The sequence below is a fragment of the Rhopilema esculentum genome, chromosome 14 (assembly GCF_057945365.1).
Source record: "Rhopilema esculentum isolate cy_ngs chromosome 14, ASM5794536v1, whole genome shotgun sequence".
In the NCBI taxonomy this organism is placed as follows: Eukaryota; Metazoa; Cnidaria; class Scyphozoa; order Rhizostomeae; family Rhizostomatidae; genus Rhopilema; species Rhopilema esculentum.
Window position 1 is genome coordinate 10,925,392 of NC_142828.1, and position 124,016 is coordinate 11,049,407.

The 124,016-nt window shown below is 37.1% G+C and overlaps 4 protein-coding genes across 6 annotated transcripts; 1 reads left to right on the forward strand and 3 right to left on the reverse strand.

The window, feature by feature from the left end:
* Positions 1-203: 203 nt before the first annotated feature.
* On the reverse strand, positions 204-24,070 carry LOC135696018 (uncharacterized). Its single transcript, XM_065215280.2, has 8 exons — positions 23,933-24,070; positions 19,042-19,149; positions 17,535-17,759; positions 9,816-13,159; positions 9,012-9,211; positions 7,864-7,927; positions 5,309-5,408; positions 204-422 (listed from the first exon to the last, which is right to left on the reverse strand). The coding sequence occupies exons 2-8, from the start codon at positions 19,090-19,092 to the stop codon at positions 384-386; spliced, it is 4,023 nt and encodes a 1,340-aa protein (XP_065071352.2). The 5' UTR covers positions 19,093-19,149; positions 23,933-24,070; the 3' UTR covers positions 204-383.
* Positions 24,071-32,666: 8,596 nt separating this feature from the next.
* On the reverse strand, positions 32,667-35,833 carry LOC148958572 (uncharacterized). Its single transcript, XM_089112312.1, has 5 exons — positions 35,718-35,833; positions 35,406-35,558; positions 35,175-35,276; positions 33,527-33,907; positions 32,667-33,242 (listed from the first exon to the last, which is right to left on the reverse strand). The coding sequence occupies exons 1-5, from the start codon at positions 35,820-35,822 to the stop codon at positions 32,952-32,954; spliced, it is 1,032 nt and encodes a 343-aa protein (XP_088968438.1). The 5' UTR covers positions 35,823-35,833; the 3' UTR covers positions 32,667-32,951.
* Positions 35,834-38,346: 2,513 nt separating this feature from the next.
* LOC135696016 (DNA polymerase lambda) lies at positions 38,347-59,258 on the reverse strand. 3 transcript variants are annotated; one of them, XM_065215278.2, is made up of 12 exons: positions 56,565-59,258; positions 49,278-49,675; positions 48,133-48,335; positions 47,966-48,043; positions 46,914-47,021; positions 45,653-45,826; positions 42,640-42,768; positions 42,002-42,170; positions 41,057-41,145; positions 40,529-40,642; positions 39,535-39,582; positions 38,347-39,014 (listed from the first exon to the last, which is right to left on the reverse strand). In XM_065215278.2, the coding sequence occupies exons 2-12, from the start codon at positions 49,660-49,662 to the stop codon at positions 38,907-38,909; spliced, it is 1,605 nt and encodes a 534-aa protein (XP_065071350.2). In that variant the 5' UTR covers positions 49,663-49,675; positions 56,565-59,258; the 3' UTR covers positions 38,347-38,906. The 3 variants fall into 3 exon arrangements, with proteins under 3 accessions (XP_065071350.2, XP_065071349.2, XP_065071348.2); XM_065215277.2 differs by having other exon boundaries at positions 48,133-48,339; positions 49,282-49,675; positions 56,577-59,181; XM_065215276.2 differs by having other exon boundaries at positions 48,133-48,339; positions 49,282-49,675; positions 56,565-59,177.
* Positions 59,259-78,017: 18,759 nt separating this feature from the next.
* On the forward strand, positions 78,018-80,654 carry LOC135682113 (52 kDa repressor of the inhibitor of the protein kinase-like). The gene has a single exon (XM_065196844.2). It carries the CDS (start codon positions 78,018-78,020, stop codon positions 80,652-80,654), a length of 2,637 nt encoding a protein of 878 aa, XP_065052916.2.
* The last annotated feature ends 43,362 nt before the right edge of the window (positions 80,655-124,016 follow it).

Below are 124,016 nucleotides of genomic sequence, written 5' to 3' on the forward strand. Positions count from 1 at the left end.
GGAACAAGTACACCAATGACTTTTGAATGAACTCAGAAATCCAAAACTGACTCACTTGGTTTAACTAACTAAAGGGAGACCATTCCTCCATTTTCCAACTTGTATGATCACCAAGGCAGATGTTGTTGGCAGACATAATACCAACCAACAGCTAACCAAACTTGCATAAGTTTTTTTCAGAGGTATAAGAAACACAACTCGTGGATTAAATAATGAATTGGAATTTGAACGAATTTAAAATCGTTGGATGCACGGTTAGAGAAAGATTTCCTTTACACAAACATTGATATAAATGAAAACCAGTGAGGAAATAGTGTCTAAATGTTCTGAATGGGAACCAATTAAATTAGGCACTAACTTCAAAAACGAAGCCTTGTGATGTTCTATTGCTTCTTTTGGCTCAGCAATCTTGCCCGCAATTTCTGTAGAAAGAAAAAGACAAGTTGTGAGTAGACATCATAAGGAAAATTTACACACAGAACAAAGCTCCAATAGCTTCTAATGCTTAAGCTTTTTGAAATTAGCGTATAATGTAAAAAAGGGCTAGGGAATTTTGGGTTTGAAACAAGACTCTAGCAACAAATTTTTGAGTAGCATTAGAGCTCTAGTTAAGTCCTATCGGCGGGGTTGACGGCAGTTGATTGATTGGTAACAGCTTAACAGACTGCAGTTGGTTTTCGTTAACTCTAGATAATGCTTCATGACCTGCACAGAAGGGAAACTAATCTAACCATTCACTAATCCCGGTCTTAAAAATCGCAGGAATTTCCCCAAGCGGTTTTCCAGGCCAATACTGCAGGAGATAAGCAGAATGAATGCGCAAATCGTGATAAAAGCATGAAAATTGGCACAAACATACCATTTGATATGCTGAAAAAGATGGGATCGGGACCCAGTCTGAGAAATGCTCTTAAGAGCTATTTTTAAAATGATTCATTGTTCCCAGACTCTTGAAATGATTATGTCTTTAACTTTGTTGAAAATCAAATTAATGACATGGAAATTTGTATAAATGCTAATCATAACACGGTTATGTGATTCAAATTCACACCTATCGTCAAAATGCCCCAAAATGCTATTTTTAGGCCATGTACTCGTTCCCAGACCTCTGAAACATTTATCTCTACAACCCCGCTAAAGATAAAATCAATAGCAAGCAACCACATTTGGATACTAAATTATACCACATTAAAAGGATTTGGATTGACACGCATCTTCAAAATGCCCCTAACTGCTATTTTTAGACCACGTACTCGTTCCCAGACCTCTAACACACTTATCTCTACAACTCAGCTAAAGATAAAATCAATAGCAAGCAACCACATTTGGATACTAATAATACCACATTAAAAGGATTTGGATCGACACGCATCTTCAAAGTGCCACCAAATGCTATTTTTAGAATGCTTGTTCCTAAATTGATTATCAAAATTTACAAAATTTTCATGTCACTGTATAACTTTTTAAAAATGAAATCAGTGACATGAAAATTTTGTTTATAAAATGTGTAATATTTTCCAGATCTTTAAAGAGTTCTTCTCTGGAATGTCGCTAAAAGTCAACTAAATGCTATAGTTAATCTTGTATAAATACTTATTTGAAAGCACGATTAACACCCCGATCAATTAGCTTTGATCACAAATGATTTCGCGTTGGGAGAGATAGTATTCAGTACTCTGTTGGACGTAACACTTACAAAAAGGCCACTTGGTTTGTAATGAGTCGAATCCTTGCAATCACGAGGAAGTAGATACAAGCTAATTATCGTAATTGCTAAATTTCCATGCTTCAGTATTGAAAAGTTTTGGGTAAGGTTGTTTACTTGAAAAAAAAGGGGATACCGATCCGACATACTCCTTCAGGCATCACGAGATATCGTGTTCCATGTTTTGGTATGCACCATCCGTTTTTGAAACAGTTGAATCGAATAGAGGGAAGACTACTGCATGGCAGACATGGAAGTCTTTCCCTTTTAGAAGTTAAGTCTTTAAGCAGGTCATTGGTGCTAGCAGGAAAAGACTTTGCATTCAGGAGCAGATCGAGGTTCATTGGTCCCCCAAGCCCTCACCAATCTTGGTGCCCCCTCCTTTTACTAATGACCAATAGCTACGGAAAGGAAAAGATGATAAAGTTTGTTGATCTTGGTTTTGATAGAAGAAAGGTTATGAGAATTTGGGGTGAGAGAAGTGCGCTTTAAAGCGTTTCAAAGTTTACAAGCTCTAGAAAGGAAAGACGAGGAAGATTCAGAGTATATCTTGAGGAACGAGGGATAAAATATCAGATCTCCTGGTAGCAATGTGTATGGAAATATCTGTTAAAAATGGATTGGTTAGCAGTACAACGCTGAGAAGAATGAAGTTGCAGAGATTTGTAACGTTGCAGTTGTCGATGAGAGGGCAAGGACCTGTAGAGATAAAAAGATTTAGAAACGTACCAGGGCAATACACCAAGAAATCATGGTATTAGACCTATCAGAGATAATGCTGCTAATCCAACTAATAATTGTGCAATGCAAACCATACATATGGTGTCTGGAAAATAAAAGCCCCGGTAGATCTTGCTGGCCTGGCTACTCAACAAAAGACCAGGGGTGCTGGAACTCCTATAGCACCCCCTAGACCCAGTGGCGGGGTGGCTATGTTTTCCCTGGGGTGGCCAAGCCGATTTTTGCGCCCCATCTATAAATCGTAGTTATATAAAAGCATGTGTTCTTAGACTATTTGCAATAGTTACGAAAGACGGAAGAATGACAGGAACTGAACACATTATTTCATAGTTCTACTTGAGTACTCATTAACCATTTTAGCAAAATAATAAAGGGGAACGGTGATAGAAGTACAGTTGGAAAACGAGACTTCGCAGAAGAAAATGTACGAAAATCTCTGCTTTTAGAAACTTTGTTTTAGCCTCTTTTTAAAAAACCCAGGCAAATTAATTTGGCCTGGCGGTCTTGAGGCAACCTACCAACCCTGTCTTAGATAACAGGCTTCGAGTCTTATAGAAGGCAAGGTATTAAATAATGCTCCAAATTCTTAATGGTGAGCCGCAAGATGACTTCATGACGACCTTTTGCATAAATTGGGATTGAGTCACCTAAAATGAGAATGTGGCTATTGCTTTGATATGCCAGAGTAGCAAGCATTGCGTTTTGAAACGTTAGGTGATATTTTACCAAGATTTTAGTACTTGATCCCACTTTTCATTGATTTCTACTTATTGCTTGAAATACTAAAGCATATTTTCATGTCAAATTTGATGGTTTGAGCCCCGTGGTCATCCTCACTATTGTCACGATACCCCCCTTTTCTCCATTCATTTAGATATATTTGTTTCTATTCTATCGTCATCAAATAGTTGCTTCTTTTAGTTTAGCAGCTCTTTCCCAATCAGTTCGATGACTACCTTTTACTACATCGTTTTAGCTTAACCTACGTCTTACCCTCGTTTCCATTCCTTTTCGGTATCTTTTTTTAGTACATGACTCGGTTGTTTTTTTTTACATTGCATCGTCGCTTAAGCTTATATCATGTTAGTCACCATTCCTGTTTTTCGTAAATATTCATGTTCTTCACGTGTTTCCGCGCAGCTTTCTATTTTAACAGTAGTTTGTAATTAGAATTTAACTTGTGTTCCATGTCTCACTGGAGTCATGTTTATTGTTGATTTAATGAAAATGTTAAAGTGAATCTTGTCCTTTTCTATATCGCTCCAGCCTGAGTGCCCTTCACACTATCAACAATTTAAAAGCCCTTGCAACGATAAACACGGGATTAAAATTCCCAGAACTCTCAGTTTTATACTTCCAGGAAGGTATTAAACCTGCATAAGGCGACGACCGTATTAGGAATCGGGGTTCATGGGAATATTGTAAGCCTTGTCTCAGGATAAAAACACCTGGTAATTATTGAATACTAGAGTTTAAAATTTAATAAACAGATAAGAGAAATCGTATGCGAATAAAATCTGAATTTCACAAGACATTATCATTGCGAGTTGATTAGGATACAAAAGTGGTAGGATTCCATTCAATATTGGGTAGACCATGTCATTATTCATGTAATTCAAACATCAACAACATTTCTATTTTGTGACTTTATGCACAAGCGGATATACTTTAATGGCTTATCTTGATCACGTAATTGATTTTCACAGATATTATAGTAGATTATTCACCCACCAATTGGTTAGAGGTTTACATACTTCTAAAAAGATCAAATATGATCGGAAAGATTGTGAACAAAATTGAAAATAAAATACCAATACATTTATTAATTCAAAATAAATAAAAAAATTGAAAATAAGACCGTTTTTATTAAAAACTAATCAAGCACAGGTTATGTTCCGACACTACTATGCACAGGAAATTCCATTAAAAAATAAGAAACAAAATAACAAACGCCAAGCTAAAACTGGAGCCAAGTGTTCTTGAAAAAGCATGCCGGTCAGATCACATTGATTCTTTGCAATCTTTTGCTCAGTGCTGCAAGCTCTTTCTGATGTTATCATCAAATTTGAAAAGTTTAAAAGTCGAAATTTTGCCGAATTTGAAAAATTTGAAAGCACTTTTTATGCTTCCAGAAAGGCGAATTCCGGCTGTTAGCCATAATATCCCAAAGGCTTAAAATGATCAGTGGCCTTTAATTTTACGGTTTAAACTTTAAAAAAAATAAGTTAGACAGGTTGCTAGATTGTTTTGCATAATCCCCTGTCTATGTTGAAGCTGCTTGAACTTTACTTCTTCTGAATTTTGACACGAGGGTTATGCCTCCTCAATGCTGGTTTAAAAGTAAAGTAAGTTACTTTATCTCCTCGTTTGGAGATAAAGTAAAAACAGTTTATGGACGCGGGAGCGGTTAGTGCGATAAATTTTAATCGACAAAAAATAGAAATGACTAAATGCCAACAAATTATCGCAAGGAGATTACAACAGTTGAAGAATGATTTAAAGACAACTGTATGAAGTTAAATGAAGACAAATGCCACTTCATGACATTTGGTGATCAAAGTAATGACTTAAATATTCCTGCTGAGTTAAATGTCTGCGATATGCAGAAAACTAACTGCAAAAAACTTCTTATGGGAAAGTCCGGTGACAGCAGAACTATCTGAAAACGTCCGGCTAAAAAATCCGGCCTGATTCCTAAACATTATAAGGCAAGTCCGGTTTAAGCCGGATTCTTAAATCTTGATCCGGTTAATCCCAGTATAAGAGAGTGACATTTATACCTTGTTGTTAACGGTGAAGGACAATGGGAGGGGTGGGAGGTGGAGATTGGGGGTTTTAGCAGCATTGAAATGGCAGACATACCTTATCAAATTGTTTCATCATGATTCTGTTTCGCTGGTATCGCGCATTCCTTTTTTCCTCCTCCCGACGTTTAACAACTTCAGGTAAAGCCTCGTACTTTCTACAAAACAAAGACAATTAAGAACTAAAATAAGGAGTGTTTTGCTCAAAGGACATTTTTTAGTTGAAGGAGCATCTATGAATCTGAGTAGAATGGCTCAATCAACAAGAATTGGGCAATCTTAAGCTCAGTTTGGACTTAAATGAAAAAGGTCGAATCGATCGACGTCGCTCGATTCAATTGATAATCAACTTGCCTGGCGACCGCTTCCACTTGCTTGTCGACCGGTCTCGATATACGTCGATTGTCAGGCTGGGAATATGTTTGGCATGGAAGTTTGAAATCATTTTCCTGCCTCGTTTGAGGTAAAAAACTGTCTTCATCGGAAAATAATTCTCAGAGAGGAGAGCAAAGAGTTGGTTTTATCAATTGACTGGGAAATTGTATTTTAGGGTTTAGGATAAAAATCGTATATGCAAGCTTTTCACAACAAACCATTTGAATGTGTAGGATTACAGTATTTATACCCTGTAGTGTTACGTATCGAGTGTGCAATTCTGCTCGAACCACTTGTATATCCATTTTCATTTCACAAACTTTAAATACAATCGAGCTTTTGCTCTATTGTGAATAGTTTGCATATATGATTTTTACTATTAACCTTAAAATATAATCTCCCAATCATTTAATAAAACACTTTGCTCTCGTTTCTGAGAATTACTTTCCGCTGAAGACTTTTTTTTCTTAAAACTTGACAGGAAAATGACTGAAAACTTCCATGCCAAACATACTCGCAGTCTAACAATCGACGTCGATCGAGAGCGGTCTACAGGCAAGTGGGAACTGGTCTGTAAAACCGGATTATCGTTCGATTCGATCGATGTTGATTGATTCGACCGCTTTCGTTTATGTGGAAAGTTCAAGAAGAAACATTCTTAAATTTGTGGAATAAAACAGACGAGCATCAAGCGGCGAGACTTCGTAAGTGTAAAATTACGCCAAAGTCTGGATGTTTCTTTGGTGTATTTTGAGTAGTGAATGTAGTTAACTGTATGTTGTTTAACATTAAATGTCCAGTAAATGCAGCGCGACACTCCTAGTCAATGCAAAATCACACGCAGAATTGATATCAATCCATACCAATTTAATGCAAGATGCTGCACCCATACATTAAAGTTTTGCAACAAATTAGGTAAGCTTTGGTTTCTCAGAAAAGGACCGTTTGAAGTTTCACGCTTAATGCAATTATCAGTCAACTGTGTAGTAACGGAGCTTTTTGGTACGCACTGAACAATATTTTATGAACAACTTCTGACAAACGTACTCTCTATTGATCCTAGACAAAAGGGATTAAGCTTGTTAGCAAACAAATGCTAATATTTCAGAGCGCCCACCAAAATTGCATACTGGAAAAACCAGACCCTACACACGCACCCTAATGGACTAATGACAAATGGAATAATGGCAACAAGACAAAAACACCATTGATGCATGCATCGAAAGTCACTTTAATTAAGTGACCAAATGAGAGAAGCAAAACAAGTTGCTTAACATTCATCTAGCCTCCAAAAAGGTATGGTGCATGAGAAACCTTACTTCTTGTCTAAGTCTTCCATTAAAAAGTTCCACACTTTTTAAACTTCCCCGCCCATGCAACGCACATTACACTGGTTATGATAACATATATATAATAAATAAATAATTTGTTTAAAGTTGGCGTACTAACTGAACGTCTAATAGCTATAAAGAAGCTAATTAAGGCCAACTATAAATGAAGAATTACCATGAGGCAAATTTAGCAGCGAAATCACTGGTGAAGATATCGAAGGGGCGCAGTTTTGATTTTTTTTTAAAAAAGAGTCCTAATTTTTCCGCGGCGAAATTTTTCGCAGCAGCTAATAACCAATCAAAGCATGATAAAGTTGTTTGACTTACGTTCTAAATACTTATCATATGTCGATGACTCAAGTTTTGGGGAAAATCATAATATAATTTTGCAGCGACTTCGCAGTCTCGTGGAAATCAAAAGAGACTTTAAAACGAGTTTGTAGCGAATTCGGTGCGAAATTCGCCTTATGGAAATCATAATAGGACAAGAGAGTTGATTGTTAAATGAGTTTGAGCCAAAGTCGGAATGCTTCCAAAGATGTCAACATAATGGCATTAAAAGGCATGGCTCTGGGGGAGCCGTAAATCATGTAGTAGTTAAGGGTCCTTTTTGGTTCTTCGTAGTTAATGGTCCTAGGGGTCATAGGGATCCTAGGAACATAGGGTCTGGTTTTCCCAGTAAGCCTACTGAAAATGCCGCTGAACCAAATTGTGACATGTCACTAATCACTCAAACGTTCCGTCGTCCTGCCCCAAAGGTAATTAGCATAAACTGTTTATGCGGAGAGATGACATCGCTAGAACTCGAAAACAAGAGGTCACCACAGATATTAGATTAAGGAATAATCAATCAACCCTCAATATTGGAGAGATATTTTAAAAAATGAAAAAAATGATGATGACTTGCTTTCTATTTTGGTCCAGCATTTCTTTTCTGCTTATATGACGTTTCTTTGGTTTGAAAAGGTGTTCTGTAAAAGAAAGATCTGTTATTTGGATACTGGTGATGATGAACAGTGTAAAAGAAACGTGAAGATAGCACGGATAAGTGAAATAGTGAAAACATTTTATGCTTAAAGGGGCTGTGCCACAAGGGACATCCTGCGTGGCAATACGCCAGTTTGCGAAAGTTGTTTGGGTGAAACACCCTGCGTTAAATAGGAAAACCAATATGGAATAAAAGAGTTTTTTGTATCTGTGCTCATCGTACGAAGCTTTTGCATTTTAGGATGGCAAAACAAAAAACAAAGGCCACTTTTATGGCTAGGATACGGCAACTCACAGGGAGCTGTTTATGGAAATTGCCCGAAATGACACTAAAAGCCCTTCTTTACTAATGTAAATTATGAGCGAAAAACATTATTAAAGTCTGCAGGACAAATTTGGAGTAATCATTTTGTTGTACAGTGTCTAATTCCATTCAAATTCACAAAGAGAAACGGAATATCTTCGCCATGATTGAATGAAGCTTCATTCCCGTAGCCTAGACCAAATTAACATACACTTTATAATTCGATAGTAGGTAAATATGCTGAAATATAGCAAATGTCCATTCCATGTTCGTTGAATACGCTCAGAAAATACAATTTATCGAGCTTGTCGATTCACCGGAACACCATCGGCCATTCACCGATGTGCAAGTCATCATCACCGATGTGCAAGTCAGGTTAAAAACACACAATGTCCCGTGTACTTGGTTCGTTTACTAAACTGTGATACAGCCCCTTTAAGTACTTTTCGTCCCACACCCCTAAGAGTATAGACGCAGGGTAATGACAAAAGAAACCTCCAACTTGAAATAGCTGCAAAGAAAAATCATAAGGGCAAGATTCTTTAGGTTTGGAAGGTCAGGCCCAACACAGGTTTTTAGGCTTTTTACAATTATTTAGAAAGATTTAGAAGAACGAGCTACCGAATGAACACACCTTTAATCAATTCACGTCAAATGTATTAAGGTACAATTGACATAAATAACGACCCAAGGCGTCAAAAAAGCCGAGGATTTGCGGGAATTAACATAGACAACCTAATTAATCAACATAAATAAATACTAACCAACAGTGGGTGGATAGCTCTGTTTCTCAATGCACGTCAAAACAGCGTCATTTAGGTGGCGCTCCTGAAGGTTTCTTGTATTTTTCTTTTTAACTCGTGTCTTTGCATTCTTAACATTTTCCATCCTCAATCTCGATCTTCGAATAAAATCACTCTTTGCGAACTGGAATGCCTCTTGGAGCCCAACCCTAACAACAGACCTATAACGCAAAGATTCGCGTGTTAATCGTACTGAGATCACCAAAGGATACTGTATATAAGCGATGTCTATATTCTTTTTCTGAAGCTTATTTTCTACGAGAAGGGAAAGGTGGTGGGGATTCAACCTAAAACGTATTCGTACTGATACGTAGCAGAGGACATTACACGCCTGAGAATGATCATATACGACTCACTTTATCGCACAAAAACCTTAAAGCTCATTTCAACTAGAGCAGAAGTTTGGGTATGAGGTCAAGATCCAAGATGAAAATCCTAGATAAGATATAAACCTAGATAAGACTGCCAATTTTTTCAACATAATTGTTCTTTACTCAAAAGGTCCGGAAATAGCGACGGGGTTCAAGTAAAACCATAAAATTGACCACCGTTGAATTGGCAGCCACTGAAGAATTCGTGCCTCAAGAATAACTGAATAACATGACATGACTCAATAATTCGAAAAAAGGCTGAAACAGACAAAAATATTTTTATAGCCCGATTATATAATTCATAGACCAAGAATATCGGAAAACAAATGGAACTTCGAACTCGCTCAATTCCATACTAAAATATTCTGAATACACGAAAATGGCAAGAACATACTTAGTATCCTTTGCAGTTGTTTTTTCGATAATTACTTTTGGCTTAGGCTTGTTGTCTCTGTAGGTATCTGCAAGGTTTGGCACAGATGAAAGTGGTACTATTGATCCACCAGAAGCATCTGATCTAGTAGACTGAAACCAGGCAGTAAAAACCGGCTCTTTTTTCTTTCTTTGTGGCGCAGATGGCACCTGCAAGTCCTTCTTCGGAAGGCACTTTCGATCAGTTTTCTTTGGCATATCTTTGATGACCAAGTTCCAAGACAAAGGATTAGGATTAGCCTTCTTCATATCGCTAATTTTCAAATCGAAATTTTCAATATTAGAACTATCCTTTGCCTCTTTGAAATTCTCTTTGTCAGCAGTGCTGTATTCCACTTGGGCATTTACCTTAGGTTTCTCTGTACCAAATTTCACTTCCTTAGATTCGGCATTAGAAGACTCAGTGGTCGAATACAAGGGCGTTGTCTGTGTCCACATGTGAAGAAGAAGAGGAGAATCGACTTCCTGACCGCCATGTAGAGGAGACTTGCTTGTGCTTCTCTCTCGAAGGTTGCGCTTCCCACAAAGTGGACAGTTTTGTTGCGAGTTTACAATGTTTGATTTATTACCCTTTGTTCTTCTTGAATCATCGAAAGAAACCGGTGCTTGAGGGCTGCCAAAACCCTCTGCTTTTTTTACTGAAGGCGTAACATTCTGTTTAGAGCCAACTAACAATTCATTTAATACGCCGATTTTTTCAAGAGTTTCTTGCCTGCCACTACCATCAACTTGTTCAAAGTTCCTTTTGAATCTATCCCAAAGCTGATTTAACTCTTTCGTTCTACTCTGCGATAGAGCTGTAGGATCCTTTAATCGAGGTTGTTTTACATTTGTTCTGTCTGAATCGAATATAAATGAAGGGTCAGATGCCTCTGTGTATTTCGCGTCAGTTGAAAAGCTATCAAGCAAACTACTGCTGTTTTTTTGTTGCTCTGATCTGTCGACTTTGCTACCTTCTTCAACTGCAGTTGCTAGGCTGCTAGTGTACGGCTTATAACGATGGGGTATTTCATGATTTCTTCTCAGTTCATTACGCTCGAATATTATTGATTGCTGCGATTGGTCTTGAATAGAAGATTTACCAATATTTGAAATAACCGGGTATTCTGACATCGACAACGAATTCGACGCATTTCTATGAAAATCTTTGCCTTTTTCATTGAAATAGGACCGTTTCTCTGTTTCCGTTTCCCGTTTCTTCTGCTCTCCGTTCATAGTCGATAATGATATTTCAGATTCTGAGACATAAAGGCTTGTTGGATCTCTAGTATTTTTTTTGTGACTGACAGGTCGTTTCCCTGAAATAAGCCGTTTTCGGTTACTGCTTCCAGGCCCCGTAGAATCTCTTATGTCGTAAATACCTCGCGGATTAGAAGCGGAAACTTCTACTATAGAAGTTTCTGAATCACCTGAAGAGCTGACATCACTGGAGTTTCTATCTCCATTGCTGACTTTACTCAAATCAGTCTGCATAGATGGTACTAAATCACTAGTTCCGTCACTTCGTGATAACGTGACTTGGGCTGAAGAAAGAGATTGATTTTCATTTGCACTTTCTTTAACCCTCTGCGGAATTTCATCCCCCCTTTCTTCTCTACCCTCAGTTGAAAAATTCGAAACTTTGCTTTGATTTGCTGAATCCAATGATATGTCTGCAGCAGGGGGTAATGGAGTGACCGTACCTGCTCCAAGAGAACGATGAAACTTGACAACATCGGAGTCCAATAAACTTTCATCTGCCTCAGACGGAACGCTTTTGGAATTAAGAATTCTTGAACTGGCCATGTACTTATTACTTCTTAAAAGTTGTCTGTCTCCGTCAATAGGAGAGAACTCATCCATTTGCGATTGGAACCTGGCACTCGCATTAAGAGCTGTATTTGAGTCGTCTTCGGCACTTAGCCCTTCCAACTGCAAGAAATTCGACGACATTCCTTTTTTTGCATCGGCAAATGTTTCAGGACGAGTGAGGCTATCTTGATTGGGCGAAAACACCACTGATGCATTGTCCCTTTTTGCGCTTCCGTCGCTCTCAAGGCTGGACAACTCAGTGCTTTGTCCGGTGCTTGCTAGAGTGGACGCCTCTGTAGAATTCACTGATACTCGCTTTCCTGACAAGGTAGCCAACAGCGAATTACTAGAGGTAAGGCTTTTGTTGGACCGCGAGCTCTCATCTTGCCGTGTTTTCAGGCGCTTATCTATAAGCAAATCGACGCTGTCCTTTGAGCTTTTGCTGTCTGAAACATACCTTGTTTCAGTGGAAGCAGATAATGATAATGAGTGCATACCAACAGACAAACTGCTTGACATGTGTGATGCACTGAAAGAGGAACTCTCGTACAAATTGCTGGGCGGTGTTTTGTGTTCCTCGATTGCTTTCAATACTAGGGACGCTCTTCTAAGAGACTTCTCAGTTCTGGAGGACAAAATATTTGATGCTTTGACGGCATTTTCTGCTAAAATTAATGGGTCAGCTGGTCGCGATTGGGGTTTTTCATCAGTCCTACGCTCTTTTGAAAGCCTGAGTTTTCTTTTTTGCAATTCCTTCAATAACGCTACTGAACTTTGATAAGTTGGCTCTAACATTTTGGATATGGAGGTTTCAACCGAGCCTTTGTTGTCATCAGATTTGTCCTGAGAAGCAAGCGCATTTGTAGTTTCGAAATTTGAATCACTGTTGCGAAAAATACTCGTTTGACTCTCAGTAGCTAAACCATGTTGTTCAATAGCAGTTTGGGAACTACTTTTAACAACGCCAAGCTCTGACGAGATAACTGTTTGCTTAAAGAGGGGATTTGCAACTAAGTCTCCTTCAAAAACTGACAAGGGTATTCGGGCTGGGTACTCTTGCTCTTGTAAACCAGTATCACTGATATCCTTCAAATCTTTATTGTAACCTGCAGCCAAGCGCCGAAAATAAACATCATCAACACTGGAAGGGAACTGCCCATTCTGATTGGCTAGATTTGCTATTCTACCGATGTGGGTGTCAGCCCAAGCTTTGCCTAGCGGTTCTGGCCTTTGAATTGAAGCGAACCTTGCCTCCAGGTCTATACGGGAAACACTACCCATTTGATTACCAACTGGCGTGTCGGGAGGCAACAAAGCGACACTTTGTACTATTTTTTCGTTATGAGAAGGACTATCATGTTCAGTTGTGTCTAGGGTTTCAGCCAGGTGAATAGTTGCAACAGAAGGACTGGCCCCTGCCTTCTCGTCCGAATGATCAGTTTGGCGTGATTTCGAATTGTTATTGTTATCTTCGCTTTCCAATATCTTGAGGTTAAACCATTTGCTCTCAATATCCTAAAAATAATGGAAATTTCCATTTATTTTGAATGCAAAATAAGAATGCATTTCCCTGTGGCTATGATACCAAAAAAACAATACGCCTAATCTTGATTCAACCCAATCTTAATTGAAGAACTGAAGTAGAAACAAGCTTTTAAATTGAGGCAGCTTCCAATTTCCTGTAAAATCGTTAATTGCCTGTATAACCACCACATGACACACTAGAAAAAATGGAAAAATAATTCCAAGGACATTTCTAAGATGAATCAGCTTTTGAACAGTTTTCTGTTTATCTTGAGATGGACCTTTCTTTAAAACCATCCAAAATAGACAATAAAAACTTCTATCTAAACACTCATTAACGATGATCCCTCAATTGAAAGTTGTTTGAAAGAATCCATTATCTGCCACTAGTTCTTCTTTGTTTCTAAAAAGTAGCGATAAGGAACTTGATACTAAAGAAACCTTTCAAAACTTTTAGAACTAATATAAAAACTAATATAAGCAAAAAATTTAGGGAACTGAGAACTAGCCCCGAACTTAGCTTGTAACTGTTAACTGTGATTTCAAGAAGTCATGTACTATTTATAAAATGTAACTGATGGCAAAAGAATGACAAACATTTTCAAGGTGAATAGAAAACTGTCGAGTGACATCAGCCAAAGCAGGAATTTTGTTCATGTTTTCAACTAATTTTCACAAGATGGTGTAATTTCATTTGGAGTAGAGATTGACTGGATAAATTTTACAAGGTTTCAAACTAGCAGTTGTATCGTTCTTGGGGTTCGTCTTATGATGGTGAATATACAATAAGAAATGAACCGATGGCCTAGGTAAGTGGGCAGTCCCAGGACTCTTAGCATATCTTTATAAAATCTGCCGACAGGCATATTGAAATCTTTGGCAAAATGTAAATTGCTCCAACATTCAGATTTGCTCATCTAGACGAAAGCACCAGCAACAAAGGTTAAGTAAACATAGGGTTGTTTCTGATGATGCTTGCTCTAGGAAGGTTGATTGCAATTTGCAAAGTTCTAATAGTTGAGGACCAAGACATATTCTACAAAATTGGACCCAGCTGTTTAAAGAAACATCTAAAAATTCTCCATTTTGCGTGCATAGTTTGGTGCATATGGTGCAGCAAAGATTTCTATATTGAAAATGTGAAACTTTAACATCGTCTTTCAAGAAAAATGCTTTTTTCTCTAACCCGCCACTAGTTTTTTTCAACAGCAATATATTCCATAGCAGTTTTAAGTGATAAGGATCTAAAAATCTGTCTTGCAATTTTGCAATTTCGAACAATAAACCTAGAGAGCATAAAGAACAACTCTATCTGTGGACTATCGATTAGTTGATCAAAAGGTCACACATAAGAACTTAATTGCCCTTACAAATCAAGACTGTTTTCCAGACTGTTAAATGTTTTTAACTTGGCATCGGCTAGTCAGTTAACCAAATTGTTGCAATTATCTAATGTTAACCAAATTTTAAGGAATAAGAAAATCTCAAATCCCTTTGCTAGTTACGAAATAAGATAAAAATTAAAAAGATAACGTTTCCAAATAGGAGATACGTCAAACCTCGTAGATAAAATAATTCCAGAAAATCTTAACACAGTCTGAGAAACGCTAAAGGTCATAGAAAAACTGACCCGAGTCTTACTTTATATTTGAAACATTCAGTGTTAAACTATTTGAGTTCCTTCAGTTTTAAATTCGCGTTAATCATTACTTTCATTTCTTCTATTTAGCCTTCACTTGAAATATATTTGTCACTCGCATGAATTTGTAACTGCCTAAATTTCTGCCCTGTCTAATAATACTTGGGTCATTTTCAAATGAAAGAACACTTACGTGTGTCACGCGCCGAACTTTTTCTTACTCTGAGGGTTTTTATTGAAGACCATGTGAATACTATTTTTAAGTCCGTTACCAACCTTAAAACCTCACTTTGCAAGATCTTATTGAAAAAGACAAAATCCCAAGTTTGAAAATTGGAAAATAGGAATGCATGTACAAAATGTGCTGAAATAAATTGAAAAAGTAAGAATATAGCCAATGGGTGCTTTTTACAATGCTGAAGGATTGAATAACAAACTGTCAAATATATTTGATGCCAAGTCAGCTGCATTGTATCAACCAAGTGTATGGGTGTTTCTTATTAGGCTAAATTAACTACAAACAAATTCGTCGGGACAAATTTTCGGAAAAATACTTTGACGAAATTTCCTTCGACTAAATTAAAAATGAGACGAACTTTGGTCACGACCAACTTTTTTGTAGTTACGATATTTGAGAATTCGCATAGAAAAAATTATACGAGGTCAGCAATCAAATATACGTATCCTTTTAATCTATTGAATGTCAATTACGTAATCATCTTCATTTACATTGTCCTCATAACAATTCTCGTCGTCGTCATAATTATCATAATGCACATCATTTTCGGTTCTTGAACTGTTTTTTCCCCCACTTATCGTTCGATAAAAGTAGTTCTTAACTTTGTTTTCACCATCGTTCGATAAAAAATAGCTTTCACCAAAATTTTTGTCTCGCCATCGTTAAATAAAAATAGCTCTCTTTTTGTCGCCGATTTCAAAGAAGTGCGCCCCTGCTTTTTATAGTTTAACTGTACTTTCTTTCATTCGTGCAAGGTATTTGCACTTTTCAAACCAAAATTTGAACTCTACAGGAAGCGAAACTTGCAGACCAACTTTTCCCGTTGGAGGTGGTCTTATGCCTACAGAATCTTATCCCTCTAATCATGCTCTGTTTATAGATTTTAATACCATAAAGAAATAGAGTATAAAAACTCTTTGAATGCTAAAAGCATCTCTTTTGGCCAACTTTCGCATAAACTGAGAAAATATACCGCCTTTATTACGATTTTGCTGACATGCTGTTCTGTGGAAAAAGCTGCCTTGGGGTTGAGCCGAATTCCGAACTCAAGCCCCTAAGTCTCCATTAAGTCAGTACTTTTGGGATCTAATATAAAGCAACCTGTACGGTTTTGCTTCTTAAGATTTTGGTACTATGTTGCTATCTTTGTGTTAAAAATCCACGATGAAATTTTGCCACGACGATATTCTTAAAAAGTTGTTGGAAGTCTTTTTCGACGAAGCTTATCAGCCGAAAATTTATCTGACGAAATTTTTGTTGTTAATGTATATCACTTCGGCTATATGACGGCTAGTATAGGTTCCAAATCTTTGATTGGCTGAGCGACCAGAATTCTCCATACCCCATTAGCCAATCAGAATTCAAGAATATGACAACAAACGTGTGTCGCAGCTAGATTTAGGCCTATTTTAGACGTTTTTACCACTACCCACAAAAAATAAACGTGTAAAATGTGGTGAAAGTTAACCAAAAAATTGAATCTCTAACAATTTTATGAAAAAACTGCCGTTGTGCTCACTCAAAATTCTTCCTCGATTGTTAATTACGAAGGATTGAAACTGTCCCTTTCAAACCCTGATAATTATTTGGGGGGAGGGATAACATACAAATTACAGTTTTTAATCCTTAAAAGTTGTTTTATCCACTTAATTAACAAATATGAAATTACCTTTACAAGCCACTGTTAAAATCATTTCTTATCAGCATTGAAAATCGCTAAATTCCACTGAGAGAAAATGCAGGCCATCTTTCTCTCAAAATAACTACAATTGAATAATTTCTCTTGCGCTCAGGTACTTTATATATGTTTTTTAAAGGCTTGAAGATCGATGAGAATCTCACGTCCACTGATGTTCACTGCTACGGCCATGTAAAAGCTGATGCCATTCGTCAACAATGAAAAGGACGGGGAAATTAAAATGCATCATTTACGAAAAATTACTTTTATGTATTCATTTTTGGAAATTATCTTTTCAGCGTAAAAAAGTTTCTGGTTTTCTGAAAAGATTCAAAAGGATCCGCGATCAAAGAAAATGTAAGAAAATTAAATGTTTGACACAGCGAAGTAATTTTTCGCAAATGATGTACAACGGCAGTTTTTTCATAAAATTATTAAAGACTCAAATTTTGAAAAAAAATTAGGTTATCTTTCACCACATTTTCCCCGTTTATTTTATTGTGGGTGATGGTAAAAACGTCGAAAATAGGCCTAAATCTAGCTGCGAGACACGTTTGTTGTCATATAGTTGAATTCTGATTGGCTAGTGGGGTATGGAGAATTTTGGTCGCTCAGCCAATCAAAGATTTGGAACCTATGCTATGGCGGCTAATATCAGGCCAATGATAGATATTATTTTGAAACGTCCTGAAACAATACTTAAAGTATATATTGTGTAGAATACATAAAGCAGTGAACTAAGCAGAAGGCAAAGTTGAAACGAACAGGTTATTTGGTTTATTTAAAAGCAATACTCATTTACACAACGCACCTCTGACAAGTTTTGTTCCCGAATTTTAGAGGCTTTCTCATCAACTAAATCACCAGATACATCGCTTGGCAGTATTTCAGCATTTCCAGAATCAGTTGTAAGGGACAATCTCGTATTATTTGCTACTTCTATCAGGTTTTCATTCTGGTCTCCAGAGTCAATATCTACATCTTTATAACCTTGCTCCTTTTCTAGTTCTTCAGGTTTAGTCTGAAGTATGAACCACTGGTGAAGGAACGTGAATAAAAAATTGTTAATAAGACGTTTAATTCCAATAATTTCGAGATAATCAAAGTAACATCGAAAAACGAGAGAATATTTTTTGCCTTTTAACAAATGAGCAATCAGTATTTGCCTTTATCTCAAACCGATCAATTATTCACTTTATAAAATGATGCAAACATCACATGTAGTTAAGGCCCCGTTTACACGATACCGTTTTCATTTGATATCGGATTCATTTGATATCGGATTGGCCTTCTGTTAATACGAGAACGAATGAATCCGATATGCTTCATACCGTTTTTGCGTTTTCAAATGAAAACGATATGCCTCTGTTCTCGTGTAAACAGCCGAATCCGATATGAAATGAAAACGATGCCTCATTATCAGAAACAGTCTCGTGTTCATTTGCACATTGGGCGCCTTTTTGAAAAACAAAATATTCAAAGATGTTGGAAATTTTTCCTCTGATTCTTTTGGGTACCTTTCGATAAACAATTCTTTTATTTTGTCATATTTTGATTTGATGCTTTCCCAATCCTTTCCTTTGTATGAGCATTGCGAAGAATGAGCCTTTACTGTTTCCAGTAACAGTTCGATTTCCTGATCAGTCCATGTAAAATTATCTTCTTTGGTTTTCTCTTTCCCCATACTGAGTTAGTTTAGTTATAATTTCGCAAAGTTCTTGTTCCCTGAAAGCTTCGGATTTGGCGCCTAGATGGCTTCCTTGGCAAAATAACAAAATGCTACTGCGCAGAGAATGTAGAATAAAGGCGAAATTCCAGCAGCGCCCCAAACGTATTCGTGTAGACAGAGCCCCAATCCGATATGATATGAAAACGGTATCGTGTAAACAGGGAGAAATTGCATATCGGATTGGGAAACCGAATCCGATATCAAATGAAAACGGTATCGTGTAAACGGGGCCTAAAAAAGCAGAATACATTCCCAACAGCATAAACGTTGGCTTAGAGGGCAATCATGGAAACTTAAAAAATAGTGATGTCTGAAAAAAAAGAATGGTAAGATCTTTTCAATAACATGACAAAATAATTCTTTTTATTTTAACAAGAGGTTTACTTGAAGCTACCATTTCATTGCAAAAACTTTTCTGCAATGAAATTGACTTGAACTCCTACCAAAGTTTTACTTTACCCGAAATATTTCATAAAATGAGACGGATGCAGCTTGCTTTAAAACAGACAGGGAGACCGGTTCTGTTTTATGATTTAAAACAATGACCTGCCTTTTGATCCAAAAAATTAAGAACTGTATCAAAACGTACATGCTTATTTTCATTCTCAGCGGTTACGTCAATCGCTTCTTCTGCTGACATTATACCGAGTCTGCCGTTTTACCTCTTCTTCAAAGTCTTTGGAAGAAGAAAAAAGGCCTGAAATTGAAACATGACATCTCAAATATGTTATTTACTAAAAGATACATAAGCAAAAAGTCGCTTTTTTGTTGAGATTCATTGTAAAAAAACTGTATAAAATTCACTCATTCAAGTATCCATGTACTTTTACATTGTACTCAAGGAGAAAACTGCAATAAAAATATTATAGCTGATGAGAAAGAAAGTTGTAATGTTCAGGCAAAGTTCTAACAGTGTGTGAAAATCATGTTCAAAACTAAATTCAAATGTAAAAGTTTCAAAATTATGTTAAATTACATAAAATAGACTAAAGGCCATGGAATGGTACGGACCAAATAAGTTCTATGCTGAAAAGTAGAAACAGAGAAACAGGTAAAAATATTCCAGAGCAAATTGCTGACTTGTATATTTCAGAAAGGAGTATAATTGAAAACAGTGAAATGTGGAACAGGATGGCTGCAATTTTGACTTTCATCTAATGCATATATCATTCGGAATCATGCAACAAAAGATAATTTATTATTGATAAGTGTTTCGCTTGATCATTACTGATGAAGCATGAGCAAAACACCAACAGCAAAGGTCTTCTTTGAGTTTGTAATAAGCAAATAGAAGAGAGCAGGCAGACAGATTAGGTGCAGTAATTACAATAGAGGAGCATCAAGGTGGGGAAAATATTCTACTTTCAACATGGCCCAATAAACATGTTTATATTTATAATTATTAGTGCACATATTCCTTTTCCTGGATATGTTATTTAATGCACAAAGCAATCTGTCATTAACATTTAAAAAATTATATGGTTTGTGGTGATCATTTAACTTTTAAACTTCGAAACAAATGATCTAATACAAGACCAGTGACTGTTTAAGGATTTTCTATCACTGCATATATTCAGAAAATTTAAAAACTTGAGAGTCTCCTAAAAAAATTCTATCACCACCTTCCTCAAAATAACATGCAATTTAATGTATAATGTTTTCCAAAATATGAAAATGATGAGTTATTTCTCTTCTAAACTTTGACAGAACTTTTTAAGAAGGAACTTTTTAAGAAGGGACTTTTTAAGAAGGAAAGGAACCCTTTTTCGAAAGGATGCTATGGCTAAAAAAACTGAGCGTTTGAACAGTCAAGTCAAATCATTTGAATTAAAGACAAGTAATTTTGGTGCAATCAGATTATATGGAAAAGCAATTAATGTAAAAGACAATTGAAAGGCAGGCCTATCAAAGCTTCTGAAATTTGAAACTGATGAAGATTCTTGCTTCATTTGCATCAACTATTTTATAGAGATGAACAAGTAAGCAATATAGACTGGCTTAATAAAAAAGCAGGACAAGAGCAGGACATTATGATGAAAGTTTGAACTATTTGTCACCTGCCTCTCACATCTATGATAAAAATTACATCTATGAGCAATTTTATTGATATTTACCTTGATAATGGCGAAAACGGGAGGGAAAAGTTTTGGACACTACCTGACGACTGCCATGTTTCCTGGAGAATTTGAAAAAAGCAAAGCAATAAGCCATGATAGAGAGCAAAATAGGCACTATCTAAAGAATAAGCGGATGTTGCTAAGCTTATGAAAAACAAAACTCCCAATTTTTCGTTGAAGAAAACATTTTTATTCAGGTCAAAAACGACGGTCAAATATACAACTCATGTGTGCGATAAATTGCTTGCATTATTGGTGCCATGCGTGTGCCAATGCGTGTGCATGTGATTGCACACATTAAACGATGAAGACTGTCATTGTTTCTTGAGAGTTTCATGATCTGAAAATAGCAAGGAAGAGCAGAAACATTTTTCATCTGACATCCCTCAGAGTATAAACGTCTGGTAATGTAATGTAAGAAGAAAATTTATGATGTGGATCAGTGGCGGCTGGCACCCAAATAAATGTTGTATTAGAATGTAATGACAAGAGAAACAAAAGTTACTGTAAGCACTGCGCAAAATTCACACTTTAAGGGTTTTTTATCTATCTGATGATAAAAAATATCGAAACAGTCGGATAAATCACGCCACTGCGTATTCATTATATTTTTTCTGTCCAGGGAGCTATCTCTATTTTATTTGCTAAACCTGCAAAAACACGAGAATTTTTTCTATTTTTTCGACATCTTAAATCTTGCAGGTAAGATGGTTCCTTTCAGGTTACTTAAAATGTGGTTGTGCCTCTCCACTTCTCTCTTCCGAGTTTCATCCAGATCGCACGCTAAATGGATTCTTTTATGAACTACCCTTACGCTAACGGCCTGTGAGCTAGGTCCTTGTTGTTAGGGTCGCACTGGCGCCACGATAAGCCGATGCAAAACGGCTTATCAGCCTCCGTTTGTTCCTTAAACCCTGGTGTATTAGAAAACTTATCTCAATACATCAAAAGGAAGGGTCGCTTTCACAGTTCATGCATGATTCTTTTTGGCCATTTGCGTGGAATCAACCACTTCATATTAAAATCCAAAACAAGGGGGAAGATTAGTGTTAGGGGAACAACTTTGTTTTGATTAGAAATTACTTGGAAAAAATTAAAATTATGTAATAAAATGCACTATTTCTGAAACCAAGATATCTTGCTGAAACCAAAGATGACTTTAAAAGAGAGCAGCCATTTGCTTTTTTCGTCACCACACATTCATGAAAAGGTTTTGTAGGCAGACTCATAAGTTCTGTATTTCAAAGTGACTTCTTGTTGAAATGCGGTACGGCTTTCTCAGAGCTGTAATTCCAGTGTACTAGAAAACGAGATTTAATACATTCGCTGCGCAGGCATATACTTACGGATAAGTAGCACACAAAAATAGACACAGAGCTCTCCAACACTAAGATATTTTGAGTGGTTGTATTAAAAAAAGAGATCTAATACATTGAGGCCGTTCGGCAGTTTCACAGGGGCCATACTTCCGTTAATCACATAGATCACCACCAAGTCAAAACAGCACAATTGATTCTTATCAGTCGTATTGTGCTCGAATGCAACGCAATTTTATTTTTGTAAGCGCCTCATTTAATAAAGCACTCAGATAAGAAAATAGAATTTCTCGAATTCAACGAACTAACAATGAACCAGGTCTCATGTTACTTTATGTGCAATTCAAAAATTTTATGTATTAGACTAATACATTGAATACATTTGCGAGCCGCCACTGATGTGGATGGAACGTAATGTGAGAGATCAAAAGGCATATTTGATTGGTTCTTTGATTTGACCAATTGCAACTGCTTATCCCTTACCTAGTTGAACAGTCCAAGAGAGAAAACAAATTTTTCCTGTCTACACAATTTGGGATCCATTGCTTTGATGTACACAGATTACAAAATGCCTAAATGAATTCCAGAATGGTGCTTTAAGTATGATATGTTCCACTATTCCATGCTTTTTTCTAATTTTGTGGTACCAGCGCCTTATTTAGTGCGGTGGTGTAGAGGAAGGAAAAGGCAATCATAAAGCCTAGTTTTGTTTGGAAAATACAATATTCCCAGGTGATGGCTGGGTGATTTATTTGTGCAAAATATCAGGTAACTTAAATCTTAAAAAAAATTCCTTGTTTGATTAACGAAAACTTCATAAGAAATAAATTAGGGGGTGGGCATTTTTGGCAGTAGGGCCCAGGTAGAAAATAGGTAATGTTTCACTGCAGATATTTTACCAACCGTTTGTGTTCCTGCTTAGGGCTCCTAGATTCGTACCAAAAAATTACTCTAGAAAGTAAGTTAAAAAAATCTTTTTCGTAGAAAAACGTAAATTTTTTTCCCGGGTAAAAGTATAGGGGTAGGTTTTTCTCCACAGCAACTATGTTTTGGTTTGAAATATTGAAAAATCAAGCTCGAAATGGAGGCAGGTGATTGGCCAATGACATTTTGTAAACAAACTCGCTGATTGGTCTAGAACAAAATGTGCTCTTGTTTTATTTGGTTTGCTTCTTAATCATAATCTCATCGATTTTAACTTTTAGTGTTTCATAATTAATTTGATGCGAGGAAATTTTCCAGCAGAAATTTATTAGGGTTCACTGGAGCAAACAAAGACAATTGTCAATGTTTTTATTGCTTTCAAATGTTAAGTTCTGTCAAGATTTTCACGAGGAAAGTATCTTTTCATTTTCTATATCTAAATGTTTCTGCCAACCAGCCAATCATATTTGTAGATTTTCATAAATTTCTGAGTGCTTACCTTTTTCAAAATTCAAATGCTTTTGAAGTTTTTTGCTTCCAGTACTGAAGTTTCTTAAAATTTTTTTTTTGCCCAGTATTCATTTCTTATAGCGTGTTTCTTATAAAAGATGAGTGTATTTGTAATGTAGATTTTGTATTTGACAGTCTCATGTCACACTTCTCTTTGAATGCTTATTCAAAAGGCTCTACTCTACATGCTACACTAAGGGCGACTTAGATTTTGTATATATTTGCCAGTAGATAGGTATACACATGATTTTGTAGTGTCCTCGACATGTTATTGCTAGACAATGGTTGATACCCTATAGGCAGAGCTTTATATACTCATATGTTTTTAGGTTATACAAAATGAAAGCTGTGGTGTATGAGTCTTCATTTTACGTTAACTATGTACGTGGCTTCATGTTTAGCATGCCAACTAACGAAAATTTCAAGTACGCCAAAATGTTTTTTATTGGTTTGTACGCCGAACGCCGAAAAACCTGGGTGTACGCCGAAGATCTTCGGGCCTAAGTACATGCATGCACCCTGGCGGTAGTAGCCTAAATTAAAATATATTTTTCAAACACTCTAACGGCGCCGGTGCAGGCATCTGGAAAAAGTAAGATTGTTTTCTACTTACCTTTGTCAGAATTTTTATGCCATCCTTTAACTGTGCATTAACTGTTGCACTAAAAGACGGTAACTTTTTTGTGCTCCTCTATTCCGCCATTTTTAACGACTTGGCGCGCTGCTTTTGTTTTTAAATGAGGTGAATTGTATTTTGATTTGAAAAGATTTTTCAAGGCATGCGTAGTTTCGATAACTTTTTTTGATTTCGCAGATTGTTCTAAAAAGTGGGAAATAACTGTTATTTTTTTCAACATCTGATAACAAAACAGAGCACAGTATTCAGCATTGTTTAAATTACATGTTGATACTCTTGAGGTGTTTCTTGCAACTACTGATTTATCTTGTAACTTAACTTAAAGGGCCTCTCCAGCCAAACTTTGCACTTGCATTTTGCTGATCACGAATTCGTTATTTGTTTTTCGAAGTTTTTTACAGTTTGTGAGATATAAGCTCTTGCATTTCGATAATTGAATTGAATTAAACGACAAAAAGTTATCGGTTTGGTGACACTGTGACGCAATTCTGACGTCACAGTGTATTTCGTTAGTCTCGCCTCAAACCGAATCGAATGACGGCGATTCGCAAATTGAACACTGCAAGTGATGGTACTCTCAGTTCTGTTCAACCGGCTTTAAGTTTGAGCATTTCAGACACCAATTCTGAAGCTTTAGTTCTTCATCGTTTCTGGAGAACAACATGGGTATCAATTTCGATTAATTATACGCCAGGGAAGAGCTGGAACAGGAAGCCATAGCTTTGTGGGCCTACACAGGTGATCAAAATAAAGTCGTGACACAGCTTGGACACATTCCGACCCGCAGACTTAGAATGATTGTAAACATTTTAAATTTTTCGATCCTAAAAAGCTCCTGCTGATTTAGATGCAGTTATCAACGCGTGACCATAACTTCTTCACGATTCGGTGGAAGATATACGAAATTCATGGCGAACGAGAGCCGCACATTGTGACGTCAGAATGTCACCTAACTGATTCGGCTTTTGTCGTTTTTTTCTCGGAAAGGTGCAACTTTAAAGGCTTATAACTTCTAAATGAAATCAAATTATAATTTCGCTGTTACATTTGTGGGAATCAATCTTTAAAAGGTCCCCATTTGCAAATGTTTTTATGTTTCATAAAAAGATTAGATTTCTTACACTCACATGTGACTGTTTTGTTAGTCCTTATTGGTGTCGCATTTCTTGGGTGATAGGAGATTCATTCAATTTTTTTCCAGAAGGTCCATAGCCCTACTTAGTTCTGTTTTAGCAATCGAACAACGTTGGTTTGTAGCCGATGTATTGATTGATATTGATTGAGCTTCAAAAATTTCTGATTTGTACCAGAAGATTGTCACTTTGAGAGTAGTTAATTTTCTATTCATAGAAAATAAAACCCTATAACAGCACATCAGATAGAAATGGTCTCCAAAATGAAATAAATTCTGATAAAAAAAAGTGCTTTGAAAAAAGTAAACATTTGAGTAAACTAAAGCTTTCGTCTGACAGTCTTCAGAGTTTAAAACGGAGCATCAGAACACAGATCAAACACTGGGTATATATATTTCCTAGCGTAGAGTTTTCGATCTATGTCCTGAAGAGTGTCAGACGAAAAGCTTTAGTTTACTCAAATGTTTGCTTTTTTCAAAGCCATTTTCAAGTTTAGTACCACCAAAAGATTGTTTGGATAAAAAAATCATGCAGGTGTTCAGTTAGAAATCAGAATTTGCACGTTAGGTTTATCTAGTGTATTATACAAGTATGTTATAAAAGCCTGCATGACATACTTGTTGGAATCACTTCAAAATAAGTAAAATTAATTCTGTATTTATTAGATATGTTTTATTTGTTTTACAATTATGACTAAACCTGAATATCAAAAAAGAGATTGATTTACTGAAAAAAGCATCGAAATTTCGTAGATATTTATGTAGCATTTACATTACCCTTGTTCAAGTTTTGAGCAATGTTTACACGAGACAACCATCAATGCAAACAAAAGTAGGAAAACAGGCATGGAATTAAGATATAATTCCCTTTAAGTGAAAATAATTAGAAATTTAAGAGCGACCGCTGAGAACCTGAAATTCAGGTTGAACGAACAGCATTTGTTTCAAAGGCTTTGTCGAGCAGCATAGCACTGAATATGACAGCGTTTCTTTAAATGCGTACTCTGTGCCTTTGCTTTTTGTTCTTGATCTTTTCGTCTTTTGTCATAACCAATGTAAATTTATCTAGGGGTTTTCTGATTTTCTACACCTACCTGAAACATCGTACTGATTGAGGCCTCAAAATTGCTAAGCCGTGACGTAAAACTGTGCTAAAGGACTTCGGCAACAAAGGTACAGTGGGATAAAAATTGATACTGATCGACCCGAAAATAGGGCACTTTTGACAAGTTTTTGCATTTCATTTAAATTGGAAAGCAAGTCAGATATCAGTAATTCGTCAAAGACAAAGAGGATCAAGATCTAGGTGACACATTTCAATTTACCGAACGAAGTTTCCTCAAGTTTCCCAAGGTGTACAAAAGCATAGACTAGGCCAAGCAGATGGCGGAAATAATGCTGACTTTTGAGAGGCCTTACATGGGTGAACCAACAGCAGATAAAAAAATTCTTTATAGCTTTATCCAAGAGTGCAGAGAGGAGAAAGAAAGGCAGAGAAGACTCATTGAATGCCTAGCTTAGGCCAGTTGAGATATTAAGCCTAGGCCCGTCCTGCCGTAGCTGAAATTTAACAGGGATCGGGAATCGGGGATCGGAGGCAGGGGATCGGAGGCAGGGGAACGGGGACAGGGGATCGGAGACAGGGGAACGGGGACAGGGAATCGGGAACAGAGGATTGGGACAGGGGATCGGGACAAGGGATCGGGGACAGGGGATCGGGACAAGGGATCGGGGACAGAGGATCGGGACAGGGGATCGGGACAAGGGATCGGGGACTGAGGATCGGGACAGGGGATTGGGGACAAGGAATCGGGGATAAGAAAGAACTGTATCAATATATATAAGTGGAAGTCGGAATATACTACTTCATAGACATTCCGTTATAGACAAAAATGTATTTGAAGGTATCTCTCTTAGAGTTGTAGTCTATATCAATACACATTTTGTTAATTAAGGACAATACAATAGGTTCTGGGACTTTTGTCCGTGACTCTTTTGATATATAAGAGTGTTGTAAGCCTGAGTTGTGGATCCTGTGTCTATACTAATATAAAGATACGCCTGTTTTTCTAGGTTAACTTTAATCAAGCGACTCGAAGGATTTTCGAGAGAATAAAAGAGGCATAGACAAAGATGATACTCAGAATAATTTGAATACATTTGAAATTCGCAGAGGCGTTTAATAAAGGGCGGCCTTTATGAAGGGCGGCCTAAATCAGAAGGCGGCGTTTGATGCAAAATGAATAAAAGGTAAAAAATTCTCAAACACTTTTTCCTTTTCCCCAAAACACGTAATTAAGATTGTGCGAAATTTTTTTTTATTTAAGTTCACAAAAGATGTGTTCACGTTACGTATCCCTGTCTCTGTCCGAGTCTCTATGACATATAGACCAGGCGGAGAATAGGGGAATGGTCCCCCGAGGGCGAAATTTATGGGACCAAGTGCTTTTGGTCAATTCGAGGGTGCTGATTTCGAAAATCGATGTTATACGGGGAATTTGGGGGGCCATCAGCCTCTTCTTCGTGTTTTAAGTCTCATTTTCGTGTCTTTCATGGAAACAAGCGAGAAAACAGTTTAAAGTGGAAATGGGTGAATTCTAAAAAGTAGATTTGGTATCTTTGCTGAGAATTAAAGTTAACCATTCAATTTTGGTTTTTCAGGGGGGCAAACAGCCTCGTTTTCACGATCCACTAGCGTTATTTTACAATTTCTGCTAAACATTTCTCTAGCCAGACTGATTTTTACAATTTCATAGGGGAAATGCAGCACTGTTTTATCACTAATTAATAAATAACAATAATGGAAATCATTGCGGATCATCTAAGCAAAGTTTGAAAGATAAGCTAGATCGTTTCAAAGGTCCTCAAAGTCGTCTTCAGAGTCACTACACTCGACATCCTCAGTTTCAAGCTTTTCGTTGACTTCAGCTTGATTAAGCAAAAGCTCAGATATATCTTCCGGGTAACATATTTCACTCCAACGAACTGATCCTTTTTCATCCCAACCATGATCTGCTGGAGAGCCCAACTGAAGCATCAAACCATTAGCTTGCCTGAACATCATGGCGACGAAGTTTGCACGGAGAATATGAATCCTCAGGTTTTCTTTGCATGGCGGTAGGCGGTAGGACTGAGATCTATGATCTTCCTTTCTCTTTCAAATTTCTGCACAAACAACTTGTGTCGCAGCAGATTCACTGAGGATAGTCCTTGGTTTCCATACAGTACACACACAAACTTCCCAAACCATTGAAGAGATTGTCGAGCACTTGCGCGGAGTTTCCCAACTCAGTAAAAAGGCTAATGAATTCAGCTTTTTTGACATTGCCCTCCAAAATGCTTGTTTTCCCTTTCTAAAAAAACTTCAAATATAATCGTTGCCAGAAAAAGCGTGTAGGCCAAGCAGCGCTTTCTTTTTCTCCATCTCAAGGCCAGATCATGTCATGTCGATTATCTTTCATTGTTTTCCAACACCATTATCTACTAGAATTTTCGTTCCGCCGAATTCGTGTGACAAGAACAATGCTAGAATATCGATGTCACCAGAGGGAGATCGAATCATGGCTGCATGATCGGGCGGAAAGTCCCAAGCTTTAACCAGTGCCCCCAACTTTGTGTCTGTTCCTTCGAGGTTACTGGCCCAGTGATCGAGAACTTCAACACTATCCTCTGTAACTTTCGTAGTTTGTTGGAGATCATTACTGTCCGGCTAAATAGTTGACTACGATCCTCAATTATTGCTAACTAAAGAAGATCAAACAACATTCCTTTGTTTTTGCCGTTGCAGAGGAAGCTGTTAAAGTCATATGGTACCTTCATGTCAGGGCTCGTCAAAACGTATCTCCCACTGACACCCCTCTTAACTCTTTCACCACCCTTAATGCTGTTGTCCTTTTATGTATCACAGACAATAACAATTTGTGTGTACCGGGCTGGAATTGAAGCAAGTATGTTGGTCGCCATTTGTCTTATAGTAGATGTAGGGCCAACCAAACTTTGAATGGCTGCGGCAAGGTCCAAGAAGTGCGTATTCAATATCTCCGTAGGTGGTAGTTCATCTGGACTAACGATGGATAAGTCGCTCATTGCAGCTTCATACAGTTTGCTCTTAACTGTCTTTCTGATGGCACCATCTGCTGTGCTGAGAGGCATCGATACTGGTGCAAGTGGAAATGACAGGGTGGTCTCGAGATCCACACCTGCTTCATGCTTGTTCGAGTATGCAACTAGAATGCCAAGAATGTATCTCTGAAATGTGAGCTCTTTTTCTTTTCCTTTAATCTTTAGCCTATTCTTAACTGATGAGTCCTTGAAGGTTGTCAGAGGCTCTCTCTTGATGGGACCAGAGAGGTCTTTATCTGCAGGACTTTTGGTTAACCTTTCTTTAAATTCATTCATTCGATCTCTTCCCCTTGCCTCCATAGTCAACAAGCAACTGCTGACTTTTTCTTCTACAGTGTTTGTTATATTTTGACAAGGTATAGACAACACTTGTAATAAAACTTCTTTTGGTAAATGTAATTTACTTTTACTTATTTCTGAAAGTGATGTACCCAGAAACCTGGAAGAAACTAAAGGTTCGGCTTGGCCTGGGTTCCAATCACTCGGTTCTCAATCGTCTCTCTTTTGTGAACATATTCATGACCTCTCAATCCGGCCTAACACCCTGTCAGAATCTTCTTTAAAGCAGAAAGACAGTAATTGGTAGATGTAGATGAATAACGTTGAAAAATGTTTGTTATTTCTTGCTATGTTAAGACTTCATTTTACACGTAATTTGACATCAAAGTATTAGCATTGTGAAAACGAGGCTGCTTGCCCCCCTGACAAGCCAAAATCAAATGTTTAACGTCAATGCCTAGACTTACTCCATGAGCCTCTGTTTCGCTACTGCCTCACTTGACGGACGCTACAACAGAGACTCATAATCCAAAGTATTCAAAAACTGGCGCTCAGGACAACTTTTTGTCCTACCAATCACAGAGCAGTATTTGGAAATGCAGCGTTCTGATTGGCTGACACCAAAAATTTTTTCATAACGAGGTAAATTTTTAAAACCATCCTTACCCCCGTGTTAGTTAGCGCGCCAAATTGTATTGTCGAGTAATGGCGGATAACTGCGACCGTATTATAATCGAAATTGAACGAAGACACGGTATTGTTTTCAAAGATTTTCAACGCGAAGTCTACCGAAAAGTGTACTTTGGAAAGGATGTTTTTGTGTTCGCTCCTACTGGAAGTGGAAAGACTTTGTGTTTTGCATTTTTGCACGAACTTTTTTCTTTGAAGACATCCCTATGTAATCCAACAACAGGACAGAAGTTCGAAAGTAAAACATTAGTTTTATCACCTTTAGCCAGTCTTATGCTAGAGCAGTCTGACCGTTTCGCCAAATTTGGCATTAATGCAGCTTTTGTGGGCGAATTGCAGGCCGACATTAGTGTTAAGCAGCGTGTAAGGTCCGGTGATATACAGGTTTTGTTTATTACACCAGAGGCAGCATTTGATTCAAATTGGCGGGAAGTTATTTCATCAAAAAGTTTTAGTGAAAAAATTTCCACAGTTGTTGTTGATGAAGCACATTGCATCTCTCACTGGTAAGTTAGTGATTCCTTACAGCACTTGAATGCCCATTCAATACGAAAGGGGTTGACGACAGTTAAAGCATGATAATTGGCCTAGACTATTCCCCACATCTGCTTATTATCTTTTTCTGCTCAATCGCAAAGTTTTATCTTTTGAATGTAATTTATATATAAGACAGTTTGTAATTGTTATTCATTTATTAAAATATTGATTATAATTCAATTGATTTGGATAACTTTTAAATGTATAAAGCACAGGGCCTGTGTCACCTGTTCCTATCCGAAGATGATAGGGTATAAATTTTTTATCACTAAAGAATATTTGGAGAGGCATTGCTACTGCCCCCATAACCTCCCTTGATGCAGTGGTCCAGTGGCCAAGTTTGATTTGTACAGCTATGAGTTCCAGCTATAAATATATGTTAACAAATATAAGTGCATAGTTAACTTTCCAATCTGGGCCCTAGTAAACTTTAAGTAAACTTTAAATGAAAAAGTGTTGATAAATACTTGAAAGACTATTTGAAGAATATATTTAGCAGACATTTTTAGATAGCTATTATTTACAATTATAAAATTATGTACCAATTTAGGTGGCACAAGTCCTTTAATAACGTTTCTTATGTAATATTATGTAATATAATCATGCAATGTAAATAAACCCATATTTAGAACTTGCGATTCATTTGAAAAAGTTGAATAAACATGTAAATGATCTATATGGTGTATTTGTAGTTGCATATTTTTTTGGGTATTACCTCTCATAATATAGGTTGTCAGTGACGGTCAAATTTTATGTCGTTGCGATGATCATTATGAACTACCTATGTTCAAATTTTATGTTGTCTGTTTTAACACAAGTATGTAACAAATAGGCTTATTTTGAAACAAATAAATTAAACATTAATGCTTTCAGTAGTTCTATTTACTTTAAATCTTGAATTATTCTTTGCAATCTGTTCTTTACTAGCCATTGTTATTCTGCCACTTAGCCAAGAGTTCACCTTGCACCAATTGATATTTCTTTGGTTTTTTATTTTTTCAAAACTTTTATGATACCTCCCTGGAACCTTTTTAAACAGGTTTTCTTCTTTTAATTCATTAACCATTAAAGACACATCTTCTTCATAAAAATTTTCTCTATGCCTCCCAATTGCTGTGAATCTCTCTAGCTGCCTGTCAATTGCATGTTCTACATTTCTGCATGGTTTCAATGATTTTCCTACCCTGTCTATTGTCTGCTTTGTCAAAGTCCCATATTTGTGTTTAAGGTCAGGCTTCACCTCACCATTCAAGAGTTCAAGTGCATAATCTATTGGCATATTATTGCTCTTCCCTCCATAAAAGTTCACAGTTCTGTTATACAAAAGTTGAGCAGCCTTTCGTTCACTTAGGCTGAATTCAACTTGTGAGACAAAATCAAAAGCCAGCCCAGCATAAACGGTATGGCCACTTGCAAGAAACTCAACCAGATCATGTTTCCATATATGGTAGAGTCCCTTCCCATCTCCTTCCTTGCTCACAAATTTTCTTAACAGGTCTAGCAGACCTTCTCTTAATAGCCGGGTGGAATAATTAAGCTTAAAATCTGGTTGATTGCTATCATTTGTATTTGTTTCAATGATATCCAATGTTTCTTGCTCTAAACTCTCAATATCTTTGGTTTCATCTCTAAAGACACACCTATCCCTATGTTTCATCAACATGAATTTTGTTGTAAAACTTTTCATGCAGCCGGAAAATTTGCATTTGTTTAAACTTTGTTTTGTTAGCTTCTTTGCTGATTCCTGTTTGATTGTGCATTGTGACTCGATGCTGTCTTCTGCTATTTCAAAATCTTGGAAAACATATTTTTGCAATATTTTCATGGCCAAATCATTAAGATGGTCTTTCTTTTCCTCGTCACTAGATGGATTTAAATTTGCAGGTTTCTCATCTTTATCTTTCAAGCCCAAAATCTCTATAGCAGCAAGCACGGTGTATCCATATGTTACAAAGTTGACAAAATCTCTACAAGAATGGACTGCTTCTTTAACAATTTTTCTCACATTTTTTCTATTAAATCTTTCTTTCAACTGACAAAGTGTCCCCTTTTCTGCAACAGAGCTTCCTTTGTACAAGTCATTGAAGATCATCTGTTAAGTAATATAATGAACTCAATGAATATATTTGTAAACAATAAACACAAAGGTTGTAAAACATAGTAGGACTAATTCTTGTAGCTGGCTTGAATTCACATAAAAGTACCTAGTTACTTCTGATATTTCTGTAACTCTATTCAGCATTGATGCAACATGACATATTTTGAGGATTGTACCTGCAAACAGAGCACAGCTTCATGCCAATCTTCAGATTTCATAATTAGACCCTCAAGACGCTCTTTTTCACTAGGTGCATCAGCTCTTGCTAGCTGGGCATCTTTTCCCCTTTTGGTTGTTAATCCATCACCACCACATAATATTTTTTCAATTACATCATTCTTCTCAGGACAGTAATCTTGGAAATGCTCCAATATTGAAATCATATCTTCGGTATACATTTCATTTTTTTGCAATATTCCAAGTGGCACCTAAATAATATAAAAGATGACAATCAGTTTAATTGTATTGTCAAAAAATCTAAAGTCATAAACATTTGAAATTATGATAGTATTTGTAATAATGTATTATTTTATGTATCTATATATATAAAAAAAATATTTATATCTTATCGGAGCGATTAGTTGAACTAAAATAAACATTATTCGATTTACACTAAATTCATCATTATTTTATACTGTATTGCAGAAATGTTCAAAGTCAATTTTTTTAGAAAATTTTAATGTTTGGCTTGTATGCAGTTGACAATACTCACAATGACAGATTTTTCTTTCATTTGTTTCTGAAACGAATGAGAAATATCTGGTTTTGCTAGATGGCTATAATTTTCCTTGTAGTAATTCATGTGTTTGCAAAGAATCGCTTTGATTATTGTTGCCATAGTCATCTGTAAACTCTCAAATTCATCCTTTCTTAGCATCCATAACCTTGGTTTAGCAGTTGATATCGTGAAATTCCTTGCTTGATCACTCAGATGCTGCACATTTACTCTATCCAATATTGCAATACCATGGACCATATCGTATCTTGCATTTTCATTGCTTGCTGTTTTATGTCTTGCATGACGTTGGAGATTCAAATTGTCGAATACAATTTGAAATCCTGGATGTAAGCCTTTATCATCATATACGTTTTCCTGAAAAAATAATATTTAAGACAAATCCTTTTTTGAATTATCAATTTTATCTCATTTTAGGGGAAATGATTTTAGACCTAATTACCGTCGTCTTGGCGACCTTCGATCCTTTTTGCGTAGCGACGTACGATATGTTGCCCTTACCGGAACAGCAACCGACGAAATTAAACTGAATATATGCGAGAGTCTGCACATTACAAACCCAGTCACTATTTATGTTCCAATGGAAAGGTCAAATATATACTATGAAGTTCGTAGGTTAAAAGCAGATGACCTTTCTCCGTTTCAGTTTTTCATTGATGCATTGAATCATCAGAAACAAAATGCACCAAAAACTATCGTGTACTGTCGCAATGTGAAACAAGTGGCTGTTCTGTTTAACCATTTTAACTATATGTTAGGATCGAATCAATATTTAAATGGTTGGGCCTCACTCGAAAATCGTTTTATTGCCATGTTTCATCGGTCAACTGCAGAAGTCAATAAGAATTTTGTTCTTCAAGAATTCAAGAAACGTGATTCTATTATACGCATAGTGTTTGCCACAACAAGCTTTGAAATGGGCTTAGACTTTGAGGATGTAGAGGTTGTTGTCAATTTTGGAGTTCCGCGAAGCTTAGAATCGTTTGCACAACAATGTGGCAGAGGTGGTCGGCGGTCTGCCCAGGCTTTTTCTTTAGTTCTGTACCATGGAGGATCAGGGCTAAATTCAACAACAAATGAAATGAGGGAATTTTCTTTAAGTACAAAGAAATGTAGAAGATCGATCATTAATCGCCATTTTAAGATTAAGTTAGACAAAGAAGATGTATCATATGAGTCTGTCAATCCAATACCAACCGGCTGTCGATGTTGTGATGTCTGTAAGTGTACGTGTGAATGCTTAGAATGCTTTCTAGCCCCTTGGGCTAAGGAAAAGATCACAGAATCGGGTGATATAGAAATGGAAGATGTCTCTGAAAGCTTGCATAAGTGGTCGCCAGAAAAACTTAGTTTGTTGGAGAAGAGTCTCCAAGAATATTACATCGAGGTTTTTCAATTAGACCGTGGCTTTACAGATGTAATAAGTGAATTTTGGTCGATTATTACAGATCAAATTCTTCTGTCTTGTTCGGTTGTAAACACCATTGATGATTTGTTAACAGAAACGCATATTACAGACTTGGCTTTAGCAGAAGATCTTTTTATGTTAATAGAGGAAATAAAAACCTCAAACTAAGACGATTTGCGACTTTAAAGAAGAAATAGACAAACTTAGATTACGTACCTTTCCTTGTTCATATCCTGTTTGGCAAGTGTTGTTGATGCTTAGAGTATTTGATGTTTCGTCGGCGTTGTTCACTACGTATAAATGGTCGTTGTAGGATTCCTGAAATTTATACAAATTTCTTATATTAGCAAAATTTCTCTTTGATATATCATCGATAGTTAGTGCAAGAATTAGAGAAACCTTCAAACAAAACTAATTTGAGAAAGTCTTATTGCAAAATTGACTTACCTGACGAACTTTATTAGCTGTATCTATTTGATCAGCAACCTCTTCCTTCCAGATTTTGACTTCTTTGTCAAAATTTTTGCTCATCTGGTTTATTATTTTGAGGGTAGCGGGGTAACTCATCGACAGTCCAAAGAATGCTAAACGGTTGAATACCTATAAATAATAGGTAATATCAGTCATCCGTATTGAATAAGTCCTAATTTTATAATCTATCTTGCAGTCAATCATTTGGCTCTTAAGAGTAAGGAACTTTGATAAGCTATTTCCAATTTTTAATGATAAAAGATACTTAACGCAGATGAATCTTCGCACCTTCACCTTTGCTTTTGCTCTATAAAGAAGTATGCATAACAGTTTCTGTATGGTATTCAAACGTGTATTTCTATTGTTTATCAGGATTCCGAAGGCTGTTGCCATGCGTATAATAGTTTTTTTCTTCTCCTCATTGACTTTGCGTTTTGCAGAAATTCCACACAATGTATGGTATACAAATGGAGCCCTTGATTTGATCTCTGATGCAAGCTCTGTTAGTTTTAATTCTTGCAATTTGTTAACATCTCTGCATCTGAATTTAGATTGTGATCTGGGTTCGGTGAATTTTTGCGTTTCTTCGCGAACTAGTCTTTGAATGTGTGTAAGAAGGGATAACTTCACCTTTGGCTCCTTTATTAAATGTTTCAATGCTGCATTGTACCTTTTTCTCTTGAGTGCAACTATTGCAGCTTTAATGTTGCCATTTCTACCTCGAAAGTTGTCGGAAAACTGTACCTAAGAAATAAATTTACTTCTGTGATAACCTTTCAACTTAATGTGTAGAATAATAGGCAAAATATGTTAAACGTTTTGGAAACATATTTATTTTGCTGCAGTTATGTAAGAGCAAAAACAGAGAACCTCGTTGTGACTATAATAGCTATTACAATCTTTAGCTCTATTATGAAATCAAATAGGGTCAGAATGCTGTTGCTTTTCCAACAATGATGTAGCATAGCCAAGACGACTCAATTTAACCTTATACAAGTTTAACCTTAATTAAACCTCAGAATAAATAATTTGATCTTGAATACGGCATCTATTTATTTCAAGGTAAGGCCTTATGCTGTGCCTTGCAATATTTTGAAACAATATTCTTTATTGAACTATTGTTTTTGATTGTTTTTATTTAACTATTGTTTTATTTTAATTTTCAGAAGCTACCAGTTTTCTTATTTATGCCTTTTTTTACATATAAAAACAGTGTATCTATCCATGCACAGATCTTAACCTTTCAAAATATCACCAATTTAAATAATTACTTGGCTTTATTGGAGAAGACAAGACAAGAAATTTCACAAATTGACTAGATACCAACAAATGCAATCCAGGGAAATTATTGATACAAAACAAACATATTTTAAAATTCAGTTTATCACAGCAACAATATATCTAGATTAAAATTGGTTCTTTTGAAAACTCTTTATCCTTCCTTGAAGGACTTTTTTTTTAAATAATTCAATGTGCAAACATCTGTTCTTGAGTACAATTGAATAGTGGTCCATAGCATCATTATAAATAAGACTTTATAAAGTTCAAAATGTCTTCTTATCTAAATCCACAAATGAATTTAACATAATTCAATAGTCAAATTTTGAGAACAGTTGTATCGATTGTCTGTGTCTGTCTTCATTCAGTTGAGTTGTAATCTGGAAGGTAGAGATGATAAATGATTAGTCACAATAACAAAAAGCATACCTTTGTGTCTTTTGATATCTTATTGGCTATAAGTCTAGGCGTCAACTCTTTCTGCGTTGACAACTCAGAATTCGCCTTATCTTGCTGATCTGGAAACAATTCTAAACGGGTTCTTTTTTTCAAAGGTGTGTATTCAATCGATGCCAAAAACGTATGAAATAGATTCTGCTGAGATCCATTGTTATCCCTGATTTCACTTTCAATGACTGACAATTTTATTCTTGTTTTCTTTAAGCTGTCAATCTTCCTGAAGCATGTCTTGCAAATATAAAGTTCTTCTACTTCATTTACTCTATCGATTTGGCTAAGAACATCGTGAAGCGGACATTCATATAACTCTGACAAAAGTTTTATATTTTCATCTGTTCTTTTTACTACGCGTTTATTGCCAGACTCAAGCGTGACACAACAATTCACGCAAAGTAGATAAGAGAAGTGCATTTTGAATTATTGTACATCATGTCTTGTTTGAAAGTCACAGGAAAAACAACAAAAATAATAACTTACCGTTGCAAAGTTGGAACGTTGCACTATAGCAACCATACGACATTGCCATCCCTAGAGAAGAACTGACAAAACAGCAATACAGGCAAACTGGCTAACAAAAACAAGTGGTATGAGAGAGTTGTGCAAATCAGGGGGGTGGATTTGAAAATTTTCGGGGAAAAAACGAGAACGAGGCAAAATTGAAGTTGCCAGTTTTTGAATACTTTGGATTATGAGTCTCTGTTGTAGCGTCCGTCAAGTGAGGCAGTAGCGAAACAGAGGCTCATGGAGTAAGTCTAGTCAATGCCCAGCAAGGATACCAAATCTACTTTAATAATTCACCTATTTCCACTTTAAACTTTATTCTCACTCGTTTTCATGAAATACACGAAAACGAGACTTAAAACACGAAAAAGAGGCTGATGGCCCCCCAAATTCCCCGTATAACATCGATTTTTGAAATCAGCGACCGTGATCATTCCCGATGTACGTATGGGTAGGTTTGAACGCTTCGAGCGCGCGCTCAAAAATGTCTCTGACGAGATTAGGCTTTATTTCTCGTCTGGTGTTTTTTCTAATGAACGCTGCATTTCAAGATGCGGCGTTTAAAAGAGGGTGGCGTTTATCAGAGGGTGGCGTTTTTTAAAAATGGTTTGCTGAAGGTGCGGCGTTAATCAGAGGGCGGCGTTCATTAGAGGAAATACGGTATCTAAAAAAGAAAAAAGGCTAGATGAACACATGAAAATAGATATCATTTACATTAAAAATAATCATTTACGACTTATGTGCGACTCGGTTGATTCACCTTATTAGGAGAGTGATCTCTGTCTACACTGATGCATTTGAAGTAAATTGAGAATCTGCGAATTTTGGAAAGAGCTGTACTTTCAAAGATTACGAGGCACTTAAAAGAAAATTACGCCGAAGATCCCACTACACGGCTCCGTTCCGATATTGTGAAGAGTGTAAAGTTGATAGCATTGAAAACAATACTTATCCCTTTCTCTTCGTTTTTCTATCTCTCAACCAGAAATTTAGTTTCCTAGCCGAAAAATCGTCCGAGCCATGACTTTCTAAATTGGAAGCATTTCCTTACAAATGACTAGAGTGAATTCTGCAGAAATTCAAATAACTACATTAGGCAGTCGACGGGTGTGTGATAAATAAATTGGAATTTAACTGTATAAAAGTACAGGTTTAAACGTGCTCTTTGTATGACAATGTTAATGTTTCATACAATGATCTGAATTTATCTGTTGCACGCTGACCGTCAAAGTCGTGGCATCACCAATCTCTTTCAGTTGGTTGCAAATAGTCAAGTCCAATATGGCGAAATATGTCCTCTTCGTTAAATACTGGTACAATTGCTCCCTCGTGCAACTTTTCATCGCCCTCAAAACAAAATGCCCTCGTAAAAAACTGTCAGCGAGGAAGACGACAAGGGCCGACATTGACAACAAGCAGCAGTGTTATTGAAGGCAATTGCAATGGAGCGTTGGACATTGATGAGAAGGGGAATCAATAACACCTCTTGACGGAAGAAGGGGCAAAGCCTCAAAAGCTCTTACAATTTTGAGCTTATTCATGGTAAAATGTCCTCAAGATTCAGATTGAAGGCAATCTACCAGATATGCCGAGTAAAAGAAGTAACTTTATTCAAAGGGGGTACATATAGTTAGCATATCTATAATGCGCCCCTTAGTGGGTATGTATGTGTGTACATAAATCTGTTCGGGTGCATTTGGGATCTGGTGACGGCACTATAAATAGCAAGTGGTCTATCACTCAAAGGATTCCAATAAATCCAATTTGTCCTAATAGAACTAGCAATGTTAAGTTTACCAAGTACTTGTATAATGAAACTACAAAGAGTGTAGTTGAAAGGAATTTATTAAATTGTTTGTCGATTTACCTGTCGGATAACACCCTCGCGTAGAGCATGCTCTGATAAAGACATGTTCTAAAACAAAAAGTGTTTATGTTTGAGAAGCTGTGAAACCACTAAGGAAACCTAGAACATAGCTTCTATAAAGAAAATAATTAAAATGTTCGTTTGAGGCGCCACTTAATTCGGTGGAATAGGTGGCATGGTAATGACAGGCAGATTGTGGGCATTGTGGACAATGCGTGTCATTTTTTGAAGGATTAATCACCAATAATCTTGTAACTGTGGATAATGAAGAGCAAAATAAGTATTAGGTTCCTTGCGGTAAATTGAAGAGTATTAGGTTCCTTGTATCTTTGTCTATTTCTAATTTGGTAGCAAATAAGAGGCTATATCTTATAGCTCATTTTATTTCCTGGAATTAAACTTCTGTTTGAAAATTCCATCCATTGCTTTCAGGGTAATAGCAGAGGCATCGTTCTGTGCTAAGAGGTTGATAAACAGCGTGAAAATTGATAATAAAAATAGGCAGTACTGTGCATAGGAATTTTATCAATATTATCCTTAGGCAATCAGTTATTGTACATAGGCAAAATGACCTACCCAATTTTCGTGAAAAAAATTTATAAAAACTAGTATTGACCATCAAAATCATTTATATGTATTTCACACCATGCTTTATCGTAAGGTGTAGGTTATTTGTGTTGATTTGATTACATTTTTGAGGCCAATGACCGCGACCTTAAATCAAAACCGCTTTTTTAATTACCTTTTGGATCAATAACATATCTCCAAGCATAGCAAGTTGTGCGTCTCTGCAAATACTCATCTTGTTAGCTTAAAATTCACATTACTTTTATTATTTTGCAAGACATTCTAGAATATAAATATCACACTATTGACATGATATAATTTAAATGTATAATAATGGCATAACGTGGCTTTTAATGAAGATGTTTTCTACTTCGCATTTTCAGAACGGCTTACATACGTTATGCAAAAGGGCACAAAAGATTATCACCTTTGTCTTTGCTAGCTGTCTCATTGAGCGATTCAGCCTCCCTGATCCCGTGAAGTGAACAAGGGCGCATGGCCATTCCGAAAATGGGGCAACTATGATATCCAGCCTTCGATGCTGCAAAAGACAAATGTATTTATGTATGAAACAACGCATTGCAATGACATTGGCTAGCTTAAAGGTGCTCATGAGACAGAAAGACAACTTGCTTGTATCTGTGACAATTAACCTCTTAGCACAGAACGATGCCTCTGCTATTACCCTGAAAACAAAGGATAGGATTTTCAAACAGAAATTTAATTCCAGGAAAGAAAATGAGCTGTAAGATATAGCTTCCTATTTGCTACCAAATTAGCAATAGACAAAGATAAATTGTTTACCGCAAGGAACCTATTACTCTTCAATATTTACTATAGGTAAACTCCAAAAAAATTTCTATCTTCCCTCTTGAAAAAATTCAAAATACTATTTATCATAGCATAAATATGATAAATATAAAAAGTAGGAAAAGAAGAACCGTTGCTCTAATACCTTTCTGCTCTCGCCTGGCAATTTGAAAACGCCCATGTACTTATTTTGCTCTTCATTATCCACAGTTACAAGATCATTGGTGATTAATCCTTCGAAAAAAGATACATGCATTGTTAATTGTCATAGCGTAAAAGTCTTCAAAATATTTTCAAATATTTCAGGACTAAAAATTTGATCATTTTACAAGCGAACTGCTATCAGGAAAAACTCATAGTACAAATATGCATGTGGTATAGTTATTAAACACAGAAAATATAAAATATAGGAAACAAGCCCTGCGTCCTGCCATATTCATGACTGCACAAAAGCTGAAAGCACTTGCAATGAATTCATTAATCATCAATACCTTAAGGTCAATTGACAAGGATTTCGCCTCGCTCGCCTTTTGTCACTAAACTAAATTTCACACTCGGTGACGGACAAAGAAGTGCTTTCAGCGTGCAAAGTTTGCGGCTTCTTCATTAAATTTTTTACCACTAAACAATTTACACTCATTTACCAAACTCGTATTCCCCAAAAGAACTTTAGTAAAAAACAGCCATGTTACAGCAATCAAGCGAAAAAGTTTTCCACAAAAGTGTGGCTCTACTATGTAATCAACAGAAGTTGTTTGTAGAAAGACAGGCTAATGCAGAATTTGGAAGTCATCATTAATACTTTCTAAAGTTTTGCAGTAAATGTATCTTAGAGTATCAGGCAACAAGAATCAAGCCAACTTTCTCACTCTTGCGTGGGGTACAGAAATTTCTATCCAAAAAGTACTATATTTAACAAAAGCTTTATATCCCAAATGTACTATATTTAACAAGGCCGGTTTCATCTGTAGGCGAAAAAAGCGAAAGAATAAGCAACGCCTGTTGATCTAAGACAAGTAAAATTTTTGTTGCATTTTCATTTCCTGGAAACTCAAAATTTTAATAAATAAAATTAAAGTTAATAGCCAACCTTTCTTTTGAAGTGCGTCGATAATACGCTTAAGAAAACTCTTGTGTGATCGGCCATCAGGATGTGACATCAGAATATCAACATCACCACATGTTTGGCGACCTCGTCTGTATGATCCACATGTTACAACAAGCATGCCTGGAACAAGTTCACAAGCGGTTGCTTCCACCTTTCACAAATTAGAAATTCGTAAAATAGCATATATCTTAACAGTTATAAAGACAAGAGCAGGAGATATTCACTGTTAGCTATGGTAAAAAACACGAATTAGGCCATATCTTTTTGTTTTAAATAAACACCAAACAACTTCATAATTTCCAAATGAGCAACATGAATTTAACTGGCCACGTACCTTTAGATACACTTTTCTTTTCTACCTTAGCAATGGACAATTAATCTTTTCACAACAAAGAGGACATAAAAATAAAGACGCCATCTTTTAGGTCAAAAGGAAAGAGAAAGGATTCGGCACTTTTGCAAACTTAACAAACAAAAGCGTGGATAATGACCCCCCCCCCCCCTTCCTTCAATAAATAAAAAACGTCAACCAGAGAAAAATAGGTCGGGGCCAGTGGAAGACAAAAGCATTCAAATATGATTAATCTAGAAGCATAGATTAAAAATATGGCACAACTTACATGCTTATGGATTTCTTCAACTTCTCCTCTATCTATTTTTTCAAGAAATTCATCATAGAACTTGAGCCCAATTTTTTGCTGGTAAGTTAAATTAGCCTTCAAACGAATGTCTTCCAGAGTTTTGAACCCCTTGAAATATAACAAACTGTAAATAGATACATTAACTGTGAAATGCATTACTTTTTTGCTCTAAAACAAAGGACTATCAACAACTGTTTACAAAAACTGACACAAACTGTTTAAAAAGAATTTACAGTAGCCTTCAAAACTTTGTTGGTTTCACCCAGCGACAAAACATCTTAAAGCATATAAATAGAACATCATTATTGAATTTTTCTTGCGCTAAAGCAAGAGTTATTCAAGCGACAACACCAACAAAGAAAAAGAAAAACCATAATGGTAATTGTGCGAAGGTCATTGTGGAGGTATGGTCATAACTGAGTCGAGGATCTTTGTTCTCTTATTCGAGAAAACGAGAAAAACGATGCTGGACTAAAAACAATCTTTCTACAACAAACGATGGACAATCAACGTTTATAAATATACCCAGTATTATCAGTAAGAGTACCTAGCATGATGAGTAAGAGCATTACTGTTACTAGTATAATGACTAAGAATAGTACTATTACTAGCATAATGAGTAAGGATATTATTATTACTAGCATAATGAGTAAGAGTATTACTACTACTAGTATTATGAGTGAGAACATTACTGTTACTAGTATAATGACTGAGAATATTACTATTACTAGCATAATGAGTAATAATATTATTATTACTAGCATAATGAGTAAGAGTATTACTACTACTAGTATAATGAGTGAGAGCATCACTGTTACTAGTATAATGACTAAGAATATTACTATTACTAGCATAAATAGTAAGGATATTATTATTACTAGCATAATGAGCAAGAGTATTACTATCTCTAGAATAATGAGTGAGAGCATCATTGTTACTAGTATAATGACTAAGAATATTACTATTACTAGCATAAATAGTAAGGATATTATTATTACTAGCATAATGAGAAAGAGTATTACTATCTCTAGAATAATGAGTAAGAATATTATTGTTATTAGTATAATGAGTAAGAGTATTACTATTACTAGCATAATGAGCAAGAGTATTACTACTACTAGTATAATGAGTGAGAGCATTACTGTTACTAGTATAATGACTAAGAATATTACTATTACTAGCATAATGAGTAAGGATATTATTATTACTAGCATAATGAGTAAGAGTATTACTACTACTAGTATAATGAGTGAGAGCATTACTGTTACTAGTATAATGACTAAGAATATTACTATTACTAGCATAATGAGTAAGGATATTATTATTACTAGCATAATGAGTAAGAGTATTACTACTAGTAGTATAATGAGTAAGAGTATTACTACTTCTAGTATAATGAGTAAGAGCATTACTGTTACTAGTATAATGACTAAGAATATTACTATTACTAGCATAATGAGTAAGGATATTATTATTACTAGCATAATGAGCAAGAGTAATACTATCTCTAGAGTAATGAGTAAGAATATTATTGTTACTAGTACAATGAGTAATAATATCACTATTACTAGCATAATGAGTAAGGATATTATTATTACTAGCATAATGAGCAAGAGTATTACTATCTCTAGAACAATGAGTAAGAATATTATTGTTACTAGTATAATGAGTAAGAGTATTACTATTACTAGCATAATGAGCAAGAGTATTTCTATCTCTAGAATAATGAGTAAGAATATTATTGTTACTAGTATAATGAGTAAGAGTATTACTATTACTAGCATAATGAGCAAGAGTATTACTATCTCTAGAACAATGAGTAAGAATATTATTGTTACTAGTATAATGAGTAAGAGTATTACTATTACTAGCATAATGAGCAAGAGTATTACTATCTCTAGAATAATGAGTAAGAATATTATTGTTACTAGTATAATGAGTAAGAGTATTACTATTACTAGCATAATGAGCAAGAGTATTACTATCTCTAGAATAATGAGTAAGAATATTATTGTTATTAGTATAATGAGTAACGATATTATTATTACTAGCATAATGAGCAAGAGTATTACTATCTCTAGAATAATGAGTAAGAATATTATTTTTACTAGAACAATGAGTAATAGTATTACCATTACTAGCCTAATGAGCAAGAGTATTACTACTACTAGTATGAGTGAGAGCATTACTGTTACTAGTATAATGACTAATAATATTACTATTACTAGCATAATGAGTAAGGATATTATTACTACTAGCATAATGAGCAAGATTATTACTATCTCTAGAATAATGAGTAAGAATATTATTGTTACTAGTACAATGAGTAATAGTATTACTATTACTAGCATAATGAGGAAGAGTATTACTACTACTAGTATGAGTGAGAGCATTACTGTTACTAGTATAATGAGTAAGAATATCACTGTTACTAGTATAATGACTTATAATATTACTATTACTAGCATAATGAGTAAGGATATTATTATTACTAGCATAATGAGCAAGAGTATTACTATCTCTAGAACAATGAGTAAGAATATTATTGTTACTAGTATAATGAGTAAAAGTATTACTATTACTAGCATAATGAGCAAGAGTATTACTACTACTAATATAATGAGTAAGAAAATTACTGTTACTAGTATAACGGGTAAGAGTATTTCTATTTCTAGTATAATGAGCAAGAGTATCACTACTTCTAGTATAATGAGTAAGAGTATCACTTATACTAGTATAATGATTAAGAATATTATTGTTACTAATATAATGAGCAAGAGTATTACTACTACTAGTATAATGAGTAAGAGTATCACTATTACTAGTATAATGAGTAAGAATATTTCTGTTACTAGTATAAGGAGTAAAAATATTATTGTTACTAGTATAATGAGTAAGAGAATTACTATTATTAGCATAATGAGCATGAGTAATACAACTACTGGTATAATGAGTAAGAGTATCACTACTACTAGACATATAAATACCTTACCTGAGCTACCCATTTTTCTGCAGTTTTAGGTCCAGCCCCCCAGACGTCAGCAAATTTATTAATAATCTCTATATTTGGATCGAGGTGGTCTAAGCGCCGAAGATGACCTGTCTCGATTATCTCTGCTATTTTAATTGCTAGTCGGTCACCAATGAATGGCAGTGTTTTGACCTCCTAGGGTAAAAATTCACAATAATGCTACAATCCCATTACAAATATTGAAAAACGATAATCACAATTGCATTAGAGTGTTGTTTGAAATGCATTGAGGTAATGATCCGAATTTTAAGAATGCGATAATTTCAGTAACAGAAATGTATATGCAGCAAATGCAATATCCATTAGGAGCTGGCTTCATGTAGGCTTATTGCGCCTGACGTAATGTCTATTTGCCACTGTTCCTCAGCTCGAGATTTGGTCTTAATGTAGCTTACAATCACTGCCAAATGTGTTGGTACTTTGCTCTGGAAGTATCAGGGAAAGCCTGTGAATTGGTTATAAGCATTTTCAAACCTAACATCTTTACACCTTTGCTACAAGCATCCTCAAACCCCACATAGAAATAATAACTCTTTTTAAAGGTAAACAATTCTACATAAAGGTTGTAATTTCCTATTCAGACATGAAGATTTGATCTGAAGAACTTCTGTTTAATCATTAACATGACGTCACTGACGGAACTGGTGTCTTAAAATCTTGAGTTTACTGGGTACTTGAAAATGTACCCCGTTCCCAGGTTCTTTTTGTCCTTCTTCGCTTTATCTATACGTAATTCTTATTCTTAGCTTTTGTTTCTCGTTCAAGCAATATGATAATACCAGGTGAACTAAAGGAGCAAAGAGAAATTTGCTTTAGAATTTTTTCGCCAATTCCGTTTCAGTCCTTCTCCTTCTAAATTGTTCATAACTGAAGTATTAATTCAAGAAATATAATAGCTAAAAGTTACTGCAGATTTTTGTGCAAATTTCTTCTAACTTAACAATTTAAGAGGATGGTTTGGGACCTCATATAATTTAGCCATTAAATTAATTGAGTAAATAATATATCATTCGGAAGTATCAGAATAACGTCAAAATACAACTTGTAAATCTTTGCCCACAGACCTTTAGCAATAATCCCGCCCATTAAGCATTGCTTTGAGTCAGCTAAAAATTCAGACTCGCAAAAACCTTGACGCGAGTTCTAATGATGAAAATTCGTTTCAGTCATTGGGGTGCAATATAATTAATTGATTAATCCTATAAAACCAATATGCCCGTACCTCAACTGTTTCTATCCTTTTGGGGTAGTTTTTTATAGAAGCTATGGCTTTCTGGTATCCCAGTGCTCTCCATCGGTCTTGCTTATTTGTGTATGCTTTTGCAAGTACCTGAAACAAAGCTGTAAAGATGCAAAACATTATATAACCAAAACTAGCCTTCAATTCCCTGGGGTCATTCCGTTGCAAGTCTTCTGTTCCATTACCTCTTGACTTTATTGAAACTTTGTATGCTTGAACTGTTATAAAGTTGCAAAAACGTTGCAATACGAATTAAATTCATAAGCAATACGATGCCTTGTCTTATCTTCAAGGTTCTTCTTTAGAAAAATAAAACTTCCATATTCTCCAATGCATGATCAAATTCAGTGGTGGGGTCGATAAAAGAGCTTTATGAAAAATTTTTGATGTCATATATATATGTAATTGTTTGTTAAGTTAACATGTATTGGAGCAAACAAACAAAAAGCAAACATTTCACATTTTACAGATACATCTCTATGGTATACGCTGGAATTCATTAGCATTAAAGCATATTCCGAACGAGATAAACATGATTTCCAAAAGGTGGTAACTGTGTTGCTTTATGGTTCATATTATCACACTCCATTTACAGGCAGAATCTAATTCTAATGACATTCCAGCTATTGAGTTATCTGACGTCCTACATTTATATCGGACGTCCGTCCTACGCAGGGCAACCAAAGATTATTCTATTTAAATACTGTTACGCTTATTGTCAATATAGCCTCATGTTGGTCCGATGTTGTGCGTGAGTTTTCGTGAGTTCTCGAATAGAGCCGAACTAAGGCGATGGCCGCAGAAGGACAAGGAAGGCAGGAAATATCTGCCTAGATGCCTAACTTTTTTGCGCATGAACCTATATCCTTGACACAACAAGATGACAATGTTAAACTTAGTTTAATAGCCCTTGGCTTCTAAAAATTTTGTAGTTATGAAAACGGAAGGGCACATTGCAACTTTATAACGTTTTAAAAATTAAATAATAAGTTGATCTTGTTTACTGATATGCAACAGACCAATTTGTTTCTAACCTCAAGCTTTTCGATGATGTTTCTGTTAAGATCTTCTCCCGCTTTTGTTGACGGTTTCATGCATAGCCATGCACCAGACTAAAATAATAATCATAACTCAATGTAAATATTGCTGTAATCGAAATTTAATTTTCCATTTCTCGTCCCCAAACATGATTTATACCCACCGTTTTGGCTGGCGATGCCATTGTACCTCTTTTTAAAGGGGAAACCTGGGTAGCTTCAGATTCATTTTCCGAATCACTGTAGGCTGATTCATTTTGACTGCCAGCAGCATTATCCTCGCATTTCCTCTTTTTGACGTACTTAAAGCTTTCATCCGTTGTGGGTTGCGTTGATACAAACGATGAATTGTTTCGAATCTTCTCTGCTACCTGAAAATTAATCAACAACCGCGTAATGCTGAAGATTTGAGCCATCATTTAATGGGATTTGATTAGACAACGATCATTAAAAATTTCATAGAAAGGAATTTTGTTACACCCGCAGTTCAGTTTTGACAGTTTAAACCCTAACCTATATTTCAAATAGCCTAACATGTCCAATGCGTCAAGTGTTAATCAAAGATCCAAAAGCTTGACTTAAGGCAGTTTGACTTATGAATAGGACAGGTTAAGACTTTTGCTTTATCCAACATCATTGCATGGACAGAAAATTATTGCAGAAAGGAATTTCGGTCGGAGTCGAAAGTTGACGAAAAAGGGCACCATAGACGCCGAATTCCTAGAGATCCCAAGATTTTGAGATTGTCTATGGTCCTAATTTCCTTCAAAATGCACCAGATCTACTAGATATGTGTGATTAAAGGAGATAAGAATAATAAAAGGAATTATATAAAGGAGATATAAATAAGTCTAAAATATCCAAGTAAGTTCTGATAAGCTCAAGCTGTCTGTGAAACATAAATGACATCTAGGGAAGCAAAACCGAAAGGGAAGTTAGGGGAAAGTCTGATACAACACAAAAACTCTGGATCAAACACTTGACAATTTTGCTGGGGGAAAAAGGCTTTGTTGATCTCCAGCAGTCCATCACTTTGCAACGTACAAGGAAGAACCTATACCAATATAAAATTCATATACTTTAGGCTGATGCATTCATATACTTCCTGATGATATTGTCTCAAAGTAGACGAAATGTAATGCTAACTCAAGCATTGCTGCTAGGAACACAGACAGTTCCATCTGTATAACAAAAGCCCAAGAACAAGAAAGGGCTAAGCCTGTCCCATATCAAACAGGATGATACGAAGTATCAAACAAGATTTCAATCAAGCTTGAGACAAAAAATATTGCATCTAAATTCTAACTACGAACCTCAATTGTTTCATCTACCAAAGTTTCATCGCTCTTTGCACTTGATGCTTTAATCATTTCATAAGGGGAATAGTCACATTTCTTGCAAGCAAAAAAGCACGCACTCAGCCAGTCAGCATCCAAAACTTTTACTGATTCACTAATATTCTCTATCTTTAACGCCTTAAAAAGTTTTTCAATTTTCAAACTTTTACTTGTTATTATATGTGTAATATTTTCACCATATTGTGAAACAACTGTACCACCAAACTTTTCTAGCTGCCTGCATAAAATTTCGACACGTTTCTTCCCAATCCCAGGTTCAAAGAAATATGCACATACTCCATCCATGAACTGAAAATGATTACTCCCAGGGCTTGAACACTTTTTTTTTGAAGCCATTTCATCAGCATACCTGAAAATGTTGCAAACATTTGGATACATGATAAGAAGTTGGTTAAATTTCTAAAAAAAAGCAGGTTGCATTACATAATAATTCCAGCCACAGTGGTTTGAAGGTTCGAACTGATCAGCTTTGAAGGAGTAACATGAAATCTAACTGTCTGCAAAGAATTCTTTTATAGTTCAAAAGTAAAATAAAAAAAGAAAATCTTAAACAAATAGGACTTTTTGAAAAATGATAAGGCTTAAAATAATGTTTGTTGGAATCATTTAATATTAGAAGGGCTATAGGGAGGAGCAGTAAACGTTAGTGAGCATTTTTAGTCATACATTCTTCGAATGTAGAAATCATTCGAAGAAATAAAAAAAGTCAAATTCATGCAGCAAATCAAAATAAAAGCTAAACATTAAAGAAGAATTAAAGTAAATAGTCAGTCAATCCTTAACCTAAAAACGCCTTAGCTTTTGATCTTGGCTGTTTATTTCTTCGTTTGCATCTTTATCAGATAAAGCCACACAAACCTCTATACCCCATAAATATTTTCTGTCGCCAATTCCAACAATGAAGTCAAACGAAAGACTTATTTCTTGAGAACAGTGGTTCTGGTTCTACCGTTTTTTCAACTCATTTTTTCAGTAAATTATAACACTTCACAAAAAAATTTCCAGTACATGAATTTGTGGTGTTGTAAATTTCTTTTAGAATAAACCCTGTCTTGTCTGAACTCTCATCGAAAAAATTCAAATACTTTTCTCTAAGAACCTTTACGAGTATGCTAACCAGCTTTTCCGATTCCAATAATCTGTGAAGGATGAAAGGGCTTGTACACAGCTGATGCATTGGTCAAATCAGCCAGCTCTAGCAAACTATCGTTGCTTTTGACCTGTTCTGATTGACTCAACGTCAATATTGATACTGTAGACCTATCTGATGCTAATAATAAGAATGACGTAGATATACGTTGACTACATTAAAATATGAAAGTCGTTCATCAACACATCTCAGGCAGTACCATGTGACATCGAAATATGTATACAAAACATTTTGACTAGCGCGATAAGAAATTCTGTAGTTTAACGTTAACTAACCATTGAGGCTAAAATAATTAGCAGCATTATTCTGACTTTTTTCAACAAAGTCAAGACTTCCTTAAAAGGTCAAGGGTAAATTGTGATCACGTGACCCTTTTTAATTGCGAAAAGGGATCGTCTTCAACTGAATGTACTTAAAAATGATTTTACCTAGGGTTGTGAAGCAAATAATGTAACTTGTGTCGTATCCAAAAAGGAATATTTCAATTTTTTCCTCCGCTGAGGAATAACGTCTCAGTGCTAACTGTTTCACCCTCGTTTTCACCTTTAGACCTCAGCAGATTACCGTTCACCATCACTTTTCTGAACCCCTACATATGTGGATACTTGAAAATAACCACAGCAATTTGTGCGGTTTCAGGTGGCGGCACCTCCCTAAAAAATAACCTGGTCCATATCAACTTATCAACTACGCAACATTTGCTTGGCATACAAAGTCTTACGCACATTGTCAGTTACCCAAATGTCAAATCAGCAGTGAAAGATCCTTCTTAGAGTTAAAGCTATTTATGAGACACTGTGAAAGACGATAGGCTAAAGGCTACAATGCAAGTGAGTTTACTTCAGAAAATTGTGAGTTTACTTTACAATGTTGGTGAAAAGAGTATACTTTAGAAAGTAAAAGAAATAAAGATCACCTGGCTCACAGCACTCAAGAAATGATAAAATCACTTTTTAGAGAAAAACTTTTGAATTTTATATTATATATAATTGCAGTTGCGCAGTCCCGACATGAAGGTTTCATGTTGTTTCTGCTTCTGCAGCTCTGCACACTATTTCTGATAATCTTCTCCATTCTTTGCGGTCCTTTGCTGTGGATCGTATCTTTTCAAAATCTCCATTGTTCTTTATGTTCGGTAGTGGAAAAGACCTTTCCATTGCTCTTGCTCTGGTGATATCTTTATTTAAGGTTGTCACGAGAGTTTCTCTAGGTCTGCCTCTGAATCCCCTCTCCGATCCCTCAAAGTAAAATCTCATTGCCTTCACAGCCGGTGTATCGTCGGACAAACGTAATATGTGACCAAACAGCAGCCATCTACCCTTGAGGAGGTCAATTGAAATTGGTCCTTCTTCGCATCTTTTGTACAAGTTCTGATTGGAGATCTTGTTAGGATACTTTTTTCCTATTAGCTGTCTCAGTTGCTGTCTGTGAAAAGCATCTAGACCTTTCGTATCTTTTTCTGTCAGTCCCCAAGTAGAGCTGTTATACATCAAAACTGGTTTTACAAGTGTTCTGTAAAGCTTGAGGCGAAGTTTTTCGCTGACGTGGTCTCTTCTGATCCAGATGTGATTTAATCTATTCATGGTTGCTATCGACAACTGTTTTCTTCTTTGCATATCTTCCGTATCACCTAACAGAGCCAAGCTTTTTAACTGTCCTCCATCGCTCTGTGTTTCTGTCTCCTCGAAAAATTTCTGTTTTCTCTGTTTTGCTGTTGTTTACTTTTAAATTATCTCTAAGCAGAATTTCTCCAATCTTTTCTGTGATGATATTCTTCTCCAATTCACTAGTTGTGAGGAAATCAGCGTCGTCAGCATATATCGCTTCCTGAGGTAGAAATGTTGGAGACCAGTTACCACTTTCTTCATTATCTTTACTGTTAATCTCATGTCTAAAATTCCTTACTTTTCGGAGTGATTCTTCAAAATAAATGTTAAGCAGTACACTGCTGAGTGCATCACCTTGTGGTGAGCCCATATTGCTACTGAAGGGCTCTGTCTCGGCGTTGTTTATTCTTACATCTAGAGTTGTATTGCTTAATAACAACTGAATCATTCTTACTTCGTCTTCGTCGAGGAATTTCTTTGCAATATCAACAAGCTTTTCACGTCAGATTGTATCAAAAGCGCTACTCATATCTATGCTAGTGATGTAAACTTTAATTTGTGATTATTTTGTATTTGCAATGATCCATTTGTATGCCCACACTATATCTGAAGTACTGCGACTCGGTCGATATGCTGCTTGTGAATCTGATAAGAATTGTTCTACCTTAGGTTGAATGCGATGTAGAATTATGTTTGACAAGATCTTTCTCAGTATTGGGAGTAAAATGACTGGTCGTAGGTTGGTGTCAGGGCCTGTGGTTTTTCCAGGCTTCTGCAAGGACACAAGTATGCGTCACGTAGTTTTATTTCTTTTTCAAAAGCTTCATTTAGGGTATTTTTAAGGCCTTGGACAGGGTCAAGCTGACTAACTTTTTGATTCAGTTCTTGCTCTTTATTTTGCTTGAGTCTATGCTTGATTTCATGCAGGATTTTTTTTCGTTTTTTTTTCAGTGCCTTGTACATAGTGATGTCATTACATTGGGACAGATTTAGTTGAAGTTCTTTTTGCTTCTCTGACATTTCTTGAATGTTTTGGTCGTGCATTCTTCTGTTTGGTCCAACTTTCTTGACATATCCTCGATGTTTTTGTGCTGAATTTGTAATTTTTTCTTTTATCGCTCTCCAATCATTATTTTTACATTGCTGTAATTCTTTTTAATTTCATTTTTGTACTTTGTTTGTACATTTTCATCTTTGACCAATGGCGTACAATTGAAAGGTGTTTTGTTTGTACTTTTTGATTTTCGAAATAATTTGAATGGCTCTATCCTTAATCTGCATATAACTATACAGTGTTCGCTGTTGACTTGCGTACCACCGTAGGATCGTGCATTTACTAAAACGTGTTTTCTATTCCCTGGACAAATGATGTAATCAATTTGGTTGTAAATATGTTTAAATACTGTTTACCACGTGACATTGTATAAAGGGAAATTGCCACGTAAAAATGCCATAGTATCCAAACGCATTTCCAAGATGGGTGTTTTCCCAAATTCTTAGGGGTCTGGTCAGCAAAAGTTTTCTCCTCTTTGCCCCACCAATCTTTCAACCATGGCTATTCCACTGCTTTTATCGTCTTTACCTCGAAGTTGAAAGCCAAATTTTAAAAATGGGCGTTTCCATCATTTACCAGTGACATGAAGGGTATGGCGCCAAAATTAGTGTCTAGCACACCCCCCCCCCAATCATTGTTGCTAAAATCCGCCCCTGGTTCGAGGCTCGTGGACCAAAATACGTGCTTGTTGGTTTGAATGGCATGCCGTGTATGTTTTCAGCCTCGACTTTTCATGCAGCTCAAAGAATGAATAATTCGTGGTAATGATCGCTGGTATATTTCATCCTGTTGCAGAAACGGCAAAAGACAATGGAAAAACATAGTAAGACAAATCTCAAATACACAAACTGTCCTTCAGCCAAAAATGAGAGAATTCATTTGGAGATTTGCAAAGACGAAAAAATCATTTGATTGTGTTTACTGATGCGTAAATGTGTCTTTTTTCTCTTTCTTTCTCCACAATATAAAGGCAGCAAAGCTTGTTGAAAGCTAAAAATTTGAGCTGCATGAAATGTCGAGGCTGCCATATTATTATTGTGAATCTTCAGACGCTAATTTATTTTTCATTAGAGCTCATCTAAAAAGATATCACAAGCGAATCACAGCTCAACTGCCAATAACTATCAAGAAGGTCCTATAAAGAATCTAGTATATAATCAAGTCCTATCAAAAATGTTTATGTATAAGATTTCTGTGTTTCACAATACTTTATATAACTAATCACGTCAGATTAAACCAGCCTAACTGTACCCAAAAAATTACCCAAGTTGGAAAATTTTGGGGCTAAAGAAGTCGGGAACATTGACTTCATTTGTTGTTTCCTGATCTCTCACTATTTTGCTATCATTTTCTGTAAGCAGTTTTGAAATCTTTAGAACTAAAAGACCAGTTACACAAAGTCTTATCACAAGTACTAGCTCCTTATCCTCTCGATATTTTGATTTTACCACACTGCAGACATTTTTTCTTACAACTGTGAAATTTCTTACGTTAATATTGTAATTCTAAGTATTTCGAAATCCTCAATAAATTTCAAAGAATTTGACTACTGGTTTAGCCTGATTATTTCTCTTTTAAGGGGAATTTTTCAGCGTAAAGATATAAGTTTACAAAACTTCAATTTCTGGATGCTATTTTCACTTGGGTGTTGCAATACTTCAGATTTGCGACCAATGTTCTTTTGTTCTAAAACAATGGGAAATGTGACGTCATCTTATTAAAACGATAGGCTTGCCCCCTCTCCTAATATTTGACCAAGTGTCCGCCCCTGGTTATGCAAAATTCCCTGTGTATATTATGTAGGGTTATAAACGAAATTACAGACTTGTTGGCACACTTAGCTTAGCCGTGCTTGTCCAGAAAACCCCTATATTAATCCCTGTCTTGTCGTCACCTTTAGCTTAGCCGTGCAGCTGAGCGATGTTGCCGTTGGGCCAGAGCTGTACGGCTCATGTTAATTGTAGGGCTCAAGTCAAATACGTATGGCTCCTGTCGAATTTTCAAAATCGATTAGCAAAAACAAAAACCATATCTATTGCACAATATTAATGCATCAAAATGTTCCCCTATCATTCAAGAATAATTTCCAAACACAATGGCTAAGCCCAGGCACGTAAATAATAGGGGGTGTGGGGGCGTGACCCCTAAAGGTTGGAAAATCCAATTGCAGTTGGAAAACTTAAAAGTTCACTTGGGATTTTTTCTAACTATAATGACCAAATATGTGAATTTTACAGCTTAGGATTTTGGGATTTCAAATGTAAAATTCTTAGATCTTATTAAAATTCAAACTCTGGTGCAGGCACATCTTCTAATAGTTTTTAATTGCAAAGACTTGTCTCCACTGGATCTTGAATTGCAGCATTGCATCGTTTGTTTCCTTTTTGACAGGGGTTATGGTGAATTAAATTATTTTTTGATAAGAAGTTTAAATTTTACCATCAGTATTGATTGAGCCTGAAGTTTTGAAAAATCATTCCCTGTATTGATCAGAACAATTGAAAGTGGGGATTTTTTAAGAAACAACAAGTAGCTAATTCAATTGAAAACATTAACAATCTTTCATTGCTAGAAATTCTCAACGCTTTTTAACGGGTGTATGCTAAGCTCCCCCTGCACTTCGTAGACCTCCTTGAATCTTATCATAAATTGCTATGATAATGCTAATGAGAAGCCACAAAACATTGATCAAAGAAGCTGCAGCAGAGGTATTTGATCAAAGAAGAGTGTTTTATCTTACGAATCGGGCATATGCACTTGCTCTCAGATCACCCTTTTCAGTTCCAAAAAACAAAGGACATTGAGCTCTTTGAAAATTGTAAAAAATTTCCCTTCGATCAAGAACAAAAGATGAAATAGTCAATTCCTTGATGCTTCTATATTGTTAAAAAAATATTTTATATAAAACTGATTTGCAGCAAATAGCTTTAAGATGGGCAAAGCAAAAATTAACAGAATTGCTGTTAATTGACTTGAAAGAATATTACTTTTTATCATTAAACATATCCAAGATCTAGACTGGTATGGCTTTGATGTTGCTTTATATCTTACGAAAAGATTAAATGTTCGTGTTACGTTGATCAAAATTTAGAGATTTCCTTTATCTTCTTTAGTGTTTTTATACTTGAGACTAATTATCATAAGTAAAATGTTGGTAATTATACAGAACCAAAAAATCTGGAATAAGGCTATTTCCAAATCAATTTAGCAGGTACAGAAGATTAACAGGTCGAGAGAAAAAATTCATCAGGTAAAGTTGGAATTTTCAACCTTGTACCCCAAAAAAAAGCCACTTGTTTACGTCCCTGGCTAAGCCCGTGGCACCGTGCTCGTGCACAAAACTCCTAAAATGATCCCTGGGTCAAAGACCAGTAAATTTTTCGATTGCGCAAGAATTTTCAAAAGATAAATCTAAAAGCATTTTTACCTGAGCTCTTACCGTCATTTTTAGCAACAATTTATCTCTTTTTATCAGGTAAATGACAAGAAACTCTCATAATTGCCTAGGCATGCCAAATGTTGATGCAAATGTTGTTGTGACATCTTGAATCAGCCTCTTATTCCCCGGCTGCCGAATAGGTTCTACTCTAGGAAAGAGATTTGATAAGTTGGTAGACATCGTGAGGTGTCGATTCGTGATGTGTCGATAATAATTCTTCCTGAAATTATAAGTATTTCATACGAATGCCAATGACATCACAAAGGCAGAGCCGTTCAGATTTCCAAAATTCCTCTGTTCTGCTTGAAAAGTTAGATAAAACTGTCAGAGGAATGTACAAGGGAGTGAACCATACGCTGTCGAAGAACTTGCTTCATGAACTTAAAAGGTCATATCAAGATGCAGAAAATACAGTTGAGCGATTAAAAGATCACATTAAAACGCAAAAGATGCAGGATGTGCAAGTTGGGCAAAACTCTTTTGCAGAGGTCAACACGCAACAGATAAAAGACGTTATTGAGGAGTCTAGAAAGTCTCATCGACAAGCACAATCAAATGCAGTTTTAATGTCCAAGGCACTGAATAACAAGTACAAATAGAAGCTAAGACAGTCAATTCTAAGCTTCTCTCTGCTAGAAAATTCTTAGGATAGATAGCTGAAGTAGTTATTTGAGAAATATATGCTTAGAGAGAGTATTTTCTTCTAGTATTTTACAAGATGTATAGGTAAGGTAAACCACCGTTATAAAATAGCTTGGTCACCAAGGCCCAATACTGTTTTTTTGGTTCAGAAAGGGGCAGAATCACTTTAGCTCCATGTACAGGTTGACTTTTTTTTAAAAATTCTTTTAATGGCAGTTATTGTTTCTTGTTTTTGTTGCAATGTGTTGTTTCTGGTCACATCTTTCTCTATCTTGTAACAAGCACTTTTCTTTTGAAAGATTTACAAAAAATTCATAGGTACCAACACTTTTATAACCTTTTTGCAAATGTTATAAGTTTCTTCTACTTGAAATTGCTTCTTTTATAGAACACTGTGTTTTATACATATAAAATTGTTGCGTCATATTTATTTGATCTTAATCTTTTATGCCTTGACAATCACATCTTGCTTCTCTTTAATATGATAATATGTTTAAACTCCGTATTCTACTTATGTATTTACGAACTGTATTTTTACCATATTTAATGCTTTCATCAACTCAAGCACAATTTTTTGTTAAAGATGTGACTAGAGTACAGGACCATTTAAAACAAAATTAAATTTATAGTTTAATTTTCTTAGCATAATGCTATTGAATTATAACAAAGGGATGTTAAATTAACTAGACAAAGTTCTGAGAACATTTAAAAAATTTCAAAAACAACAAGGGTTTTTGAAGAATTTTTGCTGATTAACACATATTGAATGGCCAAAGTCTGGAATTTAAGCCAAAGGCCTTATTTCATCAGTAAAAGATCATGTTTGTCTGCTCTATTTTTATTGCATAATTTTATTCTCTTTTTTACTGGTAAAAATCTTTGGAACACTTACAATGAATATTTATAAATTATGTAATAGCTCTGTTTAAACTTGCAGAAACTTGCTCAAGTTTTCAGAAAAACGTTTTTTTTAAATGTAAGTTGTTCTCATCTTATTCAGTTTCATTCTTATTCACGATTCTGGCTATGTAGGATGCACAACCCAAAGATTAGGGGATAGGATAAAGCAACATGTTCCTTCCAACATAAGAAACAAAAAGAGAAAAGCTTCCTTGATCTTGCAGGTCTAGAAACACTTTTAAAACAAGTGATTCTGCCATTAGTCAACATCTTTTAGATGACCCAGATTGTGCAAACTCTATAATGAAGACATGTTTCAGATAATTGGCAGAACCCGATCATCTTTCCATCTAGCAGTTTTGGAATTGATCCACTTGCAAAGGAAAAAGTCGCCATTGTGTAGACAGAAGGAGTTTGCTTTCTCTCCTTGACTCCAGTGGTAATTTTACTTTAGGCATGCAGCACTGATTGAACAACTATACCAGTCTTGTGCTTGCATTTTTCTGATTGGCGTTTTTCTGATTTGGTCAACAACTGGGTACATATTTTTCATTGTGTTTTCTTGGATCCTTATTCTGACGTTTTATGCTCGAAGGAGTTTCAGACGAAAAAGCTTTTAGCCAATATGTTATAAAATGTTTGCTTTTTCCAAAGTCATTTTCAAATTCTGCACCACCAAAAAACTGTTCAGATTTCATGTGACCATGATTTCAAAAAGTTTGGTTTCTAAATGTGTTACTATCTGTAACTTCGATAGAGACAGATTTCAATACTGCAGTAACTATGCTATCCAAAGAGTTATGAACCATAAAACATTGATCCAAATATTGAAAGCAACGTGACTGTTGTGTTATCTTACATGAAATAGAATCTAGGAAATTGTTGTTGTTGTTTTCTCCTTCTTCCTGGTTGTCTGCCCCGAGGCAGGCTCAGCGCCACACGTGCCAACCATCACGATCTTCAGCCTAATGATTAATTTCTTCGTATGTTTTTGTTTTGCCATCTAATGTTGAGAGCGATTTCACACCCTGTTCAGTGATGTTGAGTGGTGTTGAGCGGTGTTCAGCGATGTTGAGTGGAGTTTGAACAGATTAAAAAATGTTCAGTGGGTCGACTCAACATTTCTATTGCTAAAGGTGTTGTTGCGAGATGTTGAGAGCGTTTTAACACCCCATACAACAATGTTTAGTCGGTGCAAGCGCATTAGACTTGGATTTTGCGCACCAAAGAAAGGCTTCAACGCGTCAAGATCTTAGATAGTCTGGGCTCTTAGCACAGTATTTGACTTGAATTGTGCAAATTGTGATACCAGCATGAAAATGGGTACACTGGGGTAATTTCACACGCTGATGACGATGCCGAACAGACACAAGCCGGAAAATGCCCCCAAGTGCTATTTTTAGACTGGGGAACTTGGCCCCAGTCGTCGAATCGGGCCAATCTCCATATGTTATTACTGATTTATTGAAAGACTCGGAAAGGAAAGATTTGGGTGCATTGTCATATATCAAAATATATTAAGAAAAAAGGAAATGAAAAATTGCCCCTTTATGCTATTTGTAGAATGCTGCCCTGACGTTTTATTTACATTTTGCACTGACCCAACAATCATAGTCTGTGTTTTAACGACGTTCAAGAATAGCTTATCACCTTGAAGCCATTTCTCGATATCGATATGTTCAGCGTTTAACACCATGTGCAATTCATCTAAAGTTTTGGAGGAATGTGAAATCATGGTATCATCAGCATACATGTTTGCCACAGCCTTCTTTAATGCAAAGGGAAGATCATTTATATAGAGCAGAAAAAGAAGTGGTCTCAAGCAAAACCCTTGTGGCACTCCAATATCAATTTCTTTAATGTCAGAAGAGACGCCATTTCTTTTGCAAAACTACTTCCTGTTATTCAAATATGATGGAAACCAATCATGTTCCAAGCTGCTGAAGAGTGGCGTAGCATCTATGTATGCTACGCTTGCGGGCAAGCGTAAAAATTTCTAGACAAATTCTAAAATTTTTGCAACACTTCCAAAAAAATAAATATACCACAAGTAATTATTTTGTTGTGTTAAAGTCAATGCATAACATTTTCCGCAATAAACGTATTTTCTCTCTGGTCATGAGCAGCATGCAGTGAACTCCAGCGCCAATATGTCAATTGTCTATTTTTCCACATAACCAGATCGCTAAAAATTGTGAAATACGAAAGATCTAAAAAATTGAACCACCTCGACATCACTCTTTTTGCCTGTCTAACATGCAATGCTCCAGTACAGCTTCAGTGCAACTCGAGAGAAGCTTCTGAGAGAAGTGAGAATTTTCCGGACTGGAGCTTGCGGTCAGCGTTAGCGCAAGCATTCCCAAATATTTGATAATCAACAACATTTTTTCTACCTATACGCTGCTTTTTGCGAGTATTCTTTGCGTGATACATAATTCCAAATCTAAATATTTTCCATTCTCTACTTTGTGACTGGGTAAAAATAGAAAATGTTTCGTCAAAGTTTGGTCAAAGTCTATTTGTCATGATCCGCATTCCGTAATTCAAGTCAAAAGGCTTGCCAGTATAATCAAAATGCACGGACCAGGGCATGCGGTAGACCTGAGCGCAAATCAAATCAAATTAAATCAAATCAAATCAAAACTTTTTGTTCAGCAACAAATCAATTAATTACAAGATACGTCATGCTAGTTGTTAAGATACAATCATTAATAACAATAAAGATTAATAACAAGCCTTGCCAAATACTTGATGATATGCAAGGAACAACTTTCTGAAACCCTTACACATGTAAGCATCTTCAATTCTAACAACTCTCACAGCTCATTTTGTCATCTTTGTTAACTATGACTTATGAGAGTAGAAAATGAGAGTAGAAACTTTTGCTCCTGTTTGCCTAGGCTCTGCAATGTGTTAACAATTTCGCAATGTGGAAAGCTCCTCATTGCGGGAATCCTCTGCTGCATTATAGCATAAAAATTCTTACATTTGGTGGGCATTAGGTGATGCCTTTTCTTGAGGAATATGAATAAGAATGGGATCTTTAGCGAAACGGTTTTAGCACTAGGAGTTATTCTGAAAAATTTTGTAAAACAATTGAGCTTTTTTCAAAAACTTTTCGCAAGGGTGATAATTTTTCCCTTGACCCCTCTTCACTTTCCAACCTGTGTCGGAGCCTCTGATGCAGAGAATAGACACCTTGATTGGTTAGAATTAGAGTACAAAGAATTTGTTACTTTAAAATCAAAATTTATTATTACGATTATCCTTAATTACCGCTTGTATTTTTAAAAAGCTTAAAATTAAGATTACATTCATTCAACATAGCCGTATATTTTATGTTACCGCATGCCTTAGTTCTGCGCTCACGCTACGCCACTGCCGCTGATACCGTAGAATTTCATCTTATCAAGAAGAGTACCATGATCAACAGTAACAAATGCCTTCTTAAGGTCAATAAAAATCATAGCTGTAAATTTCCTTTTGTCAATGTTGACGTACCAGTCATTCGTGCACTTCAGAAGGCATTTGACAACATAGCGTAAAGAGCAAAAACCGGACTGCTGTAAGCATATGATTTTGTTTTTGTCCAGATATCGATATAATTGGTCGTACAAACGTTTTTCAAATAATCTAGAAACAGATGGTAGAAGAGATATTGGCCTGTAATTTTATCTTTCAGCAGATAGGCCCTCCTTAAATATGGCAGCTACCCTAGCAACTTTCAAGCTGTCAAGGAAAACACCCGAAGATAAGGAGAGGCTCGAAATATCACAGAGTGAATCAGAAACAACAGGAAAGGCTACCTTTAAGAAATAGCTGACAATGTTATCCACACCAGACCCATGTGCTGTCTTGATCTTATTTGAGGCCTTTTTCGATTATCCTCGTGTCGATGGCAAAGAATTTGAATGGTTTTCTTCCATTCGAGGGATTTATTATATCGTATTGATGAGACAGAAGAAGAGGGTTAGGCTGGGCGGGCAACCTGTCACTGAGATCCTTCCCCACACTGCAGAAATAATCGTTCACCGAGTTAGCGATATCGTGATCGTTATTTATCTCCTGTTTGTTCACTCCACACCAAAGTCTTAACCATTCTCCTTTTCAACCATGTATTGAACTTCTTCGTTAATAGTTCTCTTCTCGAACTAAAGGCAACCTCTGCCAGCGCAATCCATGATCTTATCTCTGTCCTGCAATAACCGTTGCTTGTCAAAATGCTTCCAAGTTATTTAAAGCTTTTAACTTGTTCCAGATCTTTACCATTTAGCTTGATCGTTACATCATCTTTGCCTCTTTTGTTGATCCCCACCACTCTCGTTTTCTTTTTGTAAATTTCCAAACTCTTCAACAACTGAATTCAGACTGTCCATTATGTCCTGTAACCCCTTCTCTGAATCTGTTACCATGCTCCCGGTTAAACACAGTCCTGGGTACTATATTTAATAAATTGACTTCAGAGGGCTTATTTCCAAACAACTGGAAAGTTGCTATAAGAGGGGCCTGCTGAAAACAAGTCAAACTGTAGACCTATATCCGTGCTCCCGGTTGCTTCACGTCTTTTGAGAAGACAATCTTCGACCAACTTTTCGCCTACTCCGAATTCTACTCATATCATCCGGCTTCAGAACCCTGCACTCAGTTTTGACGTGCTTATTGAAAAGTAGTGATGACTGGTACCATGATTTTTACAAAGGACTCCTTTCATCTGTAGTATTTATCGCCTTGAAAAAAGCCTTTGATACTGTAGATCATGCAAGTCTCATTCAAAAGCTTTCTTATTATGGAGTGCGGGAAGAGGAGTTGGATTGGTTTAAATCGTACTTACAGGATCGTAAACAATGCTGTAAAGTAAATGGACATAGATAAAAAAAAGCAAAGCGTGAACTGCGGCGTACCGCAAGGATCGTGCCTCGGTCCACTACTATTTATATATATCTAAATGTTTTGCCCTGTGTGTTGCAAAGCACAAAAGTAATCATGTATGCTGATGACACAAGCATTTCGTAGTCATCAAAATCTATAGCCGAGGTAAATGAAGCAGTTAATTCACCTTAAAAGGCTTCAGATTTGGTTGGAAGGTAATAAACTCTCTCTTTTTGTAGCCAAAATGCAAAGCATGATCCTTGGGTCATCGAGTGATTTAAAGAAGCATTATATGGAAAATTGAGATCCTGTGATCAATCTCCGTATAAACGAGGAAAACCTAGTTATGATTGGATCAAATAAGTATCAAATAAGTTCAGATTGATTTAGAACTTAAGTGGAGATAACATATAACTTTTTCTATAGGCAAGATTATAGGCTCGGTGTGGGATTTTTGTGGAGAAGCCCTGCTCGATAAGCTTTATTAACAGCTCTTGCAATGAATCATCTCTTCCATTGATTGAAAGCCTAGGGTGGTTAACTACAAAAGAAATGATTGAATTTGAAACTGCAACTGCAGTTTACAAGTCTCTCCGTGGATTAGCTCCTGAATAGATGTTTATAGAATTGTCGGAAAACAGTTCACGGTCTCTCCGTATACCGGTATGGATCTTAGAATACCTCGCTTTGCAACCTCTTCCAGGCACCGTAGTTTCTCATAACTTAGATAACATATATAATAAAAAGATCTTTTTATTCAACTCAGCTCTGCAGAATCATCTATTTGGTAGGATTAATGACAAATGATGTATTTTGCCATAAAACTCATTCTTATCAATTGATTATTTGTTTTTATCCCTCGTTATGCTTCTTAACAACAGTTAAAGAGCCATTCTCTTTACAAGAGGCGGAATGTGCATGTATGTATGTATAGATTTCATGTTACAAAGATGTCAGAGTACTGAAGTCTCTGTCATTTATACATTTAGTTTCACTGTTTAACTTTTAACTTTTTCCTTTAGGCCAATTGAATGCCAATGATATATATATATGTGAAGATTCTCACGAAAAAAATTTGACGTTTTTCTTCATCAGTAAAACTTATATATATAGGTATATATCCGGCATAAACATTTAAATAAACGTATGTGAAAATTTTATTAAATGTATAAGAATCAACAAGAGAAATGAAAACAACAGCATTATTATTTTCTAAATCTTGTTACGTCTCGACTTTTATTCTGACTACAATGTCATCGTCATGAGAATAATTAATTTCCTTTAGAAATCAGGACGATTCAACAAGGGAGTGACTGATTAGTAAACAGAAGGAAAAAAGATGCTGTACAATGTATGTATATTTCAATTTTGAATCTTGAAATAGCAGCCCATATTTGCAAGATGATTCCACAGGACTCTTGGGTCGTATGGTGTGGTATGCTCAGGTTCAGGTTGTTAACAATGTGGAGATAATAGATAGCATCGGTAATGTGAAAATTGCTTTGTGCCACAAAGTTCAAATTGGCACAAAAACCTTCGTTGTTTCAAACAATTTGTAAATTTGCATTTATTTAACATTGAAATAGAGTGTCTCCCTTAAAATGGACTTTTTCAATAAGTTTAGTTTTTATGTTATAACAGACGAAGAGCCAGTAGTTGAATTTGTTTGTATTTGTGCCCTTGCAGTTGGCTGAGACTTTTGCTTGCGAGTCATGTGCCAGAAATATATCAATGGATCGCTTAGAATGTTCAGACTTCCAAAAGTCAACGCTATGTTGAATCCTGCTCCAAGAACGGTTTCACAGGAAAGGCTTTGAATATCAGAAATAAAGAGAAATATGATGCATGGCATGTTCAAGATGATGTAGCTAAGCACAACGATAATGCTTGTTTTGATAAGTTTTCTTTCTTTTTCATTTTGCCTTTTCAATTGCGGTTGTACATGATCACTTTTAGCGGCAGAACTTGATGCAACAAGAACTTGTACTCTTGCTCGTCTTCTCAGTCGATTTATCATGAAATACATGTATGTCATTGCAATGGACGTTGCGATAAGCCCGACAGCGCCACTTAGAAAGAGCAACTGAGGGAATTGGCTCAAGAAGGCGAAAATGCCAACAAACAGTACAACAAGACAAGGAACTAGCCAAACAAAGTATAGCATCTTCTTCTTTGCTGCTTTTGCAAACGTAGTTGTGTACTTGAAAGGATACTTCGCTGCGTAAAATCTCTCGTATGTTATAATGCACAAGTGGCTTTGTCGTGTATGGGTTCCTGCTAGTAGGAGGCAGTGTAAGAAAAAGGATATGATTCTAGAGGATATGCTTTGCGTTTCGGATGTTCTGGAAGATGTCCTTGAGACATTGGTCGTCACTATTATTCCAAAAAGCATATCTACTGTGCACAGGCTGACAAAAAATCTCATTTCACCCACGTTTTTTATTCTTCCCTTGATGATGAGCACCATGACTATTAAGTTAGCCAAAAAGCCCAATGTTCCGCAAATGCTTGTGGCTAGGCGGCAGGACAAGAAGTCAACACTTTTACCACTACTCATTTTGTATGATAAGTGTCCTGATGCTTCAAAATTTCTTGATTACTTTGTTGAACCAATAGATCCACAGTGATAGAAAAACTTTCGTGTCTTATCTTTGCCTGCTTTGTCAGATCAACTGCTATATCAGATCTGTAATTTAAATGAAGGACGGGAATCTAAAAGTAACTTTCCACGTTTAGGTAGAAGATTCCTTTCCATGTATGTGTGTTTACGCTTACGGTTTAACACTGTCTTTGTCCAAGTCTCCTTTCGGAATCTAGCAAATTAGCTTGCGAGATAATCATGGGTTGAGTTAAATAGGCAACCTTCGTTATATGAGTGAGAAAAAAATCTACCGGTACGCCATATGGGATACAGTTGGCGTGATTTTATCAGAACAGCCCTGTCTTACGGCTATAGACCGACACTTCAGTTGATTCAGTCATCTGTTAAACAACATCTGGCCAATCAGTGAACGCGATACCGTTCAAACGCTTATTGACAGGCTAATATTGATGACAGATGTCTTTGTTATCCGTCGATTGCCTTTGGAATGGCGATTTTAAATCCGACCAAACCTTGTGTCTGATTATCGATTACCTGCCATTTAGATGTTTTTGCAGTTCATGCATCTGCTGTGTTTATCGTTCGTTCATGTGATGAGACAACCATCCTTTCTCGTTTAAAGCTAGGTGACAACACTAAATGGAAATTTGTTCTGTCTCACACGTTGGGAAATTCCCACGAGTATCTTATCAAATAAGAAGAAAAATTAGCAAAAGAGGCTGAAATGTTACATGTCATCTGCTCTCTGAACCTGTGTTTGAAACTGGCAACCTACCTCTTTGGCGTTACGACACACCTTTCTGCCGCAATGTGAACAGCAATCACGACAGAAGGCCAGGAATCCCAAACAGCATGGGAGCACGTGGCTTCCCCTTTCACCGATTTGTGTCCCCTTTCACACCTTAATTGGAGATTATTAAAATATTGATAGCATCAATTACATGCGGAGAATTTCGCACGAAAACGAGCTAGTGTTTGCAATGAATAGCCTTTTTCCCCACGCAAAGAGATACTTCTGAGGTACATACGAATCAAATAATACATTCTTATATTAGGGACTAGAATCGACGCATCAAAAGATAGCTGGTAAAACCAACCTAGGTTTTGGCACCGACAGTTTCTCAAGCCCTTTCTCTAAGGTTGATTTGACCCTCTGTGTGTCGCTTGACTAATTTTTCCCTAGACTTATATGGAATAATACATATTGTAAGCTACATCCCAACGAAAGATTCAAGCGAAAATAAATCGTGACGACCAATCAAAATAAAAAAAGAGTTAAAGTTAATGATTTTTCTATCTGTAATAAGTATAACTAGGAAAGCACATTGTCTGTGACATTACTAAATCCGTCCCCTCCTGGTCCTGTTACAGGATTATCATCTATAATATAAACATATTTTTGTTTGTATTCTAACCCCTAATCGACTGGCAGTTCAGCAAGTACAAATTATTTATAAGCTATTTTCTTTATGCAGCATGGTTTTCACCTACTTTTTTATCAAGTGGAGCGGAAAATTTGTAAAATTTGAAATAACGTGCAATTTCTTCTCCATAGCAAATAGAAGAGGATCCGAGAGACCAAATGTTTGAAGGATATGTATACCGGTGAATCAAAATGACGGAGAATGGAAAACTTTCGAGATGGCAAAATTCAAGTTAGCGGACAGTCAGGATAGCGGAAGTTAACTGCATTAACCGTCTTGCGGAAACAACAAAAATGCATTTAGCTATTATGGCTTTAAGGCCGGTTTCCACTTGATTCGCTATTGGCGCGCGACTGAGCAAAAACAGTTCTGAGCATGCGCAAGACTCAACTTCCTCTTTCGCTGGAAATGCGAAACCATTCCCCGAATAGTTCAACTGAGTTGAACAACAAAGTCGAACAGAGTTTTACGAATCGCATCACTTTACGTTGTATCATTCTGTAAGCACCATTTTGAAAATGAGCATGTAATAAACAAACACAAATTTCACATTCTGGGTTTGAATGGCTAAGTAGGCTAAGTAAAGATATTACAGACCCAGAGGTAGGGGTGGAAGGCTTTGACATTCACCGCAAAGATAGGGATGTCAGCGGCGGTGGTGTAGCTAACTATGTACACTCGAGCATTAGCCATAATCTTAGATACGATATTGATGATCCTCTAGTAGGGATCGGAGCCGTAGAGATCACTCATTTTCATGCCAGGAATTTTATAGTTATTTGTTGGTACAGATCCCTAACCCCCGGCAATGACAAGGAGAGTATTGAGGCATTAAGGAACTTACTCTCAGCTGTAGATGCAGAAGGTGAAGAGATTATCTGTGGCACTAACTGTGGCACTAACTGTGGCACTAACTGCAGTGGCGGCTCGTGACTTTCACAGTTGGGAGGGCAGACCATCAATATTGCGATTATCGATAGAAAGGTCGAGTTTGCAAATTTTTCACTGTATTCATTGTTCGATGTTGATCGTCATGGAGCGCAGAAGAAAAAGCATATATAGATGTGGTTGTTGTTTAGCGATGATGTCATTTTATGGGCAAAATTTTTCTTGCCCCGAATTCCTCCAAATGAGCCAATCACAGGCCGCGTTTCGCAATGCTCGAGGTCGAAAAATTAGCTTGTGCGCATGTCGGCTAGGGGCAAAAAAAACTTTGCCCGTAAAATGACATCATCGCTCAAGGCACTAGCGGGCCAGAAGCGAGGCTAAGGACGAGACGGGATAGCAAGGAGCTTTTTCTAGAAGGGATACAAACTTATATAATTAACCACAGTAAGACTATCTATAAAATAAAATATGAATATCATAGATTTCCTTTGAATCTTTTTGAGGGGGCATTGCCCCAGATGCCCATTAGCAAGAGCCGCCACTGACTAACTGTGGCACTAACTGTGGCACTAAGTTTATGATATCTTTAAAGTTATTAAGAGCTTTTATAGCCCGTTCTACATACTCTACACTTGCTGGCTGTAGTTTAGTTTTGGTTTCTCTGGCTTTACTTCCAAGTTACTTAAGAGTGTCATCGAAAGGCTGACTTTCTATTTTTCCCCTCTAACTTAGGTCCAACCGCTGTAAAATTGTTGTTGAAAGCTACTGAAATTTGAGAAGATGATTTTAGTTCTGTGCCCTTGAATATGATATTTTGAGTTACAGTGTCATTTGAGTTCTTATGTTGAACCATATTTATTGTTTTCCACATAGCTTTCGGCTTGTTTTGTGTTTCATCAATAAAGTTCAGAAGTGACTTTGTTCCGCAATTTCTTATAGTCTGACCAATAGGAAGCATCATTCTCAGATCTCCTTCTAGGTAAATCACGTTCCTTCATCAGGATTTTTATTTCGGCAGTAATCCAAAGAGCGTGATGGCTAGTTGGTTCTCTACGCTTTAGTGGTGCATGCACTTCTAGAAGAGACGAGATAACACTGTTAAAAATCGAGGCTATGGGATCAGGGTCTCTTCCCAGTCAATGGCTAACAGCTTGTCCAGGAATAGCTGCTTATCATAGTTTCTAAGGCTACGTGTTTCGACTGGTCTTACCTGCTTATCTAAAAGTCGCTTTGTATTTATTTTCCTTACTGCAAAGATAAGGTAATGTTCGACCATTCCTAATTTTAGCACGTTCACTCTCATAATGTAATTTGGGCGATTTGTGGCAAAATGATTGAGTCTTGGAAGTATGTTGAACACAATCTTTCTCTAGCGCAGCTACCCTAGTATTTTCATTTATTTGCTGCTCCAATTGGAACTCAGAATTAATTGGTTTTGTGCTTTTGGTGCACCCATCTTTGCAATTTTTAGGTCACAGTTAGTGCCACAGTTAGTGCCACAGTTAGTGCCACAGTTAGTGCCACAGTTAGTGCCACAGTTAGTGCCACAGTTAGTGCCACAGTTAGTGCCACAGTTAGTGCCACAGTTAGTGCCACAGTTAGTGCCACAGTTAGTGTCAAAACCATTGACACTGATATATAATGCATCTTTAGAAAGGTGTTTTTTCCCCCAAATCTGGAAAGCCAGAGTAATACCTATTCATAGGGCAGGCACGAAATCAGATGTAAACAATTACCGGCCTATCTCAGTGTTATCAGTTGTGTCAAGAATTTTAGAAAAGATTGTACACGACCAACTTATAGAGTTTCTAAAGGGACAAAACAGGCTTTGTTTGAACCAATTTGCGTTCCAAAACCTGCTCAGTACACTGAAGTGTCTATTGAATGATATAGACCCATGGTTCAAGAACTCTGATGAGGGGAAAATAAACTTTAGTATGTTCCTTGATTTCAAAAAAGCATTCGATACTGTTGACCATAAAATCCTATTCTTGAAGTTACGAGAGTATGGTGCTGAGTGCTCTTCCCACAGCTAGTTCACATCTAATCTGAAAAATAGGGAGCAGTTCTGTTATTTTGACGGATCCACTTTCATCAGAAGTAGCATTGAGTGTGGTATTCCGCAGAGCTCGTGTTTGGGACCCTTACTCTTCATACTATACATAAATGCTTTTGAGAATTGTCTAGAAAACACGATCCCAAATATGTATGCTGATGATACATATGTGAGTATTTTTTTTTCTTCACTTTCTTTTTAGTTGGTAAACGTACACTTCTAGCTATACTAAAGCTTATTAAAACCAACTAAATGTATTAACAATAACCAAAATTAAACAACGCAACAAGAATAGATGAATAACTAATAAGATACATCAACGTAAAGTAGACTCCCTGTCAATTTATGTAGCAACATTGTTAAGAGTGCTCTCTCCATCACCAAACTATACCAATTGCAACGATTACAGTCAAGGGCAAAGAAGCTAATAGTGAATGCCAAGTTTAAGGACGGATGGATTTGTAAATGGCTCACTGTAAAGCCTTTGATCTCCTTTGGCCAAAGAGCCATGACATATAGGATCTGGCATTACCTCTGTTTCGAAAATCTTCGCCATAAGTTCATTGAAAGATCCATGACTTTAGAGTATAGGGCCAGAAACCGTGGAGATCTGCAAAGTCCCAAAGTTGGGTTAGAATATGCAAAGAAAAGTTTTTACTTCTCTGGTGTCAAAAACTGGAATGATATCCCTGATAGCATTCGAGAAAAACAATCAATCATTCGTTTTAGAACAGGTTTTGAAAAGTATCTTTCGAACCTTTTATAGACCCAAACACGACCCCTTGGTAGAGCAGCAATCCATTTTATTATTATTTTTTTATCTTATTATTATCGAAAAAACATTGTTAATCGGTTGTTTATTTGCTGAAAGGTATCTCGTCTATAAATATCGATTAAATGATAAAAATATTGAGCGACTGATCGCGTTCGCCGTTTCGCTGATAAGTCAAGTCGACTGAAGTCATATAATTTCAAAGCACGAGGCACTGGATGTCCACAAGACCAGTTTCTCGAACGTGATAGAGTAACTTTAGTTTTGAAGTACGTAATTATTCTATGAACCACAAAGATGTTCAGAGCATTATATGTATCTATATTACTAAAATTATTAAAAAGGAAACATGGACAAATTAACAGGCAAAGAAATGGTTTTTATACAAGTACATGCATTTAGAAGAACGAATTTGAAATGAAATAATGATTTAATTGTTCTCGTTTAACCATAGTCAAAGTCATGTTATTGTATCCAGTGTTTTCCAGTTACTTTCAGCATATCATTTTACCTTACTTGAAAGTTGGCCTTTGTAAAGTTTAAAATCTTTTGTTTTCAGAGACGGAGTAATCAGTAAAAGTCGTATGTTTAAATACTTCTTAAATTCTGTTTAAATAATAAAGTCCTTCAATTTTTGTCCATTGGCAGTTGTAGGCCTGTTTTAGCTTCAAAGGAGAAGCTATCTCATTGTCTTGAAGTATATAATACCCCATTTAGGCAGAGGCGTAACTTGGCCAATAGTTTTGGGGGGGTGAAAAGGGTTTCTGCCCTGCAAAACTGAGTGGTGCCCTGCAGACCTCGTAGCAACGGTTTGTCTATAGGTTACTAGTGAAAGCTTCACCAGTGTATACTGGTCTTTACCAAGGAAAAACTTCCAAGCAATAAAAACAAACTTGAAACTTCATTACTTATGAAATATCTATTTCTCTATGTGAGCGTAAATTATATGTCAAATTTGGTTTTCCTTGATAATAAAGCTTCTATCTCGTGGCATATGATTTTTTGATGCATTATATGGGCGGAGCAACGAGATTGAGCCCGGGGGGACTAAGAATAATGGTTGGGTCCGACGTGAAAATTTTTTTTGAAATTATACCTTAAAATAGGGCTAAAAAGCATCTTTCAGACTAAAATTTAGCAAAATACTATTGTGCTAAAAAACTGATTATTGTTTATTGGGAAAAATAGGGAGGGGCATTTCATGCTAAAACTCTAGTGATAGACGTTGGGGAAGGAAAGAAACATTAACCTTTCGTTTCAGACTGCACATTGTTGTGAATGACAGAGGAAGATGTTGTTTTGATTGAAAGAATTTTATTTCCTGAACAGAAATGTGCAGTTTCTTGTATTAAGAAGGCCATCCAAAATTTAAACATTGCAATGATACAGAAAGTGATTTACTGAATTAATGCAAATAAAAGAAAAATAATGAAAATATACGTGAAAAAGTTAGTAATTAGATCAAACAAAATCAGCATCTTAACAGTTTATTCTCTTTTTATTTCATGCACTATTAAAAAGTAATAGAAAAAATGATAAAATATTCTTATCTTGACCAAAGTGAGGGCCTTCAGCCCCCTATTCCCCCCAGTGACGCTGTGCCTGTTATGAAAATAATTTACAACTTAAATTAATTTATATTGACTCAACCTTGCCCTCATAAACATATGCATTAATCATTGCATTCATTGGCTATGACTTTCGGTAAGACATGCTTTCGCTTTGCAAATAACGGAGCTTTTCCTTACATACTGTTCCGTTCTCTAAAATGCAATATCAGGAAGGTACGTTCATGACAAATATGATATTTCCATTTCAAAATTCCTAAACGGCCCTTTACGAACTTCAGAGGTGACATTTCTGCGTGGCAACAAAGCTCTTCTTGGCGCCCTGCGAAATCGACTATTTTTTAGATTGGGGGTGTCACACCCCCCCCCCCCCCCCCCACACCCCCCCCGTTATTTTCGCACCTGCATTTAGGGAGCGCGTAGCCATTGGGCTATCAGAGGCTATAGCCCCTCCCTCTTTCAATAATAAGTTTTCCTGTTACGGAATTTCTTATGGCCAATGTTTGTGTCAATCAAGCATATATATTTTGTCATTACGGTGTAGGTGTCAGTATATGATTTTATTTCCACATTAAACCCATTTCCAACATTCTGCTTATTAAAACCAGCAAATAATGTTTCTGCAGAGAGATCTTTGTCAATGGCTAAATCAGGGGCATCGTGGCCGCAGGAAGGCAGGGGGCATGGCCCCCAATTTTTAAAAAGTTGCTGGATTATTAGAAATATCACTGTTATATCGGAAATTTCTCGAACTGGAGCTGTAGGATGAAAGTACTAGGTTTCCACAAAGCAACATGATTTGTTTGGATGTAGCGATTGCTCGGATTTTTTCGATGAAATCCAAATCTTCAATGACCATATTTGAATACAGAAATTAAACTGTAACCCCTGCCGGATGTCTAGAAACGCTAAAGCGTTTTCAAGGACGAATTCTCCCTCGACATAGGGAGAATAAAGATGGGGTTTTTCGAGTAATAGCTGAGTCCCTACCCCCAACAATTAAAAGAAGCTATAACAAGGGAGCTTTGCCCAAAGTGCTGCCCCCTTAGAAGTCACCACTGGTCTGGCCTGATAATCAAACCCCGATTTTAAAGCAAATAGCCATCTGGCTACCACTGGTTCCGATATCAAGGCTTTTTCCTTGTCACCAGATATAAAAGATTTTGTCCCAAGATTATGTTCAATTGTTGGGGAGATGAACCATCATTTGTCTGAAGATTATGCGCAGTTATGCGCAGTTAAATAAAATTTTATGTCATATGTACATGTGCAGTTAAAGTCAATGTCAATGTTTTCATGACGCGTAATATACCTTGTGGTAGCAACATTTGTGGCACCTTATGGGAATACGCAAGTCGCAAATAAAAAGACAAAGAATAGTGTCGACATGATGCCCTTTCTCATTGGTTCAGACAAATGGATAGAATGATAGCCATCAAAATAGGAATTCTTAAATCAATGCAGTTATGTTGTATAAGTGTAAGCATATGAAGAAGAGAATCCAGAAACCGATTAAAACCATCAGGTAGCTTTCCACCTGTGGATATTCATTTCAAGAAAGATTTTTTAGGCAAATTTCGCTCCAAGGGACTAAAATTTCCAGCCAACATGAGGCATCAAGATTATAAAATTCACATCATTTGAAAGCTTTTTTCGGAATAGCTAGATTAAACTACAGTGAAACATCGGTTTTTACAAATATATGCAAAGTATTACAAGGGATTATGAATAATTGGCTGATATGATTAAGAAGACAACTTCGTGAGAACAGATCTATAAACTGAAAAAAACTTGCAGACCAACAGTCTTCTTTTATTATGAGCGTGTAATTAAATTTAAATGTTAACGTAACTGTCAACCATATAGTTATTTTGGAAATGCGCAAAATACCGAGGGACGACCAATTAAGATACTTGTATGCTAAATGAGAAAAGTACAGGGAGAAAAAACAAGATTAGATGCGAGACAGGGTTAAGACAGGGATGTATGTTAGGCCCACAATTGTTGAATCGTCTAACGAGCAGGATGGATGTGCTTATAGAGTGGGAAAACGTGGTGTGAGCTTCACTGGAGTACTAATATTTATATGCCTATGTTATGATATTGTGATGTTTGTGACATGAGGTGCGATTTGGAGTGAACCTTAATTTCAATAATCTTATTAACATTAGTAGTTATAAAAGTTAGCATTTTTATTTGTTACTACTTGCATGATTTTAGTTTTTGTTGTAACACTTTAGTAGATATTTCAAGTAGATTCGCCACTTGCAAGATATCTTAATGTGATGCAACACATTTCCTCGGGTTTTATGCATTCTCTCATGTTATTATCTTGCTTATGTAAGAATGGGCCTAGCGGATTGACCAGCTCATCAAAATGATTCATGTCCATCCTTACATAACCTTTAAATCCTTCTGGATCTCCTTCTTTTAATCGAGGAGCAAATCACTCCGAAAGTCTCGTACACTTACTCAAAAAGTCCATAAAAAATCTAAAAAGTCCGAAAGGATTTCGTAAGTCCGTAGAAAGTCCGAAAAGTCTTGGAGAATTTGAAAAGTCAGTAGAAAATCCCAAAAAATCCGGTTGTATTTCAAAAAGTCCAAGAAGTGCAAGAAACTTTTTTCAAAATTCTATAAATTCCCCACAAAAACTTTTCACAAAGCCCTGTCAAATTCTCGTTTATCGCAGCCGCAGCTCGTGGTAGCTTCGTGCACACTTTACTGATTGCGCAGGAGGATAAGAGAAGAGAATACGCAGGCTGAGCTCGCAGCGTTGCCAACGAAGAAGCGAAGCCACGCTACCTGACCCTAAAGAAGTGATGGATGCAAGTGATTTTTCTGGTAAGTTCATTTTTTCAAGCCTTATACTCATAACAGTATATTAAAGTACATTCAACATTTTTGCAGTATCAAGGCCGCCATGGAGTTCTCCACTATGCCTTGAAAATGCAGAACTGCGTAGGTTTGAGGCCTCAGCCTTTGGCTAACTGGTCTGCCTACCCACAGCCCCAAATTGGGATGAGTAGCCAGGTAAATGGAGTGCCTGACCTTTAGTTAAGGTCAAGAAATTCGGTGCTATCGGGTAGCCTACAAACTAAAAAAACTCTTAAAATACTCTGACTGTTATTTATTTTTGTAGATGAATGTGAAATCTGAGAAAGTCTTTCTTTTGAAAGTTCTTTGATATCCAAAACTGCAAAAAGTGACTGTTCTTTCTATACAAAGCTCAAAGAAGAGTTGGAGTTATTAAAGGTAAACTGTTGCATAGGTTGGCTATGGAAACGTGGGGTGACAGTCCATTTAAATGGTGCAGATGGCACTGGCCCTTTTCTAAAGGCAATGATGATGCAAATTAATCAATTCAAAACTGCCATCAAGTCTAATATACCTGAATGCTGGACATTTTATTTGACGCCAACGTTGATATCAGGTGGTCTAAATGCGCAAGGTTTAATACACCTACTAGCCAAGTTAAGAACTCGCTTGATTATTCCATCAAACATTATTAGCATTGGGTCAGAAGTTGCGTGCAGAGGTCATCTGATAGAAATTCTAAAAGAAGCTTCCCAAAGCAAAACATGGCCTTACTTATCGCGCAATTGACGATAAAGATAAGCAAAATTATACAAGTATTGAGCTTTTAGTAAAGCCGTGCGGTGAGGAGAGTTTTTGAAAGAGCTAGATGCAACAGTTAAAACACATTTGACTTTGGTTTACCTGAAATTTATGCGAGATATCAGAGACTCATTTTCTGACAAGTCGTTGTCACCCTTACGTAGGATTTACTTGATTTTGAGATCAGTTTACTTTGTAAGAATGTGAAGATCTTGGCTAGAAAAAACCATCTATCTGAAAACGACCACGTTATCACTAACAATGAATATCTTTGCTTGGAATTAAATGCGCACATGGTCCTTAATCTAGTTTATAATGTTATCGTCGGTGTTTTTTCACAAGATGCCTTAAGAATATGGATGACTGGATCTCAGTCATGTGAGCAACTATTCCGCATTCTGCGTTCCATGACACCAATTTTCTCCACCATGGCAAATTTCACATTTAAAGGCATACTGGGAAAAGTCTATAAGCTGCAATTTTTGTCCTCATCAGAGTTTGATGAAACAATGATGTTTCCTCGCGTTAAACGACGATTGTTACAGCTAAAGGAAGAAAGTGGCGCAACTTTCTCAATACCGACTATTGACCAAATTACTGAAGAAATATCTAAGGCAAAGGAAGAAGCTACACTGATTTGTAATTCATGTGAAATTCATTTGGAGTCATATGATGATCTCGAATTAGTAGAGAGAATGTACTGAAGTTTCAAATACAAATCGCGATGAAAACATAAGCACAGTCAGCGACAACACCATGTTACCAGATGAAGCCGTAATAATTCAAGAAGATCTTTCGCAAATCAGGTTTATCAAATCGTCAACTAGTGCATTCCATATTTTTTCTGGCAAAGAAAGAAGCAAGTATGGACCTATAAATTGTAACAGAGCAGGAGAGCTATGTGTTTCCCCAAGAGTTGACTGTAAAGATAAGTATTTGTTTTGTCGGATTATCCAGTTTTCTTACATGTAAGGAAGCAAAAGGGAGCGTCAGTACTCATCGGATTTTGTGAATCTTACAAAAAACACATATAAAAATGTAGGTGTCATTGCTAATTGGTTTCAAGGCACACGGGATGCCGAGGAACCATTGGAGAATATCGTTAGTTTTAAACCAATGAATGAAATCTTCACCCCAGGATACCTCTCATTCAAAAACTGCTGCGCAACGATCAGGGGCGGATCCAGCGTCTGCGTTTGGGGAGGGCCATTTATGAAAGAAGAGGAGGCCTGCGAAAATTTCACAGACACGCCCTTCAAAGTCTCACCGAACGCGGGAAACGCCCCTTTCTATCAAAAAATTTCATAAGAAGGTACACTCTCAGAACACTGAAAATTAAGAAACTTCATTGCTGCGAGAAACTTCCAAGCGAAGTAAAGGCTAAAATACATGATGAAAAATTGATGAACTTTGGCTAATCGTGTAAACACGCGCTTCTTTAGTTAAACTGATGAAAAACGGATATAGAAATAACTTTGGGGAAAACTGACATAAAAAACTGATCGTGTATTTCAGCCTTTACAAATATTCATATTGAATATTTGGTCAGCAGCTTTCGCGCTTGACTTGGGAGGGGAACTATGACGCATCAGAGTTCGTGAATGACATTATAATTCCTGTGTTCAAGAAGCCGGCATAAGACACGTACCCTTAAGATGAAAAAAAGATTTAGAAAATGAGCAAAAGTCCCCACGTATTTGGTGCGTATAATTTGAATGGTAAATTTTCAAAATGGGTAGTCACCAAAAATTCATCGCAGCATAACAGGCAAAGCTGAGTAGTTATAGGTACTGTTTTGCTTTTGTTGGAAATAGTGACGCTTTTTGGGTATCACAATCGCAATAACACGATGAACAATGTTTGAACTGTAACCCATTTTAGCCATAACTTTCTCAACCATTAACGTTTGCAGACGTCATTCATTCATGATCGCAGTCATGATTTGTGTTAAACCATAGTCCATATGAGCCGCGAGATCCGGTCACATCTAATTTTGCATTGAACTATTGTTTTAGGCTTATCATAATTCTTGTGTTACACATCCACTTGCAACTTATTGCCTCACTGAAAGCGAGAGAATAAAGCCGACTGGAGGTTTGATTAAAATGTCTGGTCCGCCAAAGAAATCAAGAACTCTTGAATCATTCTTCTCAAAAAGTAGCCGCACCAGTTCAGTTGGAGATAACCCTGAAATCTCTAAAACATGTGAAACTACCACTTGCCAAGAATTTGAATCAAAATCTACTGGTGAAGAATTCGACACACAAAGCCAAGTTGCGGTAGTCCAGGATTGTCCTGAAGAGGAAACACACCCAGACCTCTGTTGTATGGCGACACAAGTAAATGTTGCAATATCTGATAGATATGACATTGGTAGAGCTATAATGAAAACAAAACGAGGAGAACAGCTGACAGATAACGAAAGGGAAGCATATTTATCGAAGAGGTGGGTGCCGCAGAGAAGGGATGAATATCCATTTTCTGAAAAGAAAAAACCAAAGAATCAGCTCATGGTTGGTATGTCCTCGACAACGAAGCGTTTTCTGGGTGAAAATCACTTGAAAACCTTCCCCTGGCTAGCTGTCAGCAGAGAGCCAAAATGTTGCGGTGCTTGGTGTGTTTATTGCGTTTTATTCAAGACGTGCGAGAGTGGAGGTGGAAGAGGTGCACAATACGGAGGTGGAGCAGGCCATTCAATGGGCAAACTTGTTAACAAGCCTCTTGTAAACTTTTCAGACTTGACAGGGAAAAATGGAGCCCTCACAAGTCACCAAGAAACATCTTTTCATAAGACATGTGCCATAAAGTACACGGAGTTCTTGAGCCGTGCAACACCTGGGAGTGAGAAGGACGTTCGATCAATAATGAACATTGAAAGGCAGAAAGAGATTGAAAGAAACAGGACTGCGCTGGTTCCCATCATCGACACCCTTCTAACATGCGCCAGGCAAAATATTGCGCTTAGAGGCCATCGTGATGATGGACCAGTAGATTCAACTGGGATGGAACCCAAGCACAATGATGGAAACTTCAGGGCATTGCTGCGATTGAGAGTACGGGGAGGAGATACAAACTTGAAAGATCACTTGAAATCTTGCAAACGCAATGCTTCTTTGGTAAGCAAAACGATACAAAACGAGCTAATTGCCTGTGCAGGAAATATTGTCAAAGAGGACATAGTAAGAGATGTAAAAAATGCAAAATTCTGGACAATAATGGCCGACGAAACCCAAGATTGTGCGAAACGAGAACAGTTGGTCATTGCAATTCGTTACGTTGACACAAAAAATGTGCCAAAAATTATCAAAGAAGAACCGGTCGCAATTTTAGACCTGATTGCAGACATAAAAAGCAGTGACCAATCAGATGAAACAGAGCACAATGAAATTAAGCTATGTGGCAAGGCAATAGGGGAGACTCTACTCCGCCATATAAGTGAGCTTGGGTTGGATTTGCAGTACCTCGTTGGTCAAGGATATGATGGTGCTGCATCGATGTCCAGTGAGCGAGTTGGTGTTTGCTCCTTTATCAAATCTGCTGCGCCACTCGCTGACTACTTCCACTGCTGCATGCACGCGCTAAATCTAAGTTGTTCTCGAGCCGCAAAGATACCAGCAATCAGACATTGCATGGATGACATCAAAGATATCAACAATTTCTTCAAGCATGCGAAAAGAAACAGCTATTTGCAAGCAGTCATAGCACGAGAATCAATTGAAGAGCTTCAGCGACGGCAGTTGGTGACCCTCTGTGAAACAAGATTTGTCGAAAGACATGAATCAGTTTTGGTTGCACGACAGCTTTTGCCTTACATCGTTGTGTGCTTGGAGGAAATGCTCGCTTGGGACTCATTAGATACAAGAAAAGATGCCAGGAGATTGTTAAAAAGTTTGCAAGACCCTCAGTTCCTTGTAGCGCTAGTATTGGCCGAGAAAGTGTCTGCTGTACTTCGCCCAGTGTCCCGTTCTTTGCAACAAATTGGTAGCGATCTTGTGAAAGCAATGTCGACGATTTCTGCGACACAGTCAAAGCTTTACACGTGGCGTAAAGGTGAAGAAAATGAGTTTGCTTCGATGTTTGAAGAGGCAATGCTTCTTGGCGAAAATATTGGAGTGACCAGAGAAGAGATGCACGCAATTCCTCGAGCAGTCAGTCAATCCAGGTTCAGATCAAATGCAGGTGAAGCCAATCAAAAAGCCATTGATTATTATCGTATCAATGTGTTTTTACCTCTTCTTGATGAAGTGGCTGGAGATATGAAAGCAAGATTTGGTCCCCATCAGCAGAAGATTGCGACGCTTACAAGAATTCTGCCTTGTTTCGTCAAAGAATCAACTTGGCAAGATATTTTGCCTGCAGCACTAAAATACGGAGTCTTTTTAGACCCCTTGTCCATTGTTGAAGGAGAGTATGAAATTTGGAAGCAGCAATGGCTGTCACGTGGAACAAGTACAGTAGCAAATACCGCTATCGGCGCTTTAGGCGACTGCCAAGGTGATGTATTTCCTAATTTGCATACATTACTCAACATTCTCACTGTGCTACCGGTGACAACAGCAGAACCCGAACGACTATTTTCTAAACTGAATAGTACCCTGACAGCAATTCGGTCAACAATGTCTGAGGAGAGATTAGAATCCCTACTTCTTCTGCAAGTTCACCGTGACAGAACACCAACGAGCGATAAACTCATTGACTCATTCGCAGCATTAAAATCAAGACGAATCCCATTAAAGCTGTAAGTAGTTAAAAGATGGACAAAATGACGTTGCTATTATATCGCAATACTCAACATTGAAACACACCACTTCTCGCGCAAAATGAGCTCGCATGTAGCTTTTCGTTTCAAAGGCAAAATCTCCGATAACGTTTTTGCTACGATATAGCTACTTCCTTTTCAAATTCTTTTCTGAATATATTGACATCAGTTGGGATCACTGATTTCCACAAAATTACTCAATCAAAGCTCTCATGTTTCTATGCTCGCAGTTAGTGTTCTCATGTAATGTAATAAGTAATTTTGGTTTGTTAGTTATATAAACAACTAGTTTCTTGTTATGCAAAAACTTTTACCTTATCAATTTACATGTTTAGTTAATGTATTTACTGTCTTTTCATTCAAAGTTTCTCGTTGTCGAATCGTTTGGGGGGGGGCCATGGCCCCCCCCGGCCCCCCCTGTAGATCCGCCAATGGCAACGATTGACGATTTATCATTTACCAAAAGTTTTCAGAATTCGTTTTCACTATCTCAAAACGTATTGAAGAAATTGAACATAATTCGTTGGCGAGCCAAGCTGACATTTGACATTAGCTAGTTAGCAAAATTTTAGTTCGTTGTTTAATGTAATATATTCGGTTTCATTGCTGGATGTTTTCAGTAAGCTTTCCCACGACGGAATTTCGGACTAAATTTGATTTAATTGTCAGAATGTTGCACTTGGTCATTGATTATGAGCTTTTATTACGACCATGCCTGATGTTAAGCCCCCACTGCAGGGGAAAATGATTACAGCTTTCTCTCCCTGTACCAGAATGAAATACCCTTTTTTATTCTTAAATGAATTGTTCCATTATAATTCCATTATTGCATTGTTTAGGGGCATGAAAAACAATGCAAATTTCATATATTTTCCTATCGTAAAAGTCCGAAAAGTCCGACCAGAATCATAAAAGTCCCAGAAGTCCCACAAGAATTTGTTTCGGTGTCCCCAAAGCTTAAGTTCCTATTAAAAAGTTGCTGTCGACTAAAGATTGTTGATCCAAAGCAAAGGATCAATAGAGCGTTCACCCAAGATAATGGTAACAACGCCTGTGGCTTTTTTTTGCACCAATTGTAAAACATTTTGCAGCTGGTTTAAATAATGGTTTAGTTTTATTGATTCATAAGAGCTAAGTATTATCACAAAGTGTCCTATAAAAAAATTGGTCCACAGTTTTATGAAATGTTAACATGAATTGAAAATGTTAATGATCATTTTATGCTTTATTTTTATAAAAGTTTTATCTATAATGTATGTTTTTGCATTTTTGATTGGAAGTCACACATGCTACTATAACGATTATAAATGTCACAGGTTTCTTTGAGCTGAAGTGTGACTAGAAGGTTGCTTCAACTGGCTTCTGATACCGATATGATAATAAAGCCAACAGTGACAAAGGCAGAGATTTTTTTCAGTGGCTGGGGGGGGGGGGGATGACTTGCTACAACAAGAAATGCGTTCCTCGAGTGAAACTGTTGGCAACAAAACAACGATTATATCTCCTTTTGTCAGCTATTAGAGAAAACACTGAAAATTTTCATCATTAATTCTAATTCAAAAAGTAAAAAAAGCAGCCAAAAGGAGCACAACCAGGTATACATCAAGTGAAACGCAAATCAATCGGTACAAAAAGGAAGGACAATTAAAAGTCAGAACCCAACAAAAATCTCAAGGTATTGATAGTCGGAGACTCAAAATTAAGAAGTGTCAAAGGGGAGAAGCTCACTAATGATTACAGAGACGTGGAAGTGCGATTTCAATCAGGAATGAAAATTGAAGAAATAAACAAAAGGATCGAAAAAAGCGCTGATTTCGATGTAATTGTGGTGCACGCAGGCGCCAATAACCTCCGGGACAAGACACCAAAAAATGTTACCGAAATGTTAGTCACAACATTCGACAAGGTGCAAGAAAATAATCCAACAGCACGCTTGGCTTACTCATCAATCTTTAAAAGAAATGACGATCAAGCACTAAATGCAAAAGCAACACAAGTTAACGAACTATGAAAGAAGAAATGTGCATTAGAGGTATCAATATTATCGACAATAATAATATCATGTATAGCAACTTATGGACAGACGGTCTTCATTTAAATGATGGAGGTGAGCAAGTCTGGGTAAGTCATTAGATACTGTTAGGGGGACATTAGCTCGGATAGAAGAAATATCAATAACAATCGTCAAAGGAAGAGAAACGGTCTAAAAATTGCCTTTTAAATATAGTTCAGTCAGAAAACATAAATCAGAGCTCGACATAATCTTTCGCGACAATGATATCGATATTATTGGCCTAAGCGAAACACGCCTTGACAAAAATATCCAAGACTCTGTCGTCTCTATTGAAGGATACAGAATCTACCGCAATGTGGAAGTTGGAATGGGGGCGGGGTGGCAATGTACGTTAAAGAAAATCTCCCTGAGCCTAAGATTAAGCTGACCAGTAATAAACTTGAGCTCCTCACTCTTGAAGTATCACCTAGTAATATCGCAAAATCTTTTTTTATCGTTTGCTGGTATCGTCCCCCGACTCCTAATGTAGATCATACTGCTTTTGAGAACTTAATGGGAATTCTTAAAGATCTAGATAAAGATGAAAAATAATTAATTTTGATTGGTGACACCAACTGTGATATGGAATGCGCAAAAAATGCGAATGCTAAAAAGCTTAAGCTGATTTACTCTGAGTACCAACTCGAACAACTGATTAAGAGTTTTACACGGGTTGCTATGACAATCACTGAATCTGGCGAGCAAACCTTAACTAAAACGCTCATTGACCATTTCTCTTCCTCCTGTCCAAAATAAATTCTAGAGGCAGGTGTAGTAAAGATCAGGATCGTTGACCACTGTCTAATTTATGGTATACGAAAAATAAATGCTTGGCGCCGCAAAAAAAATAAGCAAAAAGTTGTCGAGTCTCGCAACATGAAAAAATATGTTAAAATGCTATTCCGTAAGGACCTAGACCAGATTGACTGGGCAAATATCCTTAGTCAACTTGATAATGATCCTGTTAGTGTGGCAGCTACGTTGTCTGCCTATAAGAGATTGCATAATCAAGTAACAAGAGAGATGCGCAGCGTAATAACAGATTATTATCACGGCCTAATCAATGAAAATGTAGGAAATCCAAAAGAAAATGTGGAATACCATAAACAAAGTACTAAACAAAAATCAGCTTTCAGTAAAACTTTCCAGTGTCGAAGTGAATGGTAAATATCTCACTAGAGAGAAGGATATTCTAGAGGCACTAAACAAGCATTTTGTTTCAGTTGGTCCAAATTTGGCCGACAAAATTATTTTCAAGCCAGGTGACGATTGTCTTCAGAACATCAAACCAGTGCAAAAAGAAATGGAATTGAAAACAATCGATGATGCTTTTATACTGAATACAATCAAACAGCTAAAAAATGAAAAAGCAGCCGGTCCAGACAAGGTGTCCATAACTGTTGCCAAAAATGTGGCAGACCTTTTGTCAAAGCCTTTGTCGATGATATCCAATTCATTTTTAATCAACGGTAAATTCCCAGACATTTGGAAACTTGCAAGAGTAAGTCCTATATTTAAATCGAGTTCCAAAAAGGATGTAAACAATTATAGGCCAATTTCAGTTATTTCATCTTTTCCTAGGATTCTGGAGAGGATAGTCCACGATCAGTTATTTGATTTCCTTCTTGTATCTCGAACGCTTAAAAATCTGCTAGAATGCTGTGATGGTCGTGAGTATAAGACATCTGCAGTCGCCATTTCGAATTCATGTTTTGCAGTTCCACAATAGAACAGAGTCGGCTTTTTGTAAACTGTACTCAACAATAACATCTTTAATATTCAGTACCGATAACTTTTATGAAAATATCGATTCCAAAAACTGAACTTGACTATCTTTGGGTAGATACGGCATAAGAAACACAGCTGGGAATTGCTTTCAATCTTACTTAGATCAGCGGAAACAATTTTGTTCAGTTAATAGTCAGATATCAATGACAAGCGAGGTAATGTGTGGTATACCTCAGGGCTCCTGCTTAGACCCTTTCCTTTTTATAGTATACCTGAAAGACCTTAAAAACGTTTAAAATATTCACAAGCTAGTATCTATGCTGATGATACAAATGTTACGATCGTCTCGAATGATGTTGAAGAGCTGGTCTTCGAGGCATAGCAGGAATTATTAAACCTCTCGGAGTGGATGAGAATATATAAGTTAAGTCCTAACCCTGAAAAGGCTGATATGATAATTGGTCATTCTCGTAAAATATATGCTTTAAATATCTCGAGCGCGCTCAAACTGAACGGCGCTGATATTAAGCGTGTCACAAAGACAAAATCTCTAGCAGTAATTTTAGATGAAAACCTAAAGTGGGATGAGCAATACAAGTTGTAAAAAGAAAAGTTTGTGGAGGACTCGGGTCACAAAAAATGTTGAAAAATAAAATTCCCCAAAAAGAACTTTGCAGTGTCTACTACGCCTTTGTTGAAAGTCACCTACGGTATGCTAACGCTATTTGGGGCAGCCTCCCAAAAACTAAACTTGATACCCTTCAACGTCTGCAGGACCGCGCTCGATCAATAATTGAAAGCGCCAAATTGAAGGAAAACTGGACATGTAACTGGTTGAGCGTTAAAAATCTCATTCGATTCGATCGATCGTTTATGACGTATAAGATTATGAAGAAATTAAGCCCACAAAGCCTTTGGGATAAGTTTCAGCAAAGATCCTCGCAATCAAACTATGCAACAAAAAACTGTAGGGATCTGAATATTCCTAGAATAAACACAGCCGATGTGAAAAAAGTTTTTACTACTCTACTCTTAAAGCATAGAATGACGTTCCAATTGATATTATAGAACTCCCGTCTATTTGTCGCTTTAAAAAGCAACTAAAGGAGTACTTGAAGAGCTGACTGATTCGTCTATTCAAACACGACCCCCTTGAAGAACAGCATTTTAGATTGAAATTATATCTTTCTTAATTGAACAAATGTATTCATACTTAATTAGTATTGTATTAGAGTAGCTGAAGGGTTGAATCGTGTAAAAAGAAATATTATTATAATTATTATTAATTTTATCATTATTTGTCGAAAATGATATACAGTGGAATCACGGTATAACGAATCCCGGGTATAACGAATTTCCTGGTATAACGAAAAAATGTCTGGTTCCTTGGATTCTGCCAAACAAACTCCTTGCAAATTCTCTCGGAATAAGGAACCCTGAATATAACAAATTCTCAATATTAGGAATCAAGTTTTGGGTCCCTCCGCCATAATTACCGTCGATATAACGAACTTTTCATAAATCTTCCCTTTGTTATCTATACTTAATTACTTTCGGTGTTCATCTAGGCCCGTCGGAACCGGGGGGCTGGGGGCTGGAGCCCCTAATATTTGTCAAACTGTAGTATGTTTCCTTTACAACATTGTACTGAATGAGAAAGGATACAATGGGCAGCTCAACCCCCCACCACCCTCCAATATGAATTTCGATCCGACGGCACTTTCATCTATCACCTTCTTATGGAGGAATCAATATTGTCATCGGCAAAACAAGACAATGATACATTTCAAGCACTGGCTGATAGACTCAGGGCACGAGATGAAAGATTGATTGCATCAGAAATGAATGCGTATGAATGCATTGACTTGGCAAGACCCAGAGCTTTATTGGGAGACCCAGATGGAATATGATTAGAAATAGACAAAGAAGAATGTGAAATAATATAATCGAAGATGTCATGCAGCCGCTAACTGGAAGTGAATTGATACCAGTTTAGTCAATCTCTTGGACCCAAATTGTAGAAAGATAATAAAGATCTTAATTTTCGATGACTAACTAGAGAAATACTTGGATTCAGCTTGGTTTTTTGGAGTAAAATATGCACAGAGGCTGGCGATAGCCTAAACAAGCCCACCAAAGATATTTTTAGGCGTGTACTGCAAAAATACCTAAAAAACGTCTACTCCCGGTTTAAGGAACTCCCGATACCTATAAGCGGCACCAGAGGGGGCGCTGGAAGGCTTTAGTCCCCCTTTTTGCACAAAAGTGTTTTATAAAAGCAAAAAAATCAAAGAAAAAGAATAGAAGAAAAGAATAGTTTGATAAATCCTTTTGTTGCTTAATTTCTCAAGAAAGGGTCGAGGTCTATAGTTCCTCGGAAAGTAATTGATTAGTTTCATTTTAGGACTGGAATTAATCAATCGTAATAAAAGCATGCTTTAAAATGGTTAAATGTTTGAAACGGTTCCAAAGAGTCACTTAAAGCTGAAATGCACTTTAAGCTAATCTAAAAGGCGCGGTTGCAAAAAGTTTTCTGCTCGCTTAGCTCGCAAGGAAGCTTTTTCTTTCATATGTACCTTTGGCCTCTGACAACCTCCAATGTACCGCATAATGAGTGCCCCATAGAATCATAGGCATGAATTATCGTGAAAAATTTTAGTGAGATTCTCAAATGTTGTGTTTTTAATCTAACAATGATATCAACTTGACCCCCCCCCTCCCTCCACTTTGAATTTTTTGGCGCCGCCCCTGATATATAGAAACTATTTTCTGCTTCTTTTCAGAATTCGTTATATCTTTGAAAAGCATGCAAAGGTAAAAATAGCATAATTGGGCATATTCTGTGCGACATCCCTTGAAATATAAACATCTTTTGCTATAATTAATTATGGTAGCAAGAAATTCAATCCATCTGCTGATCAATTGTGAAATTATTTTGGTAACCATTGCGTTCAAAACAAAATTTGCACAGGTGGCGATCGAGAGCGCAGAGAAAGTTACTCAGGCAAACAGGGACAGCCGCCTTTCTGTATTTCGCATCCTCTTGCAATGAACAAAACTACATAATTATAAAAACTGAATAGTGAAACAAAAACTATACATTACCTACTTTATGTAAATTAAATTTTATCAGGCAGGAAAGTAATTTTCAACATAACAAGCATGCTTAAGAAGTACGTTACATACAATGCATTTGTCATTGACAATTTCAAACAGTGAATTGTCGTAATCCTACAAGGCAATCAGCTACATACCTCGAATTGCCTTTTAGTAGAATGTTCTACCCCAACACCATAAACTACAAAGATGAGCAAACAGTTTCAATAGCTTGACGTTTTAATATGTTCATCACAATCACCAGCTACAAGCACTTGAAACGCTCCGATCAAAAAGTTTCTCATAAAGTTTAGTTGGTTACCGCTTCCAGTCTATTGCCACTACTGATCACTCCTTGGTTTTTTCTACGCCATCTCACATGTGAAAAGTATATCATCGGGTCGCAACCAAGGTTTAGAGCTGCAACGGCAACTGAAACGTTTGTGCCAACATTGAGCGCTGTATTACATGGGGTATTCTGAATATCGGCAAGAAACAGGAATGTGGTTAGAGGTAAATATAAGATGATGTAGGTAAGTACAATTTTAAGGCTGATCTTTACCAGACGTTTCTCGTTTTCTTTTTTCCTGTTAGAACCAGCAAGACCTGAAGGAACTTGATTTTGCACCCGCCTCCTGAATTGAAATATCTTGAAATACATGTAGGCCATTGCAGCAGCAGTAACCACCAAGGCAGAGGCCAAGCTTATTGGAACCAAACGACGATACCTTGTCATGTAACTGATGAATACCACAGTGCTACCAAGAAGAAGAGGCAGTAGCCAAATTGCTATCAGCATCCTGTATTTTCTTCTCTTTGTGAACACTTCTCTGTATCTCAGTGGGTGTTTTGCTGCATAGAATCTCTCATAAGCTATCATCCACAAATGTGATTCTTGTGTAAATGATGCCGTTAGCAAAATAGAATGTATGATGGCTGTCGTTTGGAGTGAAGAAACATGCTCCTCGTAGGTTGTTGACGAGGAGACCTTGATCATGCTTGACATAACTATTATTGCATAAAGCATGTCAATAAGGCATAAGCTGACAAAGAACATCTTCCCTCTCAAGCCCTCTCTGTTTTTCAAAGCTGTTATGGCGATGACAATCAGGTTGATTATGACACTCAGCAGTAGTGTGACAATCGAGGCGATACGACAAGAGAAGAAGTCTACTTTATTATCTTCGCCCATTTTGAAACCAATCTTGCTATCGCCTCCTATATGTATTCCAACTAAAAATTGAATTTTCATCAACGTATATACGACTTACACTATCATATATATAGATATATAAGAGTTTATCTTAAACTTTAACAATATTGCTTCAAAAACACACAATAAGTGTGACATAAAGAAACAAAATAATTTGAAAATGAATTAAGAGAGTCTATTCTAATTTTTGTCAGACAACTACATTGTTTCTTAACATTATTCTACACAAAAGATATAGATTATGAGTGCTTTTAATAGAAAAAAGCTAAACGGTAAAAAAAGACAAAAAAGTGCATCATTTTGTCACAAGTAGAAAATTATTAGTGAGATGATTTTATGGCAAAAGAATATGTCAGTTATATATTTATATAAATTTTGTAAGGCATATTCTTGTAAGGCTTATGTAGGCATATTATATCAAAAGTCTTGACTCCCTTATCAGTAAAACTCATTAAACCTGTTTACTTTGACTTAGTTGCAATGTTATCTACATGACCAGGAAATGCATTTTATCAAAAACAAACCTGATCAACTTTCCGTACTATCTGGCCCGTCCTTCTGTCTAATGTGCTTCAGAACTATCTCGTCAAACAGCTTCATGAAATTGCAATATATATCGTCATTAACATAATACTGCAGCTGTCCAATTTTCAGCCATACGCGTAGAAGTTAAATTTTCACTAACAACTGTGCTGCACAGCTCGGGTTTCACAAGGCTAACAGAACTCTGAGACGTCCGTATCCAGTTCAACATGAAACTTTTTAACCCTCTGTGATATTATTAGATTTTTCGGCCCCTTTTTCTAAGAAGAATCTTTAATTTTTGTTATAAAAGGATATTTTCTAGACAATTATAAAAGTAGCTAATTATATTGGAGAAAAGTTAATTGTCATTGTGCAATTCCTGGCTTTTCATGTCTGTTGTATCAACAATTATATCTCATATCAATGCTCTCTCTGATTTTCTCCTAGGAGAACGATAATCTAAAACACGCTTTGCTCTTTTCTTAGGATTTAGGCTTTTCTTATTGCCAGATATACAATCTTCTTAGATGGCTTGTTCCCTCTTGATATTGATTAAGATTCAACGAAACATTCCAAAATAAGTAATATCCATATTCAGAAATTAAGAAGTTATCGATTTGTCCAGAATACGAATCAATCAAACGAATAATTTATTTCTGCGTGCCTCTAATCTTTACTTGAAATCAAAGGACTCTGGAAAACACCTTGTCCATTTGGAACTGTCCATTTTTTGTGATAGCCTAATCTCTCTGGGTTGCCATTGAACTTGGCTGCACATTGTTCAAGTGAAAACTGCAGAAAATCTTAAATTCTTCCTTTTATATATATTTATCAATAATATTGTATAGCATTATTATATTTCAGAAGTCATCGATGATAACTTTTAAAGGCGGGCTACTTTCTTCTACCTTCTTCAAGCTGTATTGCTGTATTAAAATGTAAAGCAGTCTTTCCCATAGCAAATAACGGATGTATGATAGATAATCGATTATAAACCACCAATCACCTTTAGGCAAGATTTAAGCCCTGTCCACACTACACAAACTAACCAGGGTTCGCCCCAGGTTTCCGCTTACCCAGGTTAGATCTCGCAGTGTGGACACACTAATCCCGGTTTGCCCTGGGTTAGTTTAACCTATCTCCAGAGGTGGGTTCGCCCTGGGTTAGTTAAACCCATCTTCAGATTTAGGTTAGACCTGGGTCAAAACCAGGTTATTGTTATGATTTTATAGTGTGAGAACAAACCTGGGACGACCTTGGGTTAGTTTTTGTAACGCATGACAATCATATGCCTCAAAATGATGCAAAACAATTGAGTCCCATTCTACTTCAGGTTTTACACTGGTATTTTCTATCTACGTCTACTGGTTAAATGCATTCCAAAGTGATACTTTGTTCAAGACATGTTTCAAATTTCTTCCTCCTCTGTGATCTGAATCTCTTATACTGTCGAATCCGTTTGCTTGATGCAGCCAATATTCTGTTTAATCTTGACTGCCATGGCATTTGATATTTTTTTTGACTAAACTGAATTGCCAGAAAAAACATTTTAGACAAAATACAATAAACTGTGACTTCGGCAACTTCGGCATCTTGATCATGTTTGTGGGATATTTGTTTTGTTGTAGTTGTTTTGTTGTTGTTGTTGTAATTTAACTACACATGCGTAGGGTTAGCTAACCTGGGTTCGCCTTGACTTTGTGTTCACATTACAAAGTATGAAGTTTAAGTCTGGAAGAAACAAGGTTCGACAGAGGTTAAATTTAACCCGGGGCGAACCTCGTTTAGTTTGTGTAGTGTGGAAAGGACTTTATTTATTGGTACTTTAGACAGTTAAATTTTCAAATTCCCGCAGGGCAATCAGATATATACCTAGAAATGCCATTCGGAAAAAAGTCACCCCCTCCCCACATCGCAAAGTTCGTAGATCATCAATAAGGTATTAACATAATCATTTTCGCAATATATTAACTAATGACATACACGCCAGCTAAAAGCATTTCAAACATTCAGTTCCAAGACGTTTATCATAAAGTTTAGTTGGTTACCGCTTCCAGTCTATTGCCACTACTGATCACTCCTTGGTTTTTTCTACGCCATCTCACATGTGAAAAGTATATCATCGGGTCGCAACCAAGGTTTAGAGCTGCAACGGCAACTGAAACGTTTGTGCCAACATTGAGCGCTGTATTACATGGGGTATTCTGAATATCGGCAAGAAACAGGAATATGGTTATAGGTAAATTTAAAATGATGTAAGTAAGTAAAATTTTTAGGCTGATCTTCACCAGGCGTTTCTCGTTTTCTTTTTTCCTGTTAGAACCAGCAAGACCTGAAGTAACTTGATTTTGCACCCGCCTCCAGAATTGAAATATCTTGAAATACATGTAGGCCATTGCAGCAGCAGTAACCACCAAGGCAGAGGCCAAGCTTATTGGAACCAAACGACGATACCTTGTCATGTAACTGATGAATACCACAGTGCTACCAAGAAGAAGAGGCAGTAGCCAAATTGCTATCACCATCCTGTATTTTCTTCTCTTTGTGAACACTTCTCTGTATCTCAGTGGGTGTTTTGCTGCATAAAATCTCTCATAAGCTATCATCCACAAATGTGATTCTTGTGTAAATGATGCCGTTAGCAAAATAGAATGTATGATGGCTGTCGTTTGGAGTGAAGAAACATGCTCCTTGTAGGTTGTTGACGAGGAGACCTTGATCATGCTTGACATAACTATTATTGCATAAAGCATGTCAATAAGGCATAAGCTGACAAAGAACATCTTCCCTCTCAAGCCCTCTCTGTTTTTCAAAGCTGTTATGGCGATGACAATCAGGTTGATGATGACACTCAGCAGGAGTGTGACAATCGAGGCGATACGGCAAGAGAAGAAGTCTACTTTATTATCTTCGCCCATTTTGAAACCAAATATTTTTATCGCTTCCTATATGCCATCAAACATTTTGATCAAACAGTTTCATTGAATGAAATGGCAACGTGTAAAATCATCACCATATTACTGCAGCTGCCAAACTTTCGGCAGAGAATACTAATGAAGATTTTCAGTAATAACTGTGCTCCACACCTTGGGTTGCACACGGCCAACAGATATTTGATCCTTCTGCATCCTGTCTGTCAATCGGCTGTGAAATCTGTCTTTTAAAACATCGGATGCTCCAGCGCGTTCTTTGAGAAATAATCTTTAAAGCATTTTCAAGACAATTTTGAGCCTAATCATATGGGCTCTGTTAACCGGGCTAGCCCGCTTTGCCGAGATTTCACTTTTTGCAGTCAAATGCTGTTAAAAAGTAACATGCTATCATATGACAAGCGGGCTAGCCCTGTAAACCGGCATCTCGCTTCCTTTAGCCGCGATCCCGGCAAAGCGGGCTACGATTTTGCTATGTGATAGCTCTTGCCGGTGTAAATTCAGTGCCAATGCGCATGTCCAATAAATTCCACTTGACTCAGTTGTTCAAAATGGCGGAGAAGAGAAGTTTTAAGTGGACAGATGAGGATTGACAATCTTATCAAATCTTTAAAATCGTCATTTTGATTCATTTACCCGCCATTTCTGAATCTAAGAATATCACGTGATGATATTCTAAGAACTGCAGAGATGCTGGGAAAGACTTTCAAATGATAGCGAGCTGATTCTAGCCCGGTAAAACGGGCTAGCCCGGTTAACCGAGCCCATATGATTAGGCCCTAAAAGTTGTAGCAGTTTTTAATGAGAAAAGTTATTTGTTGCTGTGCAAATTATCGCATTCCTTGTCAGATGTGTTAACAAAGTCATCTAATATCAGTGCTCTCTTGATAATGCCCACAAGGGAATGATAATCTAACTCGCCAAGCCTTGTTCTTAGAATTTCGGTATTTAAAATTCCCTGCCATACCGTCTTCTGAAGTTCTTGATCACCTTGTTATTGAAAACAATAGACCTTCCCCTAATTACATCATGGTGCAATGCATTCTGGTACCTGTAGTAAAACCCGGATAAGTGTAAATTAAACAAAATGATATAATAACTGGGGGTCTTGCATTTTGATTTCATTTCAAAGAAGCGTAAAACCACCTTTGTTACTTATTCTTCTATTTTGAATCGTTCTTATCTTCATCCCCCTGAAATTGTTATAGACAATCTTTTTTTTTAAACTTGATGGTAAATTTTACATTTAGATTGCAGTAAAACCTTTTATTTAAATCTGAGAAGCGTTACTTGAAGTGTAAGTGACAAAGCAACTTACAGTTTATTGTAGGTGGCAGAGAAGCGGGACCCGGAATTCTCATTTGATAGCAGCTTTTTACCTCTCTACCCATTTACCCATTTATTAACTTTTTTTCAGTGCATTTTCATGTTGGTGTGGCTTTTTTGGATTAAAGTATCTCGGTTTTAAGTTACACGATACCTGCCTAGCCATAATTACTTGAGTTCACCTACGAAATCTTACTTCGAAGAGTGTCGGACGAGAAGCAATTCAATATGCTTTTTATTTGCTATTTCGCAATATAAAAGATTGGAAATTGCTTATTATCCACAAATATATTCGGTAAGCTCGCCAGCTGGGAGAGTGCAATAGTCCAAAACTTAGATTGTTAACAATTTCGTGCCCAGCCAGTTTTCAGTATTTCAACGTTCATCTGCAGTGCTGTGCTCTTGAGGTATCTGGAAGTATGAAGACGAAGGGCAGAAACTATCCCCATTAGTGAGCCTGCAACGCCTCAGTAATCCCACCAACTCCAACTTTTTCTTTTCTTCCATTAGTTTTGATGTTAAGATCTGCCCGGATAAGACTTTTTGAAATTCAGAATATTGTATTTTTTTCGTGTTTCTACCAGTGATCTCAAAAAAAAATCTGCAATAAAATAAGTAACGCAGAGGCAGGAGGCTAATATTTCAAACAAAATTAGAATCAGCAAGGGAACTCACAACAAAATATAATACAATTAAGATATATCTTTGGGCATACATTTAACATCCAGTATCTCGACTTCCTGCTATCTTAAATGCTTTTCATTTCCTTTCATTGTGATAAAAGAGCTCCATTTTAATCACATATTAATGCATAAATAATCTTACGAAAGATAAAATGAAACGAACCTAAATTTGCATGAAATGTCTTATGATGCTGGTCTTCCAGGATGACGTGTTTGATAGTTCAATAGATGACGGTCGTGTTTGATGTTTGATGTTTTGATTGTGTCTTTAAAACAACAGAGTCTTTGTATTTTTCGGATTTCACACGGTCCATTATTCCAATCATTGAATAATGAAAAACTCCTTTCGCAAACTCAGTATCATCCTGTCCTTCGTAATATTTATACCATCACTGAGTCTACTTTGAATTTTAGAGCAGTCAGAGTGTGGTATATATTTACCACAGAGATTTTCAGGGTATAGTTTGTTCATTAATTTCTATGTCATGTGATTTGGTGGGACCTTGAAGAAATCTCTGCCCACCACGCTCTTTGATTTAGTATCTGAAAGGACAATTCATTAATGAATTTTGATATCACAATTGATATCTCATTCCAAGCAATTGTTGACACAAGAGGTAAACCGATTACACTATTGACAAGTCATTTATAATATTTAAATTGTAACTTTTTCAACTAGATAAAAAGCAGCAAATTAATCATTAAAGGTCATTTTCTGCTTCTCATCCTTTTTTTCTTAGGCTTCAGACTCCCTAGTTTCGGTCAGCTGATTTTGTTCGGGCAAAAATCGGGCAGGAGGCTTTTCCAAACGCAAAAAGTATAAGAAGAACTACATTTTGAACATGTTTATAAATCTCCGAGATGAGTAAAGTGGCCGTTATTGTGAGCGCTTTCAGAAGTAATGGAATAAGGTTGATGAAACCTGTTGTGCGAAAATATAAAAAGCGACAAGAACAGCAACAGTGCAAAAAGTGCTTGAGAGGACTGTTTTGGAAGTAAAAGAAAACAGCTATTATGCTGTCATAATTGACAAAACATCTTATTTTAGTCAGCACGAACAAATATAAGTTTTTGTTGAATTCAGTCTTTAGCGGTTGTACAAATTGGTAAAAGGCTATCTTCTTGGAAAAAATCTATGCACAATTTAGTGACATTACCAATATGCTTTGTGTGCTTTGGGAAATGGTATTAATGAAGCATCAAGGCCCTTGGCAGGCGTGGATCTAGTCAAAACTTTGACCGGTTTCTGGGTGCTTTACCCCGTTACAGCCCTGTGTGTTATTGGTCACTTGTTTGACCAACTATTAAATGTCATTAATTTGCCCACACTTTATCTCAAACGTCACAATGTTACTTCGTTCAGCATGGCCTTTAATCCTCTTCTTGCAACTTCGATTCTAATTTTCATGAATTTTTCCGAGAAAGAAAGTCTAGTCCCTCAATACAAAACCTCAGATTCTTTTTTGCATCCGTATTTCATTTTGCATCATTTCGTTTTAAAGCGTCCACACTTTCGAGCTATGGATATCGATATCGAATATGCTTTTTAACCACCGGTTTTTCTCGCATAAGGGAAACATATGGGCACCGGTTTTCACAGGTTTTCAGAAAACAATAGGCACCGGTTTCAATATTGTCGCATAAATAGCATACTCCAAACTGAGACTTTGAGGGGCAACTGATTTCCTCGATTTTGAATTCCTCGGATACTTTGGGACAAAAGATGCCGGAACTTTGTGGGGGTTCAATTCAGTATGTAAGAAGAACTGTGGTCAGTCAGAGAGAAATGCAGCAATTGTTGCAATTGAAATTTTAGATCACAAATTCAAAATTTACAGAGAAACATAGCTCTTAAAATTTGACCGTTTTTTTAAAGCCTGTGCAACCGGTCTAGATCCGCGCCTACTTAGAAAAAGTTTGCCGCGGACCTCTACTTATAGACCGCAAGAAGATCCCATCAAAAGATGTAGAGCACGTCAAACACAATAGCAAATGTAAAAATGAGACGTTTTTCTAATTAGTTAGGGGTAGCTGAGTTCAAGAGCTTCAGTTGAGGAACTTAAAAAGTTGTTGAAAGTTTTTTGAACTTGACCAAAAATTCAAAAGTTTGTATGTAAAAGCATCTTGGGCCGGTTTTGGTCGGGGGCCCTTAGTTATCAAGCTAAGGTGCCCGAACCTGCATTACGTCACTGGCATTAGGAAATGCAAGGGTGAATGCTAGCATTTCGACAAAAGTCATCATAAAGTTTTGCTTCTTCTATAATATAGATTCTGCAAATCAAACAGATGAAGCAAAAAGTTTGCGAATTGCTGAAAATGATGCATGATCAGTGGTGGTTTTAAGGGGGAGCAACTAGGGGCAGTTGCCTCTCCCTCACCGACTTAAAGCAAGGCTGGCGCCCTTTCAGAACGTGAATAAAGAGCCTTCTTGTAAAATATGCTAATGACAGAACGTTTCCGTCCTTGGATTACTCCATCCCTGAAACAATTCCTCAAAACGAGAGATAAACTCCAAGTCAAGGCAGTGAAAATGAAATCTCATATGCTAATGAACGTGTGTAAGCAAGTGCGCTGCAAAGCAAACAATTTGAACCGCAAAATGAAAAGGGATCTCAGTGGTAAAATACCGGCTTCTATAAATCCTCTACTTAATGGAAACTTTGTAGATGAAATTAGGCAGCCTTTCCATTAGCCCGGGCTAAAACAAAACCTGGTTGAAAGTTACAAGCTTCTAAAGTGAATAAAATGAAAATGCACTTTTCTTCGACCAGTTTTTAATCCGCTTTTGATCATTCCCACTAAACCGGGTTAAAATGTATTCAGGGTGAAAATTTGTAAAAGAAATTAGAATTTGCATCAATAATCCTTCAATTTCTATCGTTGTAGGCCAATGGAAGCAACATAGACATTGAGGATTTTGATTTTTTATTTTTGGCGCAATCTCAATTCTTAAACGTTGCTGTTGTGCAAATTGGACAGAAGTTATCCGGGTTTCGGCCTTTCCATTAACACGCAGGTGGGTTAAAAGATACCCGGGTTGGAACTGACCCATTTTGAGACCCAAATTATAGACCGATTCCAGTACTTCCTGTCGTCTTGCTCCTATTTGAGAAATTAATCCTTGAGTCCTTGACCAGTTGTATACCTATTTAAACGACAATAAACTGATATTTTCGAATCAGTCAGGTTTTTGATCACTCCATTCAACTCTTACAAGCCCGCTCAAGTGCGCAAATGATTGGTACCTTAACATCGATAAAGGCTCATACACGGCAGCAGTCTTTATCTATATAAAGAAGGCCTTCGACACAGTTGATCATGAGATACATTTGAGTAAACTCAAATACCATGGTGTTGAAGGCAAAGAATTTGAATGGTATTGTTTATACCTTACCAACAGGATGCAATTTTGTAGAGTTAACGGACAAATTAGTATTTTTATTTGAACATTTGCATTAAAATTTTATCGATGACCATACATTAATAGCAGAATACTTTGTAAGATATAAACTTCGTCGAAATTTTCAGACAACTTTTCGAATTTCGTCGTGACAAAGTTTCGTCCTAGATTTAACAAAGCAAAGATAACAAAATATTATATTACCATTATTCTAAGAGTTAAAACGACCAGCTCCGTGGAGACTTGGGGACTTGAGCACCCACTTTGAATTTGGCTTAAACCTCCTTACAGCTTTTTCAAATAGAACAGCTTTTTAGGAAATTCATAAAAAAGCGGTACATTTTCTCTGTTTATATATAGGCAAATGTTTATATAAAAGACATGCTTCTAGCACTCAAATAGTCTCCATTCACTGAGAGTTCATCTGGTATAAGAGTTCATAAACAAGCATAGTTGAAAGTATGTATATAAGTAGAAAAACGGGAAAGTATAAGACCGTCTCTAATACGAAAAGGTCTGAACATTTTTCGGTCTTAAGAGTTCAAAATTTGTGTTGAAAAGTTCAAATACCTTGATCGAATAAAAGAAATAGTACAGTTGAACTATAAAATGACAGACGTTGAATCTTTTGAAATCAGCGACAGAAGAAAAGTAAAGCCATTTTTATCGAACGAAGGTGAGAATGAATGCAGTTAAAGGACAGTCAATGACACGGATGATGATCATGATGATGTAAATGAGGTTAATGACGTAATTTGCATCTTTGATTAAAAGGATACGTAAATTTGATTTTTGATCACATGTAACAGTTTTTAATGCGAATTCTCAAAGTTTCTAAAGAGGAAACAAATTTCGTCGTGATCAATTTTCGTCTCATTTAAATTTTACTCGGAGAAAATTTCGTCAAAATATCTGTTCGAAATTTTGTCACGAGGAATTTTTTTCAGGTAAATGTAATTGTTTTTACCACCAATGTTTGATTTTGGCCCTTTTTTGATGAAAATGTTTGAAAATGGACTTTCTAAAGTGAAGAGTGGATAGGATGTCAAATCGAATAAATTTTGCCAATAAGTGGTGGGGGTTTATTCGAATTTTCATTTCCAATTATGAATGATTTTGCAAACTTTAAAGTTGAATTTTATGTGTATTTGCTCTGGTTTTCTTCTTTTAAGTGAAATTTTTTTGCTATAGAGAACCACAAAACAGCTGCTGCCAAAAAAGAGAAATGGGTTGTCAAAATGGAGATGAATAAGTCGTCGAAATGGAGAAGGACGTACCTAAATAAAGTGAAGCAAGTTTTTCAGCCACAGAGAAGATTCTACTAGAAATAAAACAAGTATCTCCAAGTGCACTTAATCTTTATGTGACGCTTGTGTTTTTATTCAATGTGCACTACAGCGATGGAGTTGCTCCACATGTTGTGCAGTCTTAAAGAGCCTATATTTAGAGAAAAAGGATACACCCATAGCAAAAATAGCAGATGCCCTTCAGAAATGATAAAAAGTGGCAACTTTTTAATTTTTCATAGGTGCATTGTTTTCTTAAGTGGCTACCTACCATTACTGGCGACAAAATAACGGGCTCCTTATGATCATTTTCTCACGACCCTTCTCTAGGAGTTACAGCGATCCTGTCTATCAGGATCTGTTCATGTAAAACAGGTACGCAAAAAAGAGCAATCTAGGAAATGGGAAAGGCTTGACTCTTTCATGCCGTCTGCTTATTACAAAATTTTGCATCAGTAATAAATAGCTTGATTAGATAAAACAAAAGTTACTAACGGTATTCAAGTATTGTTTTTACTTGACTTAATATAAAGTAATTTGAGCCACTAGAAGGAAACAGCATCACGTAAATTGAAAATTTTTTTTATTACCGGATATTCAACTTACTAGAGGTACTTTTGTATAAAAAATGTGCCCTTGAGGTGCCCTCTGAAAAATCCTGATTTAAAATAGTGTTGTGGGAACTTATGCAAAAATATGACACTAACTTTCAAACAACTTTTGGATTCTATACCCGTAAATCATTTTCAATATTTTAGTGACTTTAATTAGCTGCAGCTTATGGAGATTCAATTTATATTCTTAAAGTTTACTTTATAGGCATTTTGGAAACCATTTGAGCAGGGACGGATTTACCCGGGGGTGTAGGGGGTGCAACACTCCCCACGTTTGGGTTTCCTCCGGTAAATTCTACTTTGATTCGGTAAGAAGCATTTTTGGTGGTCAGTAGTAGCAAAATTATGCAGAGATTTTCTTTCTTTATCTCTATTTTTTACCTTGAAGTTAAAAGCTTAATCTTTATAATGGGCGTTTCCATCATTTTCGAGTCACCTGAAAAGTGTGGCACCAAAGTTCAATTATTATCTAGCACCCCCTCCCCCATTCCTTGCAACTTGAAACGGTCCCTGCATTTGAGATAATGATTTTAAAAAGACATTATTGAAAAAGAGTCCTTGTTGGAAATCATAAGTTTGGTACTGTTGAAGTGACAATGGAATTTTTGCATTTCCAAGGTTTTTTGATGAAAATGTCAATGGGATTTTACAATATAAATTATGATTTTGAATAATCAAAGAAAATTGTTCTGCATATTTGAAAAACGTTGCTGACACAAAAGAATCTGAGCATAAAAGCCAAAATTGATATTTTTTGGAAAATGTTAGTTTTCATTTATATATTGAGAGATGCCATTGAACCTTGAATAAAAGACAACTGGATGAAAAACGTCCAGACATTCAATTTAGCTTACTCATCTTTTCTTTTCAATCCACTCGATATTGGATATAGTTTAGAAATTTCTATTGAATTTTACTGCGTTTGAAGAACGAAAATTAGTTAAGCTAACCCACTAACTTTATTCAGTACCTAACAAGATAAGATACAAAGCATTCAAAAAGCGCAGCTAAAGGTGGTATTGTCATCCGATATTAGGCTGCAAAAAATTTTGTTTATCACATTTGGAGATAATCCATTGGCAGTGAGAATGGTTGAGAAACAAAGTTATGGCAAACACATTGCGAAAACCAAATGCTTCAAACAGATTACTTCTTTGTACAACAATGCACTTCGATTATGATTCGACATAGATTGCCAAAATTGTATAAATTTTTCATCAAATTTAGAATTAAACATGGATATTATATCCAACAGTTGTGATGTTCTCAAAAAAATAAGCTGCACATTATCCTTAGGTCGACAAAATTTACGGTTTTTAAACCGATAAAGAGACTTGTTGATGTAACAGCCGTTTAGCAGTGCAAAGATCAAATATCAACTGCGGAGTAGACTGCCAGTTTCGCGAGAAAATTACCTTAGTATGTCTTCAGCAACAAATCATTAGTGAAAGGTCCGATCAAGTCCCCGCTGGGCACAGTCAGTTGGTCCAGTGTATATCGTGTGTGTTCTTGAAAGCAAAAACTGGACCCCTATCTCTTATTCTGGGTTGAGTAAATGTACCCTATTCTGTGCCTTTGCCAAAATTGTGTACATTTTCTCACTGAGAATATTCAAGCTTGAGCAGGAATTTTTGTTAAAATCAAATTTAGTGAACTCAGCTTTTCACTGAGCATGTTAGAGCCATTCTTTTTCTTAAACCTATGTCTAGGCAAGTCAAAAAGCAGAGTTCACTAAATTTGATTTTAACAACAATCCCTTATGGTTCTTGACATATATCAACAAAATGAGACATCTGTAAAACTATAGCTGCGACATATTGCTTGCTTCACAACCTTGTGTTCAATGTTTTCTATGAAGAAGTGAAAAAAGGCCGGACTATAAGAGGGCCTTGAAGCTAAAATTGAGAAATTTGAGATTTACGAAGGATGCTAAAATCGCCCTATTTGTTCATGATCTTCGAAGTACGATTCAAGAATTGTATGGCTTAGATAATGAAGACTCAGTGGATTCAATAGCAATAGGCTCTTTGCAGCTAGGCGTCACGTGCTTGACTACCGCATAGAAACGCCTCACTGGAGAGCATGAGATCCAGCGGCCTATACGTAAACAATACGATCGCACGTTTTCTTCGTGAATATTCAGAGTTTAATCGCAGTTTTTGAAGATATACCAGCATAATTTACCCTTTTTAAAATATAATATAGTTTTTTAGGCTTTTTACTGCTTGTTTGGCGTTTTCCTGTTGGATTTTTTTCGTCACTGAGTAATAGGTAAATCAGTACAAGCTTCGATAGAAGGTTATGGAACAAACGGTAGGCCGATATTTATGTATTTTATTTTCTTCCGTTTCTCTAGCTTGGATTTAATGTATTGGTTAATTTATTAAACTAATTTCATTTACAATAATTAATAGTTGTTTTTCAGTAGGTACGCACAGTAGTGTAATTTGACCTTCAAGACTAGGGGGATGCGGGGGTCATCAATGACAGTGGCGTACCCAGGGCTGCAGCAGCGGGGTTGGGTCTGGGGCATAGCCCCCAGAATTTTTTGACCACGCCCTTCAACCACTCGCAAATGCAGGGAAACGCCCTTTTTGCAAAATTTCCCCTCATTATTTGATTCATTTAAGCTATGGTAAATAGCAAAGTACTTTACAATTGTTATTGACACAAGCATACGGTACACTACACCCCCCAATGAGTTTTACATCTTTTTTGGACAAATCTTGCAGACCATATTTTAGAAAAGTGGGGGGGGGGTCCAGACCCCCTTTTCCACTCCTTGGGTACGCCACTGATCAATGATAAAATTTAACCCACCTATAGCGATGGGTTACGATCTGTGGACGAACTGAAGATTTACCGACTAACTCGAGAAGAATTGCCAACTTGATCCAACATCACTTCCTTACGAGCTTCCATGTACAAGCTTACCTGGCAGTGAGAGTCACACCCAGGTCAGCAAGTGTATGGCAATTCTTCATTTCGTTCAAAAAATCTTCGTCGTTTCCCGGTAAAATCGCTATCGGTGGGTGAAATAGCACCTAAAATTCTCTTCATCAATGTTTTCGTCGGTAAATTTCATCATGATGACCCCGTACCCCTTAGTCTTAAAGGTCAAATTACACTACTGTGTATACCTTCTGGTAAAAAACCATTATTGGCGTAAATCAAAAATTGTTTAATAAATTAGCCAAGACATTACATCAAAGCTAGAGAAATGGAAGAAAATAAAATACAAAAATATCGGCCTACCGTTTGTTCCATAACCTTCTATTGAAGCTTGTGGTGATTTACCTATTACTACTAAGTGACGACAAAAACCAACGGGAAAACGCCAAAAAAGCAGTAAAAAGCTTAAAAAGACTATGTTATATTTCAAAAAGGATAAAATATGCTGGCATATCTTCAAAATCTACGAATAAACTCAGAATTTTCACGAAGAAAACGTGCGATCGTATTGTTTACGTATAGGCCGCTGGATCTCATGCTCTCCAGTGAGGCGTTTCTATGCGGTAACCAAGCACGTGACGCCTAGCTGCAAAGAGCCTATTAATCACGTTATGTCAACGCTGGATGAGACGATTCGAAAGGAAACAAACGTTTTACAATTATCAGGAAATATCAAATTGGAGAGCATTTTAGAGTTGATTTCAGAGAAACTCGAAGGGAATATTTTAGGCCTAAATATTGCAGCTTTTCGCCTTACACAGAGGCGGGTCCAGGCTACAGCGACCTATGCAGAAGCATAAGTTAGGTTTTTACAACAACAAAATAAAATTAAAACTATCAAAAATTATTAATCAATAGTTTCTTTGGCAAATTCTTTAGCGGCGTCCGTCCTAGATCTGCCCCCGTTGATACAAACAACATGCAGACGAAAGGGCATATATTTTGCTATATTTCGGCCTCTGCACAGAATAATCAAGAGGCGATTCTAGGCATTTATCTGGTCCGTGTTTTCTGAATCCAGAAACTTGTTTGTCCCTCGAGAGCCAATCACCGCTTGTTTGACCTATGCAAACGTCTTGTAAGCCAATCAGAGTTACTTTGTGGTGAACCGTTCTCATTAGCATTCTGTTTATATGCATTTTCACGTCCTCTTATTGTTCACACATAATTACCATTGTTATAACGCATTTTAAATACTCTTTGTTGTTTCTAATTGCACTGCACATTAACTGATATCCATGGAAACAGTTTAGTTGATTTTAGTTTTGTTATGGGGTGTGATAGTTGAGTTCGTAAGGATCGAGGAATGAAATTGAGATAGAGAAATGAAAGATTTGTTTATTGATTGAATTCTCAAGCGGTGAGTTCGTTCCATTTATTTTATGTATAGAGATATCTTAAAGGGCCTCCATAATTGGTAACCACGACGTCTTCATTGCATTTGTTTACGTTTGATTTTATCCTTGCGCCATTGTTTACTTCACACACCAACATCATGTCTACTCCCGAAACTTCCTCTGAAACTCCTTCAACTTCCACTACGAACATCACTTCTGTTAGTCTCAAGCTACCTCCGTTCTGGCCTTCCGATCCTTCTATTTGGTTTGCACAAGTTGAGGCTCAGTTTCAGACACGCAATATTACATCTCAATCGACAAAATATCACCATGTCATTTCCATGCTTCCGCCAGAAGTTGCTCAAGAGATTCGCGACATATTACTTAATCCACCAACTTCTCAACAATATGACTGCCTCAAGTCCGAGCTTATCAAGCGTACGTGTGTTTCGGAGCGAAAACGTCTTCATCAGTTACTAGTAGCAGAGGAGCTCGGTGATCGAAAACCCACCCAACTTCTTCGCAAAATGCGACAGCTTTTAGGCAATGCAGAGCTCGAGGAGCGTATTCTTCGTCAGTTGTTTCTCGAACGTTTACCGCCTAATGTTCAACCCATCTTGGTTTCCTCTGCTGATACAATTTCCCTAGATCAACTTGCCACTCTTGCTGATAAGATTTTAGACGTTACTTCATCGTCACCTTTGCTGTCCCCCCCTTTCTGCCACAGCAACACCTTCAGTTTCAACAAGCGATTTACAAGAGCAAATTTCTCAGCTAACCATTGCTGTACAGGCTTTACAATCTCAAGTTTCCTCTCGTGGTCGTTCTCCTTATCGTCGCTCCAGTTTTTCATCTGGTTCTCGTCGCCCCTCTCGCAGTTCAAGTCGATCTCGCCACCCTAATTCTGAATGTTGGTACCATTGGCGTTTTGGTGTTAATGCAAGAAAATGCCAGTCACCATGTTCTTTTCGCTCATCGTCTTTGGGAAACGGTCCCACCAGCGATTAGAGGCGGCCTCTTCGTCTGGTTCCTCCGCTCACAGTCGTCTTTTCTATGTTACTGACCGAAAGACTGGTACTCGTTTTCTTGTTGATACAGGTGCTGAAGTTAGTGTCCTTCCCCCTTCTTCACAACAGCGTAAATTTCCATCAAAGATCACTCTTCAAGCTGTCAATCATACACCTATTGCAACTTATGGACAAAAGTCAGTCACTTTAGATCTTGGTTTACGCCGTATTTTTCCATGGGTATTCATTCTCGCTGACGTGCCTCGTCCAATCCTTGGTGCCGATTTTTTAGCCAATTTTGGTCTAAAAGTGGATCTTCGTCACCACAAACTTCTTGACACAAACACTAACCTCACCATTCAAGGCCTTACAACCCCAGCCACTTCACCTTGTCCCATTTTTGCGATATCGACTCTGGCTACGCCTTATCAAGATCTTCTAAAAGAGTTTCCAGACATTGTTCGTCTTTCAAACAAAGAAACTGCCATAAAACACACTGTGACGCACCATATTCGCACTGAGGGTCCACCTGTTTTCTGTCGTCCACGAAGACTCGCTCCAGATCGTTTTGCTATCGCCAAGTCTGAATTTGATCACATGCTTCAATTAGGCATCATTCGTCCTTCAAAGAGTAGTTGGTCTTCTGCACTTCACATGGTTCCAAAACCCACCCCAGGTGACTGGAGACCTTGTGGAGATTATCGCGCATTGAACAACGTAACCATCCCAGACCGCTACCCAATACCCCACATACAAGATTTCTCTTCTTCTTTGCATGGTAAAAATATATTCTCAAAAATCGACTTGGTTAAAGCGTATCACCAAATTCCTGTTGAACCATCCGACATTTCAAAAACTGCCATAACAACACCTTTTGGCCTTTTCGAATTCGTGCGTATGCCTTTCGGCCTTCGAAACGCTGCACAGACTTTTCAGCGCTTTATTGACGAGGTCCTGCGGGGCCTTGATTTCGTCTATGCCTATATCGATGATGTTCTAATTGCAAGTACTAGCGCAGAGGAGCATTTACATCATCTCCGTATAATTTTTCAGCGTTTCCAAGACTACGGCATTGTCATAAATCCATCAAAAAGTGAATTTGGATCTGCTTCATTGGCTTTTCTGGGTCATCATGTTTCTGCTGACGGTATCAGCCCACTCTCCTCCAAAGTTCAAATTATTCAAGATTTTCCGCCTCCAACATCATTACGCTCGCTACGTGAATTTCTTGGCCTCGTCAACTTTTACCGCCGTTTTATACCAAACTGTGCAACACTCATGCAGCCATTAACTGATCTTCTAAATGCTCGTCACACAAAACAGCCTTTTCACCTCTCTGAGTCTGCCTGTACCGCATTTACGGCTGTCAAATCTACTTTAGCAACCAAAACTTTACTCCGCCATCCAGTCCCTAGAGCTCCATACAGTCTGATGACTGATGCTTCAAATATTGCGGTTGGTGCCGTACTTCAGCAATACATAGATGGTACCTGGCACCCTCTGTCCTTTTTCTCAAAGCGATTACAACCATCGGAAACAAAGTACAGTACTTTCGGTAAAGAATTACTTGCAGTATACCTTTCCATTCGCCACTTCCGTCATATTCTTGAAGGTCGTCAGTTCTTCATTTCAACGGATCACAAGCCTCTAATACATGCCATTTCTTCAGCATCTTCTCGTCATTCGCCTAGGGAGATTCGACATCTGGACTTTATATCGCAATTCACAACAGATATTCGACACATTAAAGGTATTAAAAACCCTGTTGCTGATGCCCTGTCACGCCTTGATATTAATTCTATCCATTCATCGATCGATTTCTCCCAACTTGCTGATGCACAACAATTTGATGAAGAACTTTCGCAGGTAAAAGCATCCACATCCTTACAGTTTTGTGACATTCCGCTTCCATTGTCGAACAAAACGATTCTTTGTGATACTTCTACAGGAAATCCTCGGCCATATGTTCCAGCTCTCCACCGTCGTGCTGTCTTTGATAGTTTACATTCTGTTTCACATCCTGGAATTCGTGCCACACAAAAACTTATTACGCAGCGTTTCATTTGGCCTGGCATGAACAAGGAAATTCGCCAGTGGACCAAATCGTGCCTTAATTGTCAACGTTCCAAAGTTCAGCGTCATACCGTTACTCCTTTTGCCACTTTCTCGTGTCCTGACGTACGTTTTGATCATGTTCACCTGGATCTTGTTGGCCCTTTGTCGCTTTCCAAAGGTCACCGTTATATTCTCACTTGTATCGATCGTTTCACGCGTTGGCCTGAAGCAATACCACTACCAGACATCTCAGCAGAAACTGTTGCACGCGCCTTTGTTCAACGATGGATTGCAATATTTGGTGTTCCTTCTACCATAACTACGGATCGTGGTGCTCAATTTCAGTCCAACTTATTTAGATGTTTAACCCAGCAACTTGGCACCAACCACATCCATACAACTGCATACCACCCTTCTGCTAATGGTCTTGTGGAGCGCTTTCATCGTCAATTGAAGTCTTCCTTGAAAGCATCGGATAACGGCCTTAATTGGACTGACTGCCTTCCATTGATAATGCTTAATATTCGTTCCTCTTTTAAATCAGACCTTAGCTGCAGCCCCGCTGAACTCGTTTTTGGAACACAACTTCGTCTCCCTCATCAATTTTTTGCTCCATCATCCTTGGCTTCTCTAGATCCGAAAAATTACGTTGACCGTTTACGTCGGTACATGTCAAAGCTACAAGCTACGCCAACCCGGTCTCATACAAATCGCTCCTACATTCCTGTTGATTTGCAGTCCTGCACTCATGTGTTCGTGCGCGATGACAGTGTCAAAGCTCCCCTTCAACCTCCTTACCGTGGCCCGTTCCGGATTCTTCGTCGTTTTCCAAAGTACTATACACTGGACATCAATGGAAAACAGGATACGGTATGTTTGGACAGGTTAAAGCCAGCCTTCATTGATATATCTGCTCCTCCAGTTAAGAGTCGTGACAAAACTGTTATTCCTCCGTCTCCAAAGGAGTCTGATGTACCTATCCGTAAAACTCGCTCTGGACGTCATGTTCATTTTCCAGACCGTTTTTATTCGTAACTTGAATATATCTGTTTACTCTTTTGCACCTTTAACACTTCCTTAATTATGACATTTATCGTTCGCTTTATCGCACTAGCTCTCTAGGGGGGGAGCTCTGTGGTGAACCGTTCTCATTAGCATTCTGTTTATATGCATTTTCACGTCCTCTTATTGTTCACACATAATTACCATTGTTATAACGCATTTTAAATACTCTTTGTTGTTTCTAATTGCACTGCACATTAACTGATATCCATGGAAACAGTTTAGTTGATGTTAGTTTTGTTATGGGGTGTGATAGTTGAGTTCGTAAGGATCGAGGAATGAAATTGAGATAGAGAAATGAAAGATTTGTTTATTGATTGAATTCTCAAGCGGTGAGTTCGTTCCATTTATTTTATGTATAGAGATATCTTAAAGGGCCTCCATAACTTCACCTCTGCAATCTTTGGCGGGAGCATAGGTGAGATTTGATTAAGAGAATCAGAAGTCGAGCTTGCCTCTGCAGCGGTACAGCCAACCAATAGGAATCAGAGTTGACCTATGCAATTGTTTACAGTGGACTTATGCAATTGTTTGTTACAACCAATGAAATGAAAATTTACTATCACCGCTTCAGCCCTGCTAAGGAACTTCTAGCCAAGTCAGTCACTTTTGCAGTGTCTGTCCAGTAGTGTAGTGGTATGACCACTGCGTTCGAAATGTGAGGGGAACTGGTTCATTTCCAACAAGGATCGGACTATTCAAAAACGTTTGTCCTTCGAATTGCAGGTAAATTTAGTCTTCTCTTCGCGAGCCGTTTCCTTAGAAATCCTTTTTGGGACCCCCTATTCAATATCAGTGATACTGATTTTATTCAGAAATATCTGGGCGTTTACAACACAAAAGGGCGTGGCTTCTCTGACAACCTTTGCATAGGTCAGAATCCAGGCTGGATCCGCGCCTGTTACACGTTTAGAAACCATGATGGCTAATGTTATAGACAAGTTGAATAACTTGCAGACAACAAAGGCAGACCCCCCAAGAGAAAGACAGCAAATTTGTGAGCATTGCCAAAAGCCAGGTCATGATAAATCACGCTGTTTTCAATTAAAGAAATGTTTCAAATGTAATGAAATGGGCAATATAGCAAACTTTTGCAAGGAAAAGCAGGGGAACCAGACAGCAGCATCACAATTTGAAAACTCTTCTGGAAGTGAATTGTCACAGCAAATTGTCCCAGAAAGGAGGATCACATTCAAATTGCAGGTTGGAAAACAAGAACCTGACTTTTTGTATGATTCAGGCAGCCAACATTCTATAATACCAAGGAGCAAGGAAAGTTTATGATCAGCTTGCTGATAGGCCACCTTTGTCACCAGTCAATGTTTCCGGTATTGGTGTTGCAGGAAACAAATTTTGTATTGATGGAGTGGCATATCTTAATTTAAAGCTTATTACAACAAATGGCATATATTATACCTTGGAATATGAGCCAATTCTTGTCACGGCTCCAGATGATACATGCATATTTGGAATAAAGACCGAAATGCGTTTTACAGAGACCAGAAGAAGCCAAGATAAGATGACATTCACATTTGTGACCTCTGAAAGCCAAGACATTACTATCGCCTATTACAGAGAGGTGGACTCTAAAAGTAGCCATGCATTTATTAAAGTTGCGAAAAATACAACAATTCAGGAAGGCTTTACATGGTTGAAAGGAAAGGTACAACATTATTCAGCAGTCAGAAATACCGAAGCAGAATTCATGTTTGCAGGAGATGAATTTAGGGAAGTAAATGTTGTGAAAATTCCGCCTTTGTGCAATTGGACAAATGTAGGGAAGACAGTGAAAATACCAATCACTAATCACTCAGGTAATTCTTTCAAAGTGAAGAAAGGGCAAAATATTGGGGCGCTGCAGAAATAGAAGCTGTTACGGCAAGTCTTACAACTGGTACTACAGGAAGTTCATTAAAGCTGAATGAGATCGAAATTGGAGACCCATCAATGAAAGAAGAAGTACAAACCATTGTGCAGAAATATGATGAAGTGATGCAGCAGAAACCTATGAAGCCAACAGATATCCCAATTGTTCACGAAATAGCACTTTCAGATGACAAAAAAGTTTCTGCCCCAGCAAGGCGCATACCGCACAGTCAACGTGAAGAAATTGAGAGACAAATAGAAACACTGAAAGACAAAGGTTACAAAGAAAAATCATACTCGGCTTATGGAGCACCAAATGTCCCAGTTGTCAAGAAAGATGGTACTTTGCGCATGTGTATAGACTACCATCAACTCAATGCGAAAACCATACCGACTGTGTACCCTATTCCACGTACTGATGATATTTTGGATTCACTAAATGGAGCAACAGTCTTTTCAGTTTGGGATTTAAAGGATGCATACCATCAGATCGCTATCAAAGAGGAAGATCAACACAAGACAGCATTTGTTGTTCCATGGGAAAAGCTCCAATGGAAGAGGATGCCCTTTGGCCTTGTCGGAGCACCGTACACGCTATCTGCTGCTATGAGTTATGCATTAGAAGAATGTAAGCTGTTCGCTAGAGGATATTATGATGACATTCTGATTACCAGTCAGGACTGTGAGTCTCATGCTAAGCATATTTCTGAGGTTTTGAAGCACTTGTCAGAATGTGGGTTGCAGATTAATTATCGGAAGTGTGTGTTTGCTAAATCAGAGGTACCATTTGTTGGTTATATTTTGTCAGAGTTTGGTGTCAGACCAGTTGCCTCAAAAGTCCATGATATAGTTGATTTTAAGTCACCAACATCAGTAGATTCTCTGCGCACCTTCTTGGGTATGGCTTCTTATTATCGGATGTTTGTTGAATACTTTGCTATCAAGGCTGTACCATTGTATGCATTGTTAAAGAAAGAAGCAGATTTTCTCTGGTCAGAGGATTGTGAAAAGGCATTTGTTTACATAAAAGAGCAGTTGTCTAATGCAAAAATTCTTTGCCATCCAGATTTTTCAAAGCCATTTGCAGACTGATGCATCTAAATAGGTTTTTGTCCTATCACAGGAGAAAGATGGCATGATGCAACCAATTCAGTTTGGAGGACGGGTCTTAACAGAGACTGAACGTCGTTAAAGTGTCACAGATAAAGAGTTATTGGCAGTATTATATGCAGTAAAGACCTGTGAAGTCTATTTGTTGGGACATTCTTTTATTGTTTACAGTGACCATAAACCTTTGTCATACCTGAAAGATTTCAAAGATGTGGTGAACAAGAGATTCCGATGGATAAATTACTTGGAAGAAATAGGAGCTGTTGCAGGAGTGGCGGCATGGGGGGGCAAAGGGGGGCTTTAGCCCCCCTAGATTGTTGTTAGCCCCCCGTTGGCAGCCAATCAATTTTTGCTTTCTCAATACCGTCGGCACTTGATGGATGTCACCCGGCTTACATGTTGTTTGAATGACATAAATAATCGAGGAGAAAACTGCACTGACTGGTTTATGGTTTTCTCATTGGCTTTTCTTCGGCAATTTTACTATCATAGTGGCATTATATCATGTCGCTTCCGTGAAAGCTGTGACTTAATTTCATGGTGCTCCTTCGAATGATCCACAATACCATCGTGCTCCTCTCGGTTGAAATCCCTGTTGCTGCTCATGCTAATGCCAATTCATGCGAAACGTGCAGAGATGCTTGATTTGGATCATGTTTTGGACCGTTTCAAGGAAATTTACCCTAACAACAGCAAAATCACGCTGTCATAAATAGTCTTTAATGAATTTTCTTCTTAAGGGATTCTCTTTTCGTTTCAAGACATTATTATTGCCAATGAAAACATTTCGATCATGATTTTTTTTTGCGTAATAAACTTTTCAAAAAGCACTTCTTGTCCTTTTTCATCAACTATTTGTCAATAGCATTGTTCACCGCATAGCTTGCGACAAACAAATGGTTTAGAGAAAACCATCGATAAACTTCTTCCAACATAGATAGGAAGAAATATTCAACGATAGGCAATATTTTTGCATTAAGTTTCTTACAAGGCACAAATTGCTGAGAAAATCTCGTGGACTCCGACACAGGTTGGAAAGTGGGGGCGGGGAGGGGGCGGGGAGGGGGCAAGGGAGAATTTTGCACCCACAACAAACAATTTTGGAAAAATGCTCTATTGCTTGCTCTATATGCTTGCTTACTCTTGGAAAAATGCTCTATATCGGTGCACCTTCATTGGAGGTGCTGCTCAGGGGCGTCGCGACTGGGGGGTTGTCACACCCACCCCAATAGTATCTCAATAGGAAATTTCAGGTAAAATCCGCTCGGTGGAAGAAACGCTTTAGGTATTTCAGAGACCTTCCTGTCATAAAATCAATAAAGGATCAAGCAATCTTAGGTAAAATTGTGCCTCGTGTCCATTTCTCATAAAGTTTCTCAGTAGAAGCGTCAACTGCAATTCACGATGAGCTCCAGATTTTTCTTAACATTCATAAGGCATGCTAAGATGGAGAGAGGGATCTAAATTTAAAAGTAACTGACAATTTTTCAAGACCACGGCGAAATTGTTGTTTTTATCTGCTGTAAAAAAGTTTTGCGAAAAGACAATAATTTTTAATAGGATAAGGAGGATTGCTTTAGTAAAATCTGCTTAAAAGAATGCATTTTCCAGGGAACTAGAAGCATCACAATTCGAAAATTTCCTGCCCCTTCGGCGGCAACCATGGTGCCGCCTCAGGTAGTAACTATATATTTTGCCCGTCCCGATATAGAGATTTGACAAGACTATTAGGAAAGTCGGTTATTACCATACAGAGTTAGATTGACAAAATGTATTGCAGAGGTTTGTGACACCAGCTAAAAAGTTTCAGGCAATAATTTTTTAATCAGGTAAATTTGCATTCCACACCACCCCCCCCCCCCCCCCACCCAACGAGGCTTGCCTCGCGACGGCCCTGCCTGCTATATGGGGCAAATCGAATTTTTTTTCTGTCGGCAATTTGACACATCCAGCGTCGGCAGTTACGGAGAATATAAATTTTGGCACCTTGAAGGTTTGTCTCTAGCGCCACCCCTGAGCTGTTGTTAAATATTTGCCAGGTAAAGCCAATGTGATTGCAGATTTTCTGAGCAGTAATATACAGAACATGCAGCAAGTTAAGATAAGTGTCAGTATGAATGCATTCACCCTTGAATCCTTACATTATCATGTTCTTGATTTGGTTTCAAGGCAGCGGGAAGATTCAGACATACAGCAAGTGATAAATTACAAGTCAAGTACTGGTGCAGAGAAGGGTGTGGTTCCAGCAGCATGACAGCATATGTGAATGGGAAGGTAATAACATATGAGATTGGGACGCATGGACATGAGAACTTGCATTTGCTTATAGTACCTCTGTTCATTCTTCAACTGGCTTTACACCTGTTGAGCTGATGTTTGGCAGAAAATTTAGAGTTCCAGCCGACATGCTGTTTGGGACGTTTTTACGAGGTAAGAATTTTCCATTGTCCATAGAGCAATTCAGTGAACAGTGATCTTCAATGTATGAGCTTGCAAGACAGAGAATGAACACAAGACAGAAAGTTAGTGCTAGTTATTATGACAAGAAGATTACAGATGACAAGTTAGAGCCTGGAGAACTTATTTACATATATCAGCCAGCAAAGAGTCGCAAAAAGCTTGAAATCAAATGGGACGGGCCATACAAAATTGTGGTTGCAGCCCATCCAGTTTATCATGTGGAAGTGAATTGGAACAATGTCAAGACAAAGTGTCTGACACGGGACAAGTTACGAAGAGTGGGAAAGAAGAAACTTAGTGGTTCTGATGAAACAGTTGCAGCTACGCCCAGCAATTCTGATGAAACAATATCAGATAGGGGCAATGTACAAAGAGAAGAAGCAGAGACACCCAACAATTCTGGTGAAACAATACCAGATAGGGATAGTGTTCAAGGTCAGCCCAGCAATTCTGATGAAACAATATCAGATAGGGGCCATGTCGTTGATGAAGTGAATTTTGATTCTGAAGACTCAGATGAAAAATTGTCAGAAGGTGAAGAAGATGTCCAAGTTGACGAAGGAAGGGGAAGAGGAAGGTATAATCTGAGACCTAACCCAGAATTGGCAAGGTGGTATGAAGGATACTTAGCCCATTATTTGACTGTGTGTTAAAAAAACCTTTTTAGTAGATTGACAAGACATTTAGAAACATTTGCTTAATTCGCTGAACACGTTATGTTAAAGACTTTTGTCACCTATATATATTTTTTTGTAAGGATGGAGGAAATGTTGTGTTGTTTATTGTTTTATGTATTGTTTTAGTTTTGTTATTGTTGTTGTTTTCGCGCCTTTTATGTAGATTAGTTAGGCGTGGGTTTAGGAACTTGGAGGAAGTTAGAGGAGATCGGATTTTGGTAGTGGCTAGTTGGATTTTAGCTGAAGCTGAGTTGTCGTGGATTTAGAATTTCCCATATTGTAGAACTCGATGGATTTTGTTAAGACCGCTATTTCACTCACTCGATGATTTGTAAATATCGCTGTTACCTCGCCATTTTATTTCTTGTCGTCTGTTTCGTGTTCGCCATTTCATTTCAAGGACAAGGATCGATTACCATTACATACACTAGGACAGGATTAATATAACAAAGCCTAGCCGGAAGTGAGAAAAGAGGGATAAATACAATAGATAAAAGAACAATAGAACAAGTGTGATAGCAGATGGTTTACCATCCAGAATAGCCCAAGAAAAAGAAACGGTGAATGCTGTCTGTCCCAAAAAAACAAATACGAAACTAAGCAAATGAATATAGTAAATGTAAAATGCGAAGAATTTAAAGAAAATAGATAAAAAACCTGAAAATAATAAACAGAAGTTACAAGGAGAAAATAAACAAAAATTAAAGAAAGAAAATTAAAGATATATTTATAGTGCAGTTCATTTAAATAAAGGCTGCATGAAGGTTTTGATTTTGTGTTATCAAGCTTTCAATAATTAGATTGAATTTTTAAACTTTAACTTTCTTGCTTTTAGCCAGAAATGGCAAGGCCTTTTCCAATCTTAAAATTATCAATTTCATATTTCTTGCACAAGACACAGAAATGATCGTTTTGGTTTGCGTTTTAGAAATATACTTTTGGTTCTTGCAACAAATGTTTGGTTCTCATTTTCTGTTGGCTCAGCTGATTCAAGTCAAATCTTTATTATCAGGGTCAAAAGTTTATCAAGTAAAGTAGCCAATTTTGGAGATTTCAGACCACAGGTTCTTATTCTTAATTTGCAACACAATGCTAAGCAAATTGATAGTCAACTCTTGTGCAAACGATGCGAAATCTTATCCAAGAAGGAATAGCCAATAATATACAAGCAGCTGGTGTTTATTCTTTTAATAGGACATTTCAAGCCAGGTCAATGTTTCACCGTCGTATGCTATGATTGGAGAGGTACATGAATGGCACTAAATCTCTGAAGACAAGTTGCGAATGGTTCCTTGAGGTAAGCCCTTTGCAACCTCATGAAGTCAACTTTGATCGTTTGCAGCTTGACATCTCAAACTGAGTGGAGGACTGTCTTGATGGAGCTGCAAATATGTTTGGTGAACATGAAGGTGTTCAGGAAAGAATCAGTGAGGGTGCTACACACACACACGTTGAATTGGTTCTCGGTGATGTCACTTCATCAAATGTGTCGTTTGTCAGCCTTTTCGGACTATTTGACAAAGCTGGACCCTTCTTTGGGAATCTTGCAAACTTGTGAATGTCTGAGAAAAAACAGTACCATCAAAGATTAGTACATCAAGGTTGAAGAGACTAGCTACGATCGGAGCAACCAGATGGCGGGCAAAATCAAACTCCATTCGGGAAGTATTTGGTTTTTTGATGATTATGAAGCAAGAAGCAAAGATTGTTTCTTGATTTATTCGTAATGCTGTCAGTCAAATGTGACAGTGCGAGGTTTAACCAGACCACACGAGACTAGTTTTCATATATCGTAATTTGTGAAGAGATTCTGGGTTAGAAAAACATTTTCTGCTCGCAAAGAGTTCGACCAGTTTGAAACGCTTAGGCTGGGCAAGAGATGAGACTGTTGGACAGCGAATGTTTTTTCAGGTAAATAGAGAGATAAATAGAATCATTTATATGACCTTGAAGAAAGCAAAACGTTTCGACATGCTTTTACTTTTTGTGATTCTAACCTAACATAGAAAACAATCAGTGCCGCATCTCAAGCACCAATGCTATAAATGAACACCTTAGAAAAAGATTGCTTTAGAAGAAGTCATTATTGCAAATAAAAAAGGAAAAGGGAGGCAAATTCAAGTCTGAATTTTCTTGGGAAAATTTTTGTTTAATGGAGTATGTAATGATCATGGCATAACTTATGATTCACCCTGATTCACCATTAAAAATAATGCAAACTTAGACTACGAGTTATAGCACCACCCTTTATGTTTCCTGTACTATCGAAAGCATTCCAGTTTTTCCGCGAAACAGTTACCCTCGCTTTAGTGAAAATGGTCTCACTTTTCATAACATTCCTGATCAATCGTACTCTTTGCTATTGTAGGTCGGGATTCGGGAAGCGTCGGAAAATTCAAATTTTTTTCTCTTTTTGCGATGAGCGGGGAAGATCGCCGATGGTTCCCGATAGCCCGGTTTTCATATGTCATAAGCCATCTAGTCCAGTGGCCGGAAGGAGATCTGAGTATTCATCGGGCTGTTTGGTAAGCTTTTCCGAGATACGGGGGGTTTAGTCTTTTTGGGGGTGGTTTCTGTAGTTTTACTGTACCATTGGGATTTATGACCTGTAAGTAACGAGACTTAGTTGTTGCTACATGGGTCAATTCCAATTCTTTAGGGAATAGTAAGGCCACAAACTTCAAAAATGGCATCACGTTCATCCTACGTATTCTAGTAAGAAACAGAATATTCTTAATAATATTTCAAATTCATATACCCAGCTTTTCATATCTAATTGAAATTTTCGTAATCAGAAAAGTCATCTAAACAACTGTTTAGAATTGCTGTTTCATCGTCATTGCTGACAAGAATGTTCCAAATATTTTTCTGGAAAGCTTCCAAATTCCAACAAACGGTTATACCCTCATCCAAGCCGTAAAGGCAAGGGTTATCGTGCTGCATGATAGGAGTTGTCTCCAAATTCTAGCCACCAGGGCCGTCGCAAGGAGGGGGGGCAAGGGATGTGACAAAACTCTTGAGTACAACAGCTAGCGACAGTCCTGCTAGCCACGAAGTATCGCGTGCTTGACAAAAGTTTTTTGGCATGGCGCATTGAGGAAGGAGTGATAAATTTGTAACCTCCTCATTCCTAGCAAAACTTTTCGAGAAGATTTTTCGGGAAGCATCATCTATGAGGTGTGATGTCTGTCACCAAACATGCGACAAGCAACTTCATTAGTGATGCAACAACATTTTCTTGGACATCAGCTGACAAACCAAGCTCTGCAAATTTAGACAAGAACTCCTGAGTACATTTCATAAGTTCCATAATTATTTCCACTGTAAGAATGCAAGCCAAGATGAGTTGCCTCTTGTGAAGAAAGATCACATGAAAGTTATGCTAAGATCTTTGGATTCTTACCTGCCACTGTCTATGTAGACTGCAAGGCTTTGAACTTAATTGGGGAAAAGGTTTATAGGGATATCTATCTTCCAAGAGCACGACGAATCTATTTAGTACTGCCACTGTTTTTGCCTTGTAGGTACTCGGTGCAGCAGAAAGCATACCCTTTTGTTTGCTTCCTCGTGGTTGGTTTGAAAAGCTACGAACGGTGGTAGTTCTCCTCTTCGAAATCTGGTGCAGCAGGTTTGGAGGGGAGATTCAGATTCTGCAACAACCAATAGCTACTTTTCTGCCTCCCAAACCTCGTCAACTGACTCAAAGAATCGCTTTTTTTTCCATTGCATAGGAACCAATAGTTTGTGAGATGCACTTGCTTGTTTGCTTTACATGATGAGAATGCCTGCATAACTGAAATAGGCTGCTTCTTCTGTTGATTGCTCCTGCAAACCGGCACTTTATGCAAAAGGCTTCCAGTACACAAATCATTCCTGCTTTATTCAAAGGACAATCTTGCAATCTTTTTGGCCTTTTCATTTTTATTTTTTTGCTTTAAAATGGATTAATTAAAGTTCTGGTAGCAAGATCTATGAACAAAGTGCTCTCCTAGGGTAACTTTTCTGGAATTCCATTAATTTGTTTTTCATGATTATGGGGTCCTAAGTATTTGACTCTTGCATATCTTCTATTCAATGTCAGGGGGTAAAGTTGTTGCTTACAAATTCCAAATGCCCATAGTGAAAAATTCTCCTTTCTGTTCTACTTTCTTTCTGCCATATTTACATGATTCTTTCACAACCCGAGAAAGATATGAAAGAGAATTGTCGTCTACGGTTTGTAATTAGCATCAACTAAGATATTTTATGATTTTCAAATTATAGTCTTGAATTAATAATATTGATGAAAGGCTAACGAGAAGAATAATTTCTGAAGAACAGAACCTTACTTTTAAAATCTCCATAAAATCTTCCAATCAATGTTAATCAATGTGAAATATAAACAAAAAAGAGTCTAGCAATATTCCAATCAACGTAGTATGCCAAGATTTCACGTGGCAGCACATGGGAACACTGTCAAGCGAATGAAGCCAACAAGCTACCCTTTCCTGTGGAGCAGAGGATAATTCCATTCGGATTTTGCATATCATTAGGACCATTTGAAGTATCTTGAGTAACAGCAGAAACAACTACAGCATGGCCTTTTGCACTAAAGATTTCGCACAATTTATGCACGTGATAACCTGATGAAATTACAGCACACGTAAACTATAGGCTTTTGTGTAAGCTTGCCCTCTCCCAATAATCAGATTGGCTTATATGATAGAAAAGAATTTAATTTTGGTAGGTTTTATTGATATATGCTTGTTTTTAGCACTTTTTGTGCCTTGTAAATGATGTATATATTTTACGAAAGACACCAACCTAAAATTCTTAAACCTCCTATATCTCGGTAAAGCCCCCCAAACTGCCTGATCAACACTCAGGTTCGAAATCTACACCAAAAATAACCTTGGAAAAGGTGGATCTGATAAAGTTCACTTCTAGGTGATAATGCTTCCACTCCAACCACATGATTAATCGCAGACTATCATAGACCACCGTGAAGCTGCATCGGGAATCATCGCCGATGAATTTCGATATTTGAAAACCAGCCTTAAGTAAATGAACTTTTTGGTGAATATTGGCAATTGGAAACAGTACAAACATCATTTCTGTGCAAAAGAATCTTCGCCACTATCTGTGTACCTCTACAATCTGGTTTACACAGTACAACCTTCTCGGAGCTTTACTGTTTGTAAGGAATAGATGTGTTTAGGATTTTTTTGAAGATTGCTACTTCAATGCGTATTTTAAGAAAGACGTGACTACATGTGTAGGGCAACATTACAAAGAAATACTGAAAAACAACCACTAAATTGATATGGCTATCATGGGAAAATATATTGAATGGAATTGAAGAAGGGCTTATCACGAGATTTGCGGCGCTAAACAAATATCAGTTATAAAAGGAGCTTCTGCTTCTCTGTTTTGAAGAGTCTAAGAAGAAACGACTGGGCATTTTCACTGAACATGCACTGGGCAAATGTCCAGCCTAAATGTTGCGTCGTTTTGCCACATTGTCTAGTCTTGTTCAGTGATGTTAAGTGTTGTCCAGTCGATTTTTAAGGCAGTTAAAAATGTTCAGTGGACCGAATTTAATTTCGTTTCTTCATAGATGTTGTAGAGCAATGTTTAGTCGTTTTGCCACTCTACTGAACATTGCCCAGTTTGCGCACGCGCAATTGATGTAATTGATTGGATTTAGCGTCAATTTATTCCCCATATCTTCAACAAACTTCTTCGATAATACACTCTAATTCATACGATGATGCGGTTAGGGCTATGAAACGTGTATTTCAAAGGTAACGAGACGCCCTTTGCCAGTTTCCCGCGCAGTTTAAATCAACAGGGAAAATGTTCACTGGACAATGTTCAGTCGTTTGGCCACTACCAATATTATCTTGATGTCCATACTCTGAACAAGTGAGCAATGTCCAGTGCGTGACCAGTATACTCAATGATGAAGTGATAGAAAGATTTTCAAAGATGTCGAGAGAGCTTCTAGGCTTCTGACTTATAATTTTAATGCTAACCAAATAGATTTGAGAGCATACATCGAACCAATTACACAAAGATGGTACCACAGAATGACTATTGTTGTCTTTGTACATTTATTGACCAGCACATCAAATACGTTGATCGTGGTAAAGGAGAATAGTACAAAGAACTCCTGCGACTGACAGAATCATAATTTTTATTCCTGGCAGTTTATTTATCCTCATTCAAAAGGGATTGAAGCCATTTCATGACATAACTCTACAAAGATCATTTGGGAAGGCAACAGTAACCTTAACAAATGCTGTCTGTCTTTACCTATCAAAATCTATGGTAATATTTCCAATAGCATCTTAAGCCATTCTAAAACGTATTGCCACAAATAAATTTCTGGAAATACCCAAAATAGACAGGACATATAGCCTGACAATCTGACATTCAAGCTAATGTTTGCTTTCTCAACGGATTCTGGTAGTAGGGAGTTCAGGCTTTCATAATCTGCCAGGTGACTTTTTTGAAAATGCCTGGATGTCACGTGACTGATGATGTCATTTAACGGTAAAAAGTCAGACAAAATCATCGTTAGCTCCTCACTGAAGGGTTATTTTTTAACGCAACTTACATATTTAGACTCGTCTCATTGCAAGCTTTCAAATGATATATATTTAAGCAAGATTTGCCGACATAAGTATTTTCATTATGACGTCATAACAAATTTTGCATGACGTCATCAAATATTTTATTGTCATAAAATGATACGTTAGCATAATTTTGTTTTAATATGACGCTTGCTGTCAGCAAAAGCTTTTCTTCCATATGTTTTTCAATTAAAATAATTAGTATTTAGTTTATTTTAATTGAATTTGTGCCAACCGCAATAGCCAAAGTTTAAATAAAGAAGTCGTTACTATCTGACGAGTAAGTCACTTCTTCCTCCGAAGTTGCAAAGTCTTGCTCCCACTTTGAACCGGACAATGATTTCTCTGCATCCGCATTTGAATGTAACACTAAATCGGAAGAATGTCTTGGCAATATAGGCTATCCAAGATGTCCTACCGATGTGCTGAAGGTGCATGACTTTTTTCAATAAGGCTATCTTCTGCTGCGAAATAAGGCCATCTCATAAAATAAAATACTCCATCTGGCATTTTTCTGATGGCGGATTTATATATGGATTTGGCTCCTTCCACATGAAATTAAGAAGAACAGCTTTATCTCCTTGTCAGAGTACACCTTCAGGAGTTGCAAGACTAGAGTTATGGTTTTGATGGGATATGAAAATGCCTTTTCGATAGAGGCAGCCTTGCCAATCACGAAAGCTTGGTGGTCTTCGTTCATTATTGAGACTGCTTTCGCTGTTTTTTTTATCTTTGTGCCCCAGAATGCAGCTTAAGTTTCTGACTATACTTTCGTTGCCAGCAACAACCTACAATTCGAGCAAACTAGCTCATTTCTTCGAGATATTTATTCCATGTTAGCGCTAGTGTCATCAGTCCGTGAGAACATTTGGTAAAAATGCCACCAGAAAACGCCAGATGGAGATTTGATGAGACGGCCTGATTTCGTAGCATCAAACCCAAGGAAACATTCAGTGTTTGGTTCAAGAACATTCATCGATGTGCTAATCCTCCTTATGAGGCTAAAGCAATAAAAGTGGAAACAAACTCAACGCTAAACATTTAGAAACAGCACACGAGCAAGCAAACGGCAAAAGAGAGTCATCAAGGCAAGTGCATATAAAAAGTGGAGAGCAAAAGATACTCCAAAGTAAGAAGAGTATTTTTACATTGATGAAAAAAAGAGAATCTTATGAGACTCTTGCTCCCGAATTCTTTCGAAGCGCTAAGGGTCACAGGCCCCTGGCAATTCAATTTATCGTAGCTTAAGGAGGAGAAGCATCGGAGACTTCAAAAAGCAAGTAGAAGTCCCTCCAAGATGTAACCACAAAAAGGCGGAAACCAGAATATTTTGCATGGTAACTCGAAAAATGCAAAAGTAGTTGCTGTTGCAAAAGATACTGATTTATGTGTGCTGCTTGTTCATGCAACACAGAAGTGCAAACCCACAAATTAGTGGTTTATGTGCATAAATAACAAACAAATCGTCAAGATTTGAGGCATCGCTGAAACTTTTGGTTCCAAAATTTGCTGTATTTTATCACAGATTAATGGAATTGTGGGCTGAGACAACTGCATATAAGCACAACATTGATAAGGTTACTGTGAAAAAAGCTAACGAGGAACCAGAAACAAGTCATCATTAAAAGTCTCTCCGAAGGAGTTATCGCAAAAGCAAAGACATTCGCGGAACAGCAGAATATAGTGGAACAACATATAAAAGCTATTTAGGGACAAAGATATTTATCAAATCTGAAAAAAATCATCTGCAGCTGTTCCAGCAGATCCATAATCACTCAATCAGAAAAGAATTAAATTGTATCAACTTAACAAGGTTATTTTGGCTACACTGTTTAGGTGCAACTACTACAAGACATGTCCCAAAAGCCTGATGTTGAAATTTGGACGACATACTCGACCGTTTAAAGTCTAAATGGTTCACAGGAAAGCAGCTTCCTCATCTCCGAGAGCTTCCTTTACATCACAAGAATATGAAGGTGACGCAGGAGATGAATTTACCCATGAAGAAAATCATACACTTTCATACCCAGCGCTAAAGACCTATAGTGCGAAGACATCTTGGACAGCCTATAATAGTGCCAAGATATTTTCTGACTTAGCAACAGTCAAATGCAGATGCAGAGAAATAATTGTCCGGTTCAGAGTGGGAGCAAGACTTTGCGACTTCGGAGTAAGAAGTGACTCACTCGTCAGATAGTGACTACTACCTGTTTCGAACTTTGGCTATTGCGGTGGGCACAAATTCAATTTAAATGAACTAAATACTAATTATTTTAATTGAAAAACATATGGAAGAAAAGCTTTTGCTGACAGCCAGCGTCATATTAAAACAAAATTATGCTAACGTATCATTTTATGACAATAAAATACTTGATGACGTCATGCAAAATTTGTTATGACGTCATAGTGAAAATACTTATGTCGGCAAATCTTGCTTAAATATATATCATTTGAAAGCTTGCAATGAGACGAGTCAAAATATGTAAGTTGCGTTAAAAAATAACCCTTCAGAGAGGAGCTAACGATGATTTTGTCTGACTTTTTACCGTTAAATGACGTCATCAGTCACGTGACATTCAGGCATTTTCAAAAAAGTCACCTGGCAGATTATGAAAGCCTGAACTCCCTACTACCAGAATCCGTTGAGAAAGCAAACATTAGCTTGAATGTCAGATTGTCAAGCTATATGTCCTGTCTAAAAGCTTGATTTGACTTTTAGAGTCCTTTCTTGACACAATGCCAGGGCCCTAATTTTTCAGCCAGTCCGCCCCTGTCTCTTTCCCAACGGGACTCTGACCCCGTTTACACGAGAATGGATCCGAACAGGATCGGATCCAAAAGAGTACGGATAGGCCTTGCGTTTACACGGACACTGGTGGATCCGTATACTTTTGGATCCGCTATCCGAACACTTTTGGGATCGCTTTCAGAGGTGATCCCGTATGGATCCGATCTGGATCGGATCCCGTGTAAACAGATGGATCTGGTCCAGATCGGATTCGTCTCCCTTACCTTTCGAAAGTGAGATATTTTTCAATTCAAGGCAGTTTGAATATGTAATCCGTGGCTTTTGGCGCCAGAAAACCGAACATCAAGTTGATAGACTACTGTATTGAAGAATTATTACGAAACTTTGACAATATGTCGTCGTACATTGTCCTCATATTTTCCCAATCCTGCCCTTCTGCAAGCTTCGCAGTTTTGTAATTCAATACTACTTTTAGAAGAAGCGCAGTTTTTTCTTCAGTCCACGAAAACTGACCCTCTGTAACGTTACTTCCCTCCATGTTCAGGTCGAACTGTGTTTTAATCACGCAAGAAGTTCTGAATACGTCATATGAGCGCCACTAT

What these genes read in the sequence shown, in the direction of transcription:
- LOC135696018 (XM_065215280.2), bottom strand. Translation starts at nt 19,092, where the DNA reads ATGTCAGCAGAAGAAGCGATTGACGTAACCGCTGAGAATGAAAATAAG. An exon ending in GAGCTATCCACCCACTGTTG is followed by an intron (nt 7,928 to 9,011) that starts GTTAGTATTTAT and finishes TTTCTTTTACAG; the next exon opens with AACACCTTTTCAAACCAAAG. An exon ending in ATGCTGGACCAAAATAGAAA is followed by an intron (nt 5,409 to 7,863) that starts GCAAGTCATCAT and finishes TTTGTTTTGTAG; the next exon opens with AAAGTACGAGGCTTTACCTG.
- LOC148958572 (XM_089112312.1), bottom strand. Translation starts at nt 35,822, where the DNA reads ATGGCAACAGCCTTCGGAATCCTGATAAACAATAGAAATACACGTTTG. An exon ending in CAGCTAATAAAGTTCGTCAG is followed by an intron (nt 35,277 to 35,405) that starts GTAAGTCAATTT and finishes TATAAATTTCAG; the next exon opens with GAATCCTACAACGACCATTT. An exon ending in CAGGATATGAACAAGGAAAG is followed by an intron (nt 33,908 to 35,174) that starts GTACGTAATCTA and finishes TTATTTTTTCAG; the next exon opens with GAAAACGTATATGATGATAA.
- LOC135696016 (XM_065215278.2), bottom strand. Translation starts at nt 49,662, where the DNA reads ATGGCTTCAAAAAAAAAGTGTTCAAGCCCTGGGAGTAATCATTTTCAG. An exon ending in TGGCATCGCCAGCCAAAACG is followed by an intron (nt 48,044 to 48,132) that starts GTGGGTATAAAT and finishes TTATTATTTTAG; the next exon opens with TCTGGTGCATGGCTATGCAT. An exon ending in CAGAAAAATGGGTAGCTCAG is followed by an intron (nt 42,769 to 45,652) that starts GTAAGGTATTTA and finishes TTATATTTCAAG; the next exon opens with GGGTTCAAAACTCTGGAAGA.
- LOC135682113 (XM_065196844.2), top strand. Translation starts at nt 78,018, where the DNA reads ATGTCTGGTCCGCCAAAGAAATCAAGAACTCTTGAATCATTCTTCTCA.